Below are 109,555 nucleotides of genomic sequence, written 5' to 3' on the forward strand. Positions count from 1 at the left end.
TGTTTCAGCATGACAATGCCCCCGTGCACAAAGCAAGGTCCATGCAGAAATGGTTTGTTGAGATCAGTGTGGAAGAACTTGACTGGCTTGCACAGAGCCCTGACCTCAACGCCATTGAACATCTTTGGGATGAATTGGAACTCCAACTACGAGCCAGGCCTAATTGCCCTACATCAGTGCCCAACCTCACTGATGCTCTTGTGGCATCAGCCAGTCCCCGCAGCAATGTTCCAACTTCTACTGGAAATCCTTCCCAGAAGAGTTGAGGCTGTTATAGCAGTAAATGGGGGACCAACTCTATATTGATTTCCATGATTTTGGAATGAGATGTTCGACGAGCAGGTGTCCACATACTTTTGGTCATGTGGTGTATGAAGTAGTTCCAAAATCCCCAACGCAGAAATGAATGGTGAAAAAACAACGATTGGAACCATTTCCAGCTTTTACCGCTAGGTTTTATGGGTTATATGACTCATACTGTGGTACTCAATTTGTGCACTGCAGTCATGCATCGTGAATATCCAGACCTCATTATGACTAGTCCTACATGTGTAGCTACTGCAGTTGTTTGACACCGTCAATAATTGTACTTCCTGGTGACTGGTATGCTACTGCCATCTGCTGGACATTATTGCAGCATCCCTGACAAGGTACCAATGACTGATTTTGTGACTGATCAACCACAATGTGCCGTTTTGGTGCACCTGTATGAAGTTAAACATCCACATAAGAAATGGAACAACTTCACAGATGGAGGGAATGAGGTATACATAGTACGTTTTTATTTTTTATTTTAAAGCAGGCCTACTCACACACACAGAGGGGGACGCAGATATCAAGAACTACAACATCATTGTGGTGAATCTATTGACAGAAATAGAAAATACTTTCCATAGTAAGAAAATACATCAACAAAATAGAGAATAGTTTGGTCTCGATATAGTTTGGTCTAGATACAGCAATTCATATTGTACATAATAATAAGACATTGTAAAGCCTTTTCCAGAATGACCGTCATAAGTAGTGAAGTAAAGCTGAACCCCAGAAACTACAAAAACAAACCTTCAATACAACAGTATTAGGTTGGAGTGTAACAAGTTGCTGTTTCAGTCCAGCTTCCCCCTGCGTTCAATGCAATGTCAACCTATTTATGTATGTTTATTTAAATTCAACGATAGATATATTGAAGGCCTTTATAGCATTGCTACTTGGGTACATGGCTATCACCCAGCTTTAACAAATCAAAGCGCAGCTCTGTTTGTCCTCTCCACGAAGTGCAGATTGACTTGTCTGTCTGCTACCAAGACGGTGCGATTGAGGGCTTTCACCTCTCCTATGCTGGGGTCCGGTCTGATTTCAAACAGCTTGATTATCTGGGGGAGAGAAAATATATATTTTTGTCATAACAGACAAGTAGCCTGTTACTGCGCAGCTTGGTCAAGCATCTACAGCAGTGTATATAAAAGCATTCGGTTCACCTGTCGGGATCACATTCAGGCTGCAGTTGATTGAAAATATGACAGCTCCTCTGTGAACATTGGCTACGGAGGATAATAAGGTAGGCTATGAGTTGTTCCAATAGTTTGTTAACAGTAGAATAGGTCTAATAGGCTACAATCGCATGTAGCATAGTGATTGAAGTAGCCTAGCCTGCTAGAACTGTTGATCAACTCTGCTATCTGCTGTGCTGCTATCCACATTCTACACTTTTCCCTATGACACTCAGGTATAAAATCTCTGGCTCTTACCCGTGACAGAGCCAAGTACATCTCCAGTTCAGCTATACGACGACCTACACAGCTCCGAACCCCAAACCCAAATGGTATAGAGCCAAATGGGTTTGGTCGAACTCGGCCATCCCTCAACCATCGTTCAGGCTTGAACTTTGATGGTTCTGGGAATGTCTTTTCATCCTGGCTGGTGGCATAGTGGCACATTGTAAACAAAGTCTACAGACAAGACATCAGGGAGGGAATTAATTGCTACAGCACTACTTTGACAAAGACATAATTGACATGAATTCAAATGGTGTTTTGTTTCAATGGTTGGGCCATTTGTAGGCCATCAAAGTGAATATGTTGATTGTGCCCCTAAAGGTAGACTAACCTTCTTGGGAAAGAAATGTCCTCCAATTATGATATCATTCTCTACCATGATGCGTGCATTCATCGGGACCACAGGGTACATTCTGGTAAACAGGACATACATCAAGAAATTGTGTTAGAGAAAGGCAATGGAACTTTCAAGAACTCAACCCTTTCCAAAGTAAATATCAATGCTGCCATACAAGAGCTAAATTAGGCAATCATACTCATGATGTATAACCCCCCCCCCCACACCCCCCACCCCACCAACCCCCCGTGAACATTTTGTTTTTTGCCCTATGACTACACAGCTGTAGTGTTAAGTTAAAAAACAAAACGCTTGGTCCCAGGGGAGGGACCAGGACCAAGTTTGGGAAACCCTAACGTACCCGACCACTTCCACAGTTCTTACCTCAGTGCTTCCTTGATGACGGCCTTGAGGTACGGCATACTTTTAACGTCTTGGGCAGATGGGATCTTGTCTCCTGGTACGCAGTGGGACACCTCCTGATAAAGGGTGTCCTGCTCATTGGGGTACCTGGACAGCAGGTGCATGGCCCACATCATGGTATTGGATGTCTTCAAGTATGACAACAACAACAGTGTTAGTGAATACAAGCCCTTACGGTACAACACATCGAGATTGTAGTGAAGCTCCATGGATTTGCTAACCGTGTCCACTCCAGCCAATAACAGCTCAGTGACGCTGCCGTACACCTCTTTGTTGGTCATCTTGGTGTTGGAGAGGAGGTACGTTAAATATTCTCCCTCGACTTCCTGGTCTGTATCCACTCGCTTCTGAATTGCCTCCATCTTCATGTCAATCAACTTCCCAGCTGAAAAAGTCCAGCATTATCTACATCAGGGGTTCCCAAACTTTTTCACGTCCAGCATTCGGGAACATCCCGCGCCAACCCCTGCGGGTCTATTTCTATGGGCACAGGCACTGGTCATGACACAAACTGTTCACACCCCTCTTGTTGGTGGAGATAATTTTGCAGTTTTAAAGCAAATTCTCTTGCATTTCTATACATTTTGCCATGTCTAATGTGTATTCCTGTGATATTTCAGTGAATAAAAAAATCTAAGTGCTAAAAAAACAAATAAAAAATGGGCTAGTTGATCTGGACACTTCTGACGTTATAAATATCTCTAGGGTATGCAATGACTGACATGACAAGAGGAACTGATGATGCACTACCCAATTTCGAAATTGCACCTTATGCATTCTGCAAGAGGAAGTTTAAAGTTGGACTAAATTGCTTAAAATGTTGTTTTTTATATAAATATATATATATTTTTAGAATGTACCTTTTTGGGGTGGAGGGGGGGGCGCCCCCCATGCCGACCCCTCAGTTTGGGAACCACTGATCTAGGTGACCCAATAGGTCCAATATCACAATGCACTCTCCAATCCAATGATTTTTAAATTCTTGAGAAGGTATGACCAAGTGACGGGATGTCTTGTCCTAAATAACTCACAGAATTTGAAGATGCCCTCCCAGCCAGCGATGTAGTGCCTGTAGATTGGCAGGATGTTGCGGCTCCACTTAGGCAGCATGGCCACCGGCATGCTGTAGGAGAACATCTTAGCGATGGAGTCGATGAAGTCCTGCGTCTCTACTGGGATCTCTTCCTCCAGACAGCCGATCCGTGTCTCAAACAGGATGGAAGAGATTCCTAAAGAACAGAGATTAGATATTTATCACTGAAACGGACGCAGGCAATTCTCACTTGCTGTATGTAGTAACCTACATTTACTAAAACCAACCCCCACAAAAGTATTTTGCTTTAAATGCTGTAAAGACCCACATATTCTGAAAGACATCAGGCTTTCCTCTTATAGGGAGGCAAATCAAAAAAACACAAAATATCAAACAAGATAACAAAAAGTAAAGTAAAAGTATTTTGCAAAAACAGGTGGCACATGTTAAAATGTAAAAAGACAGGTCTGTAAATGTTGAATACACCTGTTGTGATAAGTAGGTAGAGAGGAGGAAGGAAAAGAACTGAAAATGTCAAAACAAACATCTTCACATTTTCAATTTTTTTGTAAATATTAAATAACCATTAAGATAACCGTACAGAAGTAAGTAGCAGTAGAAATATTGTTGTCCGTTAGTTTACTCCAGCTAGGGTAGGGATGGTAGGGTAAAGGGGAAAAAGTATAGAGAAGAAAAAAAAACTAAATAAAGGCATTGCAAATTATACCAATACTTACATTGATAGAACCTACGATCTATCTGCACGATCTATCTGCAATATATTAAAATTAGAAATAGAAACTGTATCTGTGTCCACTATTGCTGTCCATTGGCTGGTTCGGGAGCCAGTTTCGTCCAGAGCCAGTCCCAGTAGGCAGGCTGCAGGGCCGGGTCCTGGGGCTAGTCCAGGTAGGTCCTGGTCTTGGCCAGCCTGTGGTGGGTAGAGAGCTGACGAGGAGGGATGTCCTCCAAGAAGGCCTGGATGAGGATGTCCCTGTGCCCCACCAGCAGATCAAGGGTGGCCAGTCACAGCTCCAAGGAGCACCAGTTACTGCGCCGGTAGTGATGACTCACCAGACGCCACTGCCATAGAGGCCGTCAGTGATGTTTTCCACAATGACCTTCACAACAAGTCCCTGTTGTGCAGGCGGAGACGCAGGAACGGAGAACTTCTCTGCTTGAGGCCTGGCAGCAGTTGTTACACCATCACATGTTCGTCTCTGCCGCTATGTGACACAAAGGCATTGTAGCGGTATCGCTCCCTGGGGTTGGGCCTCCGCACGGCCTCCTCCATCCAACCGCAAACGATGTTGCAGAGGGCCAGCAGGTAGTCTCCAGCCAGCTGATTGAGCAGGACCACAAGTATGAAGAGGAGCAGGCTCATGGAAGTGCATATGAAGAGGATAAAGCCCATGTCCAGGGAAGAGTTGGCCTCTTGTTGAAACTCTGGATGCCATCTTAATTTTTGCACGTATTGCCAGCTCCCCAGCATGCCATATGATGACCTGGATTTGTCTCTGTCCCTTGGCCCCAGTTCTCCAGCCAGCTGTTCTCACAGCTGCAGTACAGGCAAGGATAGTAGAACTTCATATACCTAAGGCTGGTCAGGTTCTGGGAAGTTCTCCATCACACTAAACTCCTCTGTCACATCCACATATAGGAAGTGCAGGTCTCTGCTCAACTCCTCCCCCAGAGGAAGGATTCTACAGTAGATGAGACTCAAGCTCTCCAGCCTGGTCAGGTCATCGTAACATGACGCCCAGTGCTGGCCGAGCGATGAGGTCCACGTTCATTAGCTTCAGATCACTCAGCTGCACTAGTCTGTTTAGGTCAGTCATGTCCAAACTCTGTCGAGGAAACCAACTGAAATTCAAACTCCTGTAGGGAGGTGAAGTACAGGTCAAAGAAGTCAGACCCACACAGGAGTTGTCCTGTCTTGACATTGAGGTAGACAACTGACCGAAAGCATGACCACCAGCAGTCCTGGAAGATCACAGTCGACGGAGAGCTGAGTTTTAAGGCGAAGCCTGGTTTTGGGGCTCTGTTGCTGATAATGATGATGGTAAGAGGACACCAGGAGCTAATGTTCATGTGAGTCAGACCTTGAGGGAAGACACCAAATATGTGTGTCGGATTCACACTTGTCTCTAACTCACTGGTTGGAGGGCGAAAGTCCAAATGTAGTTCCTTCAGCAAAGTAAGGTGGATGAATGCAGATGCTTCAATATGTATAAGTGGGTTATCATACAGCAGTAGGTTTTCCAAGCTGTCCAGGCCAAATAAACTTTTCTCAGATGTTGCATAGTTGTTCCTGAATTTAGGATTAAGTAACAACATTTGTGTCATTGAAAGTTTGCGTTTCACAAATTGATTGAAAGGAACTGTTTTCCTCGTCAAAGTAAAAAGTATCTATTCTGCTGATTCTAGACTGCAGAAGCTGTCTGTCTGCTCACTAAAGTCAGGCAAATCGAGAGATGCAATGTTTTCAAAGCTTCTGAATGCTCCTTTCCATTAATTATGTGCAAATCTTTTTTTTTCAGATGATATAAAGTTCAAGAATTGCTCCATGTGTGTCTGAGCAATTTTGCTGTCTCAAAATGATAATCCCCTTTGACTCAAAGTCCAGGGTTGTCAATGACCGTGATATATCGACTATCCTGCATAAGCAAATCAGAAAGCTCCTGTGTACAGCTGTTGACTGTGATTTTCTTCAAAACAGGGATTCCCCCATTGTGTCCATTACCATCACAGAAAGCCCGTAATTCTGAATGGACAGTTCCTCCATATTAGCCAGGTCACTGAATGTGTTGGACGGAAGGGATGAATTGTAACACTGTAGCTCACAGAAAAGAGAAAGTGCCTTCACACTGGACAGCCCCTTGAAGGTGCCAGGGAGAATCGGGGGCAGACAGCCTTTGACATTTAAGGATTTCAAGGATGCGGAGTCAAGAGAGAGCGCCAGGCTACATCACATATGCATTCCCGATCTTGATACAGAGGGTCTGGCAGTGAGACAGGACTGTTATGCGCTGGCGCTGCTGGTGGAGAAGTCAGGTGCAGGAGAGCAGAGAGTTGTGATCAGGCGCACTTTATTTGGCAGGAGAAAATAACAGTAGGACGCAACTGCATCAAAAACCTCCAACCAAAAATAGGCAAAAGTGTAAATGTGCCAAAATAGACAGTGAGGGAAAAAAGTATTTGATCCCCTGCTGATTTTTACGTTTGCCCACTGACAAAGAAATGATCAGGTTTATTTTAACAGTGAGAGACAGAATCATAACAAAAAAATCCAGAAAAACGAATGTCAAAATGCATTTTATTGAGGGAAATAAGTATTTGACCCCCTCTCAATCAAAAAGATTTCTGGCTCCCAGGTGTCTTTTATACAGGTAACGAGCCTGAGATTAGGAGCACACTCTTAAATGGAGTGCTCCTAGTGTTGTGTGTACATTGATGAAGAAAATGTGTATTTAACCCATTTAAGAATAAGGCTGTAACATGACAAAATGTCGAAAAAGGGAAGGGGTCTGAATACTTTCCAAATGCACTGTATGCATATGTAGGTAGGTTTAATGTGATTATGCATACTGTAGATAATACCTAGACTTGGCGCTCCAGTACCGCTTGAAGTGCAGTAGCAGAGAGAACAGTCTATGACTTGGGTGGCTGGAGTCTTTGACATTTTTAGAGGTTCTGGATGACGGGAAGCTTGTCCCCAGTGATGTACTGGGCCGCACGCACTACCCACTGTAGTGCCTTGCAGTCGGATGCCGAGCAGTTACCATACCAAGCGGTGATGCAACTAGTCAGGATGCTCACAATTGTGCAGCTGCAGGGCCCATGAGGGCCCATGTCAAATATTTTCAGTCTCCTGAGGGGGAATAGGCATTGTCGTGCCCTCTTCGTGACTGTCTTGGTGTGTTTGAACCATGATAGTTTGTTAGTGATGTGGACACCAAGGAAATTGAAGTCCTCGACCCGCTCCACTACAGGTTCATGTGAATGGGGGCATGCTCGGCCATTCTTTTCCTGTTGTCCACGATCGGCTCCTTTGTCTTGCTCACGTTGAGGAAGAGGTTGTTGTCCTGGCACCACACTGCCAGATCTCTGACCTACTCCCTATAGGTCTCTCATCGTTGTTGGTGATCAGGCCTACCACTGTTGTGTAGTCAGCAAACTTAATGATGGTGTTGTAGTTGTGCGTGGCCACTCATTCGTGGGTGAACAGGGAGTGCAGGAGGGGACTAAGCACGCACCCTTGAGGGGCCTCCGTGTGACGATCAGCGAGAAAGATGTGTTGTTGCCTACAGCCCGTCAGAAAGTCTATGATCCAGTTGCAGAGGGAGGTGTTTTGTCCCAGGGTCCTTTGCTTTGTGATGAGCTTTGAGGGCACTATGGTGTTGAATGCTGAGCTGTAGTCAATGAACAGCATTCTCACATACATAGGTGTTCCTTTAGTCCAGGTGGGAAAGGGCAGGGTTGAGTGCAAGAGAGATTGCATCATCTTTTGATCTGTTGGGGCGGTATGCGAATTGTAGTAGGTCTAGGGTTCCTGGGATGATGGTGTTGACGTGAGCCATGACTAGCCTTTCAAAGCACTTCATGGCTGCAGATTTGAGTGCTACGGGCGGTAGTCATTTAGGCAGATTACCTTGGAATTCATTGGCATAGGGATTATGGTGGTCTGCTTGAAACATGTAGGTATTACAAACACGGGCTGGGACAGGTTGAAAATGCCAGTTGGTCAGCGCATGCTCTGAGTATGCATCCTGGTAATCCATCTGGCCCTGCAGCCTTGTGAATGTTGACCTGTTTATAGGTTTTACTCATATCGGCTACAGAGTGCGTGATCACACAATTGTCACTGGACAGTCACTGGGCAGCTCGGGGTTGAGTTTCCCTTTGTAATCCATCAAAGTTTGCAAACCCTGCCACATCCGACGATGTGACGAGCGTCATAGCCGATGTATTAGGCTTCAGTCTTAGTCCTGCTTTGCCTGTTTGATGGTTCGTCGGAGGGCATAGCGGGATTTCTTATAAGCGTCCGGATTAGTGTCCCACTCCTTAAAAGCGGCAACTCTAGCCTTTAGCTCAGTGCGGATGTTGGCTGTAATCCATGACTTCTGGTTGGGATATGTACGAAAGGTCACTGTGGGGACAACGTCATCGATGTAGTTATTCACGAAGCCAGTTACTGATGTGGTATTCTCCTCAATACCATTGGATGAATCCCGTAACATATTCCATCCGTGTCATCTGACCACATCTGTATTGAGAGAGTCACTGGTACTTTAAAAAACAAAATGTTTTTATTGAATATCCGAAACATACAATATACTTGCAGTGAAGCCGCTCAACAACTACATCATATCAGTCATCCAACAGATTCCCATTCAGAGCGACACACAGAAGCATCCAGGGTCAATGCCCTGCTCAGCGGCACATTGACAGATCTCCCGCCAGGCCAAAAAGCGTGAACCCGAACCCGCCAAGATCCCCCCCACAGTTCCCCAACAGCTGTCCCGCAACCATTCGAGACCTCTCCCACAGTCCCCCCCAATAATAAAAAAGAAAATAAGAAAATACTATTAATTCCATTCCCCAAGAACCCCCCAATGCACCAACAACCAAGAGAATGAACTGAAGAGAAACAAGAAAAAGACAGAATAAAACAGCAAACAACAATGCAAAAAAACAACAACAACAACAACAAAAATGTAAAACAAAGGACATCAAGGACAACTAAAATCATAACAGCAATGCCAACTGTATATGTTCGTGTGCATGTCTGGCACTATTACATCTATGTCTGTGTTCTTGTACGCGTTTATTTGAATGAGAGTGTGTGTGTATATGCATGTGTACAAACACCTGCATGGCATCAGCCTCAGGCAAACCAGTATTAGCTGTAAAAACACTGCCCCTCAGTGTCATTCAAACATGCTTTTTAATTATGTTTTATTTTGACTTTATTTTTGACTTTTGTCTTTGACCATCATTCTATCTCCCGTACAGCAACTCCACTCCCACTTGTCTCTATTCCACATCCCAATCCTCAGCTCCCCTCAGCCCATCCCACCTATCTCTGCTGGCCACCCTCTTAGGATTTCTACGCAACATATATCTTTCAACTGTGCTGTGATGTTTAACGTACAATTTCAATCTATCTAATCAAATAGAATCCACAGATTGCGAGTTGAAGATAAATACTTTTACTATGAGTATTAGAATATTAGTAATCGACTGACCCGGTCTCTTCAGATCTCCTAACAGTACTATTTCTAGGGTCAATTTTAAATCAAATCAAATCAAATTTTATTTGTCACATACACATGGTTAGCAGATGTTAATGCGAGTGTAGCGAAATGCTTGTGCTTCTAGTTCCGACAATGCAGTAATAACCAACAAGTAATCTAACTAACAATTCCAAAACTACTGCCTTATACACAGTGTAAGGGGATAAAGAATATGTACATAAAGATATATGAATGAGTGATGGTACAGAGCAGCATAGGCAAGATACAGTAGATGGTATCGAGTACAGTATATACATATGAGATGAGTATGTAAACAAAGTGGCATAGTTAAAGTGGCTAGTGATACATGTATTACATAAGGATGCAGTAGATGATATAGAGTACAGTATATACGTATGCATATGAGATGAATAATGTAGGGTATGTAACATTATATAAGGTAGCATTGTTTAAAGTGGCTAGTGATATATTTTACATCATTTCCCATCAATTCCCATTAAAGTGGCTGGAGTTGAGTCAGTGTCAGTGTCAGTGTGTTGGCAGCAGCCACTCAATGTTAGTGGTGGCTGTTTAACAGTCTGATGGCCTTGAGATAGAAGCTGTTTTTCAGTCTCTCGGTCCTAGCTTTGATGCACCTGTACTGACCTCGCCTTCTGGATGATAGCGGGGTGAACAGGCAGTGGCTCGGGTGGTTGTTGTCCTTGATGATCTTTATGGCCTTCCTGTAACATCGGGTGGTGTAGGTGTCCTGGAGGGCAGGTAGTTTGCCCCCGGTGATGCGTTGTGCAGACCTCACTACCCTCTGGAGAGCCTTACGGTTGTGGGCGGAGCAGTTGCCGTACCAGGCGGTGATACAGCCCGCCAGGATGCTCTCGATTGTGCATCTGTAGAAGTTTGTGAGTGCTTTTGGTGACAAGCCGAATTTCTTCAGCCTCCTGAGGTTGAAGAGGCGCTGCTGCGCCTTCTTCACGATGCTGTCTGTGTGAGTGGACCAATTCAGTTTGTCTGTGATGTGTATGCCGAGGAACTTAAAACTTGCTACCCTCTCCACTACTGTTCCATCGATGTGGATAGGGGGGTGTTCCCTCTGCTGTTTCCTGAAGTCCACAATCATCTCCTTTGTTTTGTTGACGTTGAGTGTGAGGTTATTTTCCTGACACCACACTCCGAGGGCCCTCACCTCCTCCCTGTAGGCCGTCTCGTCGTTGTTGGTAATCAAGCCTACCACTGTTGTGTTGTCCGCAAACTTGATGATTGAGTTGGAGGCGTGCGTGGCCACGCAGTCGTGGGTGAACAGGGAGTACAGGAGAGGGCTCAGAATGCACCCTTGTAGGGCCCCAGTGTTGAGGATCAGCGGGGTGGAGATGTTGTTGCCTACCCTCACCACCTGGGGGCGGCCAGTCAGGAAGTCCAGTACCCAGTTGCACAGGGCGGGGTCGAGACCCAGGGTCTCGAGCTTGATGACGAGCTTGGAGGGTACTATGGTGTTGAATGCCGAGCTGTAGTCCATGAACAGCATTCTCACATAGGTATTCCTCTTGTCCAGATGGGTTAGGGCAGTGTGCAGTGTGGTTGAGATTGCATCATCTGTGGACCTATTTGGGCGGTAAGCAAATTGGAGTGGGTCTAGGGTGTCAGGTAGGGTGGAGGTGATATGGTCCTTGACTAGTCTCTCAAAGCACTTCATGATGACGGAAGTGAGTGCTACGGGGCGGTAGTCGTTTAGCTCAGTTACCTTAGCTTTCTTGGGAACAGGAACAGTGGTGGCCCTCTTGAAGCATGTGGGAACAGCAGACTGGTATAGGGATTGATTGAATATGTCCGTAAACACACCGGCCAGCTGGTCTGCGCATGCTCTGAGGGCGCGGCTGGGGATGCCGTCTGGGCCTGCAGCCTTGCGAGGGTTAACACGTTTAAATGTCTTACTCACCTCGGCTGCAGTGAAGGAGAGTCCGCATGTTTTCGTTGCAGGCCGTGTCAGTGGCACTGTATTGTCCTCAAAGCGGGCAAAAAAGTGATTTAGTCTGCCTGGGAGCAAGACATCCTGGTCCGTGACTGGGCTGGTTTTCTTCTTGTAGTCCGTGATTGACTGTAGACCCTGCCACATGCCTCTTGTGTCTGAGCCGTTGAATTGAGATTCTACTTTGTCTCTGTACTGACGCTTAGCTTGTTTGATAGCCTTGCGGAGGGAATAGCTGCACTGTTTGTATTCGGTCATGTTACCAGTCACCTTGCCCTGATTAAAAGCAGTGGTTCGCGCTTTCAGTTTCACGCGAATGCTGCCATCAATCCACGGTTTCTGGTTAGGGAATGTTTTAATCGTTGCTATGGGAACGACATCTTCAACGCACGTTCTAATGAACTCGCACACCGAATCAGCGTATTCGTCAATATTGTTATCTGACGCAATACGAAACATATCCCAGTCCACGTGATGGAAGCAGTCTTGGAGTGTGGAGTCAGCTTGGTCGGACCAGCTTTGGACAGACCTCAGCGTGGGAGCTTCTTTTTTAGTTTCTGTCTGTAGGCAGGGATCAACAAAATGGAGTCGTGGTCAGCTTTTCCGAAAGGGGGGCGGGGCAGGGCCTTATATGCGTCACGGAAGTTAGAGTAACAATGATCCAAGTTTTTTCCACCCCTGGTTGCGCAATCGATATGCTGATAAAATTTAGGGAGTCTTGTTATCAGATTAGCCTTGTTAAAATCCCCAGCTACAATGAATGCAGCCTCCGGATAAATGGATTCCAGTTTGGAAAGAGTCAAATAAAGTTCGTTCAGAGCCATCGATGTGTCTGCTTGGGGGGGGGGGGGTATATACGGCTGTGATTATAATCGAAGATAATTCTCTTGGTAGATAATGTGGTCGACATTTGATTGTGAGGAATTCTAAATCAGGTGAACAGAAGGATTTGAGTTCCTGTATGTTTCTTTCATCACACCATGTCTCGTTAGCCATAAGGCATACGCCCCCTCCCCTCTTCTTACCAGAAAGATGTTTGTTTCTGTCGGCACGATGCGTGGAGAAACCCGCTGGCTGCACCGCCTCCGATAGAGTCTCTCCAGTGAGCCATGTTTCCGTGAAGCAAAGAACGTTACAGTCTCTGATGTCCCTCTGGAATGCTACCCTTGCTCGGATTTCATCAACCTTGTTGTCAAGAGACTGGACATTGGCGAGAAGAATGCTAGGGAGTGGTGCACGATGTGCCCGTCTCCGGAGTCTGACCAGAAGACCACCTCGTTTCCCTCTTTTTCGGAGTCGTTTTTTTGGGTCGCTGCATGGGATCCATTCCGTTGTCCTGTTTGAAAGGCAGAACACAGGATCCGCCTCGCGAAAATCATATTCTTGGTCGTACTGATGGTGAGTTGACGCTGATCTTATATTCAGTAGTTCTTCTCGACTGTATGTAATGAAACCTATGATGACCTGGGGTACTAATGTAAGAAATAACACGTAACAAAACAAAAAACTGCATAGTTTCCTAGGAACGCGAAGCGAGGCGGCCATCTCTGTCGGTGCCGGAAGTTTAGATCCATGCTATGCGTTTTCAGCCATTCCTGAGCCTCAGACCAGAAACAGGCTACCAGAGGGCATTACCAACATAAATGGTCTATTGATTCTGTATCCTCACAACAAAATCAACATTTTGTTGGTGGCAAGAATTCTCTATAATAATTTTAGCTAAATAGCACGAAGTCTTGAATCTTGCGTTGTTTTATATATCTCATAACTCATACACCCTGTACCACTGGAATCGGTACATCAAAAATCTCTGCCCAACTATTTTGCAATCTGTATGGCACAGTTGTCAACATCCTGGTCCTCAAATAAAACTGGTATACTTGCTATTTTTATTCCTCTGCCAGTTTTGATCCTTTATATTGGGCAGACAGACCAGTTCCCTACCTCCTCCCGCTGCCACCTGCCTCCTCCATGTTTGGGTTAATGGTGTAATCATTTGGTTGTACTCTTGGACTGAGTAGACCTTCCCGTACAATTCTGATAACTCCATGAAGTGCTTAACTCCACTACCATTACAATTTACAATATAATTTAAGAACAAAATACCCTTTTCAAACATCTTTCTCATAAATACAGGTATTTTATCAACCAGCATATTTGAGTTCAGCCGTAATATTTGTTCTATCTTTTCAGGGGGATGAAATTGAAATTGTAGCCAGCTCTGCAATGCTTGTTTGAAAAAGAGAGATACGTTGAAAAAAGTATCATTTTCAATTGATCAAAAATGAGACATGGCAATCTGCACAAAGGCAAAAAGGCCATTTTTAAACAATGGATGAGCTTTTCTTAGTAATCTACTCGAGAACCATTTAGGCTTCAAGTAAAACTTTTGAATAAGTGAAGCTTTTAGAGAGAGGTTTAGTGCTTTTATATTTAATCATCTCTACCCACCCAATTCATCTTCATTATATAGATAAGCACGCTTTATTTTGTCTGGTTTAGCGTCCCAGAAAAAGCTACATATTTTTTGCTCATATGATTTGAAATACGAATCATCAGGAGTAGGCAGCACCATAAGTAAGTGAGTAAACTGAGATATGACTAAGGAGTTAATCAGATATATTTTTCCATAAATAGACAGGTATTTACCTCTCCATGGTTGCAGGATTATGTCTATTTTTACAAGTTTTCTATTGAAATTCATTGTGGAGAGCTTATTTATATATTTTGTGATATGAATATCAAGTATGTCTACTTCACCATAAGCCCATTTTATAGGTAAACTGCAGGGTAATGTAACATTTTTATTTTTTAAAGATCCAATACATAATATTGTACACTTATCATAATTAGGTTTTAGTCCAGAGTACAGAAAAATGATCTAGATCTTCAATGAGACATTGCAGGGATGTAGCTTGCGGACTTAATTTAAAACCTGAGTCTTCGGCACACCTTTATTTTTAAGCCTTGGATTTCTAATCCTCTAATGTTGTTATTGGATCTGATTTTAACAGCTAGCATTTCGATGGCCATAATGAATAGATATGGTGACAGCGGACACTCTTGTGTAAATCCTCTTGACAATTCCAAACTCTCTGAGAAGTAGTCGTTATTTACTATTTTACACCTGGTGTTGCTTTACATTTTTCTTACCCATTTTATAAGAGAATCACCGAAATTGAAAAAATCCAGTCTTACTTTATCAAATGCCTTTTCAAAATCCCCTATAAATGCCAGTTCTGGCTTCTTAGATGTTTCATGATGTTCTATTATTCCTAGTAGTTGTCGTATATTGTCTCCAATGTATCGTCCATGTAAAAAAAAACTGTCTGATCAGGATGAACAATACCTGGTAAAACCAGTGCTATGTGCTATGTATTTCACTAGTGTTTTTGCATCACAACATTGAAATGTAAGGGGCCTCCAGTTTATTAGACAGGCTGGGTCTTTATATTTGCCATCTGGGTCTTGTTTTCATAATAGAGAAATCAGACTTTCCTGCTGAATACCTGACATTTTTATAGGAGTAGTTAAAACAATCTAACAATGGAGCTTTTAGTACACTGCTCAAAAAAAGAAAGGGAACACTTAAACAACACAATGTAACTCCAAGTCAATCACACTTCTGTGAAATCAAACTGTCCACTTAGGAAGCAACACTGATTGACAATAAATTTCACATGCTGTTGTGCAAATGGAATAAACAACAGGTGGAAATTATAGGCAATTAGCAAGACACCCCCAATAAAGGAGTGGTTCTGCAGGTGATAACCACAGACCACTTCTCAGTTCCTATGCTTCCTGGCTGATGTTTTGGTCACTTTTGAATGCTGGCGGTGCTTTCACTCTAGTGGTAGCATGAGACGGAGTCTACAACCCACACAAGTGGCTCAGGTAGTGCAGCTCATCCAGGATGGCCAATCAATGCGAGCTGTGGCAAGAAGGTTTGCTGTGTCTGTCAGCGTAGTGTCCAGAGCATGGAGGCGCTACCAGGAGACAGGCCAGTACTTCAGGAGACGTGGAGGAGGCCGTAGGAGTGCAACAACCCAGCAGCAGGACCGCTACCTCCGCCTTTGTGCAAGGAGGAGCAGGAGGAGCACTGCCAGTGCCCTGCAAAATGACCTCCAGCAGGCCACAAATGTGCATGTGTCTGCTCAAATGGTCAGAAACAGACTCCATGAGGGTGGTATGAGGGCCCGACGTCCACAGGTGGGGGTTGTGCTTACAGCCCAACACTGTGCAGGACGTTTGGCATTTGCCAGAGAACACCAAGATTGGCAAATTCGCCACTGGCGCCCTGTGCTCTTCAGAGATGAAAGCAGGTTCACACTGAGCACACGTGACAGACGTGACAGTCTGGAGACACCGTGGAGAACGTTCTGCTGCCTGCAACATCCTCCAGCATGACCAGTTTGGCGATGGGTCAATCATGGTGTGGGGTGACATTTCTTTGGGGGGCCGCACAGCCCTCCATGTGCTCGCCAGAGGTAGCCTGACTGCCATTAGGTACCGAGATGAGATCCTCAGACCCCTTGTGAGACCATATGCTGGTGCGGTTGGCCCTGGGTTCCTCCTAATGCAAGACAATGCTAGACCTCATGTGGCTGGAGTGTGTCAGCAGTTCCTGCAAGAGGAAGGCATTGATGCTATGGACTGGCCCGCCCGTTCCCCAGACCTGAATCCAATTGAGCACATCTGGGACATCATGTCTCGCTCCATCCACCAACGCCACGTTGCACCACAGACATGCCCAGGCATTGTAGGGAGGTCATACAGGCACGTGGAGGCCACACACACTACTGAGCCTCATTTGGACTTGTTTTAAGGACATTACATCAAAGTTGGATCAGCCTGTAGTGTGGTTTTCCACTTTAATTTTGAGTGTGACTCCAAATCCAGACCTCCATGGGTTGATCAATTTGATTTCCATTGATCATTTTTGTGTGATTTTGTTGTCAGCACATTCAACTATGTAAATAAAAAAATATTTAATAAGAATATTTCATTCATTCAGATATAGGATGTTTTATTTTAGTGTTTTACGTCAAGACAATGGTGAACAAAGGGCAGACTTATACAATTACTAAATCAGGGGATATATCTTGTTATATATCGTTTACTAGACACTTTCCACAATTAGACACTTTGAGAGAGGCTGTAGGTTACAGATTAGATTCTTTTTTTACCTGAATGTTTTCTCACTTCCTCTTAGCCTCTACCTACAATATGCCAGAGGTAGTGATTAGCATTATCTGTACAACTGATATACTTATTATACAACAACACTTTAGTTCTAGCATCCAAGTGTAATGCATTATCATGCAGTTGTAATGCATTGTAAGATTGTCATGCAGCCTGGTCTCATAGACTAGATGTAAAATCGTAAATGTAAATCTGGTACACTCTAATTAATATGATATGTTACTTTAAGCATGGTTACAAAAGATAGAAGGTTACTTAAGACAAAAATGAAAGGAGGTCAACTTTAGCATTTTAGACAATTACCAACTTTTCAACTACTTATGTTTTAGCAACTTTGCAACTACTTACCATGTTAGCTAACCCTTCCCCTAAACTTAACACTAACCTTAACCCATTAGCCACCTAGCTAACATTAGCAACAACAAATTCGAATTTGTAACATATCATACGTTTCACAAATTCATAACATTTTGTTCGAATTGCAATTCGTGACATATTGTACCAATTGCAATTCGTAACATATCATATTAATTGTAACTATCATATGAAATGGATGATGGACATTCACAAATTATTACATACCATACGAAACACAATATATTATACTAAATGTAATGTCTCGGATTTTCGTACAGAATAATACGAAGTGCTCTGAGAAGTGCTCTGATGTGTCATGAACATGCTTGGCCCTGTTATAATGTCTTATAATCATCTCAATGAGCTGGACGAAATAACAGCCAGTTTAAGACAGTTGAAAATGTAATGCATGGCGACAGCCTACATGAGCCTCACACATGCTTATAATGAGTTATATAGCATTATACCTGATTCTTTATAATTTAACTTAAAATGAACTAGAAATAAGGGTGAAAGAATTGTCCCCTCACACACAGGCAGGATTTCCACGTACCCTCCAGAGAGAATCGGTAAAGCTCATTGGACAGGTTGGTCACAAGGTCTCCCGATGGACTTATCCGGCGCAGGTGGTAGATCCTCTTGATCAGGTCACTGACCACCTCGTTGACAACGTCTCCGTACTGCACGGAGTCTTTGGGGTGCATCATGCGCTTGTTCAGCACAGTCCGCAGCTTGTACCACTTTTCCCCTTCCCTGTCAGAAAACATAATATATCAGGCACTGCATGACACACTCACAGCACATTCACAGCAAAGCAATGATATGGCAGGATAATACATTTTGATTAGTTGGCACATATTGGAATATAGCTCATTACTGCTAAATTTATATGGCTTTACTCTTCTTGAGCATCCGTTTGATTCACATGCCTGGAGTTTGACCTACAAAGGGCCTAACAGGTCTTGCAGCATTTGGAGAACACAACTGGGGAAATGTAGTCAGAATGTCTGCCGTGCTTATCTATTTGAAACATCTATGTTGGTGTGCATATCAAATCTCACTAAGCTAGATGGCTGCTTAGGCCAAGTAAGATGGCTGTAGGCTTATACAGTTTGATGGTTCCAAAAGGAAGCTCCCAGTGCAAACAATGCTGTGTAAGTCTTAGGTCATGTTTCCTGCCTTGCACACTTGCATGGCCTATGGAAATGGTTAATGACACAGCCTTTCTGGATCACTATTGATCACTATCTGTGGCAAATATCTTTCATGACAGAGCACTAGTGTATCAATTATGTCCCTGGGTGTGATTCTAAGACATGTACTGTGTATGTACAACACTCTCATGTAACTGTTTTCCATTTCCCACTGCTATGTCCCTCTCTTATGTGATCTCATCACTGCCTGCCATCAGATGGTGAAGCTATCAATTGGTTGAGGCAAAAGACCAGCAATGTACAGGGATGTCATTGTCACCACCTGTCAGGAGACAGTGGCCATCCCTGAGCCTTACTCAGTAAAGGGGCCATAGCCGATGCCTCTCAGGTCCCGGTACTCTGTCCAGAGGGACATATCTCCTCGGCTGGGGAACTTATCACCCTTCCTAAGTAGCTCCTCCAGGAGCTCCACACTGTTGAGGGCAATGGAGTGAAACTTGCCCATGCCCATTTTGTACATGGGGCCGTACAGCTGTTTCTCATACACCTAGAACACAGAGAGAGAGAGAGAGAGAGAGAGAGAGAGAGAGAGAGAGAGAGAGACTAGCATTTGCGGAGGGAAAAAACTCAGGGTGTTGCATACAGTATACTTTATAGTACACACATTTCTAAACATCTCTACCATTCAGGATGTTCCACATGGTTGTGTAACCGAAAATATCCCTTTTTGAAAATACCACTTTTATGGATTAAGATGGCGCCGAGGAACATGGCTGATGTTTTACATTCTCCCAACCAATTGTGCTATTTTGTTGTTTTTTTGCGTTTTGTGTAACTTCTTTTTTTACTTATTGTGAAAATAATGTTGTTGCTGCCGTCTCTTATGACCGAAAATAACTTCTGGACATCAGAAAAGCGATTACTCACCGCGGACTGGAAGAAACTTTTTCCTTTGATGAGTCCGACGAGAAGGATATCCTGCTTTCACAGGAACAGATCCAGATCCATATATTTTGCATGAAGAAAAGACGGCGGAAAAGGGGCCGCAGATCGGGCAGCCTTCTGAGAATCCAGAGGCGAGTGAATAAATTCCCACTGCCATCCGTTCTTCTTGCTAACGTGCAATCATTGAAAAATAAAATTGATGACCTACGATTAAGATTATCCCCCCAAAGGGACATTAAAAACTGTAACATCTTATGTTTCACCGAGACGTGGTTGAACGAAGATACGGACAATATAGAGCTAGTGGGATTACCCTTGGTAAGACAAGGGGTGTTATTAAAGAAGTCTCAAGGTATTTCTCTCCTGAAGTACCTTATGATAAGCTGTAGACCACAGTATCTACCAAGAGAGTTCTCATCTGTATTATTTGTAGCCGTCTATTTATCACCACAAAACGAAGCTGGCACTAAGACCTCTCTCAACCAACTCTTTAAGGCCATAAGTAAAGAAGAAAATGCTCACCGAGAAGCGGCGCTCCTAGTGGCCGGGGACTTTAATGCAGAAAAACTTAAATCAGTTTTACGTTAGCAAGAAGAACCAGCATGTCACATGTGCAACCAGGGGGGGGGGGGGCGGGGGGGGGGGGGGATCCTAGACCACCTTTACTCCACACACAGAAATGCATACAAAGCTCTCCCCCAATCACCATTTGGCAAATCTGACCATAATTATATCTTCCTGATTCCTGCTTATAAGCAAAAACTAAAGCAGGAAGTAGCAGTGACTCGCTCAATACAGAAGTGGTCAGATGACGCAGATGCTACACTACAGGGCTGTTTTGCTAGCACAGACTGGAATATGTTCTGGGATTCATCCAATGGCGACGATGACGTCGTCCCCACAGTGACTGTACGTACATATCCCAACCACAAGCAATGGATACACACAACATCCGCATCGAGCTAAAGACTAGAGCTGCCACTTTCAAGGAGCGGGACACTAATCCGGACTATAAGAAATCCCGCTATGCTCTCAGACGACCCATCAAACAAGCAAAACGCTAATACAAGATTAAGATTGAATCCTACTACACCGGCTCTGACGCTTGCCAGATGTGGCAGGGCTTGTAAACTATTACAGACTACAAAAGGAAACCCAGACGCGAGCTGCCCAGTGACCCGAGCCTACCAGATGAGCTAAATGCCATTTTATGCTCACTTCGAGGCAAGCAAAACTGAAGCATGCAAGAGAGCACCAGCTGTTCTGGATGACTGTGTGATAACGCTCTCGGTAGCCGATGTGAACAAAACCTTTAAACAGGTCAGCATTCACAAAGTCACTGGGCCAGATGGATTATCAGGATGTGTACTCAAAGCATGTGCGGACCATCTGTCAAGTGTCTTCACTGACATTTTCAACCTCTCCCTGACAGAGTCTGTAATACCTACATGTTTCAAGCAGGACACCATAGTCCCTGTGCCCAAGAAAGCGAAGGTAACCTGCCTAAATTATTACCGCCCCGAGGCACTCACATCGGTAGCCATGAAGTCATGGCTCACATCAACAACATCCTCCCGGACAGCCTAGACCTGCTCCAATTCGCATACCGCCCCAACAGATCCACAGATGTCGCAATCTCAATCGCACTCCACACTGCCCTTTCTCACCTGGACAAAAGGAACACCTATGTGAGAATGCTGTTCATTGACTACAGCTCAGCATTCAACACCATAGCGCCCACGAATCTCATCACTAAGCTAAGGACTCTGGGACTAAACACCTCCCTCTGCAACTGGATCCTGGACTTCCTGACGACTCCAACACCATCATTAAGTTTGCTGACAACACAACAGCCTGATCACAAACAACGATGAGATGGTCTATAGGGAGGAGGTCAGAGAACTGGCAGTGTGGTGCCAGGACAACAATTGATTGTGGACTACAGGAAAAGGCGGGCCGAACAGCCCCTCATTAACATCAACGGGGGCTGGAGTGGAGCGGGTCGAGAGTTTCAAGTTCCTTGGTGTCCACATCACCAACGAATTATCATGGTCCAAACATTCCAAGACAGTTGTGAAGGGGGCACGACAAAAACGTTTCCCCCTCAGGAGACTGAAAAGATTTGGCATGGGTCCTCAGATCCTCAATTGGTTCTACAGCTGCACCATCGAGAGCATCCTGACCGGTTGCATCACCGCCTGGTATGGCAACTGCTCGGCATCTGACCGTAAGGTGCTACAGAGGGTAGTGTGAACGGCCCAGTACATCACTGGGGCCAAGTTTCCTGACATCCAGGATCTATATAATAGGCAGTGTCAGAGGAAAGCCCATAAAATTGTCAGAGACTCCAGTCACCCAAGTTATAAACTGTTTTCTCTGCTCCCGCACGGCAAGTGGTTCCGGAGCGTCAAGTCCATGACCCAAAGGCTCCTCAACAGCTTCTACCCCCATGCCATAAGACTGCTGAACAATTCAGAAAATCGCCACCGGACAATTTACATTGACCCTTCCCCCTTTTGTAGTATGCCGCTACTCGCTGTTTGTTTGTTAACTATGTATAGTCACTTCACCCCCACCTACATGTAGAGATTACCTCAAATAGCCTGTACCCCCGCACACTGACTCGGTACCGGTGCCCCCTGTATATAGCCTTGTTATTGTTATTCTTATTGTGTTACTTTTTATTATTACTTTATATTTTAGACTACTTTGTAAATATTTTCTTTTAACTCTCCTTGAACTGCTCTGTTGGTTAAGGGCTTGTAAGTAAGCATTTCACGGTAAAGTCTACACTTGTTGTATTCGGAGAGTGTGACAAATAAAGTTTGATTTGATTTGATTTTGATCTGATATTTGGAAAAGGGGTCAACAAACCCCTCAACATGCATTCTGGCAGAATAAATCTAAACCTCTGCCCTTTTGTAATCCTAGCTGTGTCAATGGAGATGGCCCTTGGGATAGTATTTCCAAAGTGAAGGCAGCTCTTGGAGAAGGGAAACACTGCATGTCAGAGAATACCCGTTGTTAGCCCACTAGGTTAAATCCATTATACTCTCCTCTATGCACTCTCCTCTATAACAGTCTCTGTGGGTCAGCTTTGACTAAACACAAACGCCTCATACAGATCTCATGTTTCAACTCTAGTTAGTGAGCAGTAACAGAGAAACACACAGTAAGGTATCGGAAACTTACTGTACCCAAAACATAGAGAGGGGTATCAGCAGCCACCATTCCAAAAACAGAGCACACTTTAAAAAAAAAGAGGGCATAGCCTCTTTACTGTACCTGTAGCTCGTGTAGGCGGTTGTAGTAGCCTTTGACAAACATTCTGTAAAACATATCCCGGGTTTTGGTCCTGGGGAGGTCATCTGCAGTCCGAATCTTACCCTGGGAGGTGGATGGTAGGGTGTTGGAGGGAGAACGGGTGCCCCCTACCCACCTGGTGGAGACCAGAGCTGGGGCTGTGGAGCACAGCAGGAGCCAGCGGCCGCTCCTCTGCATCGCACTCTGGGCCAGATGCATGGCCATGATGGGAGCAGTAAGAGGAATTGACTAAAAACACAGGGCTCCTCTTTCACCAGTGAGACTGGGGAGTGGCCATGGCTTTGGGAGCCTGGGGAGGTTAACCCTTCAGCTTCAACACGAAAGAACAAGAAATCGGGAAATAAGGCTGAAGGCTGAAGAGCAGCCCTACTGGAAGACTGTCTACTTGGAACACATGGAAATAACTAGTCTCTCTGGTCAGATGTACTGTACCAATAGGATTTTTATGAATAATGACTAAATTATGTACAGTATATCACAAAAGTGAGTACACCCCTCACATTTTTGTAAATATTTGAGTATATCTTTTCATGTGACAACACTGAAGAAATGACACTTTGCTACAATGTAAAGTAGTGCATGTACAGCTTGTATAACAGTGTAAATTTGCTGTCCCCTCCAAATAACTCAACACACAGCCATTAATGTCTAAACCGCTGGCAACAATGTGATTGAGTTAAATAATTAATGTGAATTTAAATAAATAATGAATGTAAATTAATTATCACATGGCAGGCTAATTGAGAGAAAAAAATAGAGATCAGATTCATAGCTTTACATGCTTCATAGAGTAAATCAAATCAAATGTTATTTGTCACATGCGCCGAATACAACAGGTGAAATGCTTACTTACAAGCCCTTAACCAACAATGCAGTTTTAATTAAAGAAAGAAAGAAAAAAGAAAAAGAAAAGTAACAAATAATTAAAGAGCAGCCGTAAAATAGCAATAGTGAGGCTATATACAGGGGTACCGGTATAGAGTCAATGGGCGGGGGCACCGGTTAGTCGAGGTAATTGAGGTAATATGTACATGTAGATAGAGCTATTAAAGCGACTATGCATAGATAATAACAGAGAGTAGCAGCAGCGTAAAAGAGGGGGGGTGCAATGCAAATAGTCTGGTTAGCCATTTGATTAGATGTTCAGGAGTCTTATGGCTTGGGGGTAGAAGCTGTTTAGAAGCCTCTTGGACCTAGACTTGGTGCTCCGGTACCACTTGCCATGCGGTAGCAGAGAAAACAGTCTATGACTAAGGTGAATGGAGTCTACGACAATTGTTAGGGCCTTCCTCTGACACCGCCTGGTATAGAGGTCGTGGATGGAAGGAGGCTTGGCACCAGCGATGTACTGGGCCATACTCACTACCCTCTGCAGTGTCTTGCGGTCAGAGGCCGAGCAGTTGCCATACAAGGCACTGATGCAAACCGTCAGGATGCTCTTGATGGTGCAGTTGAAAAACGTTTTGAGGATCTGAGGACCAATGCCAAACCTTTTCAGTCTCCTGAGGGGGAATAGGTTTTGTCGTGCCCCCTTCACGGCTGCCTTGGTGTGCTTGGACCAGCCCCATCGATGAGAATAGGAGCAGGCTCGGTCCTCCTTTTCCTGTAGTCCACAATCATCTCCTGTGTCTTGATCACGTTGAGGGAGAGGTTGTTGTTCTTGCACCACACGGTAAGGTCTCTGACCTCCTCCATATAGGCTGTCTTGTCGTTGTCGGTGATCAGGCCTACCACTGTTGTGTCATCATCAACCTTAATGATGGCGTTGGAGTCATGCCTGTCCATGTAGTCATGAGTGAACAGGGAGTACAGGAGGGGACTGAGCACGCACCCCTGAGGGGCCCCCATGTTGAGGATTCCTTTTGTCCAGGTGTGAAAGGGCAGTGTGGAGTGCAATAGAGATTGCAACATCTGTGGATCTGTTGGGGTGGTATGCAAACTGGAGTGGGTCTAGGGTTTCTGGGATAATGGTGTTGATGTGACCCATGACCAGCCTTTCAAAGCACTTAATTGCTACAGACCTGAGGGCTACAGGTCGCTAGTCATTTAGGCAGGTTCTTGGGCAAAGGGACTATGGTGGTCTGCTTGAAACATGTTGGTATTACAGACTCAGACAGGGAGAGGTTGAAAATGTCAGTGAAGACACTTGCCAGTTGGTCAGCAAATGCTCGGAGTACACGTCCTGGTAATCCGTCGGGCCCTGCAGCCTTGTGACTGTTGACATGTTTAAAGTCTTAATCACATTGCCTGAAGAAAGCGTGATCACACAGTCATTCGGAACAGCTGATGCTCTCATGCATGTTTCAGTGTTACTTGCCTCGAATCGAGCATAGAAGTAATTTAGCTCGTCTGGTAGGCTTGTGTCCCTGGGCAGCTCTTGGCTATGCTTCCTTTTGTAGTCTGTAATAGTTTGCAAGCCCTGCCACATCCGACGAGCGTTGGAGCCAGTTTAGTACGATTCAATCTTAGTCCTGTGTTGACACTTTGCATGTTTGATGGTTCATCAGAGGGCATAGTGGGATTTTTACAAGCTTCCTGATTAGAGTCTGTGATAGAAAAATGAAATACTTACCCGATTTGTTGGATATTTAACAATTATTATCTTAACAAACAGTTAGATATTTCTGTCCTGCTAGTGCTGTGTTTTATGATCTTCCCTCTAGCACCCTGCAGCTGATCTGGGCATATGGTTTAACTAGAGATGGCTTGTGCTGACAATTGATGCTTATTTTAGTGATATATATATACCAACAGCCACATTCCATTCTATGATTAGTGGTGCATGTGAGACACATGTCTCCGGTCTGACTGAGCCTGCATTCCATAGACACGATATGGTGTATGTTTTCCCGGGATAGAGATAGGCTTGAGGAACAGAACAAAGGCCTCAGTATTCCTAATTAACCTGGCATCTGGGAGACAGTACCAGAGGCAGACGACCAGAAGATGAACCCAAAGTGGCTTATGGTGCCCCCAATCCATAGTTGAAGTCGGAAGTTTACATGCACTTAGGTTGGAGTCATTAAAACTAATTTATCAACCACTCCACAAATTTATTTTTAACAAATTATGGTTTTGGCAAGTCGGTTAGGACACCTTGTGCATGACACAAGTAATTCCCTCAACAATTGTTTACAGACAGATTACTCACAATTCCAGTGGGTAAGAGGTTTACATACACTAAGTTGACTGGGCCTTTAAACAGCTTGAAAAATTCCAGGAAATTATGTCACAGCTTTAAAAGCTTCTGATAGGCTAATTGACATCATTTGAGTCAATTGGAGGTGTACCTGTGGATGTATTTCAAGGCCTACCTTCAAACTCGGTGCCTCTTTGCTTGACATCATGGGAAAATCAAAAGAAATCAGCCAAGACCTCAGAAAAATAATTGTAGACCTCCATAAATCTGGTTAATCCTTGGGAGCAATTTCCAAACGCCTGAATGTACCACGTTCGTCTGTACAAACAATAGTACGCCAGTTTAAACACCATGGGACCAGACAGGCATCATACCGCTCAGGAGGGAGACACGTATGTATGTTATTTTTTCTGTCTCCTAGAGATGAACGTACTTTGGTGCGAAAAGTGCAAATCAATCTCAGAACAACAGCAAAGGACCTTGTGAAGATGCTGGAGGAAACAGCTACAAAAGTATCTATAGCCACAGTAAAACGAGTCCTATATCGACATAATCTGAAAGGCTGCTCAGCAAGGAAGAAGCCACTACTCCAAAACCACCATAAAAAAGCCAGACTGCGGTTTGCAACTGCACATGGGGACAAAGATGGTACTTTTTGGAGAAATATCCTCTGGTCTGATGAAACAAAAATTGTCTAGCCATAATTACCATTGTTATGTTTAGAGGAAAAAGGGGGAGTGGGGGTGGCAGGATGGCAGCATCTTTGCTGCAGGAGGGACTGGTGCACTTCACAAAATAGATAGCATCACGAGGCAGGAAAATTATGTGGATATATTGAAGCAACATCGCAAGACATCAGTCTTTATAGTTATAGTTTGGTCGCACATGGGTCTTCCAAATGGGCAATGACCCCAAGCATACTTACAAAGTTGTGGTAAAAGCTTAAGCAATAGCTTAAGGACAACAAAGTCAAGGTATTGGAGTGGCCATCACAAAGCCCTGACCTCATTCCTATAGAAAATCTGTGGGCAGAACTGAAAAAGCGTGCGCGAGCAAGGAGGCCTACGAACTTGACTCAGTTACACCAGCTCTGTCAGGAGGAATGGGACAAAATTCACCCAACGTATTGTGGGAAGCTTGTGTAAGGCTGCCCAAAATGTTTGACCGAAGTTAAACAAGTTAAAGGCAATGCTACCAAATAGTAATTGAGTGTATGTAAACTTCTGACCCACTGGGAATGTGATGAAACTAATAAAAGCCTAAATAAATCATTCTCTCTATTATTATTCTGACATTTCACATCCTTAAAATAAAGTGGAGATCCTAACTGACCCGAAGACAGGGCATTTGTACTACGATTAAATGTCAGGAATTGTGAAAAACTGAGTTTAAATGTATTTGGCTAAGGTGTATGTCAACTTATGACTTCAACTGTATGTAGGAGAGGTGGAACCAAGCATTCTGGGTATTAGCTCTATAAACTGTGCATTGTCTGTAAAGGGGAGGCTCTCAGTCCAACAGTCAAGACTGTTATGCTGACGGTTTCATTATTTCAATAATTAATTAATATTAAATAAGATGATTGTTTGAAGAAATTACCAAGTCTCTCTCAGTACTGAATTTCCAACACATTTTTTTGCGACGAGGAGGTGATCTGCAACTTCACCTGTTGACCGCTCCTGAAGATCTGGGTAAACTGTGCACAGGGGATCAGAAATTAGGATCTCAGGGTAAACCACGCTTATTATTGAGCACCTGGACCCGCCTATGATCTGAGAGGTAGCGGGCACGGGATACCAGATCTCGGACGTAGTACTGAGAGAGGTAGGCTTGGACAATCTATCAATAAGTGATGAAATTATAAAGGAAAAAGAAAGAAAAAATTAAAGCCCCTGTTGAGGGTACGCTCAGAGTGAGGTCTTCCTTAAGAGGGCCATAGCTGAGGTAACTAGCAGGACTGAGTTGAGTTGATAAGAGTGTTATTAAGTGAGGTATCCTTGGGCACAATTGTTAATTAGCCAGTTGCGGGCACCCAAAAGTCCAGATCTGTGGTACTGAGTTGATCACAGTAGGATTGGTGAGGTTAATGTAGAGTGAAGGACTAGAGGACTAGGGTAATCTTGTGAGAAAAATCAATGATTGTTTGAAGAAAAGACCAAGTCTCTCTCAGTACTGAATTTCCATGACAAGTCCCTCTCTTTGAAAGCTGCAGCTCTACACTTTACCTCAGTGCGATTGTTGCCTGTAATCCATGGCTTCTAGTTGGGGTATGTATGTACAGTCACTGTGGGGAAGACAGTATCAATGCACTTATTGATGAAGCCAGTGACTGATGTGGTGTTCTCCTCAATGCCATCGGAAGAATCCCAGAACATATTCCAGTCTGTGCTAGCAAGACTGTCCTGTAGCTCAGCATCTGCTTCATCTGACCACATTTTTATTGACCGAGTCACTGGTGCTTCCTGCTTTAATTTTTGCTTGTAATCAGGAATCAGGAGGATAGAATTATGGTCAGATTTGCCAAATGGAGGGTGAGGGAGAACTTTGTACGCGTCTCTGTGTGTGGAGTAAAGGTGGTCAGAATTGTTTTCCCCTTCTGGTTGCACATTTAACATGCTGATAGAAATTTTGTAAAACGGATTTAAGTTTCCCTGCATTAAAGTCCCCGGCCACTTGGAGCACCTCCTCTGGCTGAGCGTTTTCCTGTTTGCTTATGGCGGTATACAGCTCATTGAGTGCGGTCTTAGTGCCAGCATCGGTTAGTGATGGTAATTAGACAGCTACGAAGAATATAGATGAAAACCCTTTGGTAGATAGTGTGGTCTACAGCTTATCATGAGATACTACCTCAGGTGAGCTAAACCTTGAGACTTTCTTAGATATCGTGCACCAGCTGTTGTTTGCAAATACACATAGACCGCCACCCCTTGTCTCACCAGAGACTGCTTTTCTATCCTGCCGATACAGTGTATAACCCGCCAGCTGTATGTTATTCATGACGTCGTTCAGCCACAACTCGGTGAAACATAAGATATTACAATTTTTAATGTCCGTTGGTAGGATATACGTGCTTGTAGTTCATCCACTTTATTACCCAGCGATTGTACATTGGCCAGTAGTACCAATGGCAAAGGCAGATTAGCCACTTCGCCGGATCGCCGGATCCTCACAAGGCATCCCGATCTCCTTCTGCGAAACCTCCATTTCTTTCTCCTGCGAATGACAGGGATGAGGGTCTGTTCGCCTGTCTGGAGTAAATCCCTCTCGTCCGACTCATTAAAGAAAAATGATTTGTCCAGTTCAAATTGAGTAATCGCTCTTCTGATGTCCAGAATCTATTTCCGGTCATAAGAGACTGTAGCAGCAACATTTTGTGCAAAAAAAGTGACAAAGAGCCCATAAAACAGCAGCCATCCCCTCCGGCGCCATCTTAACACCACACTAGATCAGAGCTTCAACAAACGGACTGACCATGCCAGTGCTGCAGAGGTACAGTGCCTTCAGAAAGTATTCATACCCCTTGACGTATTCTACATTTTGTGGTGTTACCGCCTGAATTCAAAGTTGATTAAGTAGACATTTTTCTGACCCATTTACAAAAATACCTCATTATGACAAAGTGATATCATATTAAGATTTTTTTGCAAATATATCAAAAATGAAATGATCATTTATAATTTTCACTCCAGCTCAGGTGCATCCAATTTCCTTTGATCATCCATGAGATGTCACAACAACATGATTGGAGTCCACCTGTGGCCAATTCAATTGTTTGTACATGTTTTAGAAAGAAACAAAGCTTTCTATATAAGGTCCCACAGTTGACAGTCCATGTCAGAGCAGAAAGTAGGCAAGTCAGTTAAGAACAAATTCTTATTTGTGTTCTTATTTACAATTACTGCCTACCCCGGCCAAACCCGAACCCTGGTGACACTGGGCCAATTGTGCGCCGCCATATGGTTATGGTTACAATTATATTTCGGAGATCTACGGCTAGTTCCTTGGACTTCATGTTATACTATCTGGGTCTCCCGAGTGGCGCAGCAGTCTAAGGCATTGCATCTCAGTGCTAGAGGTGTCACTACAGATCCTGGTTTGATTCCAGGCTATATCACAATTGGCCGTGATTGAGAGTCCCTCCCACCGTATCTGGGGAAGGGTATAAAACTATTTATAAGGTGTTAAAATCTTCCAAGAGCACAGTGCTCTCCATCATTGGGAAATTGAAAGAATATGGAACTACCCAGACTCTGCCTAGAGCTGACCGTTCGACCAAACTGAGCAACCGGGCAAGAAGGACCTTGGTCAGGGAGGTGAACAAGAACCCAGTGACCACTCTGACAGAACTACATAATTCCTTGGCTGAGATGGGAGAACCTAACAGAAGGACAACAGTCTCTACAGCACTTCACCAATCTGGGCTTTATAATAGAGTGACCGGGCGGAAGCTACTCCTGAGAGAAAGGCACATGGCAGCACGCCTGGAGTTTGCAACAAAATAAAGCAAAAGATCTGTGGTTTGATGAGACATTATTTAAAACAGCCAATTAATGGTGTGTAATACAAAATTGAAAACTGACATAAAATTAATGGAAAGATGGAAAGAAAAATATTTTTAACCAATATGAATATAGCGTTCTAAAATATTGTTTTTTAAAGACAGGTCTTTCATTTCTCTTTATTTACAGAGCTCTATGCACATAAATACTTTACAGTTCAATACTTTTGCAACACGATTCTTTAGATAATAGATATAGTTTCATGCCACACTTTGAAGAACTGTAAAGAATATCTATTGAAATGTTTAGATGGAGGAATAATTGTTTATACAATTCAGCTACTCTACCAGCACACAGTGCAAATGTTGAATACTTGGATGGTTATAAAACAGATTTTTTTAAAAGAGGCCATTGCAAAGTCTGTTACTCTAAAATGACCTTTGAACCCTGCAATATGTCAGTCCTTGCATCAGTTTGATCAGCCAAGTGCTATTGAATGTGCCATGTCAAAGAAGCTAACATTGGGCTCAAGCATTTCTTCATTGATTTCATCTCAGTTATCTGCGTGGGCGTCAAACGTATATGATTTGACGCACTCCCATGACATTCAATTTTTTTTTAAACTCTGATTATTTTAAAAGATTATATATTGGGGAAATAGCAAAAAAATCCCTAAGATGCTGAGAATTCCCAGGTAAGGCTGTCTAGGCCATGAGACAAGTGGTTTTTTGTCTTTCATCAGTGTGAGGCCCCGCTGATGTTGCTTGAACAGAAACGGCAATTTAAGCAGAAATGATCTAAAACAGTTCATTGGGCATATAGATTTACCTTTAAAAACCGATAACAGTATTATTGTAACCCTCCCATGCGGTTGGTGTTTGCGGCATGTTATTCAGCCAATCATTGGGCCATCAGACTTCTGTTGTTAGCTCGGAGATCTTGATGTTGACAAACAGAGAAGACAGAGGGATTGCCGTCCCATCTTTGGACAGAAGGTGGATATGGCGATATCCTGTGAAGTGTGGGGAGAGGAGCCAGAAGAAATTCAGCTTGTTGTCATGAATAACCACTTGGAAACCATCACTCATACAGTAAAATATGTACATTTGTACATAACAGGCTTACATTAAAACACTCAGCAGGGATGTCAAATTCTGACAAGATTCATCAATTGATTTAACCTTTAGCGAGTCAATAGGATCAAATTATTTTGTACAATCATTTAATGAAAACTGCAATTGGGATTTACCCAGTTGTCCAGACTTCACCCTCAGGTGTAATATGATAAGGTCAATCTTACCTGGCTGAATACAGGTGAAGGGCACAGTGAACTGGCCCATGAAGTCGTTCCTGGAGGACTTGTCATAGTCCTCCACCACAAAACGCACCAGGGCCAACTCAGGGACATGGACGATAAAATTGAGGGTCTCATTCCACAGAGGGTTAAAACCTGTAGGCAGGGGGCAGCAGAGTCCAGGTTTTAGACAGCCAAGAGAAGTACAGAGGTTCTATCTAATTCACTAAAACATGGCATGGTGTATCATACTTACGTGTAATAATAATGATAATGCATGCTTTTCTTTTTTTTACATCCGTAACAGTAGAAAGTTTGGACACACCTACTCATTCAAGGGTTTTTCTTTATTTTGACTATTTTCTACATTGTAGAATAATAGTGAAGACATCAAAACTATGAAATAACACATATGGAATCATGTAGTAACCAAAAAAGTGTTAAACAAAGAAAAACCTTTGAATGAGTAGTTGTGTCCAAACTTTTGACCGGTACTGTATATTTTTTAAGTCTTAGTTTATTGGATAGAAGATAGAGGAGAGTTGAAATAACATTGGGCCGAATTGGAACCCATGAGGCTGCGGCTCATGTGCACTGAAGGAAGCGGCCGAGACCACCTTAGGCCACAAAGCGGCCTAGACCACTTTAGGCCACAAAGCGGCCTAGACCACTTTAGGCCACAAAGCATGTATTTTAGACCAGGAGTAAGCTGGGTCTGTACAAAAACCCCAATGAATGTGTTTTGACAGTCCTTGAAAGCTGGTTCCTCACCGTTGTTGTCAATGTAACTAGTTTCTTGCTTGGCTTGGTCCTGAAATACTCCGTAGATCTCCACTCTAACCAGAGGGTCAACGATAGAGCCCTCCTTGTGGTTCACCTTTGGTAGCTGCTGCCCACTGATCACCTTATGGACAACACATGCACTTAAAAATCAAAACTCAGACAAGGATACATACTCAAAAACATTGCAAAGGAAACCCGGCAAAACACACTAACTGTACATGCACACAACAAAACACAACAGATAGTTGTTTCTGGACCTGGATAGACAGGCGGAGTGATGTGTAACCATTCCGGTCCTGGGGTCTCTCTGGATCAAAAGAGTCATCATTCCTCATGAAGTCAGGTTTGAGGACGTAGCCGCAGCAGCCGTTCTGACTGAAGAGCCCATCGTTCAGATCCATCTCTGGCCCAGCTGTCTGGAAGTTCAGAGCCACTAAGAGAACATCAAATAAATGCATACAGCTCTTTTCACAAATTTGTCACAAAGTGAAGAAGAGTGAGGAGACAACGTGCTCGTAGTCTCTAACTCTCCTTGGCTTGCACCCTGTTTCTCTCCAGACCCATCTACATGATGTGTTACCTTGCCATTTCGGGCAGTAAACCTTCTCCTTCTTTCTTCCAGCCAGGAAGCAAGCAATGCATGTACAGATGTGTACGGTGTGTTTCACCAGGCCTAATGTAATGTATAATAGAAACAACAGGTTATAGGCCTGTTTAAGGTAAATCGTCTGGGACAGAGAGTGTATAAAAAAAAATGTAAAAGCAAAGTTTTACGTTATGTGCTAGCTGGGCTATGCCTGAACTTGCCCAGCTAGCACATAATGTTCCAGGAACATACATTCTGTTCTCAGAACATAAAGAAAACGTCCCATAAAAACCTTCATAGCGTTCAAAGAGAACGTTCTAAGAAAGTTATTGAACAACATAGACATTCCGTTCTCAGCATCAACAGAACTCTCTCTCTATCCTCTATCTTGTGAAGCGTGTTCAGGAGTGTGGACCTCGCACACTAATTGGCCACACCTGATCTTAATGAGTGCTTGTTTTCTTTTGGAATTGGGTTTGTTTGAATAGACTCAAATGAAAAGCTTTGTATGCATGAAAAAAACATGGCATGCTAGCTCCATCCCGGTGGCACATTGGACTAATTCCATGGATAGAGAACAGAAGATTATGGGCTCTATTTTCGGCTGGCATTAAGGCGGCGCTAGCGTCGATCTCATGTTCGTTGGAAATTTCAACCTGTTAAAGCTAGCGCTCTGCTATTTTCAAACTGTTGGCAATTTACCTGTCTTATATCAGCTCGCTTGCGCTCAGATGGGAGGGATCCAGAGTTCTCATTTCAGGCAGGGCTAGTAGGGATATGTAAGACCAACCAAAAGCTGGTTTTATCAGTAACATGGTTGGTTATGGCATGAATTTTGACAGTGGAAAAAACAGCCTATGTAGCCGTGATGCACACTGTCAATATGCGCATGGAAGAAGAGTTTTAAGAAACATAAAACTATAGTTTTTCCCCCATTTCATTTTATTTGATTGAAAACCAAGCATAGTCTCCCTTCCTCTCAATGAAAGCTGTTTATTTTTGTCCTGACCAATGCAGTCAGGACTGTTGAAAAAAGGGTTTGTCTCGTGAGACCACTTGGAAATAAAACTTAATCACCGAAGCTTATTAAAAGAGCTAACGTTCCCTTTTTTTTATCTTTGTATTGTAGGCAGGCCTACATTATTATAGCCATGCAGATCCCTCAGTGAATACTGGTGAACCTCGTTTTTAGAAGTTGTTTTCCTGGAACAATTGCTTGTTTTTACATTTCATATGTTCAAAACCCAAGCCCTCCGTAGGCCAGGGCTGCCCAACCCTCTTTCCTGGAGCTCGACCGTCCAGCGTGTTTTCAGTCCGACCCTAATTTAACACACCTGATTCTAATTAGCTGCTCAACAAGACATTAACTAGCTGAATCAAGATATGTTAAATTAGGGTTGGACTGAAAACCTACAGGACAGGAGATCTCCAGGAAGAGGGTTGGGCAGCCCTGCCCTAGGTCTACTATAATGAAGGCTGGCTCAACAGCAATACGTCTTGTATTTTTTTATACTGACGATTTTATTATATTGTAATGACCTGGCTGGATCATAAAGGAACAGTTGTCCAGACATAGGATTGAGTTTACGAATTCACGGCTACTGTTAGGCCGTAGCCCACGCCAAATAAATGAAAGATACCAGTATAAAACAACAGCGACCTTCTCTTGTGAGGAGAAAAAAGGGGTAAAAAAGATGGTTCCAATATATTTATAAAACATATTTGGGAGCAGTATAACATTGAGTGGACATTCTCTCTTTGTCTTTATATTGGATCTTTGTCCAGCTACAGTGAAAAATGTTGATGTGTGTAAAACCCTCCATAGTCTGTGTAGTTGTAATATTATATATATGCCCACAGGGAGTGATTATGGTGCCTGTAGCTGTATTGGACATAGCCTATTTAAAAGCAAGTTGTTGTTGTGTTTTGTTTATAATTTGATAATTATTTGTTGTCTTTTTAGGCCTTATCAGTAAAGAATTTAATCTTGCCTATTGACAACGTTTTGCATTTCCATGTTCAGCCATAATGCAATTTACAGTAGGCCTAGCCCCAATATCAGTGTGAATGCTACCATTCATAAGTTTGGACACACCTAATCATTCAAGGGTTTTTCTTCATTTTTCTATTTTCTACATTGTAGAATAGAGAAGACATTAGAACTATGAAATAGCACATATGGAATCATGTAGTATCCTAAGAAGTGTTAAACAAATCAAAATATAGTTTAGATTCTTCAAAGTAGCCACCCTTGTATAAACACTTTGCACAGCATCACCAGCAAAGAAGGAGAGTGATGTTGCTGCATCAGATGACCTGGCCTCCACAATCCCCCGACTTCAACCCAATTGAGATGGTTTGGGATGAATTTACATTTGATATTCTTCAAAGTAGCCACCCTTTGCCTTGGTGACAGCTTTGCACACTCTTGGCATTCCCTCAACCAGCTTCATGAGGAAGTCACCAGGAAAGCATTTCAATTAACAGGTGTGCATTGTTAAAAGTTAATTTGTTGAATTTCTTTCCTTATTATTGCGTTTGAGCCAATCAGTTGTGTTGTGACAAGGTAGGGTTGGTATACAGAAGATAGCCCTATATGGTAAAAGACCCAAGTCCATATTATTGGAAGAACAGCTCAAATAAGCAAAGACAAAACGACAGTCCATCATTACTGTAAAGATGGCACCGACTTCTAGTCCTTAGGAAACTTTGCAGTATTTTTTTAAATGTATTATTTCTTACATTGTTAGCCCAGAAAATCTCAAGTGTTATTACATACAGCCGGGAAGAACTATTGGATATTAGAGCGACGTCAACTTACCATCACTACGACCAGGAATGCGACTTTCCTGAAGCGGCTCCTTTCTACGTACCACCCAGGGCATTTGAATTGATTCCAGAGGCTGACCCAAAACAACGCTGCCGGAGAAGAGGTAGACGGAGTAGTCTTCTGGTCAGACTTAGCAGGCGCGCACACCCCCCACCGCTTCCGAGTATATTACTCGCTAATGTCCAGTCTCTAGATAACAAGGAAGACTAAATTAAGGCAAGGGTTGCTTTCCAGGGAGACATCAGGGATTGTAACACACTCTGTCTCACGGAACATCTCTCGGGATATGCTGTCGGAGTTGGTACAGCCACCTGGATTCTTTGTGCATCGCGCCGACAGGATTAAACATCTCTCCGGGAAGAAGAAGGGCGGGGGTGTATGTTTTATGATTAACGACTCGTGGTGTAATTGTAACAACATACAGGAACTCAAGTCCTTTTGTTCACCTGACCTAAAATTCCACAATCAAATGCCAACTGTATTATCTCCCAAGGGAATGATCCTCGATTATTGTCACAGACGTGTATATCCCCCCTCAAGCCAATACCACGACAGCCCTCAAGGAACTTCACTGGACATTACTTTATGCAAACTGGAAACCATATATCCTGAGGCTGCATTTATTATAGCTGGTCATTTTAACAAAGCAAATTTGAGAACAATTCTATCAGCATATTGACTGTAGATCTCGCGCTGGAAAAACACTGGATCACTGCTACTCTAACTTCCGCGATGCATACAAGACCCTCTTCACCCTACTTTTGGAAAATCTGACCACGACACTATTTTGCTCTTCCCTTCCTACAGGCAGAAACTCAAACAGGGTGTACCCTTGCTAAGGACTGTTCAACACTGGTCTGACCAATCGGAATCCACGCTTCAAGATTTTTTGATCACGCGGACTGGGACATGTTCCGGGTAGCCTCAGAGAATAATGTCAACATATACACTGAATCGGTGAGTTTATAAGGAAGTGTATAGGAGATGTTGTACCTACTGTGACTATTAAAACCTACCCTAACCAGAAACCGTGTATAGATGGCGGCATTCACGCAAAACTGAAAGCACAAACCACCGCATTTAACCATGGAAAGGTGACTGGGAATATGGCTGAATACAAACAGTGTAGTTATTCCCTCTGCAAGGCAATCAAACAAGCGACATGTCAGTATAGAGACAAGTGGAGTCGCAATTCAACGGTGCAGACACGAGACGTATATGGCAGGGTCTACAGACAATCACGGACTACAAAAGGAAAACCAACCACATCACGGACACCGACGTCTTGCTTCCAGACAAACTAAACACCTTCTTTGCCAGCTTTGAGGACAATACAGTGCCACTAACGCGGCCCGCTACCAAGGACTGTGAGCTCTCCTTCTCCGGGGCTGACATGAGTAAGACATTTAAACATGTTAACCTTCGCAAGGCTGCCGGCCCATACGGCATCCCTAGCCGCGTCCTCAGAGCATGCGCAGACCATCTGGCTGGTGTGTTTACGGACATATTCAATCTCTCCCTATCCCAGTCTGCTGTCCCTACATGCTTCAAGATGGCCACCATTGTTCCTGTACCCAAGAAGGCAAAGGTAACTGAACTAAATGACTCTCTGCCATAGCACTCACTTCGGTCATCATGAAGTGCTTTGAGAGACTAGTCAAGGATCATATCACCTCCACCTTACCTGTCACCCTAGACATACTTCAATTTGCTTACCACCCCAATAGTTCCACAGATGATGCAATTGCTATCACACTGCACACTGCGCTATCACACTGCACACTGCCCTATCCCAATGACTACAGCTCAGCATTCAACGCCATAGTACCCTCCAAGCTCATCATTAAGCTTGAGGCCCTGGGTCTCAACCCCGCCCTGTGCAACTGGGTCCTGGACTTCATGACGGGCCGCCCCCAGGTGGTGAAGGTAGGAAACAACATCTCCACTTCACTGATCCTCAACACTGGGGCCCCACAAGGGTGCGGGCTCAGCCCCCTCCTGTACTCCCTGTTCACCCATGACTGCGTGGCCATGCACGCCTCCAACTCAATCATCAAGTTTGCAGACGACACAACAGTAGTAGGTTTGATTACCAACAACGACAAGACAGCCTACAGGGAAGAGGTGACGGCACTCGGAGTGTGGTGTCAGGAAAACAACCTCTCACTCAACGTCAACAAAACCAAATGAGATGAGTGTGGACTTCAGGAAACAGCAGAGGGAGCATGCCCCTATCCACATCGACAGGACAACAGTGGAGAAGGTGGAAAGTTTTAAGTTCCCCGGCGTACACATCACTGACAAACTGAAATGGTCCACCCACACAGACAGTGTGATGAAGAAGGCGCAACAGCGCCTCTTCTTCCCCAGGAGGCTGAAGAAATTTGGCTTGTCACCTAAAATCCAACTTTTACAGATGCACAATTGAGAGCATCCTGTCGGGCTGTATCATCGCCTGGTATGGCAACTGCACCGCCCACAACCACAAGGCTCTCCAGAGGGTGGTGCGGTCTGCACAATGCATCACCGTGGGCAAACTACCTGCCCTCCAGGACACCTACAGCATCTGATGTCACAGGAAGGCCAAAAGGTCATCAAGGATAACAACCACATGAGCCACTGTCTGTTCACCCCATTACCATCCAGAAGGCGAGGTCAGTACAGGTGCATCAAAGCTGGGACCGAGACACTGAAAAACAGTTTCTATCTCAAGGCCATCAGACTGTTAAACAGCCATCATTAACACAGACAGGCTGCTGCATACAGACTTGAAATAATTGGCCACTTTAATAAATGGATCACTAGTCACTTTAGTAATGCCACTTTAATAATGTTTACATATCTTGCATTACTCATCTCATATATGTATGTGTCACGACTTCCGCCGAAGTCGGCTCCCCTCCTTGTTCGGGCGGGGTTCTGCGGTTGACGTCACTGGATTTCTAGCCATGGCCACTCCATTTTTCATTGTTCCATTTGTTTTGTCTTGTTCCCCGCACACCTGGTTTACATTCCCTAATCACACTGCATATATACATTCCTCTGTTCCCCCCATGTCTTTGTGTGGAATTATTTTGTTATGTGTTTAGTGTTATGTGCCAGACTGGTTTTCTCCCGGGTATCGTGATTTGACCCGTAGTATGTTTATTGTCGTACATTTGCATTATTGTGAGTGTTTTTGTGCTGATACACTTTTGCCATTGGCTGGAGGGTTGTTGACGCAGTTGCGTCTGTCTTTTGTGCTTCTGCCAAATAAAGTGCGCCTGATCACAACTCTCTGCTTTCCTGCACCTGACTTCTCACCAGTAGCGCACAACCTTGACAGTATGCTGTATTTTGTACCATCTATTGAATCTTGCTCTGTCATTGCTCACACATATATTTATATGTCTATATTCTTATTCCATTCCTTTACTTAGATTTGTGTTTATTTAGGTAGATTTTGTGGAATTTTTAGATTATATGTTAGATAGTGCTGCACTGTCGGAACCAGAAGCACAAGCATTTTGCTACACTCGCAATAACATCTGCTAACCATGTACACTCCCGTTCATAAGTTTGGTGTCACTTAGAAATGTCCTTGTTATCCATGAAAACATACATGAAATGAGTTGCAAAATGAATAGGAAATATAGTCAAGATGTTGACAAGGTTGTGAATAATGATTTTTAATTGAAATAATGATTGTGTCCTTCAAACGTTGCTTTTGTCAAAGAATCCTCCATTTGCAGCAATTACAGTTTTGCAGACCTTTGGCACTCTAATTGTCAATTTGATGAGGTAATCTGAAGAGATTTCACCCCATGCTTCCTGAAGCACCTCCCACAAGTTGGACTGGCTTGATGGGCACTTCTTACGTACCATATGGTCAAGCTGCTCCTACAACAGCTCAATAGGGTTGAGATCCGGTGACTGTGCTGGCCACTCCATTAAAGACAGAACACCAGTTGACTGCTTCTTCTTAAATAGTTATTGCGTAGTTTGGAGCTGTGCTTTGGGTCATTGTACTGTTGTAGGAGGAAATCGGCACCAATTAAGTGCCGTCCACAAGGTATGGCATGGCGTTGCAAAACGGAGTGATAGCCTTCCTTCTTCTAGATCCCTTTTACCCTGTACAAATCTCAAACTTTTACCACCACCAAAGCACCCCCAGACAATCACATTGCCTCCACCATGCTTGACAGATGGCGCCAAGCCCTCCTCCAGCATCTTTCATGTTTTCTGCGTCTCACAAATGTTCTTCTTTGTGATCCGAACACCTCAAACTTAGACTTGTCTGTCCATAACACTCTTTTCCAATCTTCATCTGTCCAGTGTCTGTGTTCTTTTGCCCATCTTAATCTTAAATTTTTTCTTTGCAACTCTGCCTAGAAGGCCAGCATCCTGGAGTCACCTCTTCACTGTTGACGTTGAGACTGGTGTTTTGCGGGTACTATTTAATGAAGCTGCAAATTGAGGACTTTAAGTCCAGTTCTCAAACTAGACACTCTATTGTACTTGTCTTCTTGCTCAGTTGTGCAACTGGGCCTCCCACTCCTCTTTCTAAATTATAAATTATAGATGGGCTAAATTATAGATGGGCTATGTACAGGTGTAGTAATCTGTGAGATGCTCTGACAGCCAGTGCTTAAAGCTAGTGAGGGAGATAAGTGTTTCCAGTTTCAGAGATTTTTGTAGTTCATTCCAGTCATTGGCAGCAGAGAACTGGAAGGAGAGGCGGCCAAAGGAGGAATTGGTTTTGGGGGTGACCAGAGAGATATACCTGCTGGTGCGCGTGCTACAGGTGGGTGCTGCTATGGTGACCAGCGAGCTGAGATAAGGAGGGAATTTACCTTGCAGGGTCTTGAAAGATGACCTAGAGCCAGTGGGTTTGGTGACGAGTATGAAGCAAGGACCAGCCAACAAGAGTGTACAGGTCGCAGTGGTGGGTAGTATATGGGGCTTTGGTGACAAAACGGATGGCACTGTGATAGACTGCGTCCAATTTATTGAGTAGGGTATTGGAGGCTATTTTGTAAATGACATCGCCGAAGTCGAGGATCGGTAGGATGGTCAGTTTTACGAGGGTATGTTTGGCAGCATGAGTGAAGGATGCTTTGTTGCAAAATAGGAAGCCAATTCTAGATTTAACTTTGGATTGGAGATGTTTGATGTGAGTCTGGAAGGAGAGTTTACAGTCTAACCAGACACCTAGGTATTTGTAGTTGTCCACATATTCTAAGTCAGAATCGTCCAGAGTAGTGATGTTGGACGGGCGGGCAGGTGCAGGCAGCAATCGATTGAAGAGCATGCATTTAGTTTTACTTGTATTTAAGAGCAGTTGGAGGCCACGGAAGGAGAGTTGTATGGCATTGAAACTTGTCTGGAGGGTTGTTAACACAGTGTCCAAAGAAGGGCCAGAAGGATACAGAATGGTGTTGTCTGCGTAGAGGTGGATCAGAGACTCACCAGCAGCAAGAGCGACATCATTGATGTATACAGAGAAGAGAGTCGGCCCAAAAATTGAACCCTGTGGCACCCCCATAGAGACTGCCAGAGGCCCGGACAACAGGCCCTCCGATTTGACACACTGAACTCTATCAGAGAAGTAGTTGGTGAACCAGGCGAGGCAATCATTTGAGAAAACAAGGCTATTGAGTCTGCCGATGAGGATTTGGTGATTGACAGAGTCGAAAGCCTTGGCCAGGTCAATGAATATGGCTGCACAGTATTGTTTGTTATCGATGGCGGTTAATAAGATATCGTTTAGGACCTTGAGTGTGGCTGAGGTGCACCCATGACCAGCTCTGAAACCAGATTGCATAGCGGAGAAGGTGCGGTGGGATTCGAAATGGTCGGTAATCTGTTTGTTGACTTGGCTTTCGAAGCCCTTAGAAAGGCAGGGTAGGATAGATATAGATCTGTAGCAGTTTGGGTCAAGAGTGTCCCCCCCTTTGAAGAGGGGGATGACCGCAGCTGCTTTTCAATCTTTGGGAATCTCAGACGACACAAAGAGAGGTGGAACAGGCTAGTAATAGGGGTGGCAACAATTTCGGCAGATAATTTTAGAAAGAAAGGGTCCAGATTGTCGAGCCCGGCTGATTTGTAGGGGTCCAGATTTTGCAGCTCTTTCAGAACATCAGCTGACTGGATTTGGGAGAAGGAGAAATGGGGAAGGAGTGGGCGAGTTGCTGTGGGGGGTGCAGTGCTGTTGACCGGGATAGGGGTAGGGGTAGCCAGGTGGAAAGCATGGCCAGCCGTAGAAAAATGCTTATTGAAATTCTCAATTATAGTGAATTTATCGGTGGTGACAGTGTTTTCTATCCTCAATGCAGTGGGCAGCTGGGAGGAGGTGTTCTTATTCTCCATGGACTTTACAATGTCCCAGAACTTTTTTGAGTTTGTGTTGCAGGAAGCAAATTTCTGCTTGAAAAAGCTAGCGTTGGCTTTTCTAACTGCCTGTGTATATTAGTTTCTAGCTTCCCTGAAAAGTTGCATATCACGCTAATGCAGAACGCCATAGGATGTTTTTGTGTTGTTTAAGGGTAGGCAGGTCTGGAGAGAACCAAGGGCTATATCTGTTCCTGGTTCTACATTTCTTGAATGGGGCATGCTTATTTAAGATGGTGAGGAAGGCATTTAAAAAAAATAACCAGGCATCCTTTACTGACGGGATGAGGTCAATATCCTTCCAGGATACCCAGGCCAGGTCGATTAGAAAGGCCTGCTCGCTGAAGTGTTTCAGGGAACGTTTGACAGTGATGAGTGGAGGTCGTTTGACTGCTGACCCATTACGGATGCAGGCAATGATCACTGAGATCTTGGTTGAAAACAGCAGAGGGCAAGATGGTTAGGATGATATGTATGAGGGTGCCTGTGTTTACGGCTTTGGGGTGGTACCTGGTAGGTTCATTGATAATTTGTGTGAGATTGAGGGCATCATGGTAAGATTGTAGGATGGCTGAGCTGTTAGGTCGCCTAGCAGCACGAGCTCTGAAGATAGATGGGGGGCAATCAGTTCACATATGGTGTCCAGAGCATAGCTGAGGCAGAGGGTGGTCTATAGCAAGCGGCAACAGTGAGAGACCTGTTTTTAGTGAGGTGGATTTTTAAAAGTAGAAGTTCAAATTGTTTGGGTACAGACCTGGATAGTAGGACAGAACTCGGCAGACTATCTCTGCAGTAGATTGCAACACCGCCCCCTTTGGCCGTTCAATCTTGTCTGAAAATGTTGTAGTTTAGGATGGAGATTTCAGAGTTTTTGGTGGTCTTCCTAAGCCAGGATTCAGACACGGCTAGAACAATATATTTGGATTTGTTTAACACTTTTTTTAGTTACTACATGATTCCATGTGTTATTTCATTGTTTTGATATCCTCACTATTGTTATAGTCAAACCCTTGAATGAGTAGATGTGTCCAAACTTTTGAATGGTACTGTATATATTTCCATATTGAAGGCATGCAATTACTTAGAACAGTGTGGACTGCGAACAGGTTCAAGTTAACGTATTTAGCAAAGATGGGATAGGTCTACATTTTGTCATTTCGTTTCTGCAAGCTATTTAACAAACTATGACGGACTAACATTGGAATTGGAGTTGATTCCAAGGCAATACATAAAAGACCGTAAATACACAACTTGAACCAACCACATTTTTAGCCACGGAGCATGTTCTGATTGGCCAGTGAGGGGTCAAGCCTCGACACACATACTTATTTATTCATCAAACCCCAATCCTTTCGCACCACCACAATCATTATTATTGGTTGTGAAAATAGCTAAATATTCACCCCGAACCTATAGCGCTACCGCATTTCTATGTGTCCTATCTGTGCTTGGAGTTCAAAAAAGTTAACCCAAAATAAGCATAAGCAATAACAGTGTTATTAAAAATGTTATTGAAACATTCAATTAAAGTTTTAAGGAAGCCTCAAAATAACCTATAATTTTAGTTCTCAAAAGCGTTAATAAAACCTCCCAGGAAAACATTCAAGGAACCAGAGTAAATGTTCTCAGAACCTCCCTGCAACCTAAAAATAAACATTCCCAGAACAGACAACATTTTTTACTTCCGTTATCAGAACATTTAAAAACATTCAGTTTTGCAGGTCAGTAAACATATGACTTCATTCCCAGAATCAATGGGAAACCGAAACTGCTAGCTTGTTTAAAAACAGATTTACACTACAACATTGACCTGAGTACAAAATGGTTTAAGTAAAGAAGCTCTCACCTATCTGACAGCCTACGTTCCACAGCTCCTGTGGGTTGTAGTTGGAGGAGTCAGTCCTCATGCCACTGGGGTAGACCCTGCTCAGCTGTCTGCTGTTGTGGCGCACAAACTCTGCCCCTGAGAAAAACACAGCCATACAGTGATGCTTTTTTCTATCCCATAACCCAGGGAACCTACAACAGTGAATGGTTGTGAATTCCTAACCAATGATCCTTGGCAATATCGATACATTGTTTGGTATGTAGGTATTGCTAAAATAGTTCAGGGTGCACCTGTGTCCTTTGCAAGTTTCCTGGCCTTGGACTCAGAGAAGGAGGACATCTCGTAGCACTTGGAGTGCAGGCGAGAGTACTCAAAGCTGTGGAAATGAACACTCTTACAGTACACGACCAGATCCGATAGTTCCCTGGAGAACTTGGATTTCTGAAGAGACAGGACGTTACATGTAAGTGAACAAATATCACCTGCTTGGTGGCTATTAATTAAACCACGGCATATCATGATTAGCTGGCAGGTCAAGGCACAGTGTTTATTGCTTGCTTAGTGTGTGATATTTTTTGCAAAATGGCAGAATGTATTGTCAGTAATAATCTAGTAATGTATAAGTGTAATAGTTGGTGCAGATGACGGCAAGAGGTTGCCAGTCGTTCACCTCCATCCATCCATCCTTCCGTCCATCCTAACAGATCCATCCATCCGTCTGTCCATCATCCGTCCGTTCATCCTTCCAGATACATACATCCAGCCACGTACCTTATCATTGAGACGAAGGGCCTCTGCAGACAGGCTCTTAGGGTCAGCCTCATCTTCGTCGCTGACCTCATCAGTGACCTCATCGGTCAGCGTTTCACTTTCTTCTACGCCGCCAATCTTCTTCGCTTTCAGCAGGACCTTTCCCTTCAGATCCTTGTATGAGTATGCACGAATCCAAGGACACATGCGCGTACGGGCGCACACACACATACACACACACATACATACACACACATGTGTATAGATGACAGTGTACAATAACTGATGCCAATGAATAGATGATGTCATGTATTATACGTAGATGACGCCAAAGGAAATACTGTGCCATGTTTGAATATGATTTTTTTTAGTGTCTCAAATCTATTTGAGTGGTCCACAATATGTTTTTGTTTTATCTGTATTTTGTATCGTCAATTATTATATCATTTTGGAGTAACACTTTACTACATTTTTCTAACTAACTTTAGTCTAGCACACACATACACAAACACACACCTCATTGGATATTTATCTTTCTTTTAAGTGCTCTGACTGGAAGAAGAGAATGAAAATCACTGGAGACTTATGATTGTACTGCTCCCAGCATCACTGCTGAATAAAAACCTGAACAAAGTCATAGATAGGAAATCAAATCCTTAGAGAACGTCTTCTCAATTGACTTGATAAATAGTTGACTTGCCTTGTTGAATAAGGGTTACAGTAGAGTAGATAAATAGAATAGAATAGAATAGAATAAACTTTGCTTGCCCAGGGACCCCAACCCAGGCAAACGGGCAACCCAGGGACCCCCATCATATGTTAGCAAAAATAAACACACACATCTTGCCTTATCAGGTGAATGTAATCAAAATGTTCAAATGAATAGATTTGGTAGACAGTTTCATTATCTAGACCTCCCCACTGATCATTGGAGAGGAAGTGTTGTAAAGCTCATTTTCTGCCATTCTATACATTTTGCCATGGCTAATGCTTTGTTCCTCTGCTCAAACATTATCACAAAAATCAATGGCATGTGCCCTGAATTTTTCTATTCCTCCTGATTGTCCAGCTTTTATTTGATTGTTAGCTCTCAAAGATGGTATTATTTAAAAATGTATAAAAATGTATATAGTTCACTATTTTTTCTTCATGCTTTCTATCTGTTTTTTGTTGTTTTAAGTTGACACTGAAACTTCTTTTTCACCCCGAAAATCATCACTTAGATGGCCTTCCTAATAATGTTGTAGGCAGAAAAAAGCCTGTAATTAGCACCAATGACTGTAATTTCCTCCATATTAAAGGAGATTTTGGTAATGAAGCCATTTATTTACTTCAGTGTCAGCTAGCATGCTAACTGTTCCTATAGACTTCCAATCATTGCGCTAACGCTAGTTAGCATTGGGCTTGTGAAGGTACATATAACTTCCTTCATGCTGGACGCAGAGACATAAAAATGGTATCCACAATGGTCCTATTTTGCAGCTAGCGATAGTAAAATATGCATATTTCACCACAAAATCCCCAACAAATTACTCCCCCCTCCAAAAAACTAAAATTTGCGGAGCCACTGCAGTACCACCCCGGACCCTGATCAGTGAATTGAAGCGGTCCAGTGTTGGTCTTACCTGAGGAGAGGGCAGCTCTTGGGGAACCAGTCTGTCGAGGGGGGCCCTGAGCAGTGTGTCCCCCAGGATGGTGTCCAGGAGCTGGGCCATGACCCTCTGCTGCTCCATGCTGCAGTGGTTCTCCAGGGACAGGATGACAGGAAACTCAGACACCTAGGACACAGGGAGAGGGGAGAGGGGACGAACGGAATTCCTAAAAGGATGTGTTGAACTTTGACAGTCTTTTTTTTTTACAGTCGTTCTTCTGAGAAGAGGTGAAGGCTGAAGACAGGATGTTTTAGGATGCTGAATACTTGGTTGAAGCAAAAACCAATACAGAAGACAAATGGACAGAACCACTAAGAGACTGGATTAGATTTAGAGTTGGGGATAGAGCTGCCGTGGTCATGGAGGCTACAGTTAATTCAGGTATTGAAGTGCCCACCTTGAAGGCGTATTCTGCCAGTGTGGTGATGACGTCTCTGAAAAGTATCTTGGACGTGAAGGTATGGCCGTGATAAACAACCGGCTCTCCATTTGGCCCATCCCAACAGTCCACCTCGACGCAACGACAGCCACGCTTCAGAGCCCTGCACACAGACACACTGAGTTCAACAGCGGTGCATATCAAAAGCTGTTTGAACAGTGCCTTACTGCCATGTAAGCTATAAAGGGTTGCAATGCTGAGTGTTTTGTTCCTCACTGGATGTAGGCCTCCTGGCTGCTCTGTCCTCGGAGCTGGTCGTCCATCAGGTAGGTGTTGTGGGAGGAGCAGATGAAGTAGTGGCTGAGGGGCTGGCTCATGTCCTGGTGCAGGGCCAGCAGCTGGGGATCCAAGATGGCGCCCTCCGGAGAGACCAGGTACATCTGGAAGCCGTCTATAGACATTGCCCCATGTTTCTTGGCTGTGAGAAGACATGGGAAGTTCTGTCTTATATAAGTCAACCCAATCAGAAAATGCTCAGTAAACTACATCTCTCTGTTGATTGTGGTCGACAATGGCAGTTGATTACAATTGACTATGGTCAGTATAATTGTGGTCAATAATGGTTACTAGTTGAAAAATCTATATATATGGACATACAATATACAATACTTAATATAAGGACAAATATATATATAAAAAAATATTATTGGAACTGTAATGGAAATGTTAATGTTTGTGCTTTTCTTATAACTAATTTCTGTGTTCTATTCATATGCTGTTCTATAAATCAATTTCTGTGTTCATGCAAGTGGCTGACTGTACAAATCCTCGCTTATCAGTAGCTGCAATTTGGCAGTATGACCAGACCTTGTTTTGAGAACAAACGAAAGATATCTCAGTTCAAAGGTTTCAGCTTGGAGAGAAAGAAGCCTTGTAAGGTGTTGGTCTGTCCCATGTTATGAAACAGTATTGGTCAGTCACATGAATAAAACAAAACAGTAATGAATTAATTATGCTAAATCATGCAAATATACTTGTCTGTGTATAGCCGTATATAAGACAACTGCTGGGTCTGCACAGGCAGAGCTCCTGATTGACATGTGTACTATGGTTGTAACGCTTCTCGTTGGTGGAAGGAGAGGAGGACCAAGGTGCAGCGTGGTAGGTGTTCATATTATTTAATGAAATATGCAACAATAGACTAATTAATTTAATTTAAAATTGGCTTTGAGTGTCCCTGTGTAAGAATGTCCATGACAGAAACCCCCCTAAAAAAAATAAAAGGGCACAAAAAAACGTACAACATATTTTTTATGAAACATGGCGACTTGTTGACCAACCATTGTGGGCTGTTGTGGTTCACTCAGGTAGACTAGGTAATGATCATTGTGGTTGTCATTCATTATGATTGGCATTGTCTTAATGAGGCTATTAATGATCTCATTCATACAGTGCCTTGCGAAAGTATTCGGCCCCCTTGAACTTTGCGACCTTTTGCCACATTTCAGGCTTCAAACATGAAGATATAAAACTGTATTTTTTTTGTGAAGAATCAACAACAAGTGGGACACAATCATGAAGTGGAACGACATTTATTGGATATTTCAAACTTTTTTAACAAATCAAAAACTGAAAAATTGGGCGTGCAAAATTATTCAGCCCCTTTACTTTCAGTGCAGCAAACTCTCTCCAGAAGTTCAGTGAGGATCTCTGAATGATCCAATGTTGACCTAAATGACTAATGATGATAAATACAATCCACCTGTGTGTAATCAAGTCTCTGTATAAATGCACCTGCACTGTGATCGTCTCAGAGGTCCGTTAAAAGCGCAGAGAGCATCATGAAGAACAAGGAACACACCAGGCAGGTCCGAGATACTGTTGTGAAGAAGTTTAAAGCCGGATTTGGATACAAAAAGATTTCCCAAGCTTTAAACATCCCAAGGAGCACTGTGCAAGCGATAATATTGAAATGGAAGGAGTATCAGACCACTGCAAATCTACCAAGACCTGGCCGTCCCTCTAAACTTTCAGCTCATACAAAGAGAAGACTGATCAGAGATGCAGCCAAGAGGCCCATGATCACTCTGGATGAACTGCAGAGATCTACAGCTGAGGTGGGAGACTCTGTCCATAGGACAACAATCAGTCGTATATTGCACAAATCTGGCCTTTATGGAAGAGTGGCAAGAAGAAAGCCATTTCTTAAAGATATCCATAAAAGGTGTTGTTTAAAGTTTGCCACAAGCCACCTGGGAGACACACCAAACATGTGGAAGAAGGTGCTCTGGTTAGATGAAACCAAAATTGAACTTTTTGGCAACAATGCAAAACGTTATGTTTGGCGTAAAAGCAACACAGCTCATCACCCTGAACACACACCATCCCCACTGCCAAACATGGTGGTGGCAGCATCATGGTTTGGGCCTGCTTTTCTTCAGCAGGGACAGGGAAGATGGTTAAAATTGATGGGAAGATGGATGGAGCCAAATACAGGACCATTCTGGAAGAAAACCTGATGGAGTCTGCAAAAGACCTGAGACTGGGACGGAGATTTGTCTTCCAACAAGACAATGATCCAAAACATAAAGCAAAATCTACAATGGAATGGTTCAAAAATAAACATATCCAGGTGTTAGAATGGCCAAGTCAAAGTCCAGACCTGAATCCAATCGAGAATCTGTGGAAAGAACTGAAAACTGCTGTTCACAAATGCTCTCCATCCAACCTCACTGAGCTCGAGCTGTTTTGCAAGGAGGAATGGGGGAAAAATTCAGTCTCTCGATGTGCAAAACTGATAGAGACATACCCCAAGCGACTTACAGCTGTAATCGCAGCAAAAGGTGGCGCTACAAAGTATTAACTTAAGGGGGCTGAATAATTTTGCCGCCCAATTTTTCAGTTTTTGATTTGTTAAAAAAGTTTGAAATATCCAATAAATGTCGTTCCACTTCATGATTGTGTCCCACTTGTTGTTGATTCTTCACAAAAAAATACAGTTTTATATCTTTATGTTTGAAGCCTGAAATGTGGCAAAAGGTCGCAAAGTTCAAGGGGGCCGAATACTTTCGCAAGGCACTGTATAGTTGATTGTGGTTGACCACAGTTGCACAGTGGTCCATACCGTTCTCTGAGGGTTCATAGCGGTCAATCAACTCTTGGGCGTGCTCCAGACTCCTCTCCCCCTCCTGCTGCTCCTGCTTCAGGAAGTCCTCCAGCTCAGCGAGGGTTAATATCTGTCCGTCCCGAGAATAGTCCTGGAACACCCGCCACACATCCTCCCTCTCCGTCAGCATCTTATAGAACTGGACAAACTCCTCGTTCTCCAGACAACCGGACTCTGAGTTATCAGCCATCTGGGGGTAAAAGCAAAGAGCAGAATACTTGTCTACTTCAGAGAAAAGGTGTTCCCATTACATTTTATTTTCGATTAGAGTTCTACCACCTTATGATGGTAGACCACTGACGGTGTAGTCACTTACGATGACGTCATAGAAAAGCAACCAATGTTGGGGACAATTCCACCACTTACATCATCCACATTTAACTACTGCTCACTATACTTTAAGGTTGATTACATGTCAAAATCCATGGATTTGCATGTGAGTATATGAGCATATGCCTAAATTCCAAATGAATGGGAAAGATAAGCACCCTCCCATTCATTTGGGATTGACAGACAAATAGCTAGATCTATACAAGAGTTAGCATGGGAGATGGACTCAATTCAAAAGTGAACAGTAGATGATGACGGTAACCTCACCGTGAAAAGGCGAAGAGCGTACTCTTCATTCATGTCCACGTTCATCATCTTCAGCAGTGTGCGTACCTCCTTGAAGTTCATCCGTCCATCTTTGTTTTTATCCGCCTTTTGAAACCAGTCCCAGATCCACCTGAGAAAAAGGAAGACGCTGGCTAAGGGCAACAATTAGTAAGAGTTAAGATGGAATGAAGCAACGTTATAGACCCTCATTGATTTGTATGGTTAATCAATCCGTATGTTGTATTTAATGCTGAGCTTGGAACAAGGATACTGGTCGAGCCTCTCCTTGTCATTCATGCTCTTAGTGTTCTGGATCAGTTTGCGGACACCCCGGATCCAGACCTGCGCCTCGGACGGCGACTCCGCCACCAGGTCCAAGTTGCTGCGGCGACCACGGAACACCAGGGTGAAACAGAGGTCAGCGGGGAACTCATCAGCGATACTTAGCAGGATCTCCGACTGGTGACCCTCGCGCACCACATCCACGTCAGCCACAGAGACTAAGAGAGAACATTAGGCATCATGTGAAGACATACTCAGGCTTTTTCTATGCTAAAGTGATTTCTCAATAGATGATTGTATGCCTCATTCTTTTTTCATGAGAGAAATACTATGGCCGTTCATTCAACTTTTTATCTACAGTCTGGTCAATTCTTATGCTGTTTCCTCCCTGCTTCCTCCACCCACCCAACCCCACACACTTGCAGTACTCACAGGTGGAGTGGCCTGTCCCTGCCCACCTGGACTTGTACCAGATGGTCTGGCCATCCTCCTGCAGGCGGAAGTGCCGCTGCTTCTTCCAAGAGCGAGACTTGACCTTCCTCAACATTGCCCCCGCCTTCATCACCTGGAGGTCCTCATCACCCTGGGCAACTGTGCAGGATCAGGGGTTAGTGGTCAAGGTTGGGGTCAAAAGTAATCTTGACCATCCTTACAAATATAGTCTTAATCAATTTAGACCTCGTATTGTTTCTCTATTCTGGTTCATGGAGATTTTGATCAGAGGAAATTCTCTTAAGGATCCACACGTTTAAAAAAACTTTTGCCTAAAATGACATACCCAAATCTAACTGCCTGTAGCTCGGGACTTGAAGCAAGGATATGCATATTCGTGATATCATTTTAAAGGAAACACTTTGAAGTTTGTGGAAATGTTAAATCAATGTCGGAGAAAATAACACATTAGATCTAGAAAAAGATAATACAAAGAAAAAAACATGTTATTTTTTTTGTTTTTGTACAATCATCTTTGAAATGCAAGGTAAAGGCCATAATGTATTATGCCAACCCAGGCACATTTTAGATTTAGGCCACTAAATGGCAGCAGTGTATGTGCAAAGTTTTAGACTGATCCAATGAAACATTGCATTTATGTTCCAAATTTTGTATCGAGACTGCCAAAATGTGCCTAATTGGTTTATTAGTACATTTTCAAGTTCATAACTGTGCACTTTCCTCAAACAATAGCATGGTATTCTTTCACTGTAATAGCTACTGTAAATTGGACAGTGCAGTTGGATTAAAAATAATTTAAGTTTTCTGCCAATAACAGATATGTCTATGTCCTGGGAAATGTTCTTGTTACTTACAACCTCATGCTAATCACAATAGCCTACGTTAGCTCAACCGTCCCGCGGGGGACCCACCGATCCTGTAGAGGTTTTAAATTATATTATTGCATGATTGATGCAATCTCATGCAACCTTTTAGTATCTGTCAACTTACACAAGCTTTGGGGAGATTCCATTGCTAGCCTTGACACATGCCCGTGGGAATTTCCTGCAAAAAAAGAAGACAAAAATAATTGCTGTGATACATATTATGCTGTAATAGTGACACAAGTAAAATTATTCCCTCCCTACTTCCTGATCAGTGTGGACATCCATGGCTGAATAATCGATCTAACTGTGTCATCAACATTTTAGCTGGGTTGCATGCAGAGCTCGGAAATCCAATCAGACTTATGCTTTCTCTTTCTATCTACTGAGTGACTAAGAGGGAGAGGTGTAGAAGATTGACAACCCAAAGCTTGGCATTTCTTACAGTCGGTGTGCCGCATGGACTCAATTAAGTCTAGTGTAGTTTGCACTGCAGAATGCTCAAGCAGTATAGGAGTGAATGCAGTTTAACCAGGACAATACAGAGAATGAACCAGGTGTCTCATTCCTGAATCTAAAAAATCGCACCAAAAGTAACAGGTAACTCTCCAATTCATATGCGAATTCTCAAGTCATATGCCATAACCGAATTGACTCCAACCCTATTCTCTATGTCCCTGTGTTAGTATGACAACTACTTTTGGTGCTGCTATCAAATACAAATGTATTAGCCTTTGGAAGAAAATATATTCCGTACCAATCAGCTGTCTAGCCCCCAAGAGAAGAGGTGCTCAACTCCTCACAGAGAGGAAACTCACAAGAACTTATTGTATTGTACACTCCAAACAGTCAAATGTTCCATAAAGGGAGAGTTCAAATGGCTTCTCTTTCTTCTTTTTTGGCTGTAGAATGTCTCCCTTTCCTCACATTGTCATTTTACAACCTTTGTAGAACAATGGCTAATTTTGATAGTATATTTTCTCTTTTTTTTACCGTTTACAGCAAGGTAAATTGTTCCATAGTTCAAAATACCACAAAGGCATTTCCTCCCAGCCCCACTGTTAGTTTGTGAGTGAAATATCCACTCCTTCTTCAGCAAAACAAGTGTAAATAAAGCATTGTCCCTGAAGTACTGCAAAGAAACTATCTGTTTAATATTTTTTAACAACACCAGTGATGTTTTTGATATGTGGTGCTTGTGAAAAGATGTGAAAGAATAGGAAGAGCTCTCACAAAGCAGTCATTTTCATGGACCCCTCCTATAACAACAGTATATTCTACACATACAGTACACTCTCATGTGTACACACAAAGTCATACGATTCTAACCAATGAATAAACTGTTATGTTATGTTATTTGGTGGGCCGTTGCTAGTGTTTTGGAAATATGACTAATACCCAGCCACGTGCCTGAGAGTATCCACCTGACCACAAACACAGGGAGAGAATCCTGACTCACTGGCAAGTTGATGTCATAGTTTAAATGGGCTACTCACACTAAAAACTACTCAAAGTATTAAAGAAACACTGTTTATCAAGTGAAGTGGCAGCCTCATCATATGCCCATATGTCTTCACTGTACATTTAATTACAAGCACCCCTTATTATAAACATCTGCGATATATGACCTTCATTGTAAATTAGGCTGTTATTGTAAATAAGAATTTGTTCTAAACTGACTTTAAAAAAATCACAAATGTTCAATTTCCCCTTTCATGAAAGCTCTGTACTCAACCCTCAATGGGCTGTTGCTACAGTTCAGGAGGAGCTGTGTGAAGAATCCTGTAAACAAATGCAGGTCCACCAGTCTTTTAGCACACATGTAAAATGTGCTTGTGCCATGTAGGGAGGCTGGCTGAAGGACAACAAAGTAGAACCAGCTGCTGTAATATGAGACAGAATCAAAACAGCAACCAGGGGGTAAGATTATAATCAAACCAACAACCGCAACACTAAACCACAACCTGTGCTGAACACATTATGTAGTGTAGGCTATGCCTTTTACAATCAAGATGAGGACAAATAGAATGAGTCAAAGGAGAATAAATTACACTTACCAAATTGTAGACCTCTCCCTCGGGTCTTTGCCTTGGCCCCGCTGGGGCTGCCACTGCTGTGAAGAGCTCCAGAATAGATTGGGGATGTTTGGTGAGAGATATCCAGGAAAAGGCTACAGGAAAAGGCTCCAGACCAGGATTAGGAAGTGTCAAAGATAGCTGGCCACCCAAAAGAGATAGGGGTCTGGTGGGGGTAGCAGGCCCAGTAGAAAGCTCCAGATCTATGGACGCTTAGGGAGTGTCCTGAGACCACTAGCCAAGCACTGGGCTCAGGAGATGGGGAGTGTCCAGAGGAAAGCTGGCTCAGTGTATATGTCCTCTATGCTCTACTTTGCCTGCTTCATCTGGGAAAACGTTGCCGCCTTCTGGTACACTCCTCCCCCATCCACCTACCCCCCTCTCCTTCCTTCCCTGCCACTCCCTCTCTTTTCCTATTTTCCTACATGAGGGCTGTTCAATTTTTCCAAGGCTGCTTTAAAAAAATCCTTTGCTGTTTTCCTGTAGGCTGCCACAGTATGCTGCTGCTCACTTTAAATGTCTTGCTCTCTCCGTCTCCATACACACACTCTCTCTCTCTCTACCTTATCCATGAGCAGACTGCAGATTCGATTCACCCCTCTCCATTGTTTTGAGGACAGCAATCCAGACAGTACTCGTGTTTACCTCAGCACAGACAGATTACAGATAACTCAGTCTAGGAGAGGTTGCCTGTGCAAGATCAAAACGCATGTAGAGAGTGGTATACAGTAGTCCAGTTCACACATACCCAGACAATCCTTTCCATACCTACTGTACTTATCCCATCAATGAGTTAACGTCTATTGCACATGCAGCCATGGTTTGCGGCGTTTATTGTCTATTATAAACTGGGTGGTTTGAGTTCTGAATGCTGATTGGCTGACAGCCGTGGTATATCAGAATGTATACAACGGGTATGACAAAACATTTATTTTTACTGCTCTAATTACATTGTTCACCAGTTTATAATAGCAATTAAGGCACCTCGGCGGTTTGTGGTATATGGTCAATATACCAAGGCTAAGGACTGTGTCCAGGCACTCCGCGATGCGTCGTGCCTAAGAACAGCCCTTAGCCGTGATATATTGGCAATATGCCCCTCGTGCCTTATTGCTTAAATATATTATTTTCCACTATATTGATACCTACTTTATGTAAGCGTCATTCCACCCTCCTGTGGTACCTTGATCTGATATACATGTATATGGAAAACAATATAATGGAAAATCCTGGAGGTTGATGGTTAGGTATAATGTCCTCTTTGCAACTAGAATGCAACCTACTTGTACTAGAAACACTTGAATAACTATTTTACAATCAAAATCTTTTTTCTTCTTACAGAACTGCTTTTGATCATAATCCATTTTCAATATCTACAAATGCTATTTCTCCCAATGCACACTCAGAATAACATAACATTCAGCGTTTCAGATAGGTGGATAGAACATTTGTTTAGTTGGCACTTGAAAACATTACACACATTTTGGCAGAGATCCTCTAGGGATCCAATTTATTTACAAACGGTGTGAATCTCACAATAAACAAAAAGAAAATCCATTGTATTGTTAATGTCACCTGTGGAGGAAATGGTAGGATAAAAACTGCTAAAGCAAATGTGCAAGTGGGGTAGGGGAAACCTTTTATTTTGATTCAATAATGACGTTGCACTTCAAGATACTCCTCCCAGATCATTTCACGAGAACTCTGAAATTAAGTTTGAAATCTCAATTTCCAATACAAGAGAATATATCAGTTATTCCTTCAACATTTCAAGGAGGTAAACCGTTTTTGCTGACCAACTGAGAGTGGGGCTTTGTTTTGGAATACGTAACAGTAGATTTGTTAAACGAATAGCTCCTAAGAAAAAAGCTAGCTTTCTGTTGATGCCTGGCCTCAAGAAATCAAGTAAATGGATTAAGAGAAAATATGAAGAAAAACATTCCCAGAAAGAGCCGGTAGATGCTTGTTCTGTTCAGGAGAGTACAAAAAACTGCGGGAGCAACATGCTTTTTCGCTAGTCTAAAACAAGGCCAATTTGTGACATCAACATTGATGTGCTTTTTGATAACATCAATGTTAAACCTCATATTATGCATGTCTGCTTAAATGTAATGCAAACACTTCCATAAGGATTTAGGGAGCATTGTGACAACGTCTCAGTGACAATGCCATGAAAGTGGCAATTACAACTTATACTGTAGAGCTGTATAGTTTCTGTCACATTGGTTTAACTTTTTCCAGTCCTAGCATATTTGTCTCTGACACTGTGACGTCTTGGCTTAAACGACATTCATAGCACAGCTCCTCTCAGTGGACATGAAGACACAAGAGAACAAAGGAATCTGGCCCTTTCAAATTTCTCATATATTTATTTACATTCTGCACATTTTCAACAGACTGAAAATAGTTGTTATTTAGGCTAAATAACACATTATAAGGGTGTTATACGTGCTTATGGTAAGTCTTACAGTGCCTTTTAACGGCAGCCAACATTTACAAAAAAAAATGTGTTTATGTGTTCAAGGTAACAAACTACTTTTATTTTGAAGCTTTTTGAGCTTAATGCACCTAAAAGATGCTGATTTCGCTGAGCTTGTGTTTGCAAAGGGTCTTGAGATAGGTGTTCTTGTTATAGTGATAGAGGACTCAATTTTGTATATGTGCCATTATAGCCAGATATATTAGAAAAGGAGGAGATAAGAATCACAGCTGGCAATGAATAGTAAATTATATAACGCCCCCCGCCCAGCAGACTGTCGACCAATTGCATTCATGTTGTTGTGCTGCACCAAGCGGTTGCTAAGCTAATCGTCACGCAATCCTGTCTAAAAGTCAGGGAATGAGTTGAGAAATCTGCCTATTTTCTTCAAAAGTATGTAATTTTACGATTTCAAAGCTAATTATCTCAAATCCTGGAAACGATTTGTAATGTTGAGCTTTTTGTTTACATAATTCATGCTCATGTTGGCTTTTTGTGCTAGCATCCAATTGACTCCCATTCCTTGAAGAAGAGATCTACTTGTCTGAGTTTTCCCAGAATGCACCGCATTACCCATTGAAATTGCCATCTACTCAAAAGTATCTCTGTTTTGCGTATGTGACAGCATGGGCAGCGCCATTGAGGCAATCTCCATTTTGAAGTAGTCAATTTTCTTCTTCACAATTGGCTGATCCTTCCTGGACATGACTCCAACAGGGTCACCAGGAGGGATCAGCAAATGCAGTTGGAAGTCCCACCCAGTTGACTACATGAAAATGGTGGAAGCCTGCAATGGGGACTTGGCTGTGGTATTTGTAACTGAAGGTCAAGGTTGGGAAATAGAGGAAGCGGATGTTTTGTTTGAATCAGATTGCGTGTCTAGTGGAGATGAGAGGAAAAAAATATTGGATTTACAATGGCAAATACAAAACGATATAAGAGAAGAAAAGTGGTAGTGGAATCCAAGCCAAGTAAGTGTTTTGGATCAATGTTACCTGAGAGATCCGTTTGAAGTCTCTAAAAATCGTGGATGCATTGGGTAAATTGATGAGAATAATGATACGTTTTCTTTGTGTCTGCAAATGATATGGCCATGTGTCAAGTGTATGTAGAAGGGAGGACTATCGTATGCCAGCTGAGCCTAAATTCTGCAATTGAACATGCGTGTGTCCTGTTAGGGTGAAGGAGACAGAGGTGGCAAGAATACGGGCTGTCCAGCATGTCTCCTATCCGGAGGCATTGAGAAGAGTGGAAGAAATGAGTGATGTTGAAGAACTAATGATAGTAGGAGTAGAGACACCAGAGACAATTCCTTGGTCAACAGAGGGAATCTGAAATGTTGCATGTAAAGAAGGTGGAAAAGCTGAGGAAATGGACTTCGTCGTGAGTGCGATTGAGGGTTTTGGGGGAAATTGGGATTTTACAGCAGAGGCATTACAATGCATGTTCATCACAGACCCTTGAGCCTGTGTAGGGAAGTTATTTGAATTGTGAGTGAAGGAGTAGAATGGGTTTTTAATAAAAATGTTGTAGTTTGTATAATGTCAGGACCCCCTTTCCCGCGATTGATATAATTTTGTTTCACTACCATTTACAGTAGGTGGCGGCAATACACCAGTAGTCTGCCATAATTCCTCAAAGTAGAATAAACCAGCAAATGCTCAGGCTAATATGACCTTTTTGGCCAGTAGAGGCCTCTATCATTCTCTTTGGTTCCTCTATATCATTTCCGCTTTACATTTTCACATTCCCGCCATCATCGAGTACGGTAGGAAAACGTCGTGTGTGTGTGGACCACACTGTCAACAAAATAATATTGGGGCCACCGAATGCCGGCAAAAAAACAATTTACTACTCCCTTAGGACTTATATAGAGATATTTTATTTTTTATTTTAAAAGTTTCGGTTCAGGGATATTTCATTCGGGTAAGTGTTTTTTGCCTTGTAATTAAGTTTAGACGATGTTTTCACCTCCATCAAATGGCAAATTAGCCAGTTAGTTAGCTAGCAGACGTTACATCCTCGGCCTTTTTAGTAGCCAGCTATCGTGCAGGGGAAATGGCTAGACTAGGTTCAATGTGCAACTACCCAGTTGTGTTTTGCTGAGTTGATAGGGGGCATCAATCTCATTTTATAGAATTCAGTTGGCCCCGTTTCGTTAGCAAGCCAACGTTAGCTGTACAGTCGCTTAACGTTAGCTAGTTAACTGACCCGCGTGTAATGGTTGGGTCCTCCCCCTAACTGTTAGCTAGCTAGCCATCAGTAACGTCTAGTTGGATTCTTATGACTATCAACTAACGTTAGCTGATCTGACCGTCCACATTGAACAAGTAGGTGATACAGTTGAATATATAAACTCATCATATTTTCATGCAATCGATTCCATAACGTTGCAGTAGCTAAACATCGTTATGCCAGTTCAATTATTAACCAGGTAGCGTTAACGCTAACATCGCAAACTATTCTGACATCCAGCTAAACCCTACATTTACAGAGCTATCTGAGAGCATACCCATCTGTAAAGTTAGTTCCCTATGCAAATCAACTAAATTTGTTAACTAAATTTCAGCAATTAGATTTACCAATAATGTTACCTATGCTTGCGACTTTAGCCACAATTAGGGTGTTAGGTGTTAATTAAACTTTGGTTCTGGTGTTATACTAAGTATTTCATGTTGTAGAGCAGCTTTTCAGGAACACAGAACAATTTATTTCATGAGGATAGGATTTACTATTGCAGAGATGTTTTATTTTCAATTGACCGAAAAGGGTCGCGGACAGGTCATTGATAATCCCTTGTCGACAATAAAGCATCCAATATATGTCCGATATCTGAAGATATGGTGGCCATATTGTTATGACATAGTCCGGGCTGATGTAGCACACATTTTTTGTTTTATGAAATGAATTTGCAATATTATACAAAATAATTGCTGTAAATTAAGTCCATTTTAAGATAGGATTGTCATATTATTAACCAATATTAAATGCTTTATGCAAAACTGAGTTGAAACAATTTATGAAAGTAAACTTTCTGACTTTGTGCAAATTAGAAATGTAATATAATATGCTAATTAGTCTATAAAGAATGTTATTAATGAAACCCATTAATTTAAAGTCCGGTGGTCATGAACAAAAAGCAGTGTTATTAATTACCAATTATTATGTCACAGTTATGCTGTATTCAGTAGTCCAACTGATTAGGCCTAGAGTGCCAAAAATACTCCCAACCCTGTGCCACCTGAATACCCTGTTCCACCTGAAGGTTTCCTAGCTGATAATAGCTGGCTTTTGTCAGATATTTTTTTAGGAAAGCCACTAAATAATATTGGCACGGGCTAATTGTCCGGGAGAAGGGAAAAAATCCCATCGCGAAATTATGCTTTTTAGCCTATTCATTGATGGAAATACATTTGACTGGTTGTCTTATAGGTTAATTTAGTGGAATTAGTTTGCCGCGTGTGGACAGTAGGCTATATTCGTTATGCATCTTATTTATCACATGCATACAGATACAAGGCCTTTGAGTGGAAAATCTATCATACAGCGTAGGAGCTGCTGCTGCAGAAAGAGACTCGAGTTGGAATTCTGTGTTGGAGGACCATACAAATATAATTTTTCCCAGTTGTGTCTTGAATGCACTAAAATCCCAGTTGTTTTGAACGTGGGATCAAACCGCAGCAGAAGGCAGGCTTCATCAGCATGTCACACACCACTTTGCAAGAGCTGAAGGCAGTATGCATTTTGAAAACGTATACTTGTACTGAACAAAAACATAAATGCAACAATTTCGAAGATTTTACTGAGTTACAGTTCATATAAGGAAATCGGTCAATTGAAATCAATTTATTAGGCCCTAATCTATGGATTTCCAATGACTGGGCAAGGGTGGGCCTGAGAGGTCATAGGCCCACCCAGACTGAGGTCCTGAGTGCTCTGGAGCAGGTTTTCGTCAAGGATCTATTTTGTACTTAACTCTGTTAATCTTTCCCTCGATCCTGACTAGTCTCCCAGTCCCTTCCACTGAAAACGGAAGGGAGCTAAATATGCAGGTTTAAAAATATATACTTCTGTGTATTGATTTTAAGAAAGGCATTGGTGTTTATGGTTAGTTAGGTTCAGTCCGCAAATGCGCTTTTGTTAAATCATCCCCCAGCGTTGCATCGATTGATTATATGCAACGCAGGACACGCTACATAAACTAGTAATATCATCAACCATGTGTAGTTAACTAGTGATTGATTGATTGTTTTTTTTACAAGGTAAGTTTAATGCTAGCTAGCAACTTACCTTGGCTTCTACTGCATTCTTGTTACAGGCAGGCTCCTCGTGGAGTGCAATGAGAGGCAGGTGGTTAGAGCGTTGGAACTAGTTAACCATAAGGTTGCAAGATTGAATCCCAGAGCTGACAAGGTAAAAAATCTGTCGTTCTGCCACTGAACAAGGCAGTTAACCCACCGTTCCTAGGCCTTCATTGAAAATAAGAATGTGTTCTTAACTGACTTGCCTAGTTAAATAAAGGTGTAAAAAAAAAAAAATCTGCGCCCAAATATACAGATTTCCGATTGTTATGAAAACTTGAAATCGGCCCTAATTAATCGGTCGACCTCTACTTGGTCACGAAAGTCAGAAAAACAATAGATTAAATCGCTTACTTAAGATGATCTTCGGATGTTTGCACTCATGAGACTCCCAGTTACACAAATGTTCCTTTTTGTTCCATAAATATTTTTATATCCAAAATACTTCCATTTGTTTGGCGGGTGATGTTCTGAAATCCACAGGCTCGAGCGGTCACGACATCGCAGACGAAAATTCCAAATTGTATCCGTAATGTCCACAGAAACATGTAAAATGTTTTTTTTATAATCAATCCTCAGGTTGCTTTTAAAATATATAATCGATAATATATCAACCGGGACTGTCGCTTTTTCAATAGGAGAGGGAGAGACCATGGCTGCCCCACACTGTTACGCAAGCAAAACTCTGCGAACACCCAGCTATCCACTGACGCATGTTATCTTTCTCGCTAATTTTTCAAAATAAAAGCCTGAAATTATGTCTAAAGTCTGACACCTTGAGGAAGCCATAGGAAAAGGAATCTGGTTGATATCCCTTTAAATGGAGGCAAGGCATCCAATGGAATAGAGAGCTTTCAGGAAAAACATCACTTCCTGGTTTTGATTTTCCTCAGGTTTTCGCCTGCGATATCAGTTCTGTTATACTCACAGACAATAGTTTGACAGTTTTGGAAACTTCAGAGTGTTTTCTATCCTAATCTGACAATTATATGCATATTCTGGGCCTGAGAAATAGGCAGTTTCATATGGGTACTTTTTTTTTTTTATAGCCCCCTACACTCAAGTTAACCTCATTGAGCATTCTGCTCTGTGCTCTTGCAGTCACCTTTGCAGGATAGCCACTCCTAGGAGCGTAGCAACAGTGCTGAACTTTCTCCATTTACAGACAATTTGTCTTACCGTGGACTGATGAACATAAAGGCTTTTAGAGATACTTTTGTAACCCTTTCCATCTTTATGCAAGTCAACAATTTGTAATATTCTTTCGAGGCATGGTTCACATCAGGTAATGCTTCTTGTGAATAGCAAACTCAAATTTTGTGAGTTTGTTTTATAGGGCAAGGCAGCTCTAACCAACATCTCAAGTCTTGTCTCATTGATTGGACAATTTGCTTTTGGAGAAGTCATTAGCCTAGGGGTTCACATACATTTTACAACCTACTCTGTGAATGTTTAAATATATTCAATATAGACAAAAATACAATAATTTGTGTGTTAAACACTGTTTTCCTATCGTTGTGACTTAGCTGAAGAACAGATCAAATGTTATGACCAATTTATACAGAAATCCAGGTAATTCCAGAAGGTTCACATACTTTTTCTTGCCACTGTATATATTTTAAGAATACGTCCTTCTACTTTTCCCTTCCATTAAGGTTATTTTGGAGAGCACCACCCTGACAGTCACCAATGGCAGTTGCAGTGCCCAAACTCTCCAGTGGTGCTGTTGTCAAAATCCGCTACAACAGCATAGATGTGGGCACCACTCGATGGAAGGAGGGGACCTTTGAGGTTCTTGAGAAGGATAACAAAGTCAACCTGTGCCTGAAGTTTAGTGCCGGTGGTGCAGCCAAAAGTTTCCAGGTATTGTATAATAGTGTTTTCCCCCATACGTGCTCATTTCATGTAACAAAATTGCATGCTTACATTGGACTTGAATAGCTGAGAAATTCTGTATGTTAAGGCAGTCTGAATGTATATGTTCATTATATATTTCTATGCTTTCAGCTCAACCATAATGTGAATAATGTCGTGATGCAGCCCATACACACTATGAGACGAATTGTGGTGACTCTGAAGGATGACAGCATAGTCACCCTTGAGAGGGTTCCCCCTGTTGTGGCTGAGAAAATGAAAGAATACCTTGAAAAGCTGAAGCATGGAAAATCAACCGGTAACAATCTATTGGAAATTGTAGATCATTAAGTCTTAACATTTTTATATTTTTTATGTAAGCTGTTTCTTAAAGTTGCAGCATGATTTACTGTGGACCAGTCCCTCTGCTGGAAAGTAAGTGTTGTTTTCTGGTAGTTTTAAAGACCTCCCAGGGAAGTGCCAGCTTTGGTGTGCTCGGGAATCGATCCGTAAAGAATGAGACCAGTCCGCATGGAGAACGACAGGTAAATAATTGCGTTTAGAATACACCTGTCATTTAAAACCACACTAAGTACCTCTGACAAGCTCATCCACTTAAACTCTGCCTCTTTATCAAGACAACACCCAGGCGACCCATTGTGGACAACAGGGAGGAGACGACGACCCGCAAGCCCCTGGGTAGCCCCAGCAGAGTGACCTCCACACCTGCCCGCAGTGGGCTGTCTGAGAACAGGTAGTCATTCCCTCCTACAGAGGGAAATCTTCTTCTTTTTTTTTTTTAGCTCCACATTAAATTACTTCACCAATCATGCGGTGTGGACAGAGCAGCGTGCTATGGAGCGGGCAAGCTATAGCCCAGTGAGTTGTTTACATACGTGATGGAAAGTGTAGGGCAATGACAATTTTGCTGGTGGGGAGAGAGGGTGGAAGAGATTTGGCTTGAAGCACTGTGTCAGATTTCAAAAAGGCTTTACGGTAAAAGCACACCATACAATTATGTTAGGTCAGCTCCTAGCCAGAAAAACATACAGCCATTTTCCAACCAAGGAGATGTGTCACAAATTATAAATATTCACTTACCTTTGATCTTCATCGGAATGCACTCCCAGGAATCCCAGTTCCACAATAAATGTTTGTTTTGTTCCATTTATGTCCAAATACATCCTTTTTGTTCGCGTTCAGTACAGTAATCCAAATGCACAATGCGTGAGCACTTAGTTCAGACAAAGTAAAAAAAAGTTCTATTACAGTTCATAGAAACATGTCAACCAATGTATAGAATCAATCTTTAGGATGTTTTTATCATGAATCTTCGATATTCCAACCGGACAATTCCTTTGTCTTTCGAAATGAAAGGGAACGCTGCTCGCTCTCACGGCCGTGTGTATGATTTAGCTCATGGCATTCTGCCAGACAGCTCTTATTCGCTCCCCCTTCATAGTAGAAGCCTGAAACCAGGTTCTAAAGACTGTTGACATCTAGTGGAAGCCTTAGGACGTGCAATACGACCCCATAGACACTGTATATTGGATAGGCAAAGACTTAAACCTACAAACCTCAGATTTCCCACTTCCTGGTTGGATTTATTTCTCTGGTTTTTGCCTGCCTTATGAGTTCTGTTATACTCAGACATCATTCAAACCATTTTAGAAACTTCAGAGTGTTTTCTATCCAAATCTACTCATTATATGCATATTCTAGCTTTTGGGCCTGAGTAGCAGGCAGTTTACTCTGGGCACCTTATTCATCCAAGCTACTCAATACTGCCCCCAGTCCCAAAGAAGTTAACCGGTTCCCATGCCTTTAAAATAACGGTTCTGTTCTGGAACAGTATAGATCACATTTGTTCTTATTCTGTTCCTTAACAAATGTTATTTTCTAGTGTTCTGTTCACTGAACCGGTTCCAATCCTTGATGAAAATACCCTCAAATTAAAGCTGACAGTCTAAACTTTAACCTCCGTAGTAGAGGTCGACCAATTATGATTTTTCGATACCGATTATTCGAGGACCAAAAAAAGCAGATGCCAATTTTTATTTGTAATAATGACAATTACAACAATACTGAATGAAAACTTATTTTAACTTAATATAATACATCAATAAAATCAATTTAGCCTCAAGTAAATAATGAAACGTGTTCAATTTGGTTTAAATAATGCAAAAACAAAGTGTTGGAGAAGAAAGTAAAAGTGCAATATGTGCTATGTATGAAAGCTAACGTTTCAGTTCCTGGCTCAGAACATGAGAACATATGAAGGCTGGTGGTTCCTTTTTAACATCTTTAACAATATTCCCAGGTAAGAAGTTTTAGTTTGTAGTTATTATAGGAATTATAGGACTATTTCCCTCTATACCATTTGTATTTCATGAACCTTTGACTATTGGATGTTCTTATAGGCCAGTGTAACAGTATATCTTCTGTCCCTCTCCTCGCTCCTCCCTGGGCTCGAACCAGCAACACAACGACAACAGCTACCATTGAAGCAGCATTACCCATGCAGAGCAAGGGGAACTACTACTAGAAGGCTCAGAGCGAGTGACGTTTGAAACACTATTAGCGCGCGCTAACTAGCTAGCCATTTCACTTCGGTTACACCAGCCTCATCTCGGGAGTTGATAGGCTTGAAGTCATAAACAGCGCCAATGCTTGACGCACAACGAAGAGCTGCTGGCAAAACTCAAAGAAAGTGCTGTTTGAATGAATGTTTACGCTCCTGCTTCTGCCTACCACCACTCGGTCAGATACTTAGATGCTTGTATGCTCAGTCAGATTATATGCAACGCAGGACATGCTAGATAATATCTAGTAATATCATAAACCATGTGTAGTTAACTAGTGATTATGATTCAACTTACCTTGGCTTACTGCATTCGCGTAACAGGCAGTCAGTCTCCTTGTGGAGTGCAACGAGAGGCAGGTCGTTATTGCGTTGAACTAGTTAACTGTAAGGTTGCAAGATTGGGTCCCCCGAGCTGACAAGGTAAAAATCTGTCGTTCTTCCCCTGAACGAGGCAGTTAACCCACCATTCCTAGGGCGTCATTGAAAATAAGAATGTGTTCTTAACCGAATTGCCTAGTTAAATAAAGGTATACATTTTTGGGGGTGGCAAATCTGCACCCAAAAATACCCATTTCCAATTGTTATGAAAACCTGAAATCGGCCCTAATTAATCGGCCATTCCGATTAATCGGTTGACCTCTACTCCATAGTCATTGCAACATTTCAAATCCAAAGTGCTGGAGTACAGAGCTAAAACAACACCAAAATAATAATTCACTGTCCAAATACTTTTGGACCTCACTGCATGTCATTTAGCAGACGCTTTTATCCAATGTGATTTAGTAATGCGTGCATACATTTTACATGTGTGGCCCCAACGGGAATCGAACCCACAACTCTTGACGTTGTAATCTCAATGCTCTACCAAATGAGTCACAGGACCACTTTGCAACACAACCTCTGTCCCAAATCTCCTCCCCTCTCACTAGCCTTTCCCCTGAGAGAACATTTCTACACTTGACAGTGGCATTAGTTTTTTTTGTATTTATTGGTCTCGTAACCAATCTTAATGCTGTGTTTGCCCCCTCAGGAATGAGAAGAGGAAGAGACTCCACATCTTTGACTGTGACCTGACTGAGGACTACCCCAAGGAGAATGACTCATCCAGGTATGACAAAGGCAATATGTTACTCTACCAAGCAAAGTTTTAGGTTGATTTCACATCCCTTCCTGTCAATTTAGGAATTGAAATGCTGTCCTATGAAAATGTCTTGTCTGTAGTCCACTGACCGATATTGACCAGGAATGCACCATACACTGCTACCATTACTGGGATATGAACACTATTATACATACCATGGGAAATAAATTTGGGGCAATGGTAGTGAAACCATTGTGCTCCACTTAATTTAAACTGTTCTCTTTAATCTTACTTTTTATCAGCAACAACAAGGCCACGTCGGACCCCTCCAGGAAATTTCTGCTGAGCTGCAAAGACAAGCTGAAACAGGCGGAGGAGAACCGTAGCTCAGGTGAAGACCCTCAGTCAGTCTGCTACACATACAAAGTGGGGATGTCCTTCTCCAGACTAGAACAGAAGCGTCTCCAGACGCCCTATCTTTACCTGACATTACTGACTTTATTGTCCCCATGAGGAAATTTTGTTGCAGAGTCATGTACACGTCTGATAACTGTCTGGCTTTGCCAACAGTTTCACTGGTCCAGGCACCACTTCAGCCCACGTCATTCTACGGCAGCCGATCGGCGACCAAAGATTACTCCGCGAGTCAATCCTTTCTAGACAGGTAAAGTAAAAAATAAATGTTTTACCTTTATTTAACCAGGTTGTTCCATTGTTGTTAATGATGCATTAGAATGTATTTTTAAGATGCTGCCACACCTTTAGTTCCTCAACATTTATTCCCCCCCCCCACAGGCCATCCACTACATCCCAGACCACCTCGGCTAAGAGAAGTCTCATGTTACCCAATCACTCAACCCCCTTAAAGAAAGTGCGCCCCACTCTGGACTACGGTGGCTGGAACAAACCGAGACCGTCCACTCTGGCCCAGCCCCAGCCTCCACTGCAAGGGTAAGGAGACACCTCAGGGTTATAGTGGTGATTCTGAAGTTAACCTCCATAGTCAATGAGGAGCTGTTCTAGTGCTGCCTAACTACCAGAAGTTAGTAATTTACTGTAACTGTTCATGCTTGTTATCAGTATGCCAGTACAGACACTTCCATGTCACAACATGTATTCTTACCACCAATGGTTGTAGTGGTGGTACGGATATAGAGTATAACTCAAATGTCCTCTTAACATCTTTGCTGCAGATTCTCCAACCTGGGCAACACGTGTTACATGAACGCCATCCTCCAGTCTCTTTTCAGCCTGCCATCATTCTCCAATGATCTGCTGAAGCAGGGAATCCCATGGAAGAAGGTCCCATTCAACGCCCTGCTCAGGTAGGCTGCTGTTAGTGTTTCATCAGTCAGCCTCTTCAGCTAACCCCATAACTGAATATAGGAAACTGTCAATAGTTTGATCAGTTCTTCAAATGTCCTCACCTTGTTTCTTCTTAAACACAAAAGATTTCTACTTTTTCCAAGGGATGTACCATTTAAAAATCTGTTTTGGTAGCTTAGTGATGTCATTTACCAAATTAACTGCTTAGCTGACTTGTGCAACTGCCCTGCGCCCTTATGGACCCCCAACCCCCCTCCCCTCCCCTTCTCCCTGTGCATGCAGACGCTTTGCCCACTTGCTGGCCAAGAAGGACATCTCGTGCCCCGAGGTGAAGAAAGACCTGCTGAGGAGAGTGAAGAGTGCCATCTCCTCCACCGCCGAGCGCTTCTCCGGATACATGCAGAACGTAAGACCTACAATATTAACACCACCACCATTTAGACTCTTACGCGGCTCTGTATATTCGCTCACATGGTGACTTCCTCATTCTCTCTCTCTATAGGATGCCCATGAGTTTCTGAGCCAGTGCCTGGACCAGCTGAAGGAGGACGTGGAGAAAATGAACAAGAGCTGGAAAAGCGAGTCGGCAGCGGCCGCGTGGGATGAGCCTCCCCAGCAGGCGGCCGCAGCCCGGCCCGGGGAGGAAGCGAACACCTCGCGCATCTACACCTGTCCTGTGGTGGTTAACATGGAGTTTGAGGTGCAGCACACCATCACCTGCAAAGAGTAAGTGAGTTGCCCCCTTTTCAGACTGTGGATTCCTGGGTGGTAAGTCTCTTCCTTGATGGTAAATAAAATAACGGATCTCCATTACATACAAATATGTCAAGATTTTCTCTTGAGTCCATTCCTTTTAGTTTTTGTGATGTTACCTCTACAAAGCATATGAAATTGTTCTAAAGACTCACTGGATGTCATGTTATTAACGACAAATCATAACAAAGGTGCTGTTATGTGTGGTTTCAGCTGTGGTGAGGTGGTGACCAAGCGAGAGCAGTTCAACGACCTGTCCATTGACCTGCCTCGCAGGAAGAAGACCATCCCTCTCCGGTCCATCCAGGACTCTCTGGACCTCTTCTTCAGGGTGTGTGACCACTGTCCCCACAAACCACCACATGTCCATATGTGTATATATATATCCACTGAAGGCAATGAAACAGTGCACATAGTATTTAAATCATAATATCACGTAGATGAGCTACATTTTCTTTCTGTGTATTCCAGATTGAGGAATTCGAGTATTCGTGTGAGAAGTGCAGTGGGAAAGTGGCGACAGTGACTCATAAATTCAGCCGACTCCCCAGGTGCTCCCATTTGTCTACAGCGGGGATCTTTAGCCCTGGTGTTAAGAACACCAACTCCGTACTAAGCTGATCATTCACCTGGGTTGTGTCTTATTTGAAATTTCCGTCTATTCCCTATATAGTGCACGGGAGTAGGGTGCCATTGCCAGGACCAAATTGAATGAGAAAGAGGTAACCCAACATCGCTTTCTATCCTTTCCCTCACACAGAGTTCTGATTCTGCACCTGAAGCGCTACAGCTTCAACGCCCAGCTGTCACTGAACAGTAAGCTAGGCCAGCAGGTGATGATCCCCCGCTACCTCACGCTGCTGTCCCACTGCACGGACGCCACTCGACCCCCACTCAGTCTGGGCTGGAGCGCAAACGCCGCCATGTAAGAACCCCCCCACACACACACACAAGCACACTTGGAGACTGTCAAATTGTTGGGACAATGTTCACTTTTTCTTTTGAAGTCACCACACAGACGGGTCTTCAACGTTATTTGGACATTTATCACATTACGTGAATATTTTGTTTTCTAACCTACCACGCTCTGTTTTATATATAAAAATAAAAAAAACATTGTACAGGTCACGAACACTGAAGGCCTCCCAGTCGGTGAACTCCTCCTCACTACTTCGGTAAGCCAGTCTCTAACAACATGGAATCACTAACAACATGGAATCACTAACCCACTTTTACATCCAACCCAGGAAGGCCGTTCATGTTCACTGTAAGTCCAATGTTTCCTTGGTGAGGCGCAAAAGTGTGGATGTTTGGTTCTTCTAACTACTGTTTTCATTTCCTTCCACCAGGAAATTGTCTCTGAAGGCGGGGGGCAGCTCCAGCACTATCCTGGTGGACTCTGACAGCGAGGAGGAGCTGAGCCGGAAGGTGGTGAGCCGCAAGCGCCGCCTCAGCGACTGTCTGCCCGACGACAGAGCAGATGAGGTTGGGGCACCAGAGGGATTGGGGGGGATATACATTACTACACCCTAACCGCTGACACGTGCGGGGCCAGGTTGAAAGAACACTGTGTTTAGCGTGTGACATGATGAGCTCTGGCTGTGTTTAGGTCCAGCGAGGCGTCCACCACACAGACGCGTCAGACTTCAACAGCATCAACGATGAGGAAATGCTGGCGGCGGTGCTGGAGATGAGTCGCCAGGACGCTGGGCTCTCCTGCCACGCCCCTGAGGACGAGCCAACCAGCAGCCCTGACACGGGCTTCGGCGACGCCGACGCCCAGGAGATGAACTACCGCCCAGACCTGCTGGAGACGGACACTAAGCCGTCTGCAGGTAACCACCAATCTCAGAAACACAGACACACCAGCCAGGAGGGAAAGGCTTAAACAGTTCACTAAAATGATTTTGAGACTACACACCAAAACAGCTCTCTGTAGTTAGTTACTAGATGCCCATTCATTTCATTGAACTATGCTATTTTTAAGACTATAAACTTGAATTATATAACACGCATGCAGAAGCCTCTGGTTTTACCAACTCATGCAAAACAGAGTGTGTATCTGTGTGTGTGTGTGTGTGTGTGTGTGTGTGTGTGTGTGTGTGTAGACGTGCTGGACTCCCTGGACCTGACCATGGACGAGAACAAGGAGAACCAAACCCCCGAGGGGGTGCAGGGGGATCTGGACTGGGTGCAGCAGTATGGCCTGGAGCAGGAGAGGGAGGAGCAGGAGCTGCAGCAAGCCCTAGCCCAGAGCCTGCAGGAGCATGTAAGACTCAACACACACTAGGACATTAGAGAGAGACCCCCTATACAGCTCTACCATTAGACATTTTACTGTAGGGGAAACCTGATGTTGGTGGTTCACCAACGTTTTTGTAATGTAGGCTAATGCTTCTGTAATGTTTTTGTGATCCACAAAAAAAACAATCTGTCTTGAGCTCAGACCCACCGTCACTAACACATGCTCCAGCAGGTATATCTCACTAGTCACCCCCAAAACCAACACCTCCTTTTGGCTGCCTTTCCTTCCAGTTCCCTGCTGCCAGTGACTGGAACGAATTGCAAAAATCGCTGAAGCTGGAGACTTTTATTTCCCTCACCAACTTTAAACATGAGCTATCTGAGCAGCTAACCGATTGCTGCTGTACATAGTCCCATCTGTAAATAGCCCACCCAATCTACGTACCTCATCCCCATATTGTTTTTATTGACTTTTCTTCTATTTTGCACACCAGTATCTCTACTTGCACATCATCATCTGCTCATTTATCACTCCAGTGTTAATCTGCTAAATTGTAATTACCTCGTTACTATGGCCTATTTATTGCCTACCTCACGCCATTTGAACACACTGTATATAGACTTAATTTTTGTTCTAATGTGTTATTGACTGTACGCTTGTTTATTCCATGTGTAACTCTTGTGTTTGTGTCGCACTGCTTTGCTTTATCTTGGCCAGGTCGCAGTTGTAAATGAGAACTTGTTCTCAACTAGCTTACCTGGTTAAATAAAGGTGGGAAGAAAAAAACTATAGGGCCAATGTTACCTATGTGAACCTTTGATAGAGCCGGACAGGACACCCGGTTATTGCATCACCACGATGCAAACTTGACCTTTGCAACGTGTGGTTTCTCCTACAGGAAGCCCAAGAGATGAGGGAGGACGACGACCTGAAGAGAGCCACAGAGCTCAGCCTGCAAGGTACAGCATAGACACTGCTCCCCCTTTTTATGCCAATACGCAGCTTCACTAAAGTAAAGAAGTGTGTATGTTTGCACATTTTTACATGTCTTGATTTTCCCTCGTTTTTCTCCGCCGTCCCAGAGTTCAACAATTCGTTGCCGGAGCTGCTGTGTTCAGACGAGGACTCTGGGAACGAGGAGGTGCTGGATATGGAGTACAGCGATGCAGAGACCGAGGATCTGAAGAGAAATGCTGAGGTACGAAGTCTCCCTCCTACTTTTCTCCCTCACCACTAACCTTCACCAGGTTAGTGTCATTTATCAACTGCATACATTTCACACAATTCCTAGGATTTGCGTGGCAACAAATTATTGGGATTTCTCAAACGGTCGTATGCAACATATACGCATGTTTTCATTGCTTTAATCAGAGCCCTGCGATGTTTGTGCGCTCGTGGCGAGCTTTACATCCCCGCCTGGAAAATGCAATTTTATGGTAACAAAAACATCTTCATTTGCTGTATGATTTGAAGATGTTGAAACTGGACCATGATAGTTTCTAAAAAATGCAATTTGATCAGATTTCTGTAGAAGTATGGGCAGAATGTTTTTAAATCTTTTAAAATGAAATTCTACAGGCCACACTTCTATGGAAAATACAAATTGTTCAGTATTTTGTTTCTCTTGCTTTCGTATAGGCTCTGAGATTAAATAGACTACGATGTCGCACTCCTATCGCGATACTGTAGCCAAACAATACTGTCAAATATTTTAAATAGACTACCGGTCTATTTACTTTCAAGCATGCTTGGCTATTGAATGAGAGATGGCTAAATGGTAGCGTAATATTTGTTGTGTAGCAGAAATTAACCAGTCATGTCAGAAAAGGAGACATGTCCCGCAATATGATTATGATTTAGGTCTATATAATAAAAGTAAAATAAATATATTAGGGAACATGCTGCTATGTGATCTCCTTACCAACGGCAAATGCATCTGTTTTATCATTAGGCCTACGTTTTAATGTTTTTATTAGCCTACCATTATTATAATTCCCGTACATCAAACACCTCAATTTCCCCCAAAAGAACAATATTTGCTTGCAATACAGTTGATCAACCACTAGAAGTTATGCATGGAGATGCGCAGACTATTTGACATAATCTGAGGTGTTTGTTGTGCCTGCCATCGGTTGAAACACAGCATGCTCTTGCATACATGGTAGGTGTCTTATTTTGGCGGATGAAATGTACTAAAATGGTGCACACATCATAGAATGTTGACCTTGAATGGGAATATCTGTTTTAAGTTATACTGTCAATCCTCCATAGGAAACCGATTTTGAAATCATAGAAATGTAGATAATAGAATACACATGACCAATTAAGTTGACGGTGGGTGGACCGGCGGCTATCTTTGTGGTTGCAAATAGAAGTTACAGTTTCAATGGTGTGTACTAGAGGTCGACCGATTTTGTGATTTTTTTTTTTTCAACACCGATACCGATTATTACTGGACCAAAAAAAAGCCGATACGATTCATCAGCCAAATGTTATATATATTTGGAATGACAATTACAACAATACTATAAAATGAACACTTTTATTTTAACTTAATATAATACATAAATCAAATAAATTTAGTCTCAAATAAATTATGAAACATGTTCAATTTGGTTTAAATAATGCAAAAACAAAGTGTTGGAGAAGCAAGTAAAAGTGCAATATGTGCCATGTAAAAAAAAAAAGCTACCGTTTAAGTTTCTTGCTCATTACATGAGAACATATGGAAGCTGGTGGTTCCTTTAAACATGAGTCTTCAATATTCCCAGTTAAGAAGTTTTAGGTTGTAGTGCAGAAAGCAGTGCTTGTCTGCATGTTCCCCTGTCAGTCTGCTCTTTCGCTTATCATAAATGATCCCCACCTCACTGAACACTCTCTCGCTTGGGCCCGAAGAAGGTGGGGGACAAACTTCTTTCTGGGTGATTGTAATCTGTCCTCATTCTGCTTCCACCACTCCAAAGGCAAGCTGCTCTTTCTGTCAATGACGGGTGTCGTGGAAATTCAGTACTGAGAGAGACTTGGTCATTTCTTCAAACAATCGTGTTCATTTAATATCGATTCATTATTTGCAATAGTTAGACTGTCAGCCCACCAGTCTTGACTGACTGTTAGGCTGAGAGTCTAGCCTTTATAGACAATGCACAGTTTTTATAGAGGCTGTCCACCAGACTGGGTGGCTGATCTATTCCGGACTCTTTAACTCTTTGCACCTGGTTCTGGGTCTTCCTCTTCACTCGTCCCTTCTGCTGTGGCTCTGGGATTTGGTTTCCTTAGTAGGCCAGAGCTCTCTTGTAACGTGGATCCAGGACAGTTGCCAGCCAGCAACAGGCACTTTGTCTCCTCGGCCTTGGAGAACCGCCTCGTCAGACTGTCCAACATGGTCTTCCTTAAAGTTTTGACGCCTTGAGTAGAAGAACCCTCCTGCTGCAGCTTCAGCAGCGACACAGTGGGGATGATGCATGTGTGGCTGTAGAGTTGGAGTGGCTCATCTCCAGTGTCGCCTCCATAGGTGCCAGTCTCTCAATTGAGTTAGAGACAATGTCCCACTGTAGACGCTTCAGCAGACAAACTGCTGACGTGTCCGTATTCACCTGCATACACATTCAGTGCACGCCTCTGTTCAAACATCCTCTGCAACATGTGTAGTGTTAAGTTCCAGCGAGTTTAAACTGCTTGGATGATGCTGTGTTTGGGAAGGCCCAAGCTCTTCCTGAATGGACCTCAGCCTCTGTTTGGCCAGTACAGAGTGGTCAAAGTGAGTTTCACAGCTCTTCAACATGGCATTAATGTCTAGCACAGCTCTCTGACTGGATAGGCCATCATTGATTACAAGCTGTAGGGTGTGTGCACTGTAGCTGAAGTCTGGAAACTCTGCCAGTCTCATACCTTTCACCATGTTTGCCCCACTGTCCCTGAGGACCAACACTACACATTCTGTGTGGATGTCCCAGTATTCTAACATGGTCAAAAACATCTCTCTGATGTAGTTTCCTGTGTGTGATCCAGTCATAGTCTTGACATTCAGCACAATCTGCTTTCTTGTTCAGACATTGCCAAAGAAATGTCCAGTAAGGCTCATCAAGGGACTCTGTTGTGCCCGACCAGCAGTCAGTTGTGAATGCCATGTGTGGAGCGTTCACTGGTGTCACCAGATTCTTCACTTTCATCTCAACTCTCATGTGTTTTATCTTGCATTTCTGTGCAGTAAAATGTTTCCTCTTTGATCCTGTACAGGGTTCAGCAAGAGTAATCAGCCGCTGAAAACCAACGTCAGACACCACTGTGAATGGCTGGTTGTCAGTGACAATCATCTCAATAATTGCTTTAAATCATACCGTCTGTGTTTCAAAATACCCAGGTATAACGGTATATCGCCCAAGATGAGTGGAGTCTTTGCTAGTCTTGTTAGTGTCTTTTCTAACATGTCCCCCAAGAACTCAATAAAGCATCTGGCACAACTTCGCACCAATTTAGTTCTGGGTGTCTAAGATTAAGTAGGGAGAAACGGCCCAGCTGAACACCTTCCTTTCTTGTTCCCAGAGTGGAGACTTGGCCAACTCGTTCCGGCTGATCAGTGTAGTCAGTCACATCGGGAGCAGCTCCTCCTCTGGTAAGCACTGCCCTGCCTATAGACCACAGTCTGCTAAGATACAGTATATGGCCAAGCTACGAGATGCACTCATTTCTGGTAACCACAAATAGCGGAGTAAGAGATGTGAATGTTATGATTTTGTTTTGGTATCGACTGATCTCATAACACACTACTGTGTTAGCAGGAGCCACAGATAATCAATCTGTAAAAAAAAAAAAATTAAATTAAAATGTAAAGCATAAATGGAAAATTTGTCAGCTGAGGCAGCAACACTGTATATTTGTAGTCTAATATTAACCTATAATTCTATCTCCGGGCCCTCAGGCCATTACATCAGCGACGTGTACGACATGAAGAAGCAGTCGTGGCTGACCTACAACGACCTGGATGTGTCGCGCACGCAAGAGGCCACGGTGCAGAGAGACCGTGACCGCAGCGGATACATCTTTTTCTACATGCACAAGTTAGTCTCCCTCTACCAGTTTCAGTTGTGTGCTGGGTTATGTTCATTAGGGCAACAATGTGAAATTTGTCCAATACGGAAGCAGATTTTCATTTCCAGTTGCAAAATGTTTTTCTACAGTGTCTCCTACTGATCACAACTCTGTTCTCTTATGGTAAGGGAAAAACCACCAGCCTCCCACTATATGCCCTATACCAGTCTGTCTGTGTGACTGATTTATAATGCAGTGGAGGCTGAGAGAGACCCAGCTCTAGTAAGCAGGGTTGTCCATACGATTGGCAACTCTGAGCAGAAGCTGGAACAAAATATCCCGTCTTTCATGCTATAAGAAAATATTATTTGTTGAAATTTCTTTCTGTTTTGTCAGAAAAAAATTAACTGGCAAAGTGAAACTGTCTGGTAACTAGAAGTTTGCTGTTGGGTTTTAATATCAGAACATTAATAAAACTAAAGTTGTACATTCACTTATGGTGGGAGATATTGTGGGGAAATTAATGTAATGTGTGTATCATATTATGCACTGGAACCCACTGTAAGGGGTGTGGATTTGTTTCAGTGAGCCGTGCCTTGACTGCTGTGTGTGTGTGTTTGTGTGTGTGTGTGTACCTTCTCCTCAGGGATGTGTTTGAGGAGCTGTCTGAGCTAGAAAGGACAGGGGCCAGTGGAGGAGCCTCTGAGGCAGGGAGGACTGTCCTGCAGCCCCTCTGAGCCACCAGTCTGTCATCAGTCACACACCAACCAACACACTGAGCTCTCCCCAACAGATGGGTCGGGTTTGGGATGAAGGAGAACCTTTCTCCAGTACTACTGATCACCATCCACATTTTTCTGTCTTCAGGCACTTTGTGCTTTTTTAAAACAAAACAACAGGCCATGGTAGCTTCTGTCGCGAAGGCAGGCTCAGACGTCAGCACACACAGCCAACGTCCTTCTCGCCAGGTCTGTTCGGAAATGAGAGACGGTGCTCTCAAAAGAAAGAAAAGAGACTGTTCTTTGTTTATTAAACACTGAGAGATATTAGCCCTGAACTTTTCAGGCTTCTTTATTTAATTTTCTATGATTTGTTGTTGTAATATAGTATTTCTTGGCACACATGATATTAACTGTCATGCATTTAAGAAATTAAATCGTATGTGTCAGATGCTGGTGCTCCTTGGATTGTATGGTTTTTACTTTTTATTTCCAATATAATTTAAATGTATTCTAAAATATAGTTTAGGGTAAGGAGGGTGTACTTTTTTTGTTCTATACAGTGCATTTGGAAAGTATTCAGACACCTGGACTTCTTCCACATTTTGTTATGTTACAGCCTTATTCTAAAATGAATTAAATTGTTTTTTTCCCTCATCAAACTACACACACAATGACCAGCAAAATCAGGATTTTAGAAATGTAAAATCGTGTTCACTTCCGAGCTCCGGCTGGGCCACTCAAGGACATTCAGAGACTTGTCCTGAAGCCACTCCTGCATTGTCTTGGCTGTGTGCTTAGGATCGTTTTCCGGTTGGAAGGTGAACCTTCGCCTGAGGTCCTGGGCACTCTGGAGCAGGTTTTCATCAAGGATCTCTCTATACTTTGCACCGTTCATCTTTCCCTCTATCCTGACTAGTCTCCCAGTCCATGCAGCTGAAAAACATCACAGCATGATGCTGCCACCACCATGCTTCACTGTAGGGATAGTTCCAGTTTTCCTCTAGATGTGAGGCTTGGCATTCAGGCCAAAGAGTTCAATCTTGGTTTCATCAGACCAGAGCATCTTGTTTCTCATGGTCTGAGTCCTTTAGATGCCTTTTGGCAAACTCCAAGCGGGCTGTCATGCTTTTTACTGAGGAGTGGCTTCCGTCTGGTCACTCTACCATAAAGGCCTGATTGGTATGCTGCAGAGATGGTTGTCCTTCTGGAAGGTTCTCATCTCCACAGAGGAACTCTAGAGCTCTGTCAGAGTGACCATCGAGTTCTTGATCATCTCTCTGACCAAGGCGCTTCTCCCCCAATTGCTCAGTTTGGCTGGGCGGCCAGCTCTAGGAAGAATCCTGGTGCTTCCAAAATTCTTTCATTTAAGAATGGATGGAGGCCACTTTTCTTGGGGACCTTTAATACTGCAGGAATGTTTTGGTACACTTCCCCAGATCTGTGCTTCGACACAATCCTTCAACCTCATGGCTTGGTTTTTGCTCTGACATGCACTGTCAACTGTGGGACCTTGTATGGACGTGTGTGCCTTTCCAAATCATGTCCAATCAATTGAATTTACCATAGGTGGACTCCAACTGGTATCAACATAAAGGATGATCAATGAAAACGGGATGTACATGAGCTCAATTTTGGGTCTCGTAGCAAAGGGTCTGAATGCTTATGTAAAATGGGATAGTTCATTTTCACACCACAAATCTAAACCCGCTTTTGCTTTCTCATTATGGGGTATTGTGTAGATTGAGGATTTGTATTTATTTCATCCATTTTAGAATAAGGCTGTAACAAAATGTGGGGAAGGGGTCTGAATACTTTCCGAATGCACTGTATGCCGCGAAATGTGGCGCAATATTTATTTTGTGGCATGGATTTGCCAATTCTGCTTGTATTTGTTTCAAGTCTGTTCATTTGAGTTGGGTGATAAAGGAAGTTTGCAATTTCTTTCAATTATTTACTTATGGACTGTTTGTTGCTGTTTTATTCATGTTTTATAAATCTTAAGCTAAACAGTCGCTTGTCTTTTGTAAGCTTACAATCATAGGGGTTCCCTAGTGTAGGGGTTTTCAAACTGGGGTCTGTATATTTTGTTTCTTTTTTGGATGAACAATATTTAGATTTTTTTTGCTTAGGTGTGAAATATTATTTTATGAATATCGCTAGCTGCAACAATATCATCGTGGATACCATTTTTATGTCTGCGTCTAGTATGGAAGTTGGGAGGTAGTTTCATGAGCCAACACTATCTAGCATTAGCGAAATTACAACGTGTACAAAAATAGCTGTCGCTCTTCATCCGACTGGGGAAAGTAGATAAATGGCTTCATGACAAAATCTCAAAACTATCCCTGTAGGAAATTTGTAATTGGAGCTAATTACAGGTTTCTTTTCTGTATAGAGCAATTCTTAGGCGGGCCATCTTAAGTGGTAATTTTTACCCAAATTAAACTAACAACTAGATTGAAAGCATGCAGAAAAGATATTGAACTCTATTTTTTTATAGTGCTGTCTTTTGGGAACTAACAATCAAATAAAAGTCAGAAAAAAACAGCTGTTCAGGGCACATCACTATTGATTTTTTTTTTTAAATGTTTGAGCAAAGGAACATAGCATTAGCCATGGCAAAATGCATAGAATTAAAACAGCAAAATTGTCTCTCGGCTCAATGCAAATTTCCAGAAATGTTCGTTTGGCATCAAAACAGCAAAGCTTTCTCAGCTCAATGTAAAAATGTGTAGAATTGATGAAAATTGCTTTACAGCAGCAACATTTTCTCAATGCCACCAAGGTACACTACCTTTTCTAGCTAATAGACTAGAGTTTACACTTCCTCTTCCAATGAACTGTGTTTAGGTCAAAATAATAAATGTTTACCAAATCTCAACATTTAAAAAAGTTTTACTTCTAGCCATTATCATTCAACTGATAAGATGTTACTTTTTTTTGGTTAACATGATGGGGTGGTCCCAGGGTTGCTGGTCCCTGGGCAAGAAAAGTTTGAAATACCTGATCCTAATGCCTCCCAGTAAAGACCTGGTAGTTTATACAGTTGAAGTCGGAAGTTTACATACACCATAGCCAAATACAATTAAATTCAGTTTTTCACAGTTCCTGACATTTAATCCTAGTACAAATTCCCTGTCTTAGGTCAGTTAGGATCATCACTTTATTATAAGAATGTTTAATGTCAGAATAACAGTAGAGAGAATGATTTATTTATTTCAGCTTTTATTTCTTTCATCACATTCCCAGTGGGTGAGAAGTTCACATACACGCAATTAGTATTTGGTAACATTGCCTTTAAATTGTCTAACTTGGGTCAAACGTTTTGGGTAGCCTTCCACAAGCTTCCCACAATAAATTGGGTGACTTTTGGCCCATTCCTCCTGGCACAGCTGGTGTAACATTTGAGCGAAATAAGCTTTTTGTGAATATGGAAAAATTCTCGGTTCTTTTTATTTCAGCTCATGAAACATGAGACCAACACTTTACGTGTTGCGTATATTTTTAAGTATATTTTAGCAAAGCATTTTAAAATGTCGGCTCAGATGTCTTTTTTTTCTCTCCATCTGACAAGGCCAGTATTCACATCTTTTTTAGACATGCTTTTGCTAAGATTAGGGTTTGGCTAGCTATTTTCTGGTCTCCTGCTTGCATTAAGTGAGGAGATTGAACGGGAGTCACGTTTTATGTGAGTGTCTGATATGGAAAGCAAAGTGGATTAGCAGAGCTTTTTAGTTGTTCAGGCTCCAGTATTTGATTCTTCCTAGAGTGCATTTTAATAAAAATGTATGCGAAAACCAGTTTTAGATTTTTTTTTAAATCAATGTCATGTTATAAGTAGTGTCCACAGTCAGTAGTGCAGTTTGATTGTGAAAATAGAGTAGTCTGTCTAGTTCCGTAGGTAATAGGCTATCAACAATCATAAAATGGCTGACATTGTCCGTGACTATCACTTTTGGAAATGGACAGTTAATTAATGGTCAAGGAGTCGTCTGTGCAAGTTTCAAAATCCATTCAATGCAAAATTAATTTCGTAGTCCTTCCATTACAGGTGGTTATTCTTGGTGGTCGGTCACCTGTCTTGGTCAGAGGCACCAGGTGTCTGCTAGGGAATCTGAGGAGCTCATTCAGAATGTAGCTTTCCTTCTGCAGCATCTGGGAGTACAGATAGACAACTGTTAAAAGGGAAATCTTTCAATCATTGAAACATTTTCATATCCCACTGGACACACACTGGTTGAATCATTTTCAATGTATTTTGTTAACGTATTCTGACGCAGAATCAACCTGGAAAATACATTGGATTTGAAAAATGTCAGCCAGTAGCCTACTTTATCGCATTTCAACCAGCGTTGTCAACAGGGTAAAACTTCAACTTAAATACATCGACTTAACCTGACTAACAGGATGTTGTTACATCACTAATTTCAACATAATCATCAGAACTATGTACACATTGAAATTACATTAAATTCCACATTGAGTGGTTGAAATTATGTAGAATTTCAAATTTGATTAATCAAATCAAATGTATTTATATAGCCCTTCGTACATCAGCTGCTATCTCAAAGTGCTGTACAGAAACCCAGCCTAAAACCCCAAACAGCAAACAATGCAGGAGTTGAAGCACGTTGGCTAGGAAAAACTCCCTAGAAAGGCCAAAACCTAGGAAGAAACCTCTTCTGGCTGTGCCGGGTGGAGATTATAACAGAACATGGCCAAGATGTTCAAATGTTCATAAATGACCAGCATGGTCAAATAACAGGTATGGGACAGTTAGCATGTCCGGTGAACAGGTCAGGATTCCATAGCCACAGGCAGAACAGTTGAAACTGGAGCAGCAGCACGGCCAGGTGGACTGGGGACAGCAAGGAGTCATCATGCCAGGTAGTCCTGAGGCATGGTCCTAGGGCTCAGGTCCTCTGAAAGAGAATTAGAGAGAGCATACTTAAATTCACACAGGACACCGGATAAGACAGGAGAAGTACTCCAGATATAACAAACTGACCCTAGCCCCCAGACACATAAACTACTGCAGCATAAATACTGGAGGCTGAGACAGGAGGGGTCAGGAGACACTGTGGCCCCATCCGATGATACCCCCGGACAGGGCCAAACAGGAAGGATATAACCCCACCCACTTTGCCAAAACACAGCCCCCACACCACTAGAGGGATATCTTCGAACCACCAACTTACCATCCTGAGACAAGGCCGAGTATTGCCCACAAAGATCTCCGCCACGGCGCAACCCATACAGGAAGATCACATTAGTGACTCAACCCACTCAAGTGACACACCCCTCCTAGGGACAGCATGAAAGGGCACCAGTAAGCCAATGACTCAGCCCCTGTACTAGGGTTAGAGGCAGAGAATCCCAGTGGAAAGAGGGGAACCAGCCAGGCAGAGACAGCAAGGGCAGTTCGTTGCTCCAGAGCCATTCCGTTCACCTTCCCACTCCTGGGCCAGACTACACTCAATCATATGACCCACTGAAGAGATTAGTCTTCAGTAAAGACTTAAAGGTTGAGACCGAGTTTGCGTCTCTCACATGGGTAGGCAGACCATTCCATAAAAATGGGGCTCTATAGGAGAAAACCCTACCTCCAGCTGTTTGCTTAGAAATTCTAGGGACAATTAGGAGGCCTGCGTCTTGTGACCGTAGCGTACGTGTAGGTATGTACGGCAGGACCAAATCAGAGAGATAGGTAGGAGCAAGCCCATGTAATGCTTTGTAGGTTAGCAGTAAAACCTTGAAATCAGCCCTTGCCTTGACAGGAAGCCAGTGTAGGGAGGCTAGCACTGGAGTAATATGATCAAATGTTTTGGTTCTAGTCAGGATTCTAGCAGCCGTATTTAGCACTAACTGAAGTTTATTTAGTGCTTTATCCGGATAGCCGGAAAGTAGAGCATTGCAGTAGTCGAACCTAGATGTAACAAAAGCATGGATTCATTTTTCTGCATCATTTTTGGACAGAAAGTTTCTGATTTTTGCAATGTTACGTAGATGGAAAAAAGCTGTCCTTGAAACAGTCTTGATATGTTCGTCAAAAGAGAGATCAGGGTCCAGAGTAACGCCGAGGTCCTTCACAGTTTTATTTGAGACGACTGTGCAACCATTAAGATTAATTGTCAGATTCAACAGAATATCTCTTTGTTTCTTGGATCCTAAACCAAGCATCTCTGTTTTGTCCGAGTTTACAAGTAGAAAGTTTGCAGCCATCCACTTCCTTATGTCTGAAACACAGGCTTCTAGCGAGGGCAATTTTGGGGCTTCACCATGTTTCATTGAAATGTGTGTGTGTCATCCGCATAGCAGTGAAAGTTAACATTATGTTTTCGAATTACATCCACAAGAGGTAAAATATATAGTGAAAACAATAGTGGTCCTAAAACGGAACCTTGAGGAACGTGAAAATGTACAGTTGATTTGTCAGAGGACAAACCATTCACAGAGACAAACTGATATCTTTCCGACAGATAAGATCTAAACCAGGCCAGAACTTGTCAGTGTAGACCAATTTGGGTTTCCAATCTCTCAAAAAGAATGTGATAATCGATGGTATCAAAAGCAGCACTAAGGTCTAGGAGCACGAGGACAGATGCAGAGCCTTGGTCTGATGCCATTAAAATGTCATTTACCACCTTCACAAGTGCAGTCTCAGTGCTATGATGTGGTCTAAAACCAGACTGAAGCATTTCGTATACATTGTTTGTATTCAGGAAGGCAGTGAGTTGCTGCACAACATCCTTTTCTAAAATATTTGAGAGGAATGGAAGATTCAATATTTAAAAAAAATATTTTCTGGGTCAAGGTTGGGCTTTTTCAAGAGAGGCTATATTACTGCCACTTTTAGTGAGTTTGGTACACATCCAGTGGATAGAGAGCCGTTTATTATGTTCAACATAGGAGGGCCAAGTACAGGAAGCAGCTCTTTCAGTAGTTTAGTTGGAATAGGGTCCAGTATGCAGCTTGAAGTTTTAGAGGCCATGATTATTTTCATCATTGTGTCAAGAGATATAGTACTAAAACACTTGAGTGTCTCTCTTGATCCTAGGTCCTGGCAGAGTTGTGCAGACTCAGGCAACTGAGCTTTGAAGGAATACGCAGATTTAAAGAGGAGTCCGTAATTTGCTTTCTCATAATCATGATCTTTTCAATAATGGCTGTGATTGTACTATTCAGGAATTCATATATGCTTTCTAATAATCATGATCTTTTCCTCAAAGAAGTTTGTGAATTTATTACTGCTGAAGTGAAAGCCATCCTCACTTGGGAGATGCTGCTTTTTAGTTAGCTTTGCGACAGTATCAAAAATAAATTTCGGATTGTTCTTATTTTCCTCAATTAAGTTGGAAAATAGGATGATCGAGCAGCAATAAGAACTCTTCAGTACTGCACGGTACTGTCTTTCCAAGCTAGTCGGAAGACTTCCAGTTTGGTGTGGCGCCATTTCCGTTCCAATTTTCTGGAAGCTTGCTTCAGAGCTCGGGTATTTTCTGTATACCAGGGAGCTAGTTTCTTATGAGAAATGTTTTTAGTTTTTAGGGGTACAACTGTATCTAGGGTATTTCGCAAGGTTAAATTGAGTTCCTCAGTTAGGTGGTTTACTGATTTTTGTCCTCTGACGTCCTTGGGTAGGCAGAGGGAATCTGGAAGGGCATCAAGGAATCTTTGTGTTGTCTGTGAATTTATAGCACGACTTTTGAAGCTCCTCGGTTGGGGTTTGAGCAGATTATTTGTTGCAATTGCAAACGTAATAAAATGGTGGTCCATTGGAGTATGACTGTGACAGTGAGTCGGTCCAGAGACATGTTGGACAAAACCCACTGAGTCGATGATGGCTCCGAAAGCCTTTTGCAGTGGGTCTGTGGACTTTTCCATGTGAATATTAAAGTCACCAAAAATGTGAATATTATCTGCTATGACTACAAGGTCCGATAGGAATTCAGGGAACTCAATGAGGAACGCTGTATATGGCCCAGGAGGCCTGTAAACAGTAGCTATAAAAAGTGATTGAGTAGGCTGCATAGATTTCATGACTAGAAGCTCAAAAGACGAAAACATATATATATTTTTTGTAAATCGAAATTTGCTATCGTAAATGTTAGCAACACCTCCGCCTTTGCGGGATACACGGGGAGTATGGTCACTAGTGTAACCAGGAGGTGAGGCCTCATTTAACACAGTCAATTCATCAGTCTTAAGCCATGTTTCAGTCAGGCCAATCACATCAAGATTATGATCAGTGATTAGTTAATTGACTATAATTGCCTTTGAAGTACGGGATCTAACATTAAGTAGCCCTATTTTGAGATGTGAGGTATCACGATCTCTTTCAATAATGACAGGAATGGAGGAAGTCTTTATTCTAGTGAGATTGCTAAGGCGAACACCGCCATGTTTAGTTTTGCCCAACCCAGGTCGAGGAACAGACACGGTCTCAATGGGGATAGCTGAGCTGACTACACTGACTGTGCTAGTGGCAGACTCCACTAAGCTGGCAGGCTGGCTAACAGCCTGCTGCCTGGCCTGCACCCTATTTCATTGTGGAGCTAGAGGAGTTAGAGCCCTGTCTATGTTGGTAGATAAGATGAGAGCACCCCTCCAGCTAGGATGGAGTCTGTCACTCCTCAGCAGGCCATGATTGGTCCTGTTTGTGGGTGAGTCCCAGAGAAAGAGGGCCAATTATCTACAAATCCTATCTTTTGGGAGGGGCATAAAACAGTTTTCAACCAGCGATTGAGTTGTGAGACACTGCTGTATAGCTCATCACTCACCCTAACTGGAAGGGGGCCAGTGACAATTACTCGATGCCGACACATCTTTCTAGCTGATTTACACGCTGAAGCTATGTTGCGCTTGGTGACCTCTGACTGTTTCATCCTAACATCGTTGGTGCCGACGTGGATAACAACATCTCAATACTCTCTACACTCGCCAGTTTTAGCTTTAGCCTTAGCCAGCACCATCTTCAGATTAGCCTTAACGTCGGTAGCCCTGCCCCCTGGTAAACAGTGTATGATTGCTGGATGATTTGTTTTAAGTCTAATACTGCGGGTAATGGAGTTGCCAATGACTAGGGTTTTCAATTTGTCAGAGCTAATGGTGGGAAGCTTCGGCGTCTCAGACCCAGTAACGGGAGGAGTAGAGACAAGAGAAGGCTCGGCCTCAGACTCCAACGCTGCATAATGGGGAAAACCGGTTGACAGTTTGTGTCGGCTCAAGAAACCATGAGAAAGTTGTCCGGCTGCGGGGACCGTGCGATGGGATTTATACTTGCGTCACTATCTGTACTTACTGGTGGCACAGACGCTGTTTCATCCTTTCTTACACTGAAATTACCCTTACCTAACGATTGCGTCTGAAGCTGGGCTTGTAGCACAGCTATCCTCGCCATAAGGTGCTCGTTCTCCTGTATATTATGAGTACAGCGACTGCAATTAGAAGGCATCATGTTAATGTTACCACTTAGCTTCGGTTGTTGGAGGTCCTGACGAACCATGTCCAGATAAAGCGTCCGGAGTGAAAAAGTTTAATGAAAAAAAGTTGAGTGAGGGAAAAGCCAAAAATATAAACGGTAATTAAAAAGTAAAAACCGTAAAGTTGTCAGGTAGCAAAGTAAGGTTGGCAACAAAACGCACAAAACGAACAACAACACGTAAACAAGTCTGCAAGTTGTTAAACATTTTACTTGACCTTGTTTCAATGTTAATAGTAAAATGGTATGTTTGAATAAAATGTGAAGCCACAGTCCAACAATTCCTGCCAGAACATTGACTACTCCTGGTATATGAAGGCTAATGCCTTTCAGTGAGAACAAGTCTACCATCCAGATGCCTACCTCAATGTCCCTGCTTAGATTTGGAAACAAACTGTGGTCGATTCAGCTGAGCTATCATGCCAACACATTTAGACTTGCTGTGATTTTGAGATTTTCTCCATTGCCGATTAAAAAGCTGATTAAACAGCATGATCATTACATGGGTTGTGGCAGGGACATTAAAAGGCCATAATGTCACAGACGTCCCTAAGTTTTGAGGAAGCATGCAAGTGGCATGCTGACTGCAGGAATGTCCACTAGAGCTGTTGCCAGAGAATTGAAATGTTAATTTCTCTACCACAACCCAGACCTCCACATCCGGCTTCCTCACCTGCAGGATCCTCTGAGACCAGCCACCCAGACAGCTGATGAAACTGGGGGTTTTGCAAGCTGAACATTTCTGCACAAATTGTCAGAAACCGCCTCAGGGAAACTCATCTACGTCCTCACCAGGGTCTTGACCCTACTGCAGTTTGGTGATGTAACCAACTTCAGTGGGCAAATGTTCACCTTCGATGGCCATTGGCACGCTGGAGAAGTATGTTCTTCACAGAGAAATACTTGTTTCAACTCTACCGGGCAGATGGCAGACAGTGTGTATGGCGTCGTGTGGATGAGCGGTTTGCTAATGTCAATGTTGTGAACAGAGTGCCCCATGGTGGGGTTATGGTATGGGCAGGCATAAGCTACGGACAACAAACAGTTGTATTGTATTAATGTAAATTTGAATGCACAGAGATACCGTAACGAGTTCCCGAGGCCCATTGTCGTGCCATTCATCTGCCGCCATCACCTCATGTTTCAGCATGATAATGCACTGCCCCATGTCGCAAGGATCTGTACACAATTCCTGGAAGCTGAAAATGTCCCAGTTCTGGGCCTCCCGGGTGACGCAGTGGTTAAGGGCGCTGTACTGCTGTGCCACCAGAGACTCTGGGTTCGCGCCCAGGCTCTGTCGTAACCGGCCGCGACCGGGAGGTCACAACCCTAACTTTAAAAAAAAAAGTATGTCCTTCCCAGTCATTTGGAATCCGTAGATCAGGGCCTAATGAATTTATTTCAATTGACTGATTTCCTTATGAACTGTAACCCAGTAAAATCTTTGCAATTGTTGCATGTTGGATTTATATTTTTGTTCAGTGTTTTTTATATATATATGAATTACTTATATATATGTACATACAGTGGGGAGAACAAGTATTTGATACACTGCTGATTTTGCAGGTTACAAAGCATGTAAAGGTCTGTAATTTGTAAAATCCAGAAAATCACATTGTAGGATTTTTAAGTAATTAATTTGCATTTTATTGCATGACATAAGTATTTGGTCACCTACCAACCAGTAAGAATTCCGGCTCTCACAGACCTGTTAGTTTTTATTTAAGAAGCCCTCCTGTTCTCCACTCATTACCTGTATTAACTGCACCTGTTTGAACTCGTTATCTGTGTAAAAGACACCTGTCCACACACTCAATCAAACAGATTCCAACCTCTCCACAATGGCCAAGACCAAAGAGCTGTGTAAGGACATCAGGGATAAAATTGTAGACCTGCACAAGGCTGGGATGGGCTACAGGACAATAGGCAAGCAGCTTGGTGAGAAGGCAAGAAGTTCAAGATGAGTCAATCACCCTCGGTCTGGGGCTCCATGCAAGATCTCAACTCGTGGAGCATCAATGATCATGAGGAAGGTGAGGGATCACCCCAGAACTACACGGCAGGACCTGGTCAATGACCTGAAGAGTGCTGGGACCACAGTCTCAAAGAAAACCATTAGTAACACACTACGCCGTCATGGATTAAAATCCTGCAGCGCACGCAAGGTCCCCCTGCTCAAGCCAGCGCATGTCCAGGCCCGTATGAACGTTGCCAATGACCATCTGGATGATCCAGAGGAGGAATGGGAGAAGGTCATGTGGTCTGATGAGACAAAAATAGTGCTTTTTGGTCTAAACTCCACTCGCCGTGTTTGGAGGAAGAAGACGGATGAGTACAACCCCAAGAACACCATCCCAACCATGAAGCATGGAGGTGGAAACATCATTCTTTGGGGATGCTTTTCTGAAAAGGGGACAGGACGACTGCACCGTATTGAGGGGAGGATGGATGGGGCCATGTATCGCGAGATCTTGGTCAACAACCTCCTTCCCTCAGTAAGAGCATTGAAGATGGGTCGTGGCTGGGTCTTCCACCATGACAATGACCCGAAACACACAGCCAGGGCAACTAAGGAGTGGCTCCGAAAGAAGCATCTCAAGGTCCTGGAGTGACCTAGCCAGTCTCCAGACCTGAACCCAATAGAAAATCTTTGGAGGGAGCTGAAAGTCCGTATTGCCCAGCGACAGCCCCGAAACCTGAAGGATCTGGAGAAGGTCTGTATGGAGGAGTGGGCCAAAATCCCTGCTGCAGTGTGTGCAAACCTGGTCAAGAACTACAGAAAACGTATGATCTCTGTAATTGCAAACAAAGGTTTCTGTACCAAATATTAAGTTCGGCTTTTCTGATGTATCAAATACTTATGTCATGCAATAAAATGCAAATGAATTACTTAAAAATCATACAATGTGATTTTCTGGAATTTTGTTTTAGATTCCGTCTCTCACAGTTGAAGTGTGCATATGATAAAAATGATAGACCTCTACATGCTTAGTAAGTAAGAAACACTGCCGATTTTGCAGCTTATCAAATACTTGTTCTCCCCACTGTATATGGTACCAGTCAAAAGTTTGGACACACCTAACCATTCAAGGGTCTTCTTTATTTTTGCTATTTTCTACATTGTAGAATGATAGTGAAGACATAACTATGAAATAACACATGGAATCATGTAGTAACCAAAAAAGTGTTAAACAAATCAAAATAGAGTTTTCCAAGTAGCCACCCTTTGCCTTGATGACATTGAGCCCAGTCAAAACTGTTCGCTGCTCTGGCCCCCCAATGGTGGAACAAACTCCCTCACGACGCCAGGACAGCGGAGTCAATCACCACCTTCCGGAGACACCTGAAACCCCACCTCTTTCAGGAATACCTAGGATAGGATAAAGTAATCCTTCTCACCCCCCTTGAAAGATTTAGATGCACTATTGTAAAGTGGCTGTTCCACTGGATGTCTTAAGGTGAACGCACCAATTTGTAAGTCGCTCTGGATAAGAGCGTCTGCTAAATGACTTAAATGTAAATGTAATTGAGTTCCCACATATGCTGAGCACTTGTTGGCTACTTTTCCTTCACTCCGTTCGTAACCATCTCAGTTGGGTTGAGGTCGGGTGATTATGGAGGCCAAGTCATCTGATGCAGCACTCCATCACTCTCCTTGGTTAAATAGCCCTTTTATTTTTTTAACTAGGCAAGTCAGTTAAGAACAAATTCTTATTTTCAACGACGGCCTAGGAACAGTGGGTTAACTGCCTTGTTCAGGGGCAGAACAGATATTTACCTTGTCAGCTCAGGGATTCGATCTTGCAACCTTTTGGTTACTAGTCCAATGCTCTAACCACTAGGCTACCTGTCGCACCATTACACAGCCTGGAGGTGTGTTTTGGGTCATTGTGCTGTTGACAAACAAATGATAGTTGCAAACAAGATGGGATGGTGTATCGCTGCAGAATGCTGTGGTAGCCATGCTGGTTATGTGTGCCTTGAATTCAAAATAAATCACAGACCGTGTCAGCAGCAAAGCACCCCCACACCATCAAACCACCTCCTCCATGCTTCACGGTGGGAACCACACATGCAGAGATCATCAGACAAAAGGACAGATTTCCACTGGTCTAATGTCCAGTGCTCGTGTTTCTTGGCCCAAGCAAGTCTCTTCTTATTATTGGTGTCATTTAATAGTGGTCTCTTTGCAGCAATTAGAACATGAAGGCCTGATTCATACAGTCTCCTCTGAACAGTTGATGTTGAGATGTGTGTGTTACTTGAACTCTGAAGCATTTATTTGGACTGCAATCTGAGGTGCAGTTAACTCTAATGAACTAATCTTCTGCAGCAGCAGTAACTCTGGGTCTTCCTTTCCTGTGGCGGTCCTCGTGAGAACCAGTTTCATCATATTGATTGATGGTTTTTGCGATTGCACTTGAAGAAACTTTCAAAGTAATTGAAATGCTCCAGATTGACTGACCTTCATGTCTTAAAGTAATGATAGGGTTAGGGTTAGGGTTAGGGTCCTTTCTCTTTGCTTATTTGAGCTGTTCTTGCCATAATATGGACTTGGTCCTTTAACAAATAGGGCTATCTTCTGTGTACCACCCCTTAGTTGTCACAACACAACTGATTGGTTCAAACGCATTAAGAAGCAAAAAAATTCCACAAATGAACTTTTGAAAAGGAACACCTGTTAATTGAAATGCATTCCAGTTGACTACCTCATGTAGCTGATTGAGAAAGAGCCTAGAATGTGCAAAGTTGTCATCAAGGCAAAGCATGGCTACTTTGAAGAATCTCAAATATTAATTATATTTTGATTTGTGTAACACTTTTTGGTTACTACATGATTCCATATTTGTTTTTTCATTGTTTTGATGTATTCACCATTATTCTACAATGTAGAAAATAGTCAAAATAAAGAAAAACCCTTAAAAATATGGGATTGGAAAAATGCAATTGCATTGATGTAAGCTACAATCTATCATCAATATTAAATCTGATCTACCCCTTACAAATTCAAGTAAAAAATTTTTGCTCCATTTTTTGCAGTTTCACTTTAGTGCCTTATTGCATTCTGTACAGGCTTCCTTCTTTTCATTCTGTCAATTAGGTTAGTATTGTGGAGTAACTACAATGTTGTTGATCCATCCTATCACAGCCATTAAACTCTGTTTTAAAGTTCCCATTGGCCTCATGGTGAAATCCCTGAGCGGTTTCCTTCCTCTCCGCCAACTGAGTTAGGAAGAATGCCTGTATCTTTGAAGTGACTGGGTGTATTGATACACCATCCAAAGATTAATTTACTACTGTAACTTCACCATGCACAAAGGGATATTCAATGTTTGCCTTTTTATTTTGGGCCCATCTACCAATCGGTGCCCTTCTTTGCGAGGCAATGGAAAACACCCCTGGTCTTTGTGGTTGAATCTGTTTTGACCGAGGGACCTGCTCGACCGAGGGACCTTACAAGGTAGTCATTCCTGAACTTATTTAGGCTTGCCGTAACAAAGGGATTGAATACTTATTGACTCAAGACATTTCAGCTTTTAATTTTCTATTTACTTGTAAAAAATTCTAAAAACAAAATTCCACTGTCACATTATGTGTCGGGCAGTGACACATTAATACTTTTTAAATTCAGACTGTAACACAGCAAAATGTGGAAAAAGTCTAGGGGTGTGAATACTTTCTGAAGTCACTGTTTACAGCCTAACAGTTACTAATTGGTAAATACTAACAATGCTTTTGGTCATTATTATGTCATCCCAATACTATGTTACCAGCCTTGGTGTGTGTGCACAAATGGGGTGGCACCTTACTCATCCGTATATGTTAACAATATGACCACATTAATTTAAATAAATGGGTTTAAAAAGCTGTTTATTTTTTACATTCAGTACAGACTAATTGGCATATGAAGTATCTCATTTACATATATTTTTTTCAAATTCTATTTTCATAAATTGTTACAAACTCTGTTTTGCATAATGCATGTAGATTTGTTTATAATATGACCACACTGGCTTAAATTACTCTAAATATCTATTCTGTACTGCCTAATTTGCATAATATTACATTTAAATGTAGTAAATTGTACTTTAATTTGAATAAACTCTGTGTTGTACTTCAGCTCTGAAAACATAATAACAATATCACCACCCTATCTTGAGGTATTGAAATAAAAGTGTTGAATTGTGTTCTCTATGCTCTTATTGCAGGATCTTGACAGACTTGGCTGGAGAGAAAGTTGGGCGGAGGTGAAAGTTCATAGTCACAGAGAAGGAGCAGGAGGGGACACTAAAGACACTCTGCATCACTAACGGACTCAGGGATGCAGGAGACCAGACTCAAAGTACACGTCAGCATTAAGGTGGGAGCCAAAACATTTCCCCAAATGACTAGTGACTAGTTGAATAACAACTTTCTACACTATGACGGATTATTATCCTGATGCATACACCAATCCCATGAAATCCCATCTCAAGACACTTGACTTCAGACAGCAGTGTAGTTGTATTGACTGTCTGTGTGTGCTATATACCTCTCAGGCGTCTCGTGGCCCGCTGAGTGAAGATGGCCTGTCCAATATGGAGAAGACCCAGGAGCGCCAGGGCACGTGGGCCCTGCTGATGCTGCTGCTGCCAGCCCCCAGCCCAGGGACCAGGATGTGGCCCTGCTCTCCGCTCTGCTCCAGCTCAAACAGCTCCAGCATGCAAATATCTGGGACTGCCCGCTGCCCCTCACCATATTGGTGCCCGGCTCGCACGACACACAGAAACTGGAGGACGATTAGGGGTACCCCAACCACACACACATGGCTGGACATCACCAGCATTCTCTTACAGGGATCGCTGACACAATGGCATATTGTGAATTAAGTCTAATGACCAAATCTGTAACTCTCTACATTCTGCCTGTCTTTTCTTCTCTTCTGGATAGACCTGATGCTCAAGATGTTGGTTGAAGACGCTCTGTTATCAGCACACATGTTCTTCCACATCACAGAGACCACCAGTGGACATACAGTGCTCGGAGCAGGTGCGGGGAACCCTCTTGAATCAAAAGAAAACACTTGAAATGGCTTCTGAGAGGATTAAATGAGTAGCGTTGTATTGAATTGGAAGTATTCTAATGTGCTGTTTTTTGGTGTTTGCTTATCCCCAGGTGAGAGGGGCGATGCGCTGGCTCTTTGCGCGTGCCCCGGAACCCTCCTCTCCTCTCAGACCCTGGTGCACTTCGTGGAGGCCGGCCTGTGCCGCGAGATCAGCGACCGCCTCTACCGCCACCGGCGCCTGTCCTCACACTCTACAACGCTGCGCTGGCCTTCCTGGCCGACCTGGTGTCCTCCCAGCAGCTCTCCAGCTTCTCCTGGCCCCCGGGGGAGTTCGCCCTTCCAGAGACCCGGAACAAGGTGCCTCACCTGGCCTGGAACTCCCCCCAGCACCTGGCCTGGTTCCGGAAGACAGTCGTCAGCCTGCAGATACCCAGCTGGGGCCTGCCCGCTGACACAGGTGGTTTGCTTTGGGTGTGTGACTAAGGTTGTAAGCGCATGCGGCTGTGCATGTGTGATTCTGTTGACTTGTGATTTTTATGCCCTAAAACTGCTGAAATGACATCTGTTTACATTGTCCCCTCACCACCTCCACCACCCCCAGCCTCCTGGCCCCTGCTCCCCCATCTTCCAGTAATCCGACCAGATCCCAACATCGTGCCACAGCCAACCCCATCTCATGTCCCACCTGGAGAACCTCCTGGAGAGGGTACGCTGCTCCACGGCTGCAGCCCAGAACCACTGAAAAGAGAAAGAGGGCCCATCCCTCCAGAAGGTCCCCTGGGATGAGGTAGTGACCATCTGCATAAACCACAAGCTGAAGGACTGGCAGCCTCTGTATATCCCAGTTTGTGACAATGAGATGACCATTTGTTTATCTACTCTGTCTACAGTATGTCTACACTAGCTCTTTGGGTGACATTTAAAACATCACAGACAAATTCAGCTCCTTATACTAGACAGAATAAACAAAGCTTTCAGCAGGATTTGAGAGAAGTAAGAACCATGAGTTAAAAAGCCTTTATTGCTTTGGAATTTGTAAAGAGCTAAACCTAATCCCAAGACTCCTGTATTGCTGTTCCAGATGCCATTATGGAGGATGGAGAGGTCCTGGTCTACTTCCCCAAGGAGGGACTGAAGAACTTCCAGCCCCCTGCAGAGTGGACGGAGGAGGTCAGACTCACACACCAGGAGAAGCAGCAGGAGACGCAGGGGTAAGGAGGAAACTGGTTGACTGCTCTTTCTCTCTCTCTGTATCTCACATCTCTATCCCTCGCTCTCTGTATCTGTATTTCTCTCTGTATCTCTCACTCTAAAATCTACTCCTGTTTCTGTTGGATCATAAACCCTTTTGTGAATTGATCAACAAAAATAGATAATTTCCTCCCCCTCCCATGTTCCTCCCTACCCTCTCCCCACATCAGAGCCAGTCCAGGAAGAATTGCAGCTCTCTCTCGGCCGGATCCCCCCACACCCTGCCCCACCTTCGACTTCACACACACCCCCTCGCCCCAGAAGGTCCTCCACAGTCTTCAGGATGAGAGGGCCCACAGCCAGGGGTGTGAGGAGCAGCTGCAGCGCTGGCTAGAAGTGGCTAACTCTCCATGACTAACTGCATGGCCCCCATCGGTACTGCTGCTGCACAGGTACAATGTTAAGATGGCGCCAAAGAGGATGGCTGACATTTTACATTTACCTAACCAACTGTGCTATTTTTTATATTTTTTTTGCGTTGTTTGTACATAATGTTGCTGCTACCGTCTCTTATGACCAAAAATAACTTCTGGACATCAGAACAGCAATTACTTACCACGCACTGGAAGAAGCTTTTTCCTTTAACGAGTCCGACGAGAAGGATACACTGCTTTCCCGGGAACAGGCCCAAATCCCTGTCATTTGAGGGGGCAGCAGGTAGAGCGTTGGACCAGTAACCGAAAGGTTGCTAGATTGAATCCCCGAGCTGACAAGGTAAAAATCTGTTGTTCTGCCCCTGAACAAGGCAGTTAACCCACTGTTCCTAGGCTGTCATTGTAAATAAGGATTTGTTCTTGTCTGACTTGCCTAGTTAAATAAAAGGTGAATATCTGTAGGCGAATGAGTAAACTCCCACTGCCATCCGTTCTCCTTGCTAACATAAAATCATTGGAAAATAAAATTGATGACCTAAGATTACGATTATCCTACCAACGGGACATTAAAAACAGTAATATCTTATGTTTCACCAAGTCTTGGCTGTACGACGACAGGGATAATATAGAACTAGTAGGATTTTCCATGCACCAGCAGCACAGAGAATAAGCTACGTCTGGTACGACGAAGGGTGGGGTATGTGTCTTTTTGTCAGCTAGTGCGCAATGTCTAATATTAAACAAGTCTTGAGATATTGCATGCCTGAGGTAGAGTACCTTATGATAAGCTGTAGACCACACTATCTACCATGAGAGTTCTCATCTATATTATTCGTAACTGTCTATTTACCAGCACAGACCGCTGCTGGCACTAAGACCGCACTCAACCAACTCTATAAGGCCATAAGCAAACAAGAAAATGCTCATCCAGACGTGCCACTCCTAGTGGGAATTTAATGCATGCAAACTTAAATCAGATTTACCAAATTTTTTACTGCATATCACGTGCAACCAGAGGAAAATAATCTCTAGACCACCTTTACTCCACACACAGAGATGCATACAAAGCTCTCCCCCACCCTCCATTTGGCAAATCTGACCATAATTCTATCCTCCTGATTCCTGCTTACAGGAAGTACCAGTGACTCGCTCAATACGGAAGTGGTCAGATGACGCAGATGCTATGCTACAGGACTGTTTTGCTAGCACAGACTGGAATATGTTCCGGGATTCATCCGATGACATCGAGGAGTACACCACCTTAGTCATCGGCTTCATCAATAAGTACATCGACAACGTTTTCCCCACAGTGACCGTACGTTCATATCCCAACCAGAAGCCATGGATTACAGGCAACATCCGCATCGACCTAAAGGCTAGAGCTGCCGCTTTCAAGGAGGGAGACACTAATCCGGACTCTTATAAGAAATCCTGCTATGCCCCCAGACGAACAATCAAACAAGCAAAGCGTCAATACGGGACTAAGATTGAATCGTACTACACCGGCCCTGATGCTCGTCCGATGTGGCAGGGCTTGAAAACTATTACGGACTACAAAGGGAAACCCAGATGCGAGCTGCCCAGTGACGCGAGCCTACCTACCAGACGAGCTAAATGCCTTTTTAAGCTCGCTTCGAGGCAAGCAACACTGAAGCATCCACGAGAGTACCAGCTGTTCTGGATGACTGTGTAATAACGCTCTCGGTAGCCGATGTGAGCAAGACCTTTAAACAGGTCAACATTCACAAAGCCGCAGGGCCAGATGGATTACCAGGACGTCTACTCGAAGCATGCGTGGACCAACTGACAGGTGTCTTCACTGACATTTTCAACCTCTCCCTGACCAAGTCTGTAATACCTACATGTTTCAAGCAGACCACCATAGTCCCTGTGCCCAAGGAAGCGTCGGTACCTACTCACGTAGGTAGGCATGAAGTGCTTTGAAAATGCAGGTACGCGAGCCATGATATACATAATGTCGCTCATCTCTTGCATTATGGGCCGAATACTTGGACGCAAAAGAAGCAATTAAAAAAAATATGAAAAAGCAAGTTTAATTACTGACCTGTTATTTTCTGACATGCTGTCTGACTGTTCCTACAGGGGACCAGTGGATCACAGCTATGGGACACAGCTTTTGCAGTACAGGCCTTTCTAGAGGTGATATGTTCATATTACGCTACAAAGACTACAACGACTTTACTTGTTCACCATGCTATATGTTCTGCTCAAATTACTCTCCATTAATGTGATGATTGATAGCTGGAAATACGTCAAATTTAAGAGGATGATGTTTTGATGTTCACATTTCTAATGTTTATGTGTTTTTTCCAATTGGGGTCTTTCAGGCAGGGGATCAGGACAGCTCAGTTTAGAAGAGTGCCTTAAACACACCCACCAGTTCCTAACCATCACACAGGTGAGAGTCTAGTATATTTGCTCAGAACACCTTGACAGCACACATTCCTCTGTTCCATTCTCAAAATATTTAGTTTGATCTCTCTGTTCACTAGGCTAGAACAACACCTGTTGTTTTCCTATGCATTCTTCCTGATCTGACCACTTTTGCCCTTCAATCAGATACCTGATGACCACTGAATACTAGAACTACTTCCAATAATCAGAGGAAGTATATGTGTGTGCGTGTGTGTGTCTAAGGCACTGCATTATGGAACGCCATAAATAAGCTTTTAATTTGACACGTTAAATAACAGTTTAATTGTAGAATGTTGTGTTTGACCGCAACTTCTGGGGTAGCTAGCTAGCGTTAGCTTGGTACCTAGCTAGCACCAATATAATCAGCCTGAAAACAATGACCTGTAGAAACTGCAGTCATTTTCATTATTCTTAGAAATGAATTAGGAATCCTTGTAAGTATTAGCTAGGTAGCCACTTGTTGTTCGCCTATTGAAATGTAACTTCAGTTCATGAAAATAAATAACTAGCCAGCTACTTAACCCTGTTGCCCAAAGCGAACGTTTTAAACAGCCAGCTAGCTTCATGAGGCTTGACCTGACCGGGTTAATTTGTGAAGCTTTGTCTTCAAAATAAAAGTACCTCTTTGGAAGTGATGCAGAAGGTTACAATTGGTGGAATCATGCCATATTTAGACGAGATAATGTTAAACAACGTTGGAATGTGACGCAATGAAATTGGCTATCAGTCTACTCGGCGACACCTACAGAACACAACTTTGAAGAGTTTACACAAATATCAGTCTACTCAATTCCCAATATATTTTTTTCCCAACGTCGTCCTCAGAGTTATCAGACTCAAACACCAACGCAGTATTGTTTTTCCTCTGGAATAGTGTTCAATACACATAGGTTGACAATAAATGTGGCTCAATTCACAGTTTCACAATAAGAGCTACGACGCTAATGTTCTCTGGGTGTCACTGCGTAGACTGGTACCCCATGTCATTGATCCACAATCCATAGGTAAGGCTGTACAGTGAAATAAGTACGACCCCAATGCTATTCTAAAGTCAAATGAACAAATTATCTTACGTTGATTTTAACATAACATTCCATCCTTGTTTAGCAGCTATTCAATTATGGCACAATTCTACTATTTGTATTCATTTGCGTCACTGTCAATGACATACTTTTATTTTGAAGGCTAACCGCAAAGTCCACTGTTGTGGCAAATCCTTATTGTGGCTAGATTCACATAGATGGGTCCGACCACCATTAATCAAATAAGAACTGTCTTATAAATGTGGGTTATTTTAGATTATGACACCTAGCTATATAGTTAACTAGCTAACTATAGCTACTGAAACAGATTATGCAGTTTTGCTATGTTTTTGGTGAAGAACATTGTTTGCATTTTTATGACCAGCACTGTAGGTGCGCGGGACAACTTTACCAGCATCATAGTGTAGCGACCCGCACAGACAGCTGTGTGTTATGTGCTAGGCTAGGAGGTGGTTGTGTTGTACTGACCAGTACCCGGTGTTCGCGGGGTCCGACATGTCAATCAACCTGCTATCTGCCAATCACGGGAATGCCTGGAATGTTCTGATGCCGGGCATCCTGGTGGTTGGCGGAGTGGCGTGGAGGGGGGTTGGGCATTGGAAGTTAAGACCAGGTTCAGCCTTTGTTCTCTCTCTCTTACATCTGGGCTTCACAAGAGAAGGTCACGGTTGGATTGTGGGTTATCTATTTGGCGTGTGCTACGGCCCAAACAGTAGCCTGTGTAAAGTTGGTTCAATAAACCGTCAATTCGCAAACTCAAGCTTCTGTCTGGACAATTGTTCATTTATGAGCTAGTCAGGTCATTACATTGGTGTCAGAAGTAAAAACGTTGATACAAGTTAGCCAGCTAGCTAGCTGACTTATGTGGCTAGCTACCGTAGGTGAGAACGGGGATTGAAAATGCTTCGAGGGAATCAGAAAGTGAAGGTGGAGGTAGGGGACGATTATGGCCAAGGAGGTGCGTGTGAATGGACGTCGGGGGTTCTGTCTGAGGAGATCGCCAGGGCGTCGGAGCGCAGAGGCCGCTTGAGGGAGGACGTTGGAGTGATGGTGGCTGAAGCGGGCATGAGTGCTTCGTCGAGTGTATTTCGCGCGGATTCTGGTGGGCGGACCGAAGTGGCGACGTCGACGCGGCGTGACGAGGAATCTGGGGCTCAGGATGTAAACAAACATGGCGGCGCCCAGTTCCCGGCTGCGTCCGTATCTGTTAAGACCCCGAAGTATTCCGGTAAGGCGGATTGGGAAGCTTTTCATGCTCAGTTTGAACTGTTAGCTCATTTTAGGGGTGGTCGGATGAAGAAAGGGCACTGCAGTTGGCTTTATGCCTCACGGATGAAGCTCTGTCCTGTTTGATATTGATTAGCCCCGAGGACAGGCATGATTATGGTGCTCTAGTGGGAGCACTGAGGAGGCGCTATGGACAGTGTGTACAGCCCGGGCTACTGCGCTCCGAACTGAGGAATAGACGCAGGCAGCCTGGAGAGCCTCTACGGGTGCTAGCTAATGACATTGAGAGCCTCTCTCGGCGGGCATATGCTCACATGCCCCCCTCCGTGCAGAGCGAGCTAGCACGGGACCAGTTCATACAGGCGCTCTCCCCTACGGAGCTGCGCATACAGACCCAGCTGGCTCATCCTGAGTCATTGCAGACAGCCTTGGAGATGGCTTTGGAGAGGGAGCTGGTGTGGGCTGGGGCTTTGGTGGGGGTGCAGGGAGACACACCCTCTGTGCGAGCTGGGGGGCAGAGCAGCCCGGAGCCGGAAAAGCCTGCTTGGGTGGCCGAAATGACAGAACTCATTCGGGCTGTGTCGCTACAGGCGGCACGAAACACAAGCCCTGGTCCCAGGGTCTGCTGGGGTTGTGGCCAGCCAGGCCATCTGCGCCGAGATTGCCCCATGTCCCCCAGAGCTCAGGGGAAACGGCTCGGGGTCCGCATAGACCGGGTAGTGCGGACCCCTGGCTTTCTATCCCAACCACCATCATCTTCAGGAGGAGCCCACCGGCACAGACGGGGGAAGCAAAGGCTCCACTTCCCCAGAAGCAGACGAGGGCAAGCGGAGGGAGCCTGTTGTTGTGGTGGGCCGGACCTGTGTTGGGGACTTTTGTCATGTCCCTGTCACTGTGGAGGGGGTGCCCTGCTCCGCCCTGGTGGACACTGGGTCCACAGTAACCCTGGTGAGGCCAGATATTGTGCCAGGTTGGACTCAGTGTGAGCCTACAACTGTGCAGCTCCGCACAGTCACAGGTGAGCTGGCACCCATGAAAGGGAAGGGAATAATGACTCTGACAGTAGGGGGCAGGACTGTGCGTCATCCTGTGTGGGTGGCGGCTGTGCAGGACCCTTGTATCCTGGGGTTGGACTTTCTTAGGAGCACAGGCTGCCAGTTAGACCTAAATAGGGGCACACTGAGCTTCCAGGGAGGGACGGAAGTCACCATGGCCCCCTAATGTCACATTCACTCAACCCAACAAACCCTTTACTCCAACAGTTAAAGCAGCAGAGACTCATGGCTGCGCCCCTCCCCACAGCTGTGTGTGACTTTTCCCCAGTCCCCCTGTCACCTACGGCGGTGTGTTACATTCCCCCAGCTACCTCCATGACACAGCCCTCTGTGAGCCCGGGCCGCACCCCCCAGCCCAGCTACCCCAGATGGGAGAGGAGAGGACACTGTCTGCAGTGAGGGAGATATGGGGGAGGAACTGTGTTGGTCTTGACCCTGAGCAGCAGGAACGGTTGTGGCAGTTGCTGTTTGAATTCAGAGACAGCTTTGCGTTGAGTGAGGAAGAGGTGGGTCAGACTCTTCTGGTGCAGCATGAGATCGACACAGGTGATGCTCGACCCATCAAGATGCGTCCCCGCCGTATCCCGCTGGCACGCCAGGAGGCGGCAGACAAGGCTGTGTTGGAGATGCAGCGGGCAGACTTCATTGAGCCCTCAGACAGCCCCTGGGCGGCGCCAGTCGTCATGGTTCGAAGAAGGGGGCAAGCTGAGGTTCTGTGCGGACTACAGGCGGCTGAATGAGGTAACCAGGAAGGACTCATACCCCATACCACGTATCGATGAGTCGCTGGACCTGGTTAGGGGTCCTCCTGGTTCTCCTCACTAGACCTCCCGCAGCGGCTACTGGCAGGTGCCCCTCTCCCCAGAGGCCAGAGCCAAAACTGCGTTCTCCACTAACAGAGGACACTGGCAGTTCAAGGTCCTGTGCTTTGGCCTGTGCAACGCTCCAGCTACTTTTGAGCGTTTGATGGACAGGGTGCTGGATGGCATCCCCCGACAGCAGTGTCTGGTATACCTCGATGACATCCTGGCCCATGGCAGCTCCTTCCAGTCAGCCCTGGGGGCGCTACGGCGTGTGCTGGAGAGGGTGGCTGCCGCAGGTCTGAAGCTCCACCCCGAGAAGTGCCACTTCATGAGGAGAGAGGTGTCCTTCTTGGGCCACCGAGTGGGGAAGGGGGATCAGCACCATGGAGGACAAGGTAGGGGCTGTCAGAGACTGGCCCACCCCCACCGACCAGCGTCAGCTGAAGAGCTTCCTGGGCCTGGCCTCGTACTACAGGAGGTTTGTACGGGGCTTCTCAAGCGTTGCTGCTCCACTGAACCGCCTGCTGCCGAAGGACAAGGCTTTCACTTGGACAGTGGAGTGTGAGGAGGCGTTCAACACCCTCAAACGTGCACTGATCGAGGCCCCGTGCTCGCCCCCTGACCTCACCTTGCCCTTTATCCTGGACACAGACGCGAGCAATGTGGGCATGGGTGGGGTGCTGGCCCAGGTGGGGCCAGAGGGGGAGAGAGTGGTGGCGTACTTCAGCAAAACATTTGACAAACATGAGCGCCGCTACTGTGTCACCCGGCGGGAGCTCTTGGCTGTTGTGGCTTCCGTCAAACACTTCAAGTACTACCTGGGTGGTCTGCCCTTTACTGTAAGGACTGACCACTCTGCTCTCCAGTGGCTCATGTCTTTCAGAGAGCCAGAGGGGCAGGTGGCACGCTGGTTGGAGGAGCTTCAGCCGTATGACTTCACGGTGGTGCACAGGGCAGGGGCACGCCACTCCAACGCCGACGCCATGTCCCGTCGGCCCTGTACTGCAGACGGCTGCCGCCACTGTGAACGGAGAGAGGGACGGGAGAGAGAGCTGCGGGCAGAGGAGGGTGTCTGTGCCACAGTGTGTCGGGCGAGCGGGCCTGTCTGCTGTGAGCTGCAGACTGTCGACGTGGCTGAATGGCGGCAGCAGCAGGGACGGGACACAGACCTACAGCCAGTGCTACAGTGGGTAGAGGCGCACGTGAGGCCACCATGGGAAGAGGTGACAGCGCTCTCACTCGCGACCAAAGGGTTGTGGTCGAAGTTTGAGAGACTGCGGCTGGCTGATGGCGTGCTACAGCGGGCATGGAAGGAGTCAGCTACGGGAGAGGAGAGGTGGCAGGTGGTGGTCCCAAAAGCATTGCGGGAGGCTGTGCTCCAGAGTACTCATGGGGGTGGGGACTGGACACTTTGGGGTCACAAAAACACTGCGCCGTCTCCGTCAGGGCTTCTACTGGGGGCAGCACAAGAGGGATGTGGAGGACTTTGTCGCCGCTGTGACAACTGCACAGCGAGAAAGGGCCCCCAGGCCGCTCTCATGCTCAGCTCCAACAGTTCCCAGTGGGGGCTCCCATGGAGAGGGTGGGAGTGGATGTAGTTGGGCCGTTCCCCACCACAGACAGTGGAAACCGCTGGGTGCTCACGGCCATGGACTATTTCACAAAATGGCCCGAGGCCTATGCTCTGCCTGACCAGGAGGCAGAGACCATCGCCGACGCCCTGACAGCGGGGATGTTCAGCAGGTTTGGAGCTGCAGAGTCCATCCACAGCGACCAAGGCAGAAACTTTGAGTCCCGTGTGTTCGCCACCATGTGTGAGAGGCTGGGTATGCACAAGACCCGCACTACTCCTCTCCATCCTCAAAGTGATGGCCTTGTGGAGCGCTTCAACAAAACGCTTGGACAGCAGCTGGCCATCGTCTCTTCCAAACACCAGCGTGACTGGGACAAGCACCTGCCTATGGTCCTCATGGCATGCCGCTCCGCTGTCCAAGACTCCACCTCCTGCACGCCTGCCCTCCTCATGCTGGGGAGAGATCCGCACCCCTGCGGAGATGGCGTTGGTCGGCCCCTGGATAGCCCTCATGTTCCTCCGGGGCCGGAGTATGCCCGGAGACTCCAGGACCGCCTGGAGACAGCCCACACCTTCGCCAGAGAGCAGCTGGTGAATGCAGGTGTGAGGCAGAAAAGGAACTATGACGTGCACACCGGGAAGGCACTTTGTGGCTGGGGAGCTGGTCTGGGTCTACAGCCCCTAAGGAAAAAAGGCAGATGCCCCAAGTTGGACAGTCACTGGGTGGGACCCTGCAGTGTCCTGGAGAGGGTAGGGGAGGTTGTGTACCGGGTGCAGCTTCCTCCCAGGGGGAGAAAGGTGGCACTGCACCGGGACAGGTTAGCCCCATACAGAGGGGCCTCTTCTCCCCAAACCCCAGGAACCCCCACAATTCCCCTCTCTGGCAATGACATTCTCCAGGCACCCACCCTCAGGTGCCGCAGACAAGGCTCCAGACAGCCCACTCCCCCTGTCTCCCCCTGTGTCACCGCGTGGTTCCCCAGAACCACGGACTGTATTACCCGTTCCCGCTTCCTTGTCCCCCATATCCCTGCCTTCATCCCCTGGTTCCCAGAGGGGCACTCTGCGACCATCACGGCCACGCAGGCAAAGGAGACCTCCGGGTCGCTTCAGAGACTTTGTTTGTTCCCTCGGGGACGAGGGACTTTGTGGTGGGGGGGCTGTGTAGCGACCCGCACAGACAGCTGTGTGTTATGTGCTAGGCTAGGAGGTGGTTGTGTTGTACTGACCAGTACCCGGTGTTCGCGGGGTCCGACATGTCAATCAACCTGCTATCTGCCAATCACGGGAATGCCTGGAATGTTCTGATGCCGGGCATCCTGGTGGTTGGCGGAGTGGCGTGGAGGGGGGGTTGGGCATTGGAAGTTAAGACCAGGTTCAGCCTTTGTTCTCTCTCTCTTACATCTGGGCTTCACAAGAGAAGGTCACGGTTGGATTGTGGGTTATCTATTTGGCGTGTGCTACGGCCCAAACAGTAGCCTGTGTAAAGTTGGTTCAATAAACCGTCAATTCGCAAACTCAAGCTTCTGTCTGGACAATTGTTCATTTATGAGCTAGTCAGGTCATTACAATAGCATACGTATCGATGAATCGTTGTGACATGAAATACGACTAATAGTGTAATCAATGTGTAATTACTACGTAAAATAATGATGAACGTGTTACATTATCATGTGATGTGCAGTCGTATTCAGGTCCTGACAAGCTAATTTGACACGTCAAATAGTGTTATTTGACACGTGTATCTTTTTTGACACGCAAAGAATCCAGGCTGTATCACAACTGGCCACGATTGGGAGTCCCATAGAGCGGCGCACAACTGGCCCAGCGTGGTCCTGGTTTGGCCGGTGTAGGCCGTCATTGTAAATAAGAATTTGTTCTTAACGTACTTGCCCAGTTAAATAAAGGTTCAGTAAAATAAAGATGTGCTAATAATGTGCACATGAATGTTTGTGTCTGTGCATGCTTGTTTATCAGGGAGGGTTCCCCTTCAGCACGGGACTGTTGCTGGATCTTGAAGTCAGTGATGCTTCTGCAGTAACACACACTGTCCCTTCATAAATCGTCACGTCTCCTTAGAACCCTTGTGCGACGTTGTCAGTTTGGTCAGTGGCATTACCAACTACTTCTATCTACTGTAATGACCTGACTAGATCATAAATGAACAATTGTCCAGACAGAGGCTTGAGTTTGCGAATTGACAGTTTATTGAACCAACTTTACACAGGCTACTGTTTGGGCCGTAGCACACGCCAAATAGATGACAGATAACCCACAAGCCAATCGTGACCTTCTCTTGTGAAGCCCAGATGTAAGAGAGAGAGAACAAAGGCTGAACCTGGTCTTAACTTCCAATGCCCAACCCCCTCCACGCCACTCCGCCAACCACCAGGATGCCCGGCATCAGAACATTCCAGGCATTCCCGTGATTGGCAGATAGCAGGTTGATTGACATGTCGGACCCCGCGAACACCGGGTACTGGTCAGTACAACACAACCACCTCCTAGCCTAGCACATAACACACACCTGTCTGTGCGGGTCGCTACGCTACTATACAACCAATTACAGTTTTTAACACACGTTGATATACCATGTGTCAGAGTCTGGTCTTATGGTAGCGATGCTGACTTTGGACTGGATATCCCCCCCTAGTGACGAGGGTTTAGAATCACAGCCCTTCGTGTTTGTGTTCCCAATTTTTCATGCGTCTTTCTCTACTATCTTGCCAACTTTAAACTACTTTCAAGGCGATATCTCACGATGCTGATAATAATGCTATCACTGTTCATGTTCGATTCCATCATCCAACAAAGATTCCAGTCTCCGGTATGTCATGGCTGCGTGTTAGTCAGTACTCTCTCCTTGTCTCCTTTACTTCATGATTAGTTCCAGGAGTTTTCCTGACCAGAGAAAATATCGGGCATCTAGTTATAGGCTATTATGGGTCAGAGGGTAACGAGGTATAACTTAGCCCTACTCATGACAGCTGATGGGTGAGAGAATATGGATAGGTCTCCTCCATCTAACAAGTCCAGATCAGTAGTCACAGAAGAAAGGATACAAGTAAAGGAGGCTATTAAAGACTGTCGGTACTCTGGCTGTGACTTGAATGCCAATTTCGTGACCCTGATTTGAATGCCTTCCCACTGGGCACAAACTGTTCAACGTAACTTCATTGAAATTACGTGGGAACAACGTTGATTCAACCAGTGTGTGTGCCCAGTGGGATGTTGTTGTGTGTAGCCAGGTCCTGGGGAGTGTGCTTCACCTGTGGGGTTTGGTTCGGCTTGGAGGCCTTGGCCTGCATGGGTCATAGCTACCACAATGGGTAAGGATCCTTATTGCTGGAGGAAATATCAGTCTTTTTCAAACTGTTACAAATACATATCTCTATCCCTCCATTATTTTTTTTAAACCTTTATTTAACTAGGCAAGTCAGTTAAGAACAAATTCTTATTTTCAATGACAGCCTAGGAACAGTGGGTTAACTGCCTGTTCAGGGGCAGAATGACAGATTTGTACCTTGTCAGCTCAGGGGTTTGAACTTGCAACCTTCCGGCTACTAGTCCAACACTCTAACCACTAGGTTACCCTGCCGCCCCAATGATGTATATAATGTAAACCCTGGATTGTAGATGCTATCTATTGGCCATTGAGAGGCTTTGAAGCCACCGGTTGGCAATATTGGCACTCCACAGTAGGAGCAGACCCCCATAGTATTGTGACAATAACATTAGTAATCAAAATAACATTTGATGTTTTTAAATATACATTCATTTTTTTAAGTTTAGTTCACATAATCTAATTTAAACGTATGCATTAAGGTGTCTGTAATAGAATACATGTGGCAAAAACAAATGTAGACATTAATAAATTAATTCTCTACAATGGTGGGGGAGTGCCAAGATGGAGGCACAGTGGCTTCACCACAGCGCCCCCTATCAATCATCTAGTGTAAATATAATCCCCTCCCCCCTTTCTGACTCTCTCTCTTGCGGCTCACTGTGGTGTGTGGGGAGGTATAGAGGGCCTGTGACTTCCTGATGGCCCTCCAGATGAAGGACAGGGGGCTGGGGGTGAGGACTTTGAGTCCTGTGAGCAACGTCGCTATGTCCAGAGCGCTAACTCCCAGATCCTCAACACCTGCTTTGCCTCATGGCTGCCAGGTAACTGCCTATGTAACTGCCTTGTAACTACCTATGTGACTGCATTATTACCACCTTGTACCTACCTATGTGACTCCAACTAAACTTCCTGTAGACGGGTTGGATGTTTAGCAACAAAACTAACGCTTGTTTAACTATGGGGCAAAAGAGACGGGGTTGATTTAGATTGTGAACAACATGTATACTAAATTTTGTGTCCATTGTTTATTGAAAACATGAATAAATGTGTACAATGAGCACCTATCTCTCAACTACATTGTTACAGTTGTTGGTTAGATAGCTAACAAATTTTTGCCATATTAGCATAGATGTGGCATCAGTCCATACACCTCAAAACAAGACATGGTATGAAGAACAAGATGAAAATAGCTGAAAAGACCCACCTACAATTCCCCAAAATGGCAGCTTCTTGTCATCAAGAATCACAACAACACACCGACTTCTGCCCCATTGAAGCATGCACATGGTTTTCGTGACGTTGTCAGCTAACTCGTCTATGTAAATACACCATAAAATTTGATATATAAAACACTTTAGACATGTCAGGAGTAAACCCACCACCTCTCCTGTTCTTTGGGAAATATCCAGATGCCAAGGTGATTGAGTGAGGAATACAGCTGTTGATTGACAAGCAGCTGCCCAATGGAGACTAATCACCACGCGTCCTGTCACACTGTGCTCAGTGCTTTGCTCTACCTGAGCTTTGAATCAAATACAACAAATGTAGACTTTACTGTGAAATGCTTACTTTAGTATGAAGTTGTCCCATTGTTCAGAATAATATATTGCCCTCTGTCTGTCTTGTACATCTGTATTGTTTTTTGAAGACCAGAACGCTGTGGGGAGACATTCTAGAAGAGAGACATACTGCAATAAATACCCTGAAGCTTGAAAGATTACCCCAAAGTCTATTTTGTCTGCAGGAGAGCATCTCGAGGATGTTCAATAAGAGCTGTGCCATCAGCTACACCTCCTACAGGAACGTATTCAGAGTGTGGACGCTGTGCCGCCTTCTCCAACCTTTACCTTTACCCCTCCAGCCCTCTGGCTGTGAAGGTCAAGCTGTGAGGTCAGGAGTCAGCAGAGGTGTGCTCAGTGTCATTTCTGAAATCTTTACATTGAGAACAGTGGGATGCTAATGAAAGGTGCTGAAACAGGAGTCCTGAAATGACCTCAACCCTGGGATTACTTTACCATGCATGCTATTTAACATTCTTTTGCCTTACGTTTTTGGTGGGACTGAACTCGTTGAAACAACCTTTTAGCTGAGAAATAGTGTCATTTTGGCTCCTGTATTATGACATTAAATCGATACCCTTTCATCAGTCTGTAAATAGTGCTGAAATAGAAAAATGTCCATGTTCCCTATTAATATTAACCGTAGTTTCTGAAAATATATTGATCAGTGGCAATCAGTGCCGTTTAAGATGAGGGAGGACTGTTTTTTTATTTCATGAGCTTGGCCATGTTTCTATTACAGTATATTGGATGACTCTCATTCATATTCCAGTCACCCAGTTCAATGTAACAGCGATAGGTTTAGGCTACTACACGATACTCAAATGTTCCCTATTGTAAAGAAAGTGCGCCGAGAGTCGGGAAACAAGTTCAGGGAGTGAGTGTTTTTAATGGAAAAAAACGCAACATAATCCAAAACAAACACGAACAACGCACAGACAAGGTAATCAAGGAGGTGATGGAGTCCAGGTTAGTGTCATATTGCTCTAATGCGCGTAACGATGGTGACAGGTGTGCGCCTTAACGAGCCGCCTGGTGACCTAGAGGCCGGAGAAGGAGCACGCGTGACGGTACCCCCTCCCCGACGCGTGGCTCCAGCCGCAGGACGCCAACCAAGATGACGATCCCGGGGATCAGGAGCGGACCGGTTACCTCTGCTAAGGCACAGGAGCATGGCAACCTAGAGCGCCGGAGAGAGAGCATACCTGACGGTACCCCCTCCCCAGCGCGTTCGGCTCCAGCCGCAGGACGCCAACCACAGAGTGTCATATTGCGCTAATGCGCGTAACGATGGTGACAGGTGTGCACCTTAACGAGCAGCCTGGTGACCTAGAGGCTGGAGAGGGTGCACACGTGACACCTATACCCTTCACGAGGATGCTACAACCTAGCCTTTGAATGAAAGTTTACATCGTAGGTGCACTCAGGTCGAGAGACACATTTGAGGTGACAGACCGTGACATTCAATACGCCTTGCACACTCTTGCCTGCATCTAGCTGATATACAGTACCACAAAAAAAAAATCTACATTGTAGAATAATAGTGAAGACCTCAAAACTATGAAATAACACATATGGAGTCATGTAGTAACCAAAAAAGTGTTAAACAAATCTAAATATATTTGTAAAATATTTTGCCCTGATGCCAGCTTTGAATACTCTTGGCATTCTCTCACC

At 43.9% G+C, this 109,555-nt stretch overlaps 3 protein-coding genes and 1 pseudogene across 7 annotated transcripts; 1 reads left to right on the forward strand and 3 right to left on the reverse strand.

The window, feature by feature from the left end:
- Positions 1 to 753: 753 nt before the first annotated feature.
- On the reverse strand, positions 754 to 23,043 carry LOC115107908 (sterol 26-hydroxylase, mitochondrial-like). Its single transcript, XM_029631674.2, has 9 exons — positions 22,729 to 23,043; positions 18,855 to 19,045; positions 17,898 to 18,097; positions 3,567 to 3,764; positions 2,757 to 2,920; positions 2,497 to 2,663; positions 2,107 to 2,188; positions 1,749 to 1,949; positions 754 to 1,373 (listed from the first exon to the last, which is right to left on the reverse strand). The coding sequence occupies exons 1-9, from the start codon at positions 22,969 to 22,971 to the stop codon at positions 1,242 to 1,244; spliced, it is 1,578 nt and encodes a 525-aa protein (XP_029487534.1). The 5' UTR covers positions 22,972 to 23,043; the 3' UTR covers positions 754 to 1,241.
- On the reverse strand, positions 3,778 to 7,590 carry LOC135565334 (toll-like receptor 13; annotated as a pseudogene).
- Positions 23,044 to 30,552: 7,509 nt separating the features above from the next.
- Positions 30,553 to 54,657, reverse strand: LOC115107916 (1-phosphatidylinositol 4,5-bisphosphate phosphodiesterase delta-4-like). 2 transcript variants are annotated; one of them, XM_029631695.2, is made up of 17 exons: positions 54,295 to 54,657; positions 52,365 to 52,418; positions 51,354 to 51,512; positions 50,911 to 51,139; positions 50,640 to 50,769; positions 50,001 to 50,232; positions 47,153 to 47,354; positions 46,895 to 47,039; positions 46,471 to 46,623; positions 44,867 to 45,019; positions 44,386 to 44,536; positions 44,114 to 44,230; positions 33,063 to 33,155; positions 32,740 to 32,915; positions 32,471 to 32,603; positions 31,706 to 31,855; positions 30,553 to 31,417 (listed from the first exon to the last, which is right to left on the reverse strand). In XM_029631695.2, the coding sequence occupies exons 2-17, from the start codon at positions 52,384 to 52,386 to the stop codon at positions 31,317 to 31,319; spliced, it is 2,346 nt and encodes a 781-aa protein (XP_029487555.1). In that variant the 5' UTR covers positions 52,387 to 52,418; positions 54,295 to 54,657; the 3' UTR covers positions 30,553 to 31,316. The 2 variants fall into 2 exon arrangements, with proteins under 2 accessions (XP_029487555.1, XP_029487570.1); XM_029631710.2 differs by lacking the exon at positions 33,063 to 33,155 and having other exon boundaries at positions 54,295 to 54,655.
- A 2,774-nt stretch (positions 54,658 to 57,431) lies between these two features.
- LOC115107937 (ubiquitin carboxyl-terminal hydrolase 37-like) lies at positions 57,432 to 79,566 on the forward strand. Of its 4 annotated transcripts, XM_065011800.1 has the most exons (26): positions 57,432 to 57,762; positions 57,970 to 58,717; positions 61,110 to 61,204; positions 62,748 to 62,955; positions 63,100 to 63,265; positions 63,403 to 63,491; positions 63,585 to 63,700; positions 66,561 to 66,638; positions 66,914 to 67,002; positions 67,182 to 67,275; positions 67,407 to 67,562; positions 67,805 to 67,936; positions 68,220 to 68,343; positions 68,440 to 68,663; positions 68,904 to 69,021; positions 69,162 to 69,241; positions 69,451 to 69,615; positions 69,815 to 69,865; positions 70,040 to 70,175; positions 70,300 to 70,525; positions 70,799 to 70,959; positions 71,834 to 71,894; positions 72,018 to 72,133; positions 75,478 to 75,547; positions 75,854 to 75,992; positions 76,610 to 79,566. In XM_065011800.1, exons 4-26 carry the CDS (start codon positions 62,782 to 62,784, stop codon positions 76,698 to 76,700), a joined length of 2,856 nt encoding a protein of 951 aa, XP_064867872.1. In that variant the 5' UTR covers positions 57,432 to 57,762; positions 57,970 to 58,717; positions 61,110 to 61,204; positions 62,748 to 62,781; the 3' UTR covers positions 76,701 to 79,566. The 4 variants fall into 4 exon arrangements, with proteins under 4 accessions (XP_064867872.1, XP_029487585.1, XP_029487594.1 ...); XM_029631725.2 differs by lacking the exon at positions 61,110 to 61,204; XM_029631734.2 differs by lacking the exon at positions 61,110 to 61,204 and having other exon boundaries at positions 57,970 to 58,174.
- The last annotated feature ends 29,989 nt before the right edge of the window (positions 79,567 to 109,555 follow it).

This window comes from Oncorhynchus nerka, linkage group LG3 (assembly GCF_034236695.1).
Source record: "Oncorhynchus nerka isolate Pitt River linkage group LG3, Oner_Uvic_2.0, whole genome shotgun sequence".
Classification (NCBI taxonomy): Eukaryota; Metazoa; Chordata; class Actinopteri; order Salmoniformes; family Salmonidae; genus Oncorhynchus; species Oncorhynchus nerka.

Coding starts and splice junctions, on each gene's coding strand:
- LOC115107937 (XM_065011800.1), top strand. CDS start 62,782: ATGGCAGTTGCAGTGCCCAAACTCTCCAGTGGTGCTGTTGTCAAAATC. Junction 63,266..63,402: donor GAAGCATGGAAAATCAACCG/GTAACAATCTAT, acceptor GTTTTCTGGTAG/TTTTAAAGACCTCCCAGGGA. Junction 70,176..70,299: donor CCGACGACAGAGCAGATGAG/GTTGGGGCACCA, acceptor GGCTGTGTTTAG/GTCCAGCGAGGCGTCCACCA.
- LOC115107908 (XM_029631674.2), bottom strand. CDS start 22,971: ATGGCCATGCATCTGGCCCAGAGTGCGATGCAGAGGAGCGGCCGCTGG. Junction 18,098..18,854: donor GGCTATGGCCCCTTTACTGA/GTAAGGCTCAGG, acceptor GTTTTCTGACAG/GGAAGGGGAAAAGTGGTACA. Junction 3,765..17,897: donor TTACCGATTCTCTCTGGAGG/GTACGTGGAAAT, acceptor TCTGTTCTTTAG/GAATCTCTTCCATCCTGTTT.
- LOC115107916 (XM_029631695.2), bottom strand. CDS start 52,386: ATGGAATCTCCCCAAAGCTTGT. Junction 47,040..47,152: donor AGCCAGGAGGCCTACATCCA/GTGAGGAACAAA, acceptor GTCTGTGTGCAG/GGCTCTGAAGCGTGGCTGTC. Junction 46,624..46,894: donor TGGCAGAATACGCCTTCAAG/GTGGGCACTTCA, acceptor CCTGTGTCCTAG/GTGTCTGAGTTTCCTGTCAT.